The 144179-nt window shown below is 38.0% G+C and overlaps 5 protein-coding genes across 5 annotated transcripts in view; 4 read left to right on the top strand and 1 right to left on the bottom strand.

Annotated features, from left to right (window-relative positions):
- The first annotated feature begins 50384 nt into the window (after positions 1–50384).
- Positions 50385–57430, top strand: LOC104258389 (radial spoke head protein 6 homolog A-like). The gene is made up of 6 exons (XM_009813481.2): positions 50385–51139; positions 51645–51876; positions 53504–54259; positions 55423–55564; positions 56396–56513; positions 57181–57430. Exons 1-6 carry the CDS (start codon positions 50385–50387, stop codon positions 57428–57430), a joined length of 2253 nt encoding a protein of 750 aa, XP_009811783.2.
- Positions 57431–58277: 847 nt separating this feature from the next.
- On the top strand, positions 58278–95632 carry CENPE (centromere protein E). Its single transcript, XM_059817734.1, has 44 exons — positions 58278–58333; positions 58670–58761; positions 59623–59712; positions 59791–59909; positions 60996–61115; positions 61964–62045; positions 62242–62309; positions 62385–62456; positions 64071–64122; positions 64955–65042; positions 65239–65365; positions 66049–66168; positions 67498–67656; positions 67997–68141; positions 69145–69239; positions 69560–69616; positions 69695–69862; positions 72069–72143; positions 72400–72522; positions 72900–73034; positions 73650–73827; positions 74282–74436; positions 75487–75801; positions 76638–76946; positions 77146–77304; positions 78176–78385; positions 79288–79563; positions 79673–79831; positions 80726–80947; positions 82134–82292; positions 82500–82721; positions 83766–83903; positions 84837–85037; positions 85120–85266; positions 86228–86440; positions 87655–87864; positions 88387–88596; positions 90780–91001; positions 91644–91847; positions 92431–92543; positions 93067–93164; positions 93732–93894; positions 94371–94633; positions 95528–95632. The coding sequence occupies exons 1-44, from the start codon at positions 58278–58280 to the stop codon at positions 95623–95625; spliced, it is 6687 nt and encodes a 2228-aa protein (XP_059673717.1). The 3' UTR covers positions 95626–95632.
- A 4574-nt stretch (positions 95633–100206) lies between these two features.
- BDH2 (3-hydroxybutyrate dehydrogenase 2) lies at positions 100207–111219 on the top strand. The gene is made up of 9 exons (XM_009819816.2): positions 100207–100281; positions 101832–101910; positions 105100–105196; positions 105721–105829; positions 107068–107128; positions 107776–107889; positions 109028–109086; positions 109742–109834; positions 111089–111219. The coding sequence occupies exons 1-9, from the start codon at positions 100210–100212 to the stop codon at positions 111140–111142; spliced, it is 738 nt and encodes a 245-aa protein (XP_009818118.2). The 5' UTR covers positions 100207–100209; the 3' UTR covers positions 111143–111219.
- Positions 111220–117681: 6462 nt separating this feature from the next.
- Positions 117682–133478, top strand: LOC104263201 (sodium/hydrogen exchanger 9B2). Its single transcript, XM_009819817.2, has 11 exons — positions 117682–117779; positions 119342–119525; positions 121012–121182; positions 123909–124051; positions 125945–126072; positions 126973–127148; positions 127687–127793; positions 128964–129113; positions 131440–131548; positions 131741–131877; positions 132864–133478. The coding sequence occupies exons 1-11, from the start codon at positions 117687–117689 to the stop codon at positions 133101–133103; spliced, it is 1638 nt and encodes a 545-aa protein (XP_009818119.2). The 5' UTR covers positions 117682–117686; the 3' UTR covers positions 133104–133478.
- Positions 133479–139350: 5872 nt separating this feature from the next.
- The window catches only part of CISD2 (CDGSH iron sulfur domain 2), a 9469-nt gene continuing 4640 nt past the window's right edge, over positions 139351–144179 (bottom strand). The window contains exons 2-3 of the mRNA XM_059817754.1: positions 140746–140957; positions 139351–139706 (exon numbers count right to left, since the gene is read on the bottom strand). Of these exons, the coding sequence (XP_059673737.1) occupies positions 139617–139706; positions 140746–140957 (302 nt within the window). The 3' untranslated portion in view covers positions 139351–139616. The remainder of the gene's footprint in view (positions 139707–140745; positions 140958–144179) is intronic.

The following is a 144179-nucleotide window of genomic DNA, read 5'->3' as shown; positions in this document are numbered from 1 at the left end:
TTCATAATTCAACTGCTCCCCACCTGAAGGATGGGCTGAAGCTTGCTTTGTTTCCTGTTTAAGAGCAATCACAAGCACGACCATTCAGCAAAGGCTTCTCCTTCAGGTGTTCAGGAAATATATAACCATCCAGGGCTTTATTACTGTCCATAAATGACATATCTATTTTCCTGTTGACACTAGGAGCAGGCCCACTTGTTATCTATGAAGCATCAGGGGACTGCCTTTGTGACCACAATCATATAAAGCACTTGAAAGTCTCCTCCTCCAAAAGTCTGAGAGAGCGCTTAACCTCTCTTTTGTGAAATAGAATACAAGTAACAGCATTTTCTTGAATATGAAGCCAGGATTTCATATGAATCCAGGATTTCATTTCCAAGAGAAAAGAAGTTATAACATGAGCTTGCCCCACTTGGGAGAAATTGTAAAGAGGACTAACATTCACATAAATAGTAAATAAGAAAAACATAGGAAGAAATCAAACAACTGTTAGAGCTCTTACCAGAATTCAAAGTAAGGAAGCCCTTGCAATAAAGTGAACAGGGCAAAAAGTTTAAGCTAACCAAGTTTCAACATCTTTACAGAGTGGACAGTAATGATTCCTGGTTCCCATTTCCAGACTTCTGCCACAGAATATTCTTGTATGCTGATTAAAGGTGATCCCAATGAGTAGGATGCAGTGCAAGGTATACTAGAAGATCTAGACAATGTGTTTTCCAGAGGAATGGAAAGAAAAGTATGTAAATACTGCCGCAAGAGTGCCTGACAAACTTCTCTAGAAAGTAGTTTTACTACTGAACAAAAACACTTAAGGAGAGCTACTAGGAAAAAAAGTTCCTTTCTACCTCACCGCCTTACTGTAACTCTCCTGGAGTATGAATCCACACTCTACAGACTCCCTTACTACCTCTGTTACAAAACATCTCGAAACACAAGGTCAAAAACAAGTGAAAAAGAATGGAAAGAATGTAAAGAAGATACTTCATAACAAATGCATAGACATATTAAAGATAAAAACTGTCTCCAGTAACTCTCCACTAACTAGCAATAATGATTAATGAAAGGACGAAATTTAGGAAAATAGAATGGAATGCCAAAATAGTGCCCTAGAGTTAACCTGTCTCATTATAATCTCATTATAATGTTAAAGAACACACCTCCAAGCTAGAAAAGCCCCCAACCCAACTAAGCCCCCTACTCTCTGAGCACGCATAGCGAGTTAAAAGAGAACTTTAAGACGAAGTAAGAAAAGTGTTAACCAATAGTTAATTTAGGGGTAGGATCAGTAGGCGTAACTAACTTTGTTAACTGTTTTAAATATCTGTCCTGATTTTAACCCAGTGTGCTTGTTAGGAGGAGAAATCCCCCGTGCACCCAGCGCTGCAATAAAGCAATGTCGGCTTTCTAAGCTATCATTTGGTTTGGAGAGTTTTCTTGGTTACGATTTTCGGTAACATCTCTGCTTAGTTACCATTTTTTGTTTCAGAGACCTGTTCTGTCCTGTACCATCTGGAGAACTGCATCTTGGCTTACAAATTTATATAACAATGAGATGTGCAAGACCTGATAGCCCAGATAATTTGCATCCAAGAAGGGTGGAGAAAAAGACGATGCTGATGGTGATGAAGTAGAAATCATTTTTAATAGGACAAGTCCTTTGTCTTACACAACAATAGTAGTTATGGTGCAGGCAGCAAAAAATGGTGAATCCAGCAGACACTTTAGCCTACTGTCCCAGAATGCAGACATATGTTTGTTGAGGGAAAAAGAGTGAAACGTGTGAAGAAGGAAATGTGGCAGATAGCCTAACAGAAAAATGGGTAGGATACCCTACATATCCAGGGCACATGAGTTCTATTAACTTACCTCTAAAAGCCAAGTTTAGAGACAAGCTTCTTAAAAGTTATCCTTTGTGTGTTAACGTAAAACCAAAGAAATTCCACAGTAGACCACCAATGACAATGTATTGTCTCCCACAGCCCAAAGAATCTTTATAATTAACATGTAAATAATCTTACAAATAACCTTTTCCTATCTGGTATACCTTTTTCAAGTTTGAATCTGCATGAACAGGATCCTCCTCAATATCTCGCCTCTAATAGCGAATTGCAGACTCGAACCAGCCAGTAGATGTGTACCCTCTATACCTTCAAACACTGTTTTCTAAACTCAAAAACATTAATTAAAAGTGTCACTAAATAGCTTATGCTGAGGAAAAGAAGTTAATTCTCATTGTTGGACAATGTAAATAAACTTCTTCAATCAGGAAACATTACACGAGGCTGAGATCACGTCCAACTCTGGTTTTATCTCCAAGGTAAAGAAAAGTACTTAGAAGTACTTTTCTGTATCTCAGCATCCACCATCATTGGCTTACCCCCAGAAACGTCTTATTTAGTGCATTTTGGCACACAAAATCCAACAAACACTCTTGAGACAATATTTAGTCAACAATACAACCTGAGTTAATGCATTGCTGAACAAATTTTATTTCCTGTGTATTGATTGTCATAAAATTAAAGGCATGTTCTTACAATAAACCTGAAGTTAAGTCCATGGAACTTAATTATATAGAAAAATAATATTCTACTGTTAGAGCTTTTTTTCTTTGCAATCTGTAAAAACAATCCTTTCTCTTTTCTTGTATTATTTCTTTATATTATAGCATCATTGCGGAGCCTAGGAGACATCTAAAATCAATAATAAAACCATGTTAATATAGCCTTAAGGATGCACCTAAGGGCCCAGTCAGTCTTACAAGCAGTTTTAATTAACAAGGATAAATTGATGTCAGTGCAGTTCCTCAGGACAGTAAGGGTTATCCATATAAATGAGGACTTTGAACTCACCCATGTTAATAAATAGAAGTAAACCTGCAACATTTCTTTCCTTAAGGTGTTGTCTTTAACTTCATACATCTCTGAACACACTTTTTTCAAAATGTGGGTTTTAGGGGAGAAGGTATTTTACACAAAGAACAAACCAATTTGCTACAAATGTTTACATTATTTACAAATTATTACAATGATTTTCCTCACAGAAACTTAACAAAGTTTGTTGCGTACTGCACTCTATAAGCCAACTCACCAAGACTGCAGTAAACTTGGACTCTGACATCTGAGAGTGACTGATATCCAGCCTAAACTGACAGAAAACTTGCAAGCATTCAAAGGCTTCAGCCTCTAAATCCTAGTTCAAGTCAAGGAATGACAACTTTTTGATTATTTCCTCCTAGATTGCAATTCTGAATTAAATTAATTAATTTATTCTTGCAGTTATACTTCTATGGTTACATGTTCACAATTAGCGGGAGTCCACATTTATCCTGTTTCATTTTGCAGTGTGGGGAAATACTAAAATGTAAGGGAAAATGGATTCTATTTCCAATGTTCAACCACGAAAAAACCCTGATCATCTTTTTGCTTCACTGAGTCAAAGGTCAAGTCCCAGCCAAGAAATAACTTGTGTCATTCACACTAAATGCTTGACTTGCATTTGAGCTATCACTATTGCCAAAAAAGTGGCTCCTACCTCTAGGTACCCCTTCTGCTGGCAGGGGTATTTCTGCAGGCATCTTCCAAACAAGCAGTACCAGAGAACTGATCAGACTGAAAAAAACCCCACCCAACAATTTTATGAGCAGGATTTTTTTCCCCCCAAAGAAAAGATTGAGTCATTGTGGAAAGATTAGTTCCATTAATGAGTGTGGGATGGAACAGAGGCAAGAACAAAAGCCATGGAGCAGCAGACGCAAGGTTAAGACAGCTTAAGTAGCACTGTTGTCAAAGCTCAAATCACAATCCCCAAGTCAATATTCCTAGCAGTCAACCTGGGATAGCTGCTGTCTGAATCTTCTCATAGTTACATACTATGCTTCCATTAAATCCGAAGGATTGCGTTCCTCCAGATTTTTCTCCAGGTAAAAAGCACATCTTTGAGCTATGAGGGACAGAAAAAGTAACCTTTTAAACCTAAATCTGGTGTTTGCTGTAGTCAGTCAGCTGACTCCACTTTCTTTTTCCTGCATAGTTAAATTATTAGAACTGTCCCTTCTGCCTATTTCCTGTACCTTCTTTAAATATAGCTTCCTACTTCAGAGGTTGCTGTTTTCATGTTCAGTTTGGCAGGCTTTTATACACTAATCAGTGAAAAAGATTACAATGAAGAAAAGAATACTGATAAGTCACTTAATTCGTTGAATGAGTAGCTACCATTGTATTCTCTGACTCACTGGCTACCTGCCTATTCTTGATAACCTGCTTGCTTTTGGAAACCAAAAGCTGGACTATTTTTTAAAGCCAACTTGTTTTCTGCTAGAAAATCCTATTGGTTTGCCAGCCCTAAAGGTAACCCTGAGTATGAAAAGCCCTATCTGTTTTTTTACCACATGCAACTATTAACTCTCAGTTCAGCAGCTAGCCTCCATGGGGCTTATACAGCTGCAAGAACAGAGTATGAAGAAAAGATAGCAGGTTTAGAGCACAGGCAGAACTACATTGAGATCAGGAACTACAGACCAGGAGCTGGCAGTACAGAAATGGGTAAAACAGATTGGGAAATGGGACTGGAATAGAGATCACTGTTGAATGGTATCACGTGAGTGCAGCGTCTCAGAAATAACACATCCTCAAAACTGCAGGAGGAGTTGGCAGGAACAGTTAAGCACTGTTAAGACACACAGGGCAAAAGTTAAAGTTCTTTGAGCTCTTACTCATCAATGCAAGATAAAATTTGTGTTGACAAGCACTGAGGCTTTGCACTGCCTTGAGTTAATGTGGTAATCCATTTCTGTCGCCATGAACCACATAAATGGATGTACGACTGTTCCCTTCTGGTATCAAACGAGGCTGACATTGCAGCCCCTGATCAGCACTGCACTATACAATAGTGGCAGACCAATTAAAAACTATAACATCACTTAAAAAATATATACACAGCATCTTCACATGCCACTTGGCTTCTCAAATTCTACCCTATTTACTTTTTCTTGAAAAGCAGTTTGGAAGTTGGTGACACTCTTGACTTCCTTTGAACAAACATATCTTATCTGATACACTTGAGCACTGAATTGGGCCTGTGCCCTTGTCTTAGGCTTTTGTTTCTTTACAAAATTTGGCCTGTTCCATGTCATAGCACATTCTGCCTATATTTTTCTTCTATGTGTCACAGCTTAGTTTCTGGATTAGAGTCCCTAGAGAACAACAAAGTTTTCTTACCTCCTATAACCCGATAGAAGTAATTACACTGCAGACTAATGCATGCTCAAGGAGTCGATATTGGTACACTACTATTCTGAATGAATACAGACACTTGTAGCAACAGCTGTTCAGCAATTTGTCTGAAAAAAGATTCTCAGAAAGAAAAACAGCAAAGAAATTCCTTTAGATATCTCCTGCATAATGCACAGGAGAAAATATTATAAAGCATCTCCATGAGAATAAATTATTTCCATAACTTTAAGGCCAGTTTTATGGGAAAATACATTTTCATTGACTAAAAGAGTAGCAAGTTCTTTCTTGATTTTGTTCCAGAATTCCCAGGCAAGTAACAGCTTAAAAGACAGAACAAATACATTAACTTGACAAAAGTTTCTCCAGGATATGCTGTCTTCCAAGCACAGCAGTAAAAAGGCAGAATTTAGCTGCAAAGCTTTATCATTTAAATGATGAAGAAATCAGAACTTTCACCAGGCTGTTAAAAGAGGTAACGCTTGAAATATTTAAGTCAAAATGAAGTAAAAAAGGAAGCTCACCTTTAGACTTATCATAGCACAGAACAAGGGCTAGAGGATTCTCACAAAATCTGCATATACAGAAACTTCACCAACAAAATTATTTCATGTTTTCACCAGTTGCTACATCAAGTGTTTCATACAAGGGAGTAAAAAAAGAAAAACCACACAAACCTCTTCCCTATGGACTACAGAAAAGCTACTGGCAGTGAATTTGTCAAAATGTCACAGAGAATAATTGAATATAGCAAAAATAATTAATTGACAAGAAAGATGCACCTTGAGTGAGATACCCCATAGTAGTATATATGATTAGTGAGACTAGTTCCTGTCTGCAAGCTGCAATATTAAAAAGTCTTCCTGCGAGTGATGCTTTTAATATGCTGTTCACTTTTCCTTTTTTCATCAGTAGAACAAAGAAAGGTTAAAGATAGAGAGAAGAAAAATCTAGTCTACATGATCAATATATTTGCCAGTCTCTCAAAGTTGGAAGTGTGACAAAATTCAGATACAAAACAACTTTTGCAATAAGTTCTTTAAAGCAAAACAATTTAAATAATCAGAGGAAACTCTGACATCCTTTCCAGAGACTGTCACATTTGGGTTCAATTCTATTATAGCAATATAAAGATAAGGCCATGTTGCAGTGTAGCCTTTTCTTGTCCTTAGAAAGGACAATACTGAACTGTTAAAATAACTAAATAATCCAAATTTGTAACTCATACACATCTTTTGGAGAAACAATTTATTTGGATTATTTCATGAAAAACATTGTAGATGCTTAACTATGGATACCTTCTGTATTAAGAAATGTTCAGATTTTCTGAAATCAAGGTTAAGAATACATCTTGTCTAATACTTCTTGCTTTTTAAAGGCTATTAGTAAATACAATCTGTTTGAGGATGGGACATACTGTCTATGTGTTAGAGGGGAGTGGAGTTCAAAGTACCTGATGCAATTTAAGAACTTTCAGCCAATATATTTAATATTTATCAGACATTTATTTTGTAATTGGAGTAGCAATTATTAAAATAGACCCCAAACTAAAACAATACTCTTTTTGCAGAAGTAAAAGCAGACCAAAATCTTCCATTGGCTTTTTGTTTTAACATAATCAATCTTAAATGTTTGTATAACTGCTTTACTGAAGTGTGTAAGAATCATTACCAGCGAAGGCTTTCCCACTGAGCTATATATGCCAAGGAAAGCCTATGAAAAACTGGTTTCCTGCTGCTCACTAAAAGTGTTTTTCGTAAAGATGCTTTAAGAATATTGTTATACGCAGTTGTTTTAGTTACAAGTATCTAAGACAACTACATTATATGTCTATGAAAATTCTCCCAATAATTTTAGACTGATTCATCATCAGAAGTAGATATTATGTTCAGATCCAGAAAACTTCTAAGATAATCTTTGATTCGGTACACAAGTGTAAATTGTTAATTTCCTCTATTTCAGAGGAATTGAGGAAATGACCTGCTGTACTGTTGTAATGCTATTGGGAATTTGAGATAGCTGAGACCGTAGTTTGACAACATATGAGTATCTGCAGTGGTACAATAACAGTACTCCTCCAAAGTGTTTTCTCTGTGTTTTTTCCAATTTTCCCATTCTTTTAAGCTGGATAATTGATCCAGAAACGTAACAAGCTTGCCTTGATGTTGCATGTGCTTTAGCAGGGTTTTTTTACCCCCTCAGGGCTTTCATCTTTCAATTAGTCTATTACTTTACATGATGTTGACCATTTCCCCATAATGGTATACACACAAGTGCTCCATGGTCCAAGACTCATAGTGTAGGGCTCAAATGAAAACCATATAGATGTCATATGACACAAAAAGAATAGGTTATATAATATCACTTAAGTTGACATCCCAGCTTCGTTTGCTTTAATTCTGCTTTCTGTGCACCTAAATAATTTAACATTTTAATCTAGGGACTTCTGTATATTCTTTTATAGTTATTATTATAAAATTGCCAATTTAAGCCATTATTTTTTCATCTGGAATATCAAAACTGACAAAAAGCTATACTCTGAAAGTCTTCCAGTGAATTAGCTTTCAATAATTAACAATTTCTTCAGTTCTGGTTGGAAGAACTCCCACCATTTCAATGATCAATGAAAAACCAGTAGCAGTAAAAACAGGCCACTGTCACAGGAAGAAAGTTTCACACCTATTATACCTATAAGTCATTTTATCTCTTTGTACACCACCCAAGGAGGGTAAATATCAAACCACTGCCACAACAGAAATTAAGTTTAATATTGCAGTTTCTCCTCTGTGGCAAGTGATGGAACTCTGTTAAGTAGCCTCCAGCGCTGGGAGGGGCTCCCTGTTGAAGGGTCTTTGTGAATTAACTCCCACCAGCCCTAACTCGACTTCAGCCTCCATCCATATTCATTTAAAGATCACTTTAGAATAGAGATTGCTTTGGCCAGAGCCTTTTCTGATGTACAAGACCAATCACCTTCTTTAAATTAAGAAGGGCTGTTCTGCTTTATAATAAGAGTGATTTTAAGCCTTTTTGCTTTGAACAATATTAAAGTATTGTTCAAAGTCTGGAAAGAGAGACAGTTAAAAAGTTACGGGCAGCCTTTCTATGTCAATTCTCCCTCTTCCTGTTTCAGTGACTGCAGCAGAACTAGCAACAAGACCTAGCTTCATTCAGCTGTTCCATGATAGCCTTTTCTCAGAGCATTCTCTAACACCATCCATCAGTGCAAGACCCTGCTTTCTTCATCTGCCTCAGTCTTGCTGCAAAATACTCTGTCAGCTGCTGGCATGTTTGGAATGGAATTCCACAGTACAGACATCCAGCATTTGTTTAAACAGAAATGAAACAGATGGTTAAATGACAGTTTTGGATGTGCTGGCAGTTATATTTGGATATATTAGCAGGTCATAACTTACAGGTATCATATGTACATACTACTGCTGAATTAAGGGCTTGAAATACTTCTATTTTTTACTTCCAATTTTTCCAGTATTGTATTTAAGGTATTTGGCACCATGTAGCAGGCAAACGCATCATAGTCACCTCTATCAAAAACAGTCTGCAAAACTGTTATGCAAATGCATAGCAAAATCTATTTTGTCCCACCTCTTAAGCTTCAGATATAATTATCAAGATATATATTTAAACAAAACAGCTAAGCACACTCTGCTGGGAAAAAGCTGAATAGCCCTATCTCTGTCTGAGTGAAAGCTATACACAGCTGAGAAAGAAGGGAGGAAATACACACAATGACTGAAAATCAGAAAAAGATATTTATCTGAAATATTGAAAATACTGAGATGGAGATAAGAACTAGCTTGAAAATGAACAGGAAAGCAGAAGCACAACCAATACAAATGCAGTTCCTAAGGGGCTTGATAAATTCTGAAATATATATATTGCCCTGCAATAGAAAAAGTCTAATAACCAGAAGAAAGTCATATAGCAATGCAATTGTTACACTCCAAAAAAGGTGTGACAGTACATCAACTGTTACTTCTTTTCATGTCTGTGTTTGCCTTAACATTGATTTCTCTCACAACATGGAACTTGACACATCTGTTTGTCTTGTTGTGAGCTTTTTTTTTTAACTGGGCACAGCAAATTTAAGATAAACTTTGAGAGGAATACTTTTGAATGGACTTCCTGATCAAAATTACTTTCAGGAACTTGTTGTTTCACTTTTTGTTTTAAATGACTAGTTTTCTCTTGCTTCAAAATGTTAGAATTCTAAGTGAATTCCATGAAAACAGTTTAAAACCACTGAGTTAGCCTACAGGCTTTTTTTTAATCTGTCATTAACATATTTTAAAGCTGTATTACTAATTATGATATATAAATAATACCCTGCTAGGCTAATCTAAGTACTAAGACACATGAACAAGTTATCATGAGACAAAAACTTGCCATGTGTCAGATGATCCATCTAGAATTTATCTACCTCTGTGCATCTACTTAGCATACAGTAAAATAATTTACAGTAGATTCTCCAACAATGAAAAACTGCTAGAGCGCTCTATGGGTGATCCCTACAACATATTTTAAATGTGAAGATAAAAAGTATTCCATTGTACAAGATGTCCTAGCAGTTTTCTGAAGAAAAAAAACTAATGAATTCTACTTTATTCATCACAATAGCTCCAGTAAAGATCAAGAGTCTATTCATGAAGCCCCTTTCTTATAAATTTCTTGTTTGAATTATAAACCAGTACTTTTCCTTCTGTTTGATGTACCTCCTTTGTTTTCTACGAGAGACAACTGAGATTTGACATCTTCAATGAAGGCTATTAAGACAGGAATAATTACCATTTCTAACATCAAGTCTGTGCAGGCACTGCAGACTCCTGCTGCTAAGGAACTGCTGTTAGGCCCCCTGTTCTCCTTTGATCTTCTCTAACACCAGAATACCCAGAACACTTGCATCTTACACTACTGTAGCAGTTTTTACTCATGGGTGCTTGAATTGATGCATAGGTGCATGCTACATAAGCATTTTTACTTGAATTAGGAGTGGAATTGGGAGTGGGCTTTTGAAAATGTTTCAGTCATTCTACTCCTACCAGCCAACACTTTGGATCACACCTCCAACTGGTCTTAGTTTTATCTTCCAGAGGAGTTTAATGCAAAGACATGCTCCAAAGACTAATAGAAATTCCATCAAGACTAGATTATACCTACTCCAAAGTACCCACACACACACACTCCTTGAAAACAAAGCATGAATGTCAGGTCTTCAGCACCAGTAATGTGTCTCTACAGATCTCTTGCTAATGTAGACTTAAACAGTGTCTGCTGAGTGGCAGTCTACTTCTTGGAAGCAGTGACCAGTATTACCTTAAATTTCTTCTGCTGCCTCAAAATTTTCTGTCGTCTGACCTTTGCACAAGTTATGCAACTAAAAATCACTCAGTGGAATTTAGCTTACAGATAAATTGGTGATAAATACAGGTACTTTCCAGCAGAATCATGTTATTATACTCCTGAAAAAGGAATATTGAACAGTCCTTTGGAACTTCTGACTGCGTAACATTGCATCCAATTATGCTAACTCTTGCACTGTGGATGGACATCTTATGGCAGTTTTACATGGTCTTGAGGTGTATATAAAATCTAGAATGGATGGTGACAAAGGAAGTATAGTCAAAGATGAGTATAAAGTATTTGTAGCCTGACAGTCAACTCTATGGTGAAAAGCCAGAAAGGGTTTGTATTTCTACAGACAAGTAAGGTTGCGCTGAAGTTACAGTTAAAAGGATATCTAATACAGATGTCTATTCAAGACAAAGTAGATTTTAGAGTGGCTACATAGTACTTTAAAATGTATCACAGATTAGACAAATAATGCCAGGGATTCAGGCACATAATCTGTGAGATCTTTTCCTGAAAATGTGTTAAAAAATGTTACACTGAAAATTCCTCATAGTGCATAGCAAGTACTGAGCTTCCTGGTCCACTACATAAGCGTTAAGCGCTATTTTTCAGAAATCAGGGTTGAATTCTATCCCCCTAAATGTAATTCTTCTAACATGAAATACTTCGTTACATTGTGCTGATCTCTACTCAATTTTTAATATTAAAATGCCAAAATAAGTCATTGACAGACTTTTTCATGTAATTTTGATAAGTACAGCATATTTTGCTGTAATATCATCTGATTTTTGGCTCACCTAACAAATTTATGGTAAGTGTTACAACAGGTGTCAGTTACAGTAAAATCAAATGTTGCAGTATTAGTGAAAGCAAATTTCCTTTTAGAAAGAAACTAACGTCTTTATTATCCAATTTTTCTCATTTCATACCTGAAGACTGTGACCTGATTTTAGAAAAATAATTTCTCCATATATTCTAGTGCTTAGGAACCTCAGTCATGGCATCCATTCAGTACATATTACAGTATCAGAACACTGTTACCAGATCAACCTCAGAGAGAGGAGGAGCTCTCCAGAGGCCTTTTTCCTGCATGGAGAATGGCTGAGGAAGCGACTGCATTTCCAGAATGGCATCACACCACAAATTTCTTCAACATGGGGTTGGATGGAAAGATTCACAAACAAAATATCCTGTCCCATTACATGCTTAGAGGAACTCAACATTAAAAGAGGAAGTCAAGATTTTTCCCTTGGTTTAGCTAATGAAAATTCATGATTTGCAATCTAAGAGACCACCTTCTGACAACAGTTTTACAGCTGTGTGTAGTGATAAAAATAGGTAAAGGCTAGACCAAAGGGATGAACAGGGAGGTTACGCTGTCTGCCTGAGCTATAATTCACTTTACAGGAAAATTCTGTAACAGAGCATCTATATACTGCCTCCCACTCACAGATGTTTGGTGAAAGGATGTGCAATGCAAGGCACTTTGAATTGAGAAATGAGAAATAAACTCACATCCCCTTCTCCATTTATTTTATGATTATTAAAAGTGCTAAAAGAAACTAGCTTTGCCTTTCACATATCCATACTTTTTATCCTTACTCATTTTGTCGCACCTAAAATGAGCTCATCTGACTGAAGCAGGAACCAGGTTCTGTAGATTTGGTCAGCTTCCCATCTCATTCAGAGTACAACAAAAAATAACAATAACCACCTCTGAAGAAGGAGTTACCCTCAGATTCACAGAGATGAGCAATCAGGTGTAAAGAATTTCAGCAGGTCTTTTTCTGAGGTTTATCCTCCCTTTGAAGCTACACAAGAATTAAATCTGCCTCTAACTGGAAGAGATCAAATGTAGCCAGAAAACAACAAACTCATACAGTTCTAAATAGTTATTCCCCCACTTGAAACTATTCCACTGGGACAAACAACTATTAATAAAGGCACTCTCTTCAAATCTGCAAAATTACGAATACAATTACCCTACTGTTAAACAGTGGGTGATGTTCAGCTCTAAAGTTTGAGTCTGTTATCAAATACCTTCCACTGGCACTTTTCTTCCAGAGATATCACCTTGCAGAGTAAAATAGACCTGGAAGAAGCATGGTACCCCCTACCTTTTCCCTTACAAGCTCCTCTGCCTCCCTTGCTCCAAGGAGGCATTTATTAGAACAAAATGCAAAATAGAACCAACCATAAGGGCAACATTATTATTCTTTCTCATTAACCAACACCTCAGGTCTTCATTCTAGCTTTTGGTATTTCACAAAATTAATTTCTGCCTATCTGAAAAGAGCAGATATTAAACTAGTCATGCATGTAATCCACACAGGAAGTTTCCTGATAATGTGCTTGCTGCTCTCACAGTATCTCTGTAAGGAGCAGAGCACTCTCAACACTGATTGATTTTAGTGGAAACTGAATATGGAAGAGAAGTATTAAAAGAAGTGTGTGTTTGGAATTTCATAACTGTCACAGCTACAGACTTGTATGAGCTTTGAAATTGCCTCAGTGTTCATTCATCTACAGTGAAAGACTGAACTGGTGATAGGCAAATCTCAGACTCGCTATAGCACTTACAGGATGCTGAAGATTAAGAGAATCACAAACTTAACAAAATAAATAAGGCAGGTGTAGGATAGACGTATCCTACATCTGGGAAATGGGTAACATCATAGTGGTATTCTTACACAGGTATTAACAAATCACAGGACATTATTAAGATTGGGATTCATCTTCTGCTCTTGTGCCCTCAAAACCTTTTAATAGCTATGTGATAAAACAGAGTTACAAAGGCAAACATCTGATCTCCGTTAGGTCCTCACTCCATTTACACTTCTAAACTGTGAAAATATTTGAGAGATGTCACCATATTCATCAGTGTATAATACCTGAAAAACAGCATACTGTCTAAACATACTCTGTTGCAAGAACTACTTGCTTCCCTCAGAAGCAGTCCCTGGCAGAAGGTTCATCTTAGTCTCTATTCAGTTGGAAATACATCCACCTCCACAGCCAGGTTATCTCCAAAACCTTCCAACTAAGTGCCCGTTGTTACAAAATGGTACTTCAACCTCATTAAAATAGAGACCATCTTCAATTAACACACAATCACATCTTGTTACTATAAAACATTGTTGCATCACCCTCAGAAATAAGAAAGAAGCAGCTCTGTAGAAACAGGTTTTTTTAGGATTCTGCAAGTGTGCAGTCTGTTCACAAAGCAAATGTAGCTGTCTAAAGTTTGCAAGACGTTTGGTACAACAACGTAAGCATAGTGCAACCTTTTATTGGTACTGCACTAAATCTCCAGCAAATTTCCACTTACATATAACCTAAGCAGTATAATGATAATCCTCTTCCACACACAATATCAATTTTTAATTTAAAAGACCTGTTGTTACACTGCATTATCAGTAATTATCTTTTGGCCACAAAGTAGGAGAACTTAGATGTCTATTAAGTGCCTCTGTCCACATTAAGACTGCATCTCTCCAACAGCTTCGCCCCGCATTCCCAAACATTACAGCTATGCTTAACAACATCCATCTCACAAATATTTGTGATAACATTACTATCGGCCTATCTACCAGCTGTAAACCATTACTATTGACAAACAACCATATGGTAGTTTGCTTCCAGGAAATAATTGCTTTAAATTGTTTTCTCTTCATGCAACTTAGCCTTTTGGAAACACAGAACGACAGTTTCATAACCAGGCAACGTTCAGATTAGAACAGTATTTTCTGAAGATTACATCTAGCATTTTCTCTTATGTGTGATAATCTCAGTAATTATGCTTATACTTGAAATATTTCACTAAGACTGTATATTCTTTGAAATTTAAAAGTACTCAGTTTTGAGATTTCATGGAGCACATGATGCAAGAGTTATCCTGGCCTTTCTCATCAGCATTTTTACACAAATTCTCAGTGACTTTTAGTTTCGTCCATCTCAAGGTAAAAGAAAACTGAATCCACGTGTACAAAAGTGGAGTAAAGAAGAGTGGCAAGGGCTGTCTTTAAAAATAAAAGATGATCAAATAGCTTCAAATATTTAATTGTATATGCAAATGTAAGAGATAAAGAGACATCTTAATGCTGCTGTGGGTTCAGAAAGAAAATTCTTCAAACAGTTGCAATTTAATTAATTAACAAAACATTTAATCCTGGAAGAATGTAAACTCATCTAATCTACCAATATCTTAGTATGCACCATGTTTGAGTTAATGCCATATAGAAGACTTGGAAAAGCCCCAAACAAGCTACTCCCTCTAGTCAGTTAGACTCTAACAACATGAGTTTGCGTTTCTGTTTGTATGAGTACATCACGCTACATTATTCCCATAATTTACATCCAATTTACGTCCATTCATATTACTAGATTATGCAGGATGTTACAACTTGCCATTGAAAGTGCAGTATCTGTTTCAAATTAAATCAATTTCCCTCAAGAATGAAGTATGATGCTGGGTGTGTGTTGTGGTTTAACCACAGCACCAGCTAAGCACCACACAGCTGCTCACTTACTCCCCCTCAGTGGGATGGGGGAGAGAATTGGAAGGGTAAAAGTGTGAAAAATAGTGGCTTGAGATAAAGACAGTTGAGTAGGTAAAGCAAAAGCTGTGCACGCAAACAAAGCAAAATAAGGAATCCACTCACTGCTTCCCATCTGCAGGTGGGTGTTTAGCCATTTCCAGTAAAGCAAGGCTCCGTGACGCATAACTGTTACTTGGGAAGATAAACGCCATAACTCCAAATGTCTGCCCGCTTCCTTCTTCTTCCACCAGCTTTTATTGCTGAGCACGATGTCATATGGTATGGGATACCCCTTTGGTCAGTTGGGGTCAGTTGTCCCAGCTGTGTCCCCTCCTAACTTCTTGTGCACCCCCAGCCCTACTCACTGGCAGCATGGTTGAGAAGCAGAAGAGACCTTGACACTGTGTAAGCACTACTCAGCAATAACTAAAACATTCCTGTGTTATCAATACTGCTTTCAGCACAGATCCAAAACATAGCACCACACAAGCTGCTATGAAGAAAATTAACTCTATCCCAGTCAAAACCAGCACAGAGTGCCAGTCTCTAACTGGCAGAGAGCTAAAAAGTTTTGGGTTTCAAAGCTAGAGTTGTTTTTCTTTTTTAACCATCAAAAGCTTGAGGCAGTCACTAAATGACACTGGTCTTACAGTAATACACTACCTTTTGCTGGTCAGTATCTACCAGTGAACTCCTGGGGGAATTCCATCTTGTCTTAACATCATCTTATACTCAAGGTGCAATGACTAACTAACTTCTCTTGTTTGCTGGTGTATTCCAATTTGATTGCGATACACGACTTGTCCTTGTACCAGTCATGATTTGGGCCATGAAGAGATTAAAGTGAAATCAGACTATTGTTATTTCTCTTCCCTTGATTGTAATTAAAGAGATGAAATGGATTTTATTTTACTATTCCCCACAAAATTATATAATATATTCTACAATCAATAGATAGAGTCTCTTTTGAAAGTATCTCTTCACTCTCTTCTCCCTGGAAACCAGTTCTGTGTAGATACAGTCTTATTTTAGCATGAAAAAGAGCAAGGAAAACTTGACTTAAACATGTCATTGTGAAATAAAGATAGAAAACTACTCTGTCTTCTGGAATATGAGCTCCTCTCCTTCTCAGGGGAGTTTTTTAGATTCACACTAAATTAGATCAGTTGGTAACTAAGTTACTTTAATTCAAATCTTAACAGAATTAATCAGAAAGAATACAGAATGATAGTACCTTAATTACTTTGTTTGAACATCCATAATTTTTCCTGCATAAATTGCCTTTGAAAAACATTCAGCACAGTTGTCTATGAACAATTTAGTTGTAACCTCCGGTCTATCATTTTAAATTTTATCATTTAAAAATCTTAACTTTAATCCTTATGATTCATCTATTGTCAAGTTGAGTTTTATTATTCAAAAATGTAATTTCTAGCTTTGATGAGTTAGTGTCTAAAAGGTAAATTGATACATCTGTGTTCAAAGGCTGTTCAGAAAAAATTCCTTATCCAACAGCTATAAAACTGTTGCTATTGCACTATGCAAAATCTGTAGCCTGCCTCTTAGCTTTATGAAGTTCTTCTGTATTCCCACTTTCTTACTTGCTCAATCTTTTTCATAAACACCATATTTGAAAAGTCACACCTGTTAAATTCCCAGACTGGGAGTTGTTCTATTCACATTGAATTCAACTCTGCAAAGTAAAACCACCTTGGCAATAGGGAAAGAAGGTGGATGTAAGCAAAGCAATAACTCAGGTGGGATCCTGGAGGGAATGCACCGTACTGTTATGCACTAAACCCTTGCTGCCTCTACCTAAGCCACTCTACATGTTTCATAGCTATCAGAAGACCTAGCACATTTCATCCTTCACTGTTACAGAAGATGGTCTCCTCTCTATTTCCCTCCTGAAGAAAAATACCAGAAGTCTAAATTTAGAGTTTCCAAAGAGAACAAATTATGTGAATGTAAGGACCAGGTATGAACAAAATACACGTCCAACTCATATTTTCCAAGGTCTCCACCCTTCTTTCGACAGAGATTCCAATACTGATTAACTGACTTTTCTGAAGAAAAATCTCTACATGTACCTGGTAAGCAAAGCACTTTTCACATAATGTTTGATTTTCAATGTCACTCTAAAAATGCTAAGAGAGTAGAGCCATGGGAGCAGCACTCAAAGCAAGAATACAGAATATTTCTACTGCATTTTCACACTAACGGATTCCTTTCTATGTGATATTTGTATCTGCTGCAGACATGTTATGTTGTTGTTGCTGCTTTAATTTAAAAAGTAAAATTTGCTGTATAATAAAATCGTATCGAGACAAGAACTTAAAACAATATAACAAAACAGATCACGTAAAAGGGCATAGCTTTAGAAAGTATGTTTCAATTATGGAAATTCAACCTCATACACCAGCTCTTGCTCCCTGAAGAAACTGTAAAGAAAGCAGCAGTTTAATTTGCCTTCTCACCTATTACACCATTTTAATGTAACTTCTGCAGAGCTGCTCGTGGCTGCAGGGTGAAAAAGTATCGAGGTCGACTCTATTGGGAGAGCTTCCACGGGTTTTAATCTATTTGCAAGATTCTGGGAATATTTGTTACCTGTTTATTCCACTGCCCTCAGTGCCCGTTTCTAGAACCTCTAAGGAGAGAGGATTCCCATGGATTTCTAAACCTGTTTATTGAATAGCAAACCCCATGACATTTCCTGCGGTGAGTGAAGTATCATTCCCAATAATGTAAGCAATCTTTTAAATTCATACTCTGGGGTATTTTGAAGAATGGAGTTTTAGTCTTGAAAAACTATGCATATTGAAAGTCAGGCTCTTTTCTTACCCTTCGGCAGCCTCATATGCAAAAATCCCTGGAACTCACCTCAAAGAGGAGGCCTGGTCACCACTGCAGCATTGGTCAGTTTTCAGTAAATTTGACTCTGAGGAAGAAAATCATTAGATTGTTTCTAGAAACAATATCAGGGACCTAATTAGAAAAGAGACTTAAGCTATCTATTACATGAAATGAAATATTTGACAATACATTTGTCTTTTACTAGCTTATGCACTGATTCGAAACTATTCCTGACATATACTCATGTAAATTCTCAGAATTTATTCAGTAGTTTCAACTGAGACCATTCCAGTTATTAGTTTATATGACCACACATTTTTGTGATGTGATCATTTATCCTGTATGGCCACCCTTAAGGTTCATACAGTATACAGATATAAAAGGCAACAAGTTCTTATAGATGTAGTCTTTGTATTATGCCCTGAGCCACCTTCAAATAAAATTAGCTCATTCCACCTGCCAAAGATGCTTTCTGTTCACTCTGGCAATACAGGTTTTAAATAATCATTCTCAGAATTATTTCTGTTGCATGACTGGCATGTCATCAATATCTAGTGATGAATAGAAAATTATGTCCTATGTTGACTCATTTTTTCGTGACAAATTCACAAAAACTTGTCACGAGTGCTAGCAGTTACCTAAATATTAGTTTATAGAGGATAGCAAATCAAATTCAGGTTTTCAAGTCAGCAGTAATTCATTAGTTTGGGGATTTTTTTTTCTTGTTTGGTGGGGTGGGGAGTGTTGGTGGTGTTGTTTGGGGGATGGAGTTTACACTAATAAGTCAATACATTATCCATTTTAATTTCAAGGCTTGAACCTTGTGGATGATTTTGTAAGTATGCCTGTTTGCTTCTGGAGTAGCCAGATTGCCTGGCTAAAGTTATTTTACCCATGTTTTAGGCTTGAGTGGACGGAAACTACTACTTATTTGAAAACGATAAATCCTCTTTCATTTCCAGATCAATTTTGCATCCTAAAGGACAGAAGAAGCTTCTAGATCTCCCAAACGAATATGAACTAGAACTGAGTTCTACTGTCAGATCCAAAGGTAAAAAAAGCAGAACACATTTGTAACTTATTTCATAAGGTCGGGAACTAGATTTAGTTTGAATTTTTAATTTGCATTTTCTAACAGAACTTGTCAAGACTGGTTCTGACCCTTGATCAATTGCTACTTACAGATGAAAAGTCAGTGGGAAAAAGGCTGAAAATAAAAAAGTGAACTCACAACAACTTCTTATGCAGAACTCCTTGCTGACTTTCATATGAGTCTGCTGAGAAGTTATTGTGTTACCAGCGTAGATTTCAATGGGTAAACCATGTTCTCTTCTATGCTGGTGAAGTAACCTGAAAACAAGAATTAAAAGGGGATGTAGGGATTAAAGCCAGTACCACATACATACTACTGCAAGAAAAAAAGGAATACAGGCAAGTACTCAGTAAAGGACGTATAACTGCCTAAACGGTAGCTTTCTAGGATCCATTCAAAAATCTTGTTAATGGCAACAGGATCATAGTTAGATCAACATGCTACTTTGTAGTGCTGCAGATTTCCCCTCCCCTCTATTTGCCAGGCATGTGAGATTGCAGAGTGCACTAGTCCACATAAAGCTTGGTGTTACTATCAGAGGTAGGAATCTAACCACTCTCTCCTTTGTCATCCCGGACTCTGGGTAATAGTTGTCTTGTGTTCCACTTCTCCACCCCCATTCTCTTACCCAAATATACACCTGAAAAAGGACTTCATTCCAGAGTCCCTGTAGAAGCAGCAAGGAACAGCTCAGAAACAGGTCTATTTTGTGTGGAAACTATCATCAATAGAACTAATTTTTGATGATTGTAAGAGTGATGTGGAGGGCACATTTATCAGACATGGATTTGTTTTAAGCTTGAAAGGTCATATTTGGAAGGAACTCAGATGAGTGGCTTTGAACTTACCTGTCTTCCTCTCTGCCTTCTCTTTGTAAAGACTGCTTCCTTCAGTCATATCAGTAGTCTTTGAAAAGTCAGTATTTTTTTTTAATGTAGCAACTTTAGACTTATTTTTAGATTATTAACTCTGTCAGGAGCTTTTAGGCTTTGTGTTGTCTTTCAGCATACTGGCTGAACTTTAATTTAGAAGGAGTTTTTCTATTAAGCTACTTTTGAATAAATTTCTACTCAACACCTTTGAGATGTGAGCAGGCTCTGTATTAATTTAAAAAGTGTGTAGACCACATGCCTTCTGTTCAGATCCACATACAGGCACTAATTCAAACCTCTAGTTATAAAGACAGTTTATCTACTAACCTTTCCTTGTATTTACAGGGGCAGTTAGATGAAATTTTTTTCACAGATTAAATTTATTGTCAGTGGGAAGCCTATACTACTAAGAACACTCCTGTTGCCCAGTTAGGCAGCAAAAATAAATCACCCTATTCATAATTATTAAGCTTTGCAGGAAAAGCTGATATGCAAGGTAAAAGTTGGTGCTGCTGTGGACTTCAGCTAAGGCACTATAGTTTCCATTAGCATAAGATCTGTCCTTACCTGATGAAAATGCTAGAATAAACAATAGCTCATAGTGAATTTTGGGAGGTGAGATTTGAATATACCAATTAGTCATCTTGAAGACACAAAGATTTGTTTTAAACAGGCATTCAAATTTCAGTACTAATCACATACCTCTTGGCTTCTAAGGATTTGACTAACAGGGCTGCAAACAATGGAACAATCATCAGCTTTTGTGTTCCAGCACCTGCTCCTTATAGACCAGGTAACAAACAAAAGGTCTATCCCTTCACAAGTATTTCAGACAAGGCTCAATAAAAAGAAGATGACCCCAGATCTCATCACCTGAACTGACAAACTAAGAATCATTTACAGTTAGTTGTGCATCTATTAGGAGCTCTCAAGAATAGTGGAACATTCCTAAGTCTCACTTAAACACTTCAGCTTGAGCTCTTTCCTCACCATGGAAGGTGGAAATAAGAAACGGTACTCCCCCGGCTTCATCTCGAGTGCTGCAAGAAAACACTCCTTTGGTATTTTGTAAATCTGCAATATGATCAATCCTCTACTTTCCTATAAGTTAGCAGCAATTAAACAGTCATACTGATACTAAAGTCTGACATGTCATTGAAGCTGTAAGTCGGCATCTGCTATCATGGAGCTATTATTAAATAGTTTACAGATTCAGACAGAGCATGTTGCAGCAGTGACTCACGTTTTGAAGATTTATGCATAATCATAAGGATCATAGATGTTTAAATAAAGACCATACTCATCACAAAATACCCACTTACGTGCCATAACATTTGATACTTCATTTAGCAATAATTTTTTTGTCTTTTTTGCCTCTCCCCAGAAAAATTGGTATTCAAGCACTGTTACATCTTGAATTGGAATAGACAGTTATTCTTAATGCACAATAGAACTATGCTATTTTAAAGATATGGCCAAGTTTTCAGCCGTCCTTCAGCCTTCAAAAAAGGAAAGCACCTTGATAGACATGCGTGAAATTTCTCCTAGACACAATGTCACTCAAGCTGCCTCAAAGGAAATAATTTATGCCCACAGTGTCAACAACCCCATGAGAAGGAAAGGAAATTTAACCTTTCTTGAGACAGCAGAGGCAAAGAAAAGTTATTTAAGCACTCCCAAAAATATGGATCACAGTTCAGGGTCTTCTTACCCCAACAACAACAACAAAAAAATTGAAGTTAGGCAAAACCATACACGTTTTCTTGCTTTCCTCAAAATAGTTCAAGGGTAATAATCAAAGTGCATTCTTTCAAATTTTAATGCTGGGAGAATATATGTGCTAAAGCATTTTCTTCATGAATAAAGAAGGAAAAATAGACAAATAGATACAGAAAGACAAACCAGCAGACAGAAATAGCTTGTTAGAATCAATGTGCTTGTACTTGGTGCCATGCTGGTGCATTTATTTAAGGATTTGGGTTGTTTCCACTTTAAAGCAAACACTAATAGTAGTTTGGAATTAGATCAAGGCTAAGCCTTTATTCAGAACTCCGGCAAAATTCCTACTAAAGAATGCTCAGGTGTGAGAAGATTTGGCATTTCTCTCATTTTAATTTTATATTCTTCTAAATCACTTATCTTTTATAAATGTCAGTATTACATTGCAGCAATAAAAAAGTGACTTATTGTTGACCTGTTATTTTTAAGTTCCAGAATGACACAGAAGGGCTGAAAAATGGATATTACTAGATCCAGTCCTCTTCTGTGAGAAGAGTTCAGACTTCTATTGATTATCAATTCTTTTTTTCCAACAAACCAATCATCATCTAACTTATCTGTTCATAAATCAGTTCATGACTGTTTCACATTACTATACACATATGAGGAAAAAGTCTATTAAAAGGTGATAAGCAAAATCATGTAACATGTGTATCACACAAGGCACAAAACTGTTTAGCTGAACAAGATAAGCAGAAACTGGGAAAGAATAAAAAAACAGGAATTAATCTATACATGCAAAAGGCAAAAAAACAGATTTCAACTCCAAATCAATATGACAAATCTGTGTTATCTGTGTTGATATAAACTTTGACTACTGAATCTTAGATACTTAAATGGCAACTTAATACAACGTAACTCCAACCATACCTGTTGCTGTTAAGATCGAGCAGTTCCTTCTACACAGCAGTGTAACGAAACACCATGAAACATCAGTTTGTAAGTGCTTCCCTGGGTGAATAGTTACAGTTTGTCTGTCTTTTGGATGTGTAATTTTTTTATAGGTTCCATACAGTGCATTTGAGAAAAAGTTAGGTGACACAGGTTCACATGGTTTAAAAACCCAAAGTTATAGTAGGAAGAGGTATAGACTAAAATAATATTTTTTTTTTGTTTCAGTTTTCATACAGGCATTCATCTGATAGATTTTCCAAATGCTCATTACATAGCTCAAAGAAATTCCTCTTGCACTCACTCTCATAAAGGGCTGCACGGCTTCACTTGTGAAAACCATTACTTTGCCAACTTTGCATATGACAGCAAAGCTCCCTTTATTTGCCAGGATTTTAGTTGCCTCATTACCCAGCTGGACCTTTTGGATGGTAGAACTTTATAGTTTGCCCAAAGTTTGAATTACTGTGGTACTGCTAATCGAATTACTGAATCCCCAGGCATTCCACAAAGCCAGGCTCAGTTTTCACCATTGTATTCCATTAATCATCTGATAAACTTTTCTATCCGGATTGTTATTTCCATTTTGCCATTCCCTCTGTTATTTTACTTTACCCTCCCATTCCAGTAATTTTTCACCCTATTATCAGTACTGGTATTACTACTCTTATTTATAAACACTACAGAAATAAAAATTACTCCTCAGTCTCCCACTGAGACTGCTGCTTATTTTCCAGTGTTAATTACCAATATGGCATTTCAAAGACATTTTTAGGGGATGACAGTCATGATTAGGTCTTATTATAAAGATGAGTTATCTAGAAATTTATCACAACTGAATTTTGCACTGCATGCAAGTATAACCATTTGAAATGGCTAATTGGCTCATCATACACAGAATCACAGCCAGCAGAGTTTAAGAGAAGGAAAAGCCAAAAAAGCAAACCTCAGCTACCACCACAAACCATGAAACCTAACATTATACAGCATGCTTTTGACTATTCTAGTCAGCTAAGTGAAGATTCCTTTCGTATGCTATTACCCTATTCCTGTATTAATGAATTTCTGCTCTTTCTTTCTTTTGAATGGGCACTGATATTCTATTACAGTAGTGCTTCAAGGCTACCTATTGCACTACTACTTTCAAGTAGCTTCTCCATTCCACAATAATGAAGGATTACAGCCCTTAAGCACCTGGTCAACATTGTAATATCATGCTGTTTGAGTCTTCAAACTAAAGTTCACAATGAACGTAAGTTGCACTGGAGTCTTGTGTCCACTTTCTTCTCCTGAGCAACACTCATGCTGATCTTGTATGTAAAACTTGTTTCTGACTCTTCTGTTAGAACAAAATTCACGAAAGATAACACCCTCTCCACAAAGTAATTTGCAATTAGCTCAAACACACTGTCTCTGCTAAATGTCTCTGCTAAAAAATTTATAATAAAATATACAAGATACTGCTTCATTGCATTTCATCAGAACATTACTTCCATTGAGGTATTTACTTCTACTCAACTCACAGAAATAAACATAGGCCAAGCTGCTAGAACACATCATTGACAGAATGATTGCTTCAATCACCAGTTTAGTTCACAGACCTCATAGCTTCTGGCTAAAAGTTCCTTTTCACCACATTGCTGTGTCCATAATTTAATTCAGTCAATATTTATTGCTGCACTTCCACAGGGGAAATTAGTTTACACTAGATAAATAAAATCTGTAGCAAGTAAGTTTATTAACATAGATTGGGACTGGAGTTAGTAAATGGTCTTGCAACATTTCCCACAAAATAATATTCTGCAATGCAGAAGAGAAGTGTTCTTTACCTTTGATCACTAGTTCATGGGGTTAAATTGCTACCTGCTTTATCTGTTGGCCTGTTCTTGAAGCATGAACTATAGACAGAAAAAAAATATACCTTCTTCACTCAAATGAAGTCATACAACATACCTGTCAGCATTTAAAACACTGCTATATAGTTGGCACTGAACATGTTGGCATTCCAGAAACTGATGCGTTTGAGCTTTCTCCCTATACACAGCTTTACAGGTATTGACACCAAGTACCCATTCCCTGAAACACAGGCTGAGACCACTGCAATGGAGCTATCATCTGTCAGATATTTTTTCACTCTGGCAACTAACTCACAACCCTTCGTATAAATTCAGGTTTATTATTTCCAGTGTGCCGGCCAATGAAGAAAAAACTAATTACCTGAACTTAGATTTAAAAGTTTATCCTATACTTTCACAGTTGGACTCTGGCTACTCATCTTCAATTGCTGCTTCATATCATGGCTGGTATTCAACTGAATATTTTCATCTAGTAATTTGTGAGGCACATATAAAGAGCTGACAACACTTTAAGTACCGAAGAAGCAGCAAGCCTTCCATTCTAAAGCCAGACACCATGCTTTATCTGTAAGATGATACACATGATCTTTAGCAACAGAATTTGAAAAGGGACACTCAGCCTACTGCACAAAGGCGGGGGATAGAAATGGTTTCATTCAAAGGAAACAGGGCTTGTGAGAACCAGTCTATTCCTTTACCTTCCCAACAAATAGTCAAGGGGTGAAAGGAAGGTGGGAGAAAAAGATTAATTCTTCTTTTGCTTGCTTAATCTCCTGCAGCCTACTGGCCAGCTTCTGTATACTCTTCACAGAGACTAAAGACATATAGATCATAGAATCATTTAGGTTGGGATAATCACCTCTTTTGACTGGTGACTTTTTGGCTGGTTCTACTGTGTTTGATACACCCCAGGATGTGGTTTGCCCTCTTGGCTACCAGGGCCCACTGCTGACTCATGTTGAGCCTGCTGTTGACAAGCACCCCCAGATCCCTTTCCGCAGGGCTGCTCTCCAGCCACTCCTCTCCCAATTTACACTTGTGCCCGGTGTTACTCAATCCTAGGTGCAGAATCCAGCATTTCGACTTGTTAAATTTCATCCCATTAATCACAGCCCAGTGCTCCAGTCTATCCAGATCCCTCTGCAAGGCCTCCTGTCCCTCAAGAGAGTCAACAGCATCTCCCAACTTGGTATCAGCAGCAAACTTGCTAATGGTGCATTCAACTCCTGCATCCAGACTGTTGGTAAATGTATTAAACAGAACTGGCCCTAGAATGGAACCCTGAGGAACACCACTGGTGACCGGTCACCAGCCAGATGCAGCCCCATTCACTACAACCCTTTGAGCTCTGCTTTTCAGACGGTTCTTCACCCAGCGCACTGTAAACCCGCTCACCCCACAGTTGGACAACTTGTCCAAAAGGATGCTGTGAGGGACAGTATCAAAAGCCTTACTAAAATCCAGAAAAGCTACATCCATCTCCTTCCCTTCATCCACTAGGCAGGTGACCTTATCATAGGAAAAGGCCATAAAGCAAACATTTTAGGGAGGAAGAGAAGCAATATAAAATCTTGAAGTAGTTTTCCTTTAAGATTCTAAAATTCTGCATTCATGTATGTGTAAGTTTGGAAATGATAGCATTCAACAGAACAGGTTATTTTATTTAGGAAATGAACTTATTAAGTGTTACAGAAATAAGATTGTTGCAGCTATTTGGAGGAATAGCCATTCAAATACTCAAGTGTGCCTTTTGGACTCAGGAGATCTTGGTACAACTTCCTCTTCAGTCAGAGGCTTTCTGTATCCAGATAATTTAAAAGACAATGAGAATCTGAGCTTCAGTGTCTCATTTCCTCAGTTCTTTGTCTGTCATACAAGCATTCTCCTACATCACCAGCGCTGGGAGAGAATAAAATGTATCAGGGAGTGAAAAGTGTTCCTATCATTGTTAATGTATAAATGGAGAAGACAATTTTATTATTTTTATATATAATAACATGCATAATATATAAATATATAGAATTCTGAGTCTTATAGGCATTCCGATGCAAACACAGGAAATAGTGATTAGAGACTTACTGTGAAAAACTACAGACAGACAAATAATGACATGGTTCTGTATTAAAGAATTCACAATGCTAGGTGCTGATCCTGCAATTATTTATGCACAGCCATAACTCTAAGAACTTAAGTAGTCCACTGACTGAACTGCGATTCCAATAAGTGTTTCCGCAATCAAACCCAAATTATTTGATGACAGACAACAAGTGGATGTACCACCTGGACAGGGAAGAATAATTTCTGAATAATTTCTGAACTGAATCATGTTAATAAAATCCCCTTTAAAACATTTTAATGATTATTTCCCAAGGGATGACAAAGTATTTATGCACCCAGAGTTTGACTTAAAAGAATCCTACTAGCCAGCACTCTTCCAAATGCAATCACAGAATTCTCTAGCATAGTAGAAGCTAATTATCCAAAATATTGCTAATTGCAACTCTTAGTTATGCTACTGCTAGTCAAAAGGAGTTCTGCTTAATTCTTATTTCACTGGAACTAGTCTGCACACAAGCAATGAAGGAAAAAAGATTTGTTACATCGGTGAGTATGAAAGGAGAACCAGAGCACCCCCAGTTATTCATCCAAAAACAAGCTCTGCTTTTCAGGACATGATGCTTCACGGGGATTTGTCTGCTGACACTTTGTTGACACCAGCCAAGTCTTTCCACTACTATAACCTTTATGCTCCACAACTGATGTTCTGATGTCAAAGCTTATCAAATTTCTTAATGAAGAGAGAGGCTTTCCAGAGGTAATCTTTCTGTATTGCATTTTTAATATGTATTCTCTGAGCTGCCAACTTCTTTGGCCAGGTGTCTATGATAACACAATAGCTAACTCACTAGCATAAGTTTTGTCAGGAAGCATAGAAGTATTTGCTATGTGATCTCCCTTCGTTAAAAAAAAACACCTAAACAGAAAGATTCTCTTTTTCTGTAGCGATTTCCATTAAGAAACTCCAGCCTCAATGACATATAAGATTTGATATTAGGAAAAAGTTCTTTACTGAGAGAGTAGTGAAACATTGGAATAGGCTGCCCAGGGAGGTGGTGGAGTCACCCTCCCTGGAGGTATTCAAGGAGCGTGTGGATGTGGCATTGTGGGATGTAGCTTGATGGGCATGGTGCTGTGTGGTGTTGGGTGGGTTGGTTTTTGGTGTGTTGTGGTTTGTTGTTGTTGTGTGGTGGTGTGTTTTTTTTTTTTGTAGGTTGGGCTTGATGATCTTACAGGTCTTTTCCAACCTTAGTGATTCTGTGATTCTGTGTGAGTTTCTGCAGCTGTTGGTCTTCAGTGACTTCAAAAAGGAGCTTCATTAATAAGACTATTGCTCTATTTATAGTCAATGAAAAAATGATATAATCACTAATTTACAGAGCAGGCTTTTTCAGTAAGACCATTTTAACACTAACTTATGTTCACATCATATAACTATGGTCAGTCAATGTTCATAACTTTTTAAATACATACATGCTTTAGCATTTGTCATGGGGAATTGTATTAGTGGATTAGTTCTGTGCCTGATGCTTCAGAGACAATGCAAGAAATTCTGTAGTACACAATTACCCGGTCACCTCAACATACACAAAGTGCATGCTTACTTCTGACCTACAGGTTGATTTATATCATCAGGCACAAAGTTTTGAATTCAAGCTATTTCATCTGTTCTTCCTCCAGCCTTTCATCACCAACTCCACACCCCTCACCTTCTCCACCTTTTCAAAATACAATTTACACAAGGCCCTAACTCAACGTATCACTTTCAGGCACACTTCCTTGCTTTCCCTCCTCTCTCTCTCTTCCAAGTTAGGATCCTCAACTGTGCAAGTCACTTTGCTATGATTTTATTCTAACTCATTCAAAATACCTTTTTTCATCCCAGTGAACACACAACAGAACTACCTGAAAAATAAGAGTTCCAGACTCCCAACTTCAAATGTGATACTTTTGAAACAAGCTACCTCAGCTTCTATTGCAAGATGAAGCTGGTTTGTGTATACGAGTTATCGCTTTCTGGGGTTTTTTTCTTGATCTACTAATAAGGATCCATTGAAGATTTTGTCCTTTATCTTTTTTATACTGTTGCTGCTTTTCATATACATAATAGATCATTAGTCTGCAACTCTTAATAGTATTTACTTTCCAAATTACATCTTTTCAGTTAAAAAAATTGAAAGAAGGATAAGGAATCAGGGATGGAGCATTATCATACAACTGAAGATACTATTTTAGGACTACATTTTGGTACAAAAGAAGAGAACAATTAATGCAAATAGCTTGCTTCAGAGTTGTTAAGTGCCTTGACAACACAAACACACCAGGTCTTCCCCTTGCTATGCTTTCCAGCTCCCCTTTTTAGCAACTCTTACCTACAGACTGCTACAAAACCACACCAATGTGCAGTGTGGTCACTGTAGTGGCTACTTAGGTCAGTAAAGGGGACCTCAGAGCCATGACTTCACTCCATGACTCTGAGATGCTTCTGAACTCCAGGGAGCTTCGTCCCTTCTCATGGCTTCTCCTGCACCATAATCCAGTCTATGCATTACTGGGAAACCAATTAAGCACAACTGTGTGCTTATCCAAACATAGCTGGGAATGACAGGCTTGTTTTCTTCTACACCTCAGACCAAGGGCTGAGATCTTTGAGTGCCTGTGGCTAACGGCCCCCAGATCTATTAGCAGCATGCCAGCTGCAATTATATTGAGGAAAGTGTTGCCATGTACAGCGCAGGGAATTTTAGGGCACTCAGCCTAGCAGAGGGAGTGTAGTTAAGAATTGGACTCTACAGATCTGGAAGAAATTTAGAGTGTGGAAAAATCTGCAGCTGAGTAAGGGTCTGTTGACAGAAGACTAGAAAGTCATGGAGAGTCCATGCTAATACACTTTCCAACCTCAAGTTAAGAAAGTCTTTGTGCATTTAAGTAGCAACAACGTCTTCATCTCAAGGTGTAAAAACATGCCAAAATACACTGAGAAGAAAGGAAAGAAAAACCAGAACATGCACTATGTTAAAATAATTACACCCAAAAGCATCAGAAGTATAGTCTCTTGATAATACAGCAAAAGTTTACTGCATCAAATATATTCACAGTAGTTTTTCCAAAGAATATTCTTGAAAGCTTTATGAATTAAATATGTTTACAGATAAGAAGTGTCAGAAAGCAAAACAGAGCAGATCAGTTATAAAAGCCTAGCAAAGTAAAGCTATATATGTATGCCATGGAGTAAAGCTTTCCCAAGTACAGCTAATGGAACTTCATTAATTTATTTCACAATTTTTATCAGATTTCTGAGCTTTCTAGCAGGGAAACAGAAACCACTACCAGGTCTGGTTGTTTCTACTCCTAGTAATTACTCCATCCAAAAATCTCAGTAAGATGTACATTTTCTGGAAATGTTACATTCTGAAGATACCTCCTCCTCTTCCAGGCAGACAGAAAAGAGCTGCAGTAATTAGTTATATTTTATGATCTTACTGCACTTAAAATTAACTCCTTGCAACTCAAAATACCTTACCTGCCAGTAAAATCAAACCATACAGTCAGCCCCAATTTTTGCCTATCTGACCTCTCCTAGTGTGACCATGCAGAAACATTTAGAGTTCTATCAGTTCTCACTAATCTAGTGAGAAAGAGATTATACAAAGCCACAAAAACTGTAACTGAAAAATACTTCTGTACTAACATTGCTAATTAATCACTGACAAAGACCTACATAAAACATTTACATTATTTTGTCCATCGACAGATACAAATAATTACACCAAATATATAGCCCTATAGCTGCCTGCTTGTACACCACAGTCACTAATATGTCACTCTGCACAACATTCAACATATACTCTGGAACACTCAACACAAATTTCCAACCAAGTATCTGGCATAATCCGATTGCTGTGTTGATCAAGCTGAATTGGGGCTTGAAAATGTGAGGGAAAAGCTTAACTGCTAGTTTTCAAACACTTCAGTTTCTTTGCATATTTATTGAAGTCAAGATGTGTTAGGTAGTCACTCAAACATGGAAATGAAATATGCAAAAAACCTGAGCAGCAGAGTAGGTGCAGTCTGCTTTGACATGCCAAGAGTGAAGCAGCTAGCAAGATGCCTGCTAAGCCAGAGCCGAGGAATATATTTTGCTTTTATTTAGTTCAAAGCCTGATAAGTTGGATAAATAGATGATGCAATTTCCATGTCTAACACAAAGTAAAACTAGATTGGAAAAATCAGAAGCCAAATTTGTGTATTAACTTTATTTTTCATGCTTCAAAGCATAATACAATCTGAAGTTGACAGTACTTATCTGACATACTTTTTATGTGTTGAGAGGAGCACAGAAAGATAAATCAGTATATTGATTTTTCAAAATGTGTTAGATACCTGCCTGCTCCTCATAACTTAGCGTTTTTTGTGGCATTTCAGCTGCTGGAAAACAGTGTTCTGCTCTCCTATCCCTCTGTACCCCAGGGAACTCCAAAAAGACCACATTCAGTAAAAGATTACTAACTTCCCATGAGTCTGGATCAAAGCTTACAAAGCTTTCACAATATCTTGGTACAGGCTCCACAAAGTACTAACAAATTAAAAAGACTAGTCTACAGACAAAAAAGACCTGTTGGGGTTTTATGTGCCCTTTTGATAAATTGCGTATCTAAATTTGCAGATTTGATCAAACATTCCGCCAGGTGTTTTGGCAAGTACAAACAACCTGAAAGCTTACAGCAGATAAAAGCACATTAGCGTCATTCGGCATTTTACTGCTCTACTGAGAAAACTCATTTTGCATCTTCCTTGCCTCTCAGTAACACACCATTTTATTCTGTGCCTGCAAACTACCAAAACCCATCAGGTCTCTCCAGAAGACTCATCCTGGAAGACAAAACATTCCTTTTCAGAGTATTTTTAAGGAAAAAAAAAAGAAAGAGAGAAACTGGATGATAAGAACTTCACTTATCAAGTTTTTTTACACTCCTGCCTAAGGTCCAGCCAAAACCAGATCCCAATTTGCTAGTGATTAGGAAATCAAGGATACCTTTTTGTTCCCTTCCTCTTCCCTGGGATGCTATGTGGTTAATTTTCTTCATGCTTCAATTCTCCAACTAAGTGGCTATTCTATGCTACGTAAACTGCACACACACATTGTATGCAACTCAAAAGCAGTAAGGTGACCTATCTTCCCTGCTCTGTAGGAAAAGCTGAAGTATACTATATAGTATATAATGGATAACAAGTACAATTTCCCTACAGCATTTCTATCTCAACATAAGAAACAAAAACAATGATCAAGGATTGAGCAAAATTCCTAGTAACATAGGAAATATGGGGCTTTATTTGGATAGGTAGACTAGCAACCAATTATTGATAAAACTTTTACCTCGCCTGTCCTTTTGATGAATAACCACCTTCTGCAAAAGGCTGACTGATTTATTTACAAAAGGGAAGGAAGGAGAGAGTAAAACCCACGCAAACAAAATGAGGTAGTCACTGGAGAACGACCCTGTTGGGTCCAGTGTTCTTTATGACCACTCTAGTGAAACACTCAAAACCTATATTCATGGTGGTACATTACACATTCATTGCAGTATGCTGCTTCGGTGGAATTATTGTTATGCTTAAGTTTAAGTGAGTGGGGGGGGTGTCTAACTGATCTCTCACAGGCTGACATTCTACCTGCTCTCTGGGCAGTTCTGCTTACGTGCAGCCAATTGTAATATACATAGCTGTGTGGGTGCAGCTTTTAACCATAGGCTGTATACTCCTGAACAAGGGTTATTGGCTCAGGCGTAGAGCCGCACTCATTGAAGTATATTGTTTTGGACAGCTTGAAGTGCATGTGGGGTAAGAGTATATTTCAAGGCAAATGATGCCATGGACAGAGTATTGTATGATTAAGACCAGAGCATTTAGCATCTTGCAGATCTGAACTCTAGCTTTCATACACCTTGTTCCACACCCAAAACTGTACATACGTCTAGACCTTATAGATGCAAAGCCTTCCTTAAAAGTCTTGAAGAATTATCTATCCGTCACTCCTGAAACAGAGTTCATAATGCTCTTCGCTTTCTTGCTAGAAGCACTAATCATTTATTTGGCTGCAAACTACATTTTTAAAATTACTACCTTTCAAGAAATGTTCAATGCTCTTCTGCACTATTAGAAATTACATGCTGCACTGCCCTATGAGGAACATTAAAACATTGTATCTCTCATATTCAAGGAAAGCAGCCAGAAGGATGAAAAGCTTTGAGCTGTTCGACTAATGAGTCACCATGATCTACCACCACTAAAAACCTGCTTCTGTAGTTTAGGGTAAATTTGAGCTGCAGAAAAATCCATTACTGCAACAATTTCCCTAAACTAAGAAGGAGACATAATGGACACAAAGTAAGAGTTCAGCATTAAAAAAGCAAGATGTTTAAATTATCAAAAACTTGGAAATCATACTGCAAGTAATCAGAATAATTAGGAACCTACAAGATTGCATTAGTGTATCTCAGGAAAATTTAAGAATTGGTTTCTTTCAGTCAGCATTCTAACAAATTCATTGTGTTTGTGGAGGACATCAGGATCCATAATACCAAAAGAACAGGTCTAAAAAAAGGGCTCAGAACTAAAGTGTGCATAGAAAGAATTTAAACTATAGGTGGAAAAAATATCACAGCAGACACCTAATGCTACTAATGCCATTTCTCAGTGTGAATTTCAGGTTACTGTCCTGTACACGCAGAGAACTGAGCAAAGCAGTTCAAAATGTACCTTATACCAAGCCCAAACAGTAACTGCACTTTTTCCCTCCACTGAAGTCCTCCATGAGGTCTCACTGGGAAAAGTGTGAAAGAAAAAAGAATATACACAAAATGGATTTTTTTTTTTTTCTAAATTATAAGAGGGTGCTTTCTTCTATATTGATCTTCTGTCAGTGTTCTTGTATTCTACATCAATTTAGCATCAGAATCTGTTCTTAGCTATGCCAGAGTTGACTGTAATGGAGCTATATTAAGTTCATTGTCAAAATTCATAGGCAGAGACAGGGCCTAACATTTTAAAAGCAAAACAAAAAGGTAAGTCTCTTCAAGTACAAAGGCTCTAGGACAGGCTTAGACTTCAGCCTACACCCCAAACACACATAAAAGATACAAAAAAACTCTAGGGAAGTACTTTTAATCCCAACCTCATGTGACCTGCAGGTTAGAATATGGATTTAACTTCGTCATGAATTAACTTGGTGTGTGGCCAGAATCCTTCCTTGTTCCTGAATGAAATGAGCCCATTGCTCAGAGACCCCTAAGTGAACTTCAAATCTCCCACCATAGGAAAAAAAAAAAATTTGAAAAAAGCAGACAAATCTTCTCCAGTATTTGACAGAAAAGGGAAAAAGCTCCATTGAAGTACCCTGGAAAAGAATTACAGGTTACATCCCCAGAGAAAGAATTGCACGATACATCCCCAGCCGTATACACAGGTTAGCTTTGCAAGCGAAACATATCTTGCATTCCTAGACCCCTCTCAGGGTAAAGAGCTGCCCTCCACTGTAAGTACACTGATATAAGAGGAAAAATAGTAGGCGCTCTAACATATAGCTAGTTCTCTTCTTTCTTGCACCACTTTCATACTCGCGCCACTCCAGTAACTAGACTTCATTCAGCAGAATTACTCCAGATTAACGTCTGGGCAGATGAGTGTAGAACTGGACTTCAATAATTTAGAATCATCATATGGCTGAGAAAAGCAACTTCCAACTCATCCTTGCATATATGAACAGTTATGAAATTAGGTGGGGGTCTCAGTAATTTCAGTATTCCTTGGTTGGCTTACTGAATCCATTTAGGGGCTTTGTTCTCATTTCATGATTTTACCTAACAAACCTTCAAGTTTTCTCATTATTTCTTCTAACATAAGCAGAGAAGCCGAGTTTGCATTAGGATAAAAATGTGAAATATCTGCCTACAAGCTGATCTTTCAACCTCAACAAAATTTCTCTCCTTGTCCCTCTTCTCTCCTCTCTCAGCCTCAGCTCCTGTGCAGAATTAGGGCTCTAAATTATGCTGAGAGATTATAACCAACATGGGTAAGAACAGGAAATAATCAGATAATTGAAACTCAAAACTCAAACCAATTGTCAATGGTAGAAAGCAGATGTTATCTAACCAGAGGACAGCTGTGGGCCAAAGAAAGGAGGACTAGGATGGAATCATCAAACAAATTTTCATATCATAATGGTACAAATAAATAACATCTGGCCACCCACACCTCTAATTTTTACGGAAGAAAAATATTTCCCCAGAAAGAACAGTGCTCATATCTCTTTTCATGCTGAACTGCTTCTTTTATGTTCTTGGACAGTACTCAATATTTGTACAGACAAACCCAGGATCCTTAATATTGGATTAAGGGATTACGTGCAGTGGGTTTTGCAGCCTTTTTCATTTTCTCACCCGTCTCACATCAGCATTTACTGAGTTGAAGTGTGCTGGAGGCAAGTTCAATTTCCATCTCTGCTCAGGGGAGTGATTAAATTTAGCTGATGCTGAGAAAAAGAAATTCAGTGTGATGAACATAGCAAAACTTGACTGCCAAATCTATGAGAAAGGATTAGTACCACAAGCAAAGCAGAGCTACCAAAACATCTGCAAAAACTTAGACACAGAAAAAGTAGGAAGCAAATGGAGATATAGTATTTTTCTAAAAAAGCAAAACCAAAACACTATAAGCCCAGGACTTACGCACATTAAACTCAATTGTATATTTCAATACCAAAGAGCATTCTAATAGTCCAATTTCAGCTTCATTAGAATAATCCTTATTTTTGAGAGAGTTTGGAACATAATTTGAGATTTTGATTTTGTGGTTAATATGCATCTTTTAACAGAACCAAAATAAAATTCTAAATTTGAGTTTCACTGAAGTTCGGAGTTGATTCAAATTTTACAGCATTTATCTATTCCCTGAACAGAGGGAAAACTATTCGAACATTTGCTTCTGGCAAACTGGAGTAACCTTTCCCATAACCTGAAACTTTCCCACAAAGTAAAACAGCAGTCACCTCTTCACTCAAGGAGATCAATGAAGACTTCAAAATGAACCATTGTACGTAAAGGACAACTTCTACTCATAGAGCAGACTGAACACCTCATTTTGGAGTTACACATTAGTCCAATTCTTTTTTCTGTAACATAATTAGGTTTAACTGACAACACTGCCTTTTCAAGACCAGGAAAGAAATTTATTAACCCACCACAACCACATTCCAGAATTTTCTACATTTTTACCATTTACAAAGAGCATGGTATGATTTCAAAGGCATAGTGTCATCTCTCTTCTCAGAACAAAGGATTAGAATGTGTTTTCCAAGACTGAGGCAAACATATGATAAGAAGGGATTTTTTTAAAACTCTGCTTTTCCTCAAGTAGGAAAACACAAGGGTGTTCTGGGGTTTTGTTTTTATTTGGCTTTAATTTTTTTTTTAAGCAAGCAAGCAGATCCTCTAGAAATGAGGTCTGCTAACTTGAGTAAAAACTAAGCAATAGAACTCGCCCCAAATTATCTAATCACATTTTCATTAAATGGTGATTTTGAAAGCACTTCCATTTTGAATTAGAAAAAAAATAAAAATAAATTATCTTCTAATTAAGCTGAATTACTCCTAACAACTATGTCAGGTCCAAGCATATCAATATCAACAAAAAAACCTGTTCATCACAAATTGCACAGAATGCTTTTTATTTAAAAGGAGCTCAGTTTGAAAAATTACCACCCACAGAATGTGTGTGGCTTAATGTCTGCTTTAAAGAATGATTGCATACACAATTAATTTACCATTAGCTCTGAGCACCTAGAAACCTTGGAGCTGATATGTAGGTACTTTGGCTTTAGCAAGGCTTTTTGGAAACTCCATACTCCCAAATGTGCTATTCATACCAGCTCCTTTCAGAAGTTGTAAATGGAGAAACCTATCACTGCCATCCCATATGCCTTGAACACTTCATGACTGGGAATCTACCTATTTCCTGTGCCAAGTGGCTCATATCAAGTTTGGGATTGTTTTGTCTAAAGATCATAGCCAAAACTGTAACAATGATGACCACCCATTTACATACCTAATGGCCTCAGTGACTCATGGCTTGTAGCAGAAAAAAAAATATCTCACCATACCAAGGAAGCTGGCAAGCTTCGGGCAACAGCTGTTCTTCATGGGCAAGAGTCCACTGCTACAGGAAATTGGTGCAGCTCTTGCCCGATATTTATGCAAGGTTTTCTATACATATGAAATAATCCTCAAAAATAGTTTTTACTAGTAAAACTGTACTATTGCTTGGCCCATCTGCCTAAAGCAGTATCATGGCTTGTCTTTTTATTTGTTCATTTAAGCAAGTTCATATGGTATGGGAAAAAACAGTTTAGCAGAGAGTAGAGTCCAGTCACCCCTTCCAGATGGTCAATGCTAATATCAGCATATGAATACAAAGATTAAGAGGCCTCCAAATATTATAGCACTTTGTTTTTCCCCGTTCATGTTCCCCTTGAGTAAGACTGTGTATACTATCATGACCCTAAAGAGCATTGCCACATCACTGTTTTAATACATCTAAGCAGCTTTGCATTAGTATAACTGTGAAGGTAATTGCTTAATTGCTTATCAAAATAGTTCTAGTGATCCAAAACAGTTCCCAGTGTTGGAAGTCAATGATTTAGTTTTATGATCTCTTGGATGATTGTGATGAGTATGATTTCATGCTTACTTTGTGCATTTTAAAAGGCAAAAAAGTTATAAAGCGTAAAAGCAAAGTCTTGATTCTTTCCCTTAAAAAAAGAAGAGTCAGGGCACTGTTAGGGAATGTTGCTATTACATTCATCAGGAAGACTAAAAATCCAGGATTTGACAACAAAAAGACACTTCCTTCACCTGTGAAAGCGCAGCATGAGATCTACACTCTTTTTTGCCACGTAAGAAGTGAAGAGCAGGAGTTGTACTCCACCTCCTTCCTGGCCTGAGCCCCTCCTAAAAGACCAATCACTGGCGCCAGTGGAACTGCATTCAATGCAACACTAGCTTTTGTAATCTTTGATCTAGTTCAATAGGAGATATAATGCAGCTTGTTTTCATAAAATAAGAAAAAGATTTTAAATGCTTTTAATTTCAGAAGTTCAGCACATCAGTGAATGGAAATTTGCGCCTAACACATGGATAACAATCCATTCTTCACATTAGGCTACAGTACCTCTCAACAATTAGACTTGAAGACACTTGAAACATTGACCATCTAACCTATCAGTCAATTCTTGCTACCATTGTGATAATGTTCCACTCCCAAGATTAAAGTCATTTCACTTGAAATACTCAGACAAGTGACAGAGATTATGTTTCAAATATAAAATCTCTTCTACAACAAAAGTTGAGTTTATTAGAATATTTACTCTCTAAGCCATACTAGAACTGTTCCTGCCATAATTACACAAGTGTGGTGCAAGAAAACCCCCCACACTAATACAGATGCCCATCAAGAGAGCAGCTGTTGCAAGGATGAATTCCTGCCCTCTACAAGACATGGGCTGGTGTTCCCACTTGCTTGCACATTAGCATCAAAAAATAAAGCAAATATACCTGCAATTGCAAGACACAATTACCTAATGACAGAAGGGAAAGAGCTCCTTGATTTTGCACACAGAGCCACCTGAGAAATAATGTTTGTTCTTGTAGCTCCCCAAGAGCTACAGTCTTCCTAACTGCTCTCTATATGACATTCAGAAGTACATCTTTAAAGAAATGTTAGTAACTTGTGCAATTCAGCTTGTTGAAAAAAAAAATTAAATAGTGAATTCTTTAATTATACATACACAGAGCTTTCTCTCCTCATTTTGTTTCTCACCTGCGTCTTATCAGATGGCATATAGATTATATGCCATAAATACGTAATGGTCAAGTCATTTGAGGAAATCTTATCTACTTTTTCTAGGCGGTTGATCGAACTGTCCACTGGTGAAGTTTTATAGCATCAACATTTGTGACATCCAATCAGCTAGTGAGCAAATGCTGCCACTGGTGTACATTATTTACAAGTTGGTGAAGGATAGAGCTTACAAAATTCATTTCGGTTTAGATTTGTTTTCAAGTTACAAACCTCATTCAGCCATAGTAGAATCAGCCCACATTTTTAAACCTAGAACTAGAGTTAATCTTCTACAGCGCTCCACCATGTTTATGGACTCAAATCTTCCATGTAAATAAAGCACAAGATTTGCTATCCTAGATACAACTCTTTCACACAAAGCAAATGGGCAGTGCCCAATGTTAGAGAAACACAAAAGAGTGAATACAATATAAGTCATGGGTGGACAGCTATGGGCAAACATTCTAATTGGCTAAAAATCCAGACAATTAAAACAGTATAAAAAAGCTAAAATAAAGACTGCTATATCATCCATAACAAGCCAAACATTCTCTTACGTAACTAATTCCTGTTATATTTATTGTTGAGTATGTTAACTGAAAATTGAACACTTCAGACAAGCTAATTTGTGGTGTTTGAATTTTGGGAGTCATATGATTTATTTACTGTGCATTTCCTGTAGTATTTTTCATTCTATCCCCCAAAGGTATTAACAGAAAAATCTTTCAAGAAAGAATTTAAAAGGCCCTTCTTACAGATGAAATGAAAAAGCTCCATCAGTACAAGTATTTGATAAATAGAAACTAATGAACTCTTATTTAACTTCATCACAAGTGTCAGAGATCTAAAAAAACAATGCTTAATTAAGATGATGTGTGCCCCGAGACTTCTCCCAGGAAACTGGTGAATCACAGCAGATTCCCTTCATTGCCAAATATATTCATAGAATTATATGAACACATCTGTTAAAAATATATGAATGGCATGAAGTCTCCTGCTGTTAATTCAAATTGATTACTTGTTAAACATAATTAAATGAGGCAGGAGGGAGGTTGTTAACTGTTGTTTACATTAGGATATATAAAATAACTGAGAGGAAGCAGTTATGGCATTTAAAGAGAGGTTGAGGTAGTGTTTGAACAGCAAAGTTTATACATTTCAGATGAAACACATTAAAAACTGTAAAAAATGAAAGGGAAACAGTCATTTTCTTACTTTTGTGTGCCTACTGATTTAAAGGATTTCAGTGTCTGAATAATATAAACCAGGCATGGTGGGCCCTTTATTATTTCTGACAACAGATAAATTATGTTCTCCCATCACTGAGCAATGACTGCTTCTAAATCCTACCACTTCACTTTACTGCCTGCTTACAGAAACAAACACATTACTATATGAAACTCACACTCCTGGAAGTACATTGCATCTAACTAGAGAAATGTTTTCTACAAATTTTGCTTCCTGTATACATTGCCCTTCCTTTGAATCTCAGAGCCAGAAGGAATCTAGCTAACTGAAATTGAGAGTGTAAACCTGAAAAGACAGAGTCAGATCAGGTCTTTTCTTTCCATTTTTTTTAAACTTACCATGATTTTGCCTGTTAAATGACTGTACACCTTTCTGGATTAGATCTCAGAAGCCTTCCAGGAAAATGTAAGCTTCCTTTCTTGTAATTGTTTTTTATCCAGAAAGCTCTGATTCAGGAAATCCATTTTAGGAACACAGCTACTGTTACTGCAACTCCAACCTCTTTCAAGAGTGGCACCTCCACAAGTGAAAAGAATATTACCTTTATCTGTTGAATTTTAGGCATGGTTTCTGGCATATTATTAGCCAAATCTGTTTGCCTTTCCTGAGAGTTGTTGATTAGTAAAAGGTCCATCAGCTTGACACTTTCATCTTATCTGATCATCTCAAAACACTCTTGTTCCTTCACTTTCAAATTAAAACAGGTAGAGGAAGTCGGAAGTGATAGCAAGATAGGATCCAGAAATATCAAGAGACAGACACCACAAGAGAGATTTTCACCTAGCCAAAGCATGTAGCTTCCTGGATTGCAATAGAACTGTTCTGATTAAAACCAGTTGAGAATAGCCTTGTAATTACAACTGTATCCATTTAGAAAGTCAGCATTATGACCATTTCTCATCCTCTTTGTCCATCTTTACAGTTACAAATGTGGTTAACTTAAACACAATACCTTCAAACAGTGACACATTTAGAAGTGGTTTTTGCCAAAAAGTGCTCTTCTCTTTATCCCATAATTCAGGCAGTAACTTCTGTAGAATTAAACTAGAATGAAAACTGGCAAGCTATCAGAATGACTTTTCTGTTAACACTGGACCAAAGCATTAAAAATCTCAAACCAGGACAAAAGCTAACTTGTGACCCTATTGCACTTGTTACAGGGAGGGGGAAGAGAGAGGAAAGACTCAATAACTCAGTAACTGAGTTCTCCCTAGCAGGAAATTGATTAATAATCTCTCATTGCTCTCCCAAACCACTTCAGGTGAATGTGTTAATTTATTCAGAGCTCACAGACCCTAAGTTCTGAACTCTCAAAGTCACTGAAGGGCAAGTTCCACATTCAGGAGGAAGAGCTGGAATAGAAGATAGATGGTAGGTAAATGAATTTACAGCACATACTTAGAGGAAATGAACAGTATATCAGCTGCATATGCAAGATACACCTACGTCTACAGTGACAGCTTTCCAAGAAAACCTACCACCACAACTAAAAAAGGAAACAGACAAGGCTTAGGGAAGAAATGAAACTTCTAGAAGAGATACAGAATTTCAGAAACTACACTGTTTCCCAAAAGTAACTCAAACACCTACATTTTTTAGGTACTTGGCAAGTTTTACCATTACTGTTTCTTGATTCCTGTTATATTTGGATTTCTGTATTTTCATAATACAGACTGAAACCCCGTAAGAATTTTAAGATTAAGAGATTTAAAATGCAAAGAATTAATACTTCTATTTAGAAGCCTTTTTTTCCACCCCATTTTTGTTGTACTTTAGTATTAAGCAAATGAAGAGAAAGGCAAAATAAACTAACATTTTAAAATGGACCTGATTTTTTTTTGAAAGCAATCTTACAATAATCCAGTATTTTTAGAGCTACTTTAAGATCTCAGGCTGAGGAAGTTCCTCTTTTCTAATAGGTACAGCATTGACAGATCAGGTAATGAAACCAACTGGATGCTATTTTAATCTCCATAGAAAGAAGAATGTTAACAAAGATGTGTCTTCAGGCTCAGAGGAAGCAAATGGTACATAATTAAACCTGTTAGTTAGCTCAGAATTTCACAGCCGTGATATTCTTTTGAATACCAATAACAAACTAACTAAACCTATTCACCCAAGTTTTTGATGTTTGTTTCAAAGCAGTACCTCACAACACTGAGTAGTATTTATTAAATCTCAACGTAAAATACTAATTACCATGAGTTGTCAAGGAGAGTGGAACTACAACAGAGGTAGGCATATTAAGCCTGCTGAATTTTTTCCTGTTATGATTTATTTTCAATCTGTAAATACACCACCTTGTAAGTAAGAGGCTCAGGCTTTTTTATTTTTGTTCTTTAAAACTTGAAGCATTATTCTTATTGCTTCACACTTATATCTGTGCAATAAGTAAATTTTTTTTGTGCATAAACTTAGTATGTCCTTCTGTGGAATATCATTAATGAAAAACCCATAATGCAGATTCCTAACAGATAGGAATTTGAGCCATAACTGTCTCACTGAGGTACAGGAAATTTCACTAATTAACTCCACAATGGAATTTGGCTCTCTGAATAAAATCATGGTCACTTCATGAAGCAAACCACTACCTGATTAACAGATGGTGTTTAGACCTAGTTTCTTTCAAGAGAGAATTCTCAAGCTCTATCGTGAATTTTTTTAATACCTTAACTTTTTGCTCCCCATGTTTTCTTCTTACAGTTATTACTGTATCCTGGAAAACTACTGTTGGCTATGAAGTATTAGCTCTAATTGTTTTTATCTTTTTATTGACTGTACTGGAATGTCTCAAGAAATCACTCATGACTGTGCTCCAAGATCATGGTTTTGCTTTAGGAAAGACGAAAAAAACAACTTTGAATATTAAGCTAGGAAAAGGATAGCAGAATTTTGTAGTGTACCCAGGTCTCCTCATTCAAGATGCAGGGAATATGATTCCAGTCTTAGACTGAAAGAAGTTGAATTCAGCTGTCTCCCCCTCCTGAGCTCTACCTAGGCTGGTATAAATGGTGTATGCTCCCAGCAGCTGTTCTACTTATTTCTTTGGACAGTGAAGGAAAAGGAAGGAAGTTGCTTTCTCCTTCAGTAGAAGATCGATAAATTGGGAGTCTGAAATAGATAATCGTGATCACTTTCAGTTCTGAGAAGGGTGACTAAAGCCTGAAGAGATGCATAATTTGAAGCATATCAGGACAGAACTTCCACATCACTCAGTTAAGCAATCCTTGCTCAATGCATGGATTGTCATGTCTTTTTAACTCCCAAACATTTTACCCTATGTATATTAACTCTAAGCATCAAAGAGTTCTCAACCTCACTCCAGACAGCTAAAAGTAAAATGTTATAGCCCCTAAGTTTTACATACTTAAGGGCACCTTTTAAGATGCTCTTACAGTTTCTTACATGGACACAATATTTTTTCATATTTTGACACAGTAATAAAAATAAATTTATGGTTTAATATGGATGCTTTGAACACTTATTAACATTGACAGCTAAAGAAGTTTTCATCAACAAAATATAGAAGAGGGAACCAAGTTCCAAACACAGGTGAGCAAGACCTTTACAATGATTATATAAATATTTTACAAGAAAAACACAGACTAAAACATAGAATCTATTCTGCTATCTAAATTCATAGTTTATTTTCTATGGAAAACATATATATGTAAAATAGGATGGAAATTTTTTCACCAAAAATCTAGTGATGTTGCTAAGTTACTAATATAAAATACAGGGAAACATATCTCAGAGACACTTCATAGGTACTCCTGTTTACTTCACCTAAATACAGTCTTTTGATTGCTGATGCAAATTTTTGCCTTGTTTTTGTAATGCTTTTCAGAGATAGAAAAAAGATGTGGAGACTAAGTGAAAATAGAAGCCCTAACCAAAATAATAAAGAGGAAAACAGAAGAAAAAAAAATAGTTTTCAAATGAGCATGTTTGTTCCTAGAATAATTACAGGAAGTTCTACATCTCTGGAAAAAGAAAATGGGACAACGTTATCTGCAACAATGGATACTGAATCTAGACGTCCAATTTACAATGAAAGAGTATTTGAACTTACAGAAATTATTTCTAGAGAAAATGGTTGGTCTAATGGTGTTTCATGACATAACCATGATAGAGATGGACTTCTCTTTATTGGAAATCGTCAAAAAGTGAACTTCATAGGCTTGCTTCCCCATTAGGCTTTGAGTATTATTTCAAACGAAGAATGCAATCGCATTATGAACTCAGTAGATCCGTATTAAACATACTATTTCTGAGCATACTGCTATCCTCAAACAAGTCAATTATTACATATCACAGAGTCAAAATAGCGTAATATAGGACAACTTGCTTGGACATCATTGAAAAAACATGGCCTGAAAAGTTGTATTTTTTTAAAGTGATAATTCAGTAGCATGGATTTTTGGACAGGACTGCAATATAAAGATGGATTTTTCAGCAGAATTTCATGTTTATGGCATCTAACATGGCAAGCTCCTCCTTTAAAGAATTTAAATGTGAACTTACATGTATGACTAATCCTAGTGAAATACTGAAACTTTTCCTGTATATCCCTAAGTTCCACAAAACCTCCTAGCCATTTCCAGAGTCCCCAGTGAAAACAATGCTATCTACACTTCTGAAGGATTTTGATTTTAGAATATTTATTTTCTAAGTATTTGACAAATAGTAAAGAATATGCTCAGATAGTCCTTCTCCTAATGATTTGAAAGGGCAAGATGTCAGGCCTGGTTCTCTATTTCCTCATGTTTTGTATAGTTCTGTAAAATACTGCTGAATCATTACACCCCGTTTTATACTGCTGCTGCAGACTAGAGGGTTTACCACAGGAGCGGAAAAAATAATCGAATCCATTCTCTCTATGATGAGAAATGCCATAAAACACACACACAGCTAGGGAAAAGCAAAATAGGATTTGACTGAAATTTATAATCCTCTTGAAGTGATTGCACTTGCTCAGCTTCACATAAGAATAAAAACATTACATATAATCATTGTAAGTTGAATGCAATATCCAATAAATATAAAATATAATAGATATAAAAGTTACAGATCTACAAAGTGAAAAGTGAACCTCCCTTTTATTAATGACAATAAAACATTGCTTCATTTTAACTGTCACTTAATCCAATATTAACAGAAACAAAATCCCCAGGAATTTCTACATTGAACAAAATCTCCCCTCCCTTTCACCCCCCTGTCCTCCAAGAAAGGAGAACTTTAGATGCACAGCAAGGAGAAACAAGTCTGTTAAGATTTCACAAGCCTGCAACAAGTCAGAGCAGATGAGGGTATTTGATGCTCATTCCACCACATTGCTGCCACCTGGTACACCACTGCAGCAATCAAAGATCCTAAACTCCAACAGCGCATTTTTCCACTGTTGCAACACCACAGTTATCAGGATCTATACAGCTCTGAGAAACAAATGTGGATACCTTCAATATGAACCACTGAAACAGGTTCAGTCAATGAGAACAGTACAGAAAAAACACAATTACGCATAGTTAGACCTTTTAAAGAGAAGGCACTATCCCACACAGACATTCAGATTTCTCTGCATAACAGTCAACAAAAACACGTAACAGAAGCCCAGCTGGCCCTATGTAGATCCAAAACTGGCCCACTTGAACTCCGTACCACAGCTGTAACGTGCTAGCAAGGATCACCACTGCTTTTCATCTCACCCTAGCAAGCATCACACCACACAGCCTCTGAAATCTGCAGTTGTGATCTAACAGACTTGTAGGAAATGGACAGTTCTGAGCACCAACACAAAGTACCTAGGCTGACAGTGGTTAAACCCAGCATATATTTAAGATGCACAACTGCCATACCCTCTTTGCCAGAAAACTAATCTTTCTCGTCATAAATAGCAACCAAAAACACCACGCTCTGATGGTACTGACTTGTAAAAAATGGTATACCAACATCAAAGAAAATCATAATAAATTAGAGATACAGCACCCAGAAAGCACTAATCATGGTGTCCACTGCAATTTTTAGTCAGTCACACAGTGCCCAAAACCAGAGAAATACCATCACCTTCAGTAATAGAAATCAGAACCACAAGAACATTACATTCCAGTATCTGAAAAGCTATCAACTTCAATTTCCTGCACTTCTCCTAACAAAAATCCTCACCATGTCACTGTAATAACATAGTTTGGTCAAACGCTTTGTTTACAACATAGGTTTAGCACTCAGATTACCTGGTGGTATAAAATTTTTTACCCCCTTGAAATTTTGCTGGTCCACACCAACATTGCTGCCACTGCACAGTTATAGTTAAATGTCTATTGAACATTATCCTGTAACTCTCAGTGATTTTCTGAATTCAGAGGTTGTAAAATACAGAATTCACACCTCAGGATGTAAACTCACACTCGGCCTTAACCACAGGAACTCTCCACTATAAGTCAAGACTAAAATCAGTTTGTCTCCCAGCATATAACCTGGCCTATGTCACAAAACAACAATGAAATGACAAAGGACCTAATCTTACTTTCACGGAAGTCAGCAGCAAAACTCCTGCTGACTTCAATAAGAGCAAAAGCTGGCACTAGATCTCCAGAAATGATTATTATTCTCCTCAGAGCACCATATGCATTTCCTATCAGCCCCCTGCAGAAAGATGATGGTCTCTCAGCTTTCCAATAATATTGCCACATAGAAAGGCATCTCAGACTGCCAGCACTAATCTAACATCTACGACCACCTGAGGAACAGTTTGACTTCAGCACATAACCTGAAGAAAAGAATCAAGCCCTATGGAAGAAGAAAGAGGCATACAAGGTAATGACTCAATGATAACCTTGTAACTAACAAAAAAGTCACTACCATATTTTAAGGAGATCTTGTACAAGCATCTATTCTTCTCTGCACAATAAACATCTAAGATTCACAGAATAATATTGGCTTTTATATATACAAGCACTTACTTAGATATTTAGCAGGACATTGCTATTAGAAGTGACATAAAAAGAAGAATTTCAATCAAATGGAAAACTATTCTGAAAGTGATACAGAAACACATTTTGATCCTCTCTGGGTTAAAAAAGAGTAAAAGAGAAAACTCTGTTATACAATTAAAACCACTTGCTCTGTGTTTAACTAAGCATAAAAATTGCTTGTGGCTTTTTTGGAACTGCAGGAGAAACGAATGTCACTGGCTTCTGAACAGAAAAAAGATTAAAAAGTAGATACATAGTTAATAGCCTTTTCATGAGAATTAACAAAGGTAACAAGACAGAACCTGCACTTTTCCAGTACCTTTCCTCTTGAAGTCATTTAGAAGCAGTCAGAGCGAGCATAAGTATTTAGTTCATAAGCACAGTATAAAGCAAAAGCTAAAGCTAATCTTCGTATGGCTCAGGCACTTTAGTCTTGACCACAGTACGCAGTTTGAAACCTATGCCATATCAAATCCAGTAAGAATCTACTAATTATGCCTTCCTCTTAAGTGACAGCACACCTGGCAGCCACTTGCCAGAACAAGCTTCACACAGAAAACAATAGCACCTGATTCCTAGTGTTCAGGCTGGAATCCAGTCAAAGTTGCCTGGCCTGCTACACAGTAAAGGGCAGCTTCACCTCAGTAGTTACAGGTGCGTTACATGTGCTTTACAGGTGCTACTTATTGCTCTGGTGATGAAGGCATTCCTCTAGGAAGACACACATGCGACCTGAATCTGGGCTTTCCCATTCAATAGTTGTTTGCACAAAAATCAACAGAGCACAGAAGGATTACCACTTGAAATGGGAAGCTCTATTCAGATTGCCTGTCATTCCCTTCCCAGTGCAAGCATGTTCAAAATTCACCAATGAAACTGTATAGAAATGCAACAGATGTCCAGTTCTACATGCAACATTTTATACCATCTTTAGATCTCCCCGTGGAAATCAGCAACAGGCAAGAGGTTCAGTCTAAAAAAAGGGCTATGAAAAACAGACTTGAAGCCATAGGACAAGAGACCATTGCTACCTGGCCACAGCAGAGACAATACAAACCATTAACATATCTCCTTTGGGAAAAGAAAACATTAATACTTTAATTACTGTTCAGCTACTTAACCCATGCTACTGACAGTGTTCATCAGAGTGAGATTCTGCAGCAATATTGAATATATCCATTTCCTACTTTTCTGTATCAACAAGAGACCATCGCAGCACCTTGTTGAAACACCCTTCTGCTCTGAGGTACTCTTTGCCCTGAGCCATTGTACATTTTACATGTGTCCTAACTTATGTAATTGCAAAGGCAGAGAAGAACATTATTACAAAATATAGGTGCCCCTAGTTTTCTCTTTCTTTGTTGAACAAGATTGAAAAGATAAAGCAGTTGCCCTTTCTTGAGCAGCTGCTTCACAGAACATCACAGGTAGAAAGATAACTTAATCCCATACAATTTTTATAAAAGTTAATTACTAAACAGATCAAGTTTTACCTCCAAATACGAAAGAGGGATATCAAATAAAAAGGAATTCACAAGCAATTTGCAAGTACTGTACCGCCCTCTGCAGTCAACATGTAAGTTCTGCAAATACATCTGCAAAATGAACTTGTGCACATTCCTTGCAAAGATCAGTAGGTTAATAATAAAGCCTCTACAAGTTGATAGCCAGAAGTAACAGTTTTGTACTACTGTCTTACTTGTTGGAATCATAGGAACACAATACAGAAACTTTTTAATTCTTCATATAAATGCTCTAACTATTAAAGGATGTAGAAACATCCTTTGCTGCTGTTTCAGAATGGGTCACATTCCTCAATGATACTTCTGGCATTTACCCTTTTGGAATCTGACAGAAATTTGCAATGCCCCATCTAAGAATTTTTTCTGGTTACTTCTAGTAAATATCCAAAATAAACTGCATTTTTTAAAAGTTCCATTAATTGATCCATCAATGACTGAATTATATTTTATAGTTCTGGTATTGCACTACTTTATTTAACACAGCTTATAACCTTAATAGGGCATTTTGCTGAGATCTGTACAGCACCAGCTTCTTCACATGGATAACCTAAGATGGTATTATTTTCCCTATTGAATTGTTGGAGAACACATGACAGTTACCCTTGGGCCAGCTGTAGATATTTGTTAAAATGCAGCTCCTTAAAAGGTCTTTTTTTTTTAAACCTCACCTGCTCTATATATTTGTTTTATAACCTCCCTGTTGAATACTAGCATGTGTTTAATTTTACTCAAACAGTAAAAGTTCTTCACTGACTTAATTATGCACAATTAAGGAGACAATTCATGTGAGCAAATTTTACACACATGATGAGGGCTCTGGATATTAACATAGTTTTGAATATCTGTTCAAGTAGATAGCACTGTAGCACAAAATACCTGATGGGACTACAAAAGCATACAGCACTGTGCTACTATATTTCTGTAAAACAAATCTCAAATAACTAAATTAATAGAAGTTAGCAGGTTCTTCCTCATAATGTGACATTTGTCCTTCACATTTTAGTGTTTGAATACTGTCGCAAACAGAAGTTACTCACATGATGGCCAGCTGCCTCCTTAGCACTGATAGCATCACATGACAAAACTGTTTTCTATCAGAACACCTTCATTCCAACTTAAATTACATCTGCTTTTTTCCTTGGATCTGTGAATACAATTTTTTTAAGTAATGATGAGATTTGACAGTATTTTTCTCCTCCTAAAAGAAAAAACTTTGTACCATATGGCAAGAGCACGACATATCACCACTAAAACACAGAATATTAAGCTGAATTTTCTACTGCACACAATGAAAGCAAATAAGTGTCGCTTATTTCTTTTTAAATCGAAATTAAGCTTTTGAAGATGCATTCTGCTCTCAGCAGACGTCGGAAAGATTCTTGTACCACAGACATTCATGGCAGAGCACTAACAGCACTTCACGGTTTGCGGGTCATGACGAAAGGAAACAAGCAGCGCTTGAAAATCCTTCTAGAAAAATAAGTAACACCTCAGGAAGCTTGCTGGGGTTTCCCACTAGCAAACGCACCGAATCTGTTGGGCTGGAGGAAGCGAGCCCCCCCCGGAGCGCCCCCGGCCCCCCGAAGGCGGTTCCCCTGAAGCCCGCCCACAGCGACAGTCCCTTCAGGGAGCCGCTGCGTCTCCCGCCTGGCGCTGAGGAAGGCTGACAGGAATGGCGGCCCCCTCAGAAATCAGGTCGTTCTGCCAGCCAGCCGCTGTTCCTCAGCGTGAGGCGACCAAACGGGACACCCCCCTGCCCGCCGGCTAACAGCGGGAGGCACCCAGGCGCAGCGGGAGCGGCAGCTCCAAGGGCCACCCCGCCACCCAGCGGCGCGCGCGCGGGGGGGGGAGGGCACCTCCAACGGTTTCAACCGCCGGCCTCGGCGCGCGGGGCTCCCTCAGCCCCACCGCTGCCGCTCTCCCAAGGGCCCTGGCTGCAGCGGGCGCCGTTAGCGCGCCGGGACAAACTACTACTCCTCCCCGAGCACGGGGAGAAATCGGACGACAGTGCTAAATCCCGACAGAAAGTCCGCCGCGGGCCCACCCCTTCCGGCACCGCCCCGCCGGGCGACCCAAGCAACGGCGGCCGGTTTGCCTCGGCGACGCTCCGCCCGCGGGCGGCAGCCGTTGCTACGCGACGAGCGGAGCCGACGGCGGCTGAGGGGCGGCTCGGCGTCCCCGGCCCGGCCCGCACCCCCCGGGCCAGGCCATGGCCCAGGCTCCCGCGGAACCCCCGCCCCAGGCTGTCCCGCGGGAAGGGCGGGAGCGCGGCCTCAGGGAGCACTTGTGGCCTGGACACAGCCCCGACAGGCCCGAGGCGTACACTTCCCTCCCGCCTCAGCGGCAGCCGCCTGTTGAGGACTTTGAGCCTGGACGGGACCATTACCAGCCTCAGCAGTCGGAACCGGGACTCCCTTCCTGTGAAAACCAGGGGGTAAGGCAAGGGTCTGACCAGCCACAAGGACTGAGAAAGAGCATCTATCAGCCACAAGCACCCGACCAAGACCCCTACCAAGCACAAGACCAAAGGGCACCACGACAAGCACCATATCAATCACAGACCCCAGTTCAACACCTCTATCATCCACAGGGAGCGGAACAAGCCTCTTACAAGCTACAGGTGCCAGAAATAAACATCAGCCAGAGATACGCGCAGCGACAAGGCTCTCATCAGGCACAGGAGGCAAGGCAAAGCATGTATCCGTCACATGCGCTAGGATTAGACCCTTACCAAACACAGGAACCAAAAAGTGCCTATCAGACACACGCAGTAGGACAAGATCCCTATCAAGCCTATGAACGTGGGCATGGCCCCTATCAGCCACATGAACCAGGTTATGGTCTCTATCAGCCAGGATACAGTCTGTATGATGATCAGATACCCGATCCCAAATCCCGAATGCTGGCAATTCAGAATGCAAAAGCCTATTTACTGAAGAGCAGCACAACGTCTGGCCTGAACTTGTAAGTCTGAAAAAGGGACCCAGTTGAAAGGGGTAGGAAGTATGAGTGGAAAGAAAAGTAGTATTGGTAAAAGGGCAAAGGGTTATGTTAAGAAAGGGAGGCATACCGGGGTGGGGCGGGGGGGTATATATAGAATGGGAGGATATGTTATAAATGCTATGTGACACTTGGGTGTGTCCAACATGTTTCACAATCAAAATTCCTAAGAGAATTTATAGAGTTCAAAGAGAAATTTATTTGATTAACAGCAAGTTTAAATTCAGCTTCAGCTCCTGAGTCAGGTACGGTATATACCAAAAAAGGAAGATGGGACTACTCTGAAGTATATTATAATCAGGCTAGTTTCAAGTCTAATTTCCCATAATGCTCCATAATCCCCTTTCATCTAACTATTCCAACTATTTCTCCAAAGCTTCAGGTGATTAGCTTCTACTTTTGATACTACAAACATAATATTCTAAGACTTTTGTATAGTAGACCAATAATATTTACATTTATATGACAGATATGATCATCTTGCTAATATGCTAACAAAGATCCTGGATGAACAGCCCACAAATGCAGTAGACATAATTGAGAATATCAGCAAGGATGTGAAGTGGGCTCAGTTTCAGAAAAAAATGGACACTCTTCGAGATGAACATGAGATTCTTCCAACATTTGAAGCTGCAGAAAAGCGTAAAGCTTTGTTCCTCAAGGCAAATGGAGAAGGAGATGAAGAACTAGAAGAAGAGATAGTGAGTTATTATCAGAGAAAAATAGGTATCATATACATCAGGGAATGGGTGGGAGGATGGTGGGAAGGGGAAGGAGGAAGGGAGGAAGTTGTGGTGTCCTTTGTAGTATTGCCTCTCACGATCATATAAATAACTGCAGCCACAGTACCATGTACCCTCTTCATAGTTGAGTTGGTCCCATGTCTAGCTGTGAAGAAAACCCATCTGGTTACTTAGTTGGGATTTTTTCCTGTAGTAAATCTAATATCCTGAGCCTTTAAAATCATAGATGTTCCAGAGATGATGAACAGAAAGTAAATTTTACAGTATCTCCCATATGCCAGTTCAGCATGGAATTTTCCATCCAAATTTCTTCTCTTTATCTAAAAGTGACACTTCTTTACCTAAAGTGACCGTAATTCTGGACACCAGTTCGAGAATATTGTGCACAGCTGCTACTGTAAAATAAAGAATTGGGAGTTTTGTGATCCTTCCAGCTCCAGCTGTGGTTCCAGTTTGTCCTTCTCCAACTAAAAAAAAAAAAAATATGGTGGTAATGAAGAACTACTAGAATTGAAAAGCCACTTCTTAAAACAGGGGTTTTTTTCAGTATTCAGTTGCTTATATGCAGAAGCATTTGTACCTAACGAAAAATTAAGAGAATTCTTATAATACCAAGGGAAACTAATCAACAAGATGTTGATTTTCATATGAAGTTACCAGTATATATTCAAATGAATTGCCATTGCAGAATACAAATACTAACAACAGAAGGGATAGTCTTTCATCATTTCCATAGCCGATTACTTATTTTACAGGAACCGTACACAATAGTAAAAATGGAAAAAAGTAGGGTATTTCAGAAAGGAATTTTGACTTTTTCATATTGCTATCTTGCTTTGATATAAGAAACCTGGAAGGGCCAAAGAAATTCCATATGAAAGTAGCACTATTTCTTCCAAATTCCCTACCCTGCTGTGTACAACTTCTAATATCTTTGTCTGTGTGTTATAATCACCTACCCCCATGAAATGAAATAAAGCGAATGCAAATACTTAATGAAATCTTCATTATTGGCCTAGTTCCGCTTCCATGGAAGCCAGCTGGAGTCTTATTATGGACTTTAGTAAAAGCAGGGGCCAGCGTTTTAAAAAACGCAGGGAGCTTTACGCCAAGGTTTTCAAAAGAACAACATTCACTCCAGAGAAATATTGCCGGGCTGGTGTCTAAATATTAAACTATGTATTATATTTTCCCCAAATGCATCTGCCACAAACACAAGGAAATACAATTTGCGGACATCAAGGCCTCTTACACAGCTGACATGCCCTAGCACTGAAGTCCTTTGTAGATCCTGTGTAAGAATTCTGACTTTCCTTATTTTGCAGTAATTAGGAGTTTGAATTTTGAAATCCTGTATTCTAAAAGCTGCAGTTCATCTGTGTTCTCTTCTTTACCCTTAAAGCGGCATTTTTTATTTTTCTAAATGATAGTCTAAGATGTAGTGAATGAATGTCTGCAAAGCACTTGGAAAGAATGAGTGGCACTAAACGAAAGTGAAGTATAATGTTCAGTGGATAACACGTTTAATTTTTTAAATAGATAATTACACTATTCTTCAGCTCTAACTCCAGATCTTCTTTCCCAGGGAGAGACTCCTCTACCTAATGTGATGGAAACAGCCTTTTATTTTGAACAGGCTGGAATTGGCTTGAGCAAAGATGAATCCTATCACATATTCCTTGCCCTTAAAAAACTAATTAGTGTTCAGCCAATCCAGACCTGTCGCTTCTGGGGCAAAATTTTGGGCCTGGAGATGAACTACATTATAGCTGAAGTACAGTACCATGAGGGGGAAGAGGAGGAAGAAACAGAAGAGGAAGAAGTTATTGAGGAAGGAGGGAAAGGCATGGGTGAGGTCGAAGACAAAGATGAGGAGAGAGAAAAAGAAGATGAACCACTGAAGTCCACCTATAAGCCCCCACCTGTCGTCCCAAAAGAAGAAAATGGGACTGGGGCTAATAAATATGTCTACTTTGTCTGTAATGAGCCAGGCAAACCCTGGGTGAAGTTGCCTCCAGTGACACCAGCCCAGATTGTCTGTGCCAGGAAAATCAAGAAGTTCTTCACTGGTAGGCTGGATGCTCCTGTTGTGAGCTTTCCTCCTTTCCCTGGAAATGAGGCCAATTACCTGCGTGCACAGATAGCTCGGATCTCAGCAGGAACCCAGATCTCTCCCATTGGATTTTACCAGTTTGCAGAGGAAGAAGGAGACGAAGAGGAGGAGGGGGAAGGTGGAAGAGATACATATGAAGAAAATCCCGATTTTCAGCCTCTTTCTGTGGCTGAAATGGTGGATTCTCTCGCCACATGGGTACACCATGTACAGAGTATTCTTAAGCAGGTATGTTCTGGCATAGCTCATGTGGGCCTCGGGTACCGTTCACACTGTAGTACTTGCAGGGTTTCAGAATGTAAATGAAATTCCTCACCTGCACGTTTGAACTATTAATCAGAAATAGTATCGGACTGAAATATTTTTCTACAGAAAATATATTTGATATAGTATATAATATATAAATATGTTGCACATATTTACATATAGCATATATTTTTACATATATATATTTAGGAACCTTCTATGTTTAGTACTTTTTTCAATGGTGTGTTCTTCAGTTCAACACCTATCTTTAGCTAACAATATGGAGTTAGGCCTTGATAGATAACAATAATTTCTGGCAATCTTCTATATTAAGTTTTCACTTTTGAAGTCCTTACTTGACAAAAATGTTTTAAACTGTCTTTTCTTGGGTAGGATGCTAAAATGCACATAGCTTATGATTGTATGCTAAATGGAACTTACTTGATGTTCTGGTTTATTTTTTGTTGCTTATTTTCCTCTGTGAAACATGCAAATGAAAAAGCTTGAAACCAAAATACTGTAAACAAAATTGTAGCATAAAATATTTGTGACATCAGGCTACTGCTGGAAAGAGGTATTACTAATTTGATGATCCTTGCTGGATGACTTGCTGGGAAGTCTACCAATTCAAGAATACTAGTGTAAAATAACAGCGAATGGTAGGAAATAAGGTTTAAAATTATTACCAGCAAAAAAACAGTTGCAAAAATAAAATCGATATGCATTAGAATCTTAAGAACATTTTGTTATGTTCCTCTGACTGGCAGCTAAATAACAAGGCAGACTTTAAAAGGAAGGGGAAAAGTCCATAAGCGGTAGCCTCTTAGTTTGCAGTAACTGGTAATCTAGCAAGGATACAAACCAAACTGGCAAGGAACTGCAGACTACAAAATAACAAAAAGCTGATGACAGAGGTATGAGGTTATTCTGAAATAGTAAGCAGGGATGAGGGAGGAATGAGGGATATAGGGAACACTCTGCCAAGAGGATACAATATTCTGCCAACAATATACCAATTATATTTTTCTATTCTTCCCTGCAATTCCTTAACTCTGTATGTGTGTGCCTAAGCCAACTGTTTTAACCGGCCTGCATTCCTTCAGTGATTGTTACATGTATTTATTGGTTTTCCATATTAATTGTAGGGTCGCTGTGTTTGGCTTAATCCTTTTCAAAAATCAGAGGAAGAAGAAGAAGAAGATGAAGAGGAGGAGAAAGCAGAGGAGTCAGATGAACTGCAGCAAGAAATAGGGCCTCCTCTTCTCACTCCACTCTCTGAAGATGAAGGTATTCTTCATGGAATATGAAGTTTTTGATAGAGAGCCACTAGGAATGTTGGCATTTAGGTAGTAAATATTTGAAGTTATAGGACTGACGCTTCATGGAGCAATACAGTTTGGGCCTGTAGGGTAAGCACATTCTTTTACAAAATTGATCAAAAGCAAAATGGTTAACAGCATTGACATTAAAACTGAAATAATTGGGTTTATTCGTTAACAATCTTGTTGAGAATAAAGGAAAAAAATACCTCAGACTTGTCAGGCTACTGGAAGTTCAAGACAGCTCACTACATGAAATACATTCAGCTATTTTTCCATCATCTTTTTAGACAACAAAAAGCATGTGTGCATGTGTGAATAAATAAATATATACACATACACACAAACATAGACACACAAATAAGAATTTAGATCCTGTAGCATATTACTGCAGCAAATCATGGGAATATGGGAACCTGAATATTAGATTACATTGATAGTAAATTATTTTCCTACTCTCCATTCTTTGATCAAGGTGAAATATAACTATGTAATTTATCCCTAAGTGATAACAGTCCTTGACAAAAGAAACAGCGGTGAGTACTACTGAATTTCAGGAGCACATCTTTTCTTTTTTGTATGTGGCTTTATGAGCATTCCTGTGCTACCTACCCATACATCCAAACCACCCGTTTGCATACAGCGCCTACATTTATTGTTTCTGACTTCTGGCTCTTCTAACATGCAACTTATATAACCGTTGCTTGAGTTCTGTGAAAGTCTTGTAGCTCAGTCTTAAATATTTTGTAGAGGCTCGTACGTTGATTTATTCATAGACTGTGTGTCTGGCTGCCTCCAGGAATTCAAAACATCCCTGCGTGGACAGCTTGGCCTTCAACAAACCTGATCCCGCAATACGCTGTTGCAATCCTCCAGTCTAACCGATGGCCCGGAGCGTACGCCTTTGCATCTGGCAAGTGAGTTGCTAGTCGACATAGTTACAACACAGACTGTATATGCTAAACACAGATACCTGCCTAATGCAGCCAAAGTTGCTTTATTATTAATTCATTATATTGATTCATTAATTCTAACTATTCCAGAGACTGATGGAGAAGGGCGCTTAAATGTGCACGTCAACAGTAAATACATTTTCAAGAATGAAAATGAATAATCATTGGAAAGGCTAGTATAAAGTTAATGGATGTAAATGTCCAGTTAGTATTTGGGCACAGCCCTTGACTGAAAACCTGTCTTCTTGAGTCTGTGGTACTTTTTACAAAAATAGCTACATTCTGTAATGTTCATTCATTTCCACTACACATGGTACAGTCTTATGTGCTTATAAATGGGCACTGGAGTTGGTGTCGGGAACGGCGCTACGTTACCAATGTGAAGTTGGAGTCGTATTGCAATGCAGTGCAGTGACAGAGTACAGCCTTCATCATTTCAGCATTTGGAGATTTTTGAGTGGAAGATATATTAAACAACAGTTATAGCGGTTAAAAAGAGGTGCTGTCTTTTAAATACTTCTGTTATAGGGTACCTGCACTACAGTGACTTTCTGTACAGCAGAGCAAGGAAACCTGACAGTATCTCCACTGACGTTTTGTGAATGTGTGATCTTTCACTTTTCTTCCTCAGGAAATTTGATAACATTTACTTTGGCTGGGGTCACAAATACAGTCCAGAGAACCACACTCCCGCACTGCCTCCGCCAGTGCAAGCAGAATACCCCAGCGGGCCAGAAATCGCCGAGACAAGAGACCCCACCCTGGAAGAGGAACTGGCTTTCAAGGCTGCCAGGGAAGAAGCCTTAGCTGCAGCTGAGGAAGGGGAAGAGGAAGATGAGGAAGACGTTGTTGAGGATGATGAAGAGGAGGAAGATGATTAAAATACAGCAGGAAACATATTTTTACTTTAAAAGTTTAAACATGACTAGTATTTTTATATATTAGTCATTAATTAGTTGCCTTTAAAGGAAATGCAGTTGGAGCATGCCTTCTTTTTTGATTTCTATAGGCTCTTCCTCGCAGCTACCTTCCCCTCCTTCCCTGCCCCCCAAGCCCACCCGCGCTGGCGTGAAGACTGCATTGCTTTCACTGGAAGATCACACAATAAACCAGCCTTTTTTTAGAACAGTAGGCAAACATTGTCTGTTTCCTAAAATAATACCACGTTGAACTAACTTAACTACCACCCACCAAACCTTCACGTGGTTTTTCTAACCCCCACTTCAATACCTATATAAATTTTTCTTAAACCAAAAAAATAAACATCATTACATCGCAATGTCACTGCTATGTGTGAAAGCATAGTAGTTAAATTCAGCAGACACCTTAAGAAGCCACCTGCCGACCGCCGCCTTCCCGCAGCCGGCCGCTGCCCTCCGCAGGCCGCCACGCCCACGACGCCGCAGCGCTGGCCGGCACCATCGCAGGACTCCCGACAGACAGGGGTGTGTCGCGGGGCCGCTCAGGGGCTGTTCACCCATCTACCTCACTACGCAGTCCCTGCTTTCCCCCCCCCCCCATCAGCAGTTGGCGAGTGGTACGCTCCGCCGTGGCGTCTGCGCTGCGCGGGCCAATAGGAAGCGGGCTCGGGAGAAGTTCAAACGCCGGTGGCGGTTGGGTCGCTGCGTTGCTGGCCTGAGTGCGGGCGGCCGAGGAAGGAGCGGAGGGTTTTCCTGTCACAGGTGGCGCGTGCTCGGGAGCGCGGCCTCGTGCCCAACGGCCGCGGGGATGGCGGACGAGGGAGCCGTGACGGTCTGCGTGCGTGTGCGGCCGCTCATCGCCAGGTGAGGCTCCGTCCGGGCCGGAGGGCCGCACCCGAGCCCCCGGCCTGAGGGGAGGCTGCAGTGCTGCCCGCGGCCTCGGGGTCCCTCGGCTTCCCTGGGTGTTGCTGTGACCCCCTCACCTTCAGGTGGGCCCTCGGGAGCGCCGCTACCGCCCTACGAAGAGGGGGAGGCGGGGGCATAAGTGCGGCGTCCGTCCCTGTGGAGGAAGGAGAGAGCCGGAACAAACAGGGCTGGCGAGCGCCTGAGGGAGAGAGGTGCTCGCGGTAAGGGGGTAGACCCGCGTTAGAGGCGCAGAGTCCTAACCTAATAAGGTTAACGGAATATCTCTTCTTTTAGAGAAAATGCTCTAGAAGATAAAGTGTCACTCCACTGGAAAAGTGAAAATAATACTATTTCCGAAGTGAATGGTACAAAAGTATTCAATTATGGTAAGAATATGGAAGCGATTATATTATTTTGATGCTTACATGAACCTTCATTACTGTACTACTTGAATGTATGCTAACATCAATGACCTCAGCTTTTTGCAACGTCCCGAACTTTTTTTCCAACATCATAATTTTGAAGGAGTGCCATTGAGGCACACAGGATTTCAGTTTTAGTCTGTACCAGGAATGTGCTTTTGAAGTCAGCTTCCTGATGGACGTTGCTTTCTCTGTTCTGTCTCATGCTGTAGAGTGGTTTTGGAACATGAGCTGGATGCTTTTCATATGAATTCCAGTTACAGATGGACTAGACTAGGGCTACTCCAGAGCATTTAGGGAGAAGGGGATGGGGGAACCCAAACCCAAAACTGAGAAGTGCCTAGTGTGGATGTTAGATCCTCGCTTTGAATCTCTTCCTACTGATCCAGTCTACTTGCTTATATGAATGTAGCCACTACAAAGATTTTTTTCCCAAATTATAGATTCAGTAAAAGCATGCTCCAAGCTAGGAGTTTAACAAGTAGCCTGTTTTGTCAGGCTTACAATCCTCATGGATAAACTAGCCATCACTGCTTTTAGGATTAAATGAGATAACTATTTAACTGTGTCCATCATTCTTAGGTTTTTTTGACTTGTCTGTTGTCTGTTCATCATATCTTTCTTGGTTTTGGGTTTAATATTTCTTTTTTTAAAAAAAAAGCCTGTGTTAGTAGTGTCACAATTACATTTTACGTTTGGATTATCCTAGAAATAATGTGATGCCCATTTATTGGATTTGAAGTCAGCAATACTGAGTAAGATGACAGCTTGCTGTTGAGTTGCAATACAATGGATTTACATGCTTTATTTCAATTTTTTTTTAAGATCGTGTCTTTCACTCAAGTGACAACACTCAGCAGTTATATGAAGGTGTAGCTGTTCCAATTATACAGTCAGTCGTGCATGGCTATAATGGTAAGTTTTAAAACTGTGTTTAAATCCTCTTTGTAATGTATTTCCTAAGTAATGAGTAAAATCTAACCATCTTTCTAGGCACAATTTTTGCTTATGGACAGACTGCTTCAGGGAAGACATACACAATGATGGGAAATGAAGATTCTGTGGGCATTATCCCTAAGGCAATTCAACATGTTTTCAAAATTATTTGTGAGGTGAGCAATTCCATTAAACTGAAGTGACTGAAAGCACTAGTAATATTTGTGATCGTTACAGAAAAATTAATCTTAGTATCAAGTAGTTTATGAAGGAAATTAGTTTATATTGGACCATATGTTGCAGTTGCTTTGCTAGCCTTACAAAGATGAGTAGGTTTAAAAAAAAAGATAACAGGACTCTATTAATTGGAATCAAATCAGAACAAAACTGAGGAGGGGGTGTTAAACTTAAAAATATACTATACCTTGATTACAAGTATCAATAGATGCTCACTCACTAATGTGGTAGATAAGGTAATGTGAAGCTTTGTGTTCTTTATTCTGCTATTTTAAAAAATTAACAGTATTAAAGACTTTTTTTTTAGTGGGAAGAATATGACACTAAATTTACTTATTTCAGGCTTTCAAAAGAATCATAGGCTAATTGCTCAATGTTAATAGGAAGTAAGGAGAAGGTGTAAGTTAAAACAGTGATTTCCAAAACATCATCTGCAGAGCACTTGCTTCTGCCTTGAGGATTTCAGGTAATCGTTATCAGTTATGTGAAATGGTCACTGCTCCTTTGAGGAGGTCCAGAGTACATTTGGGGCTCTATAAGAGTAACTAAAGCCAAGAAAACTTCCCATGGTGCTGTAGTCCTTGAGTCCATTGTGCAGCCTTTCCTCACCCCAGTATTCTGTACCAGGGAGGCAGGAGAAGTAGCAGCAGCAGCAAAGTAAATCTAAGCAAGCAGAGAGAAGACTAGGTACACAGAGAGGAAAGAGCCTAAGCAGGAGGAAATTAGATATGGAAGGGGCATTTAAATGGGGTGACTGTTGTCACGCTTCTGTAGGGCAGTTATCTTAACTTTCCTAACCTACTAAAAGTGATATACCATTAATGCAGCTGGAAGGAGGTGCGATAGAAGAAAAATGATTCTGTACTGGTAGATGCTAATGTGCAAAGAAGATGGGGGGGGGGGGGGAGGGGGAGAAATATGTGGAACAATATCCAAACACACACCTTTGAGTTCAGAATACTTGCATTAAAAGGTGTTCATTGATTAGCCTGTTCTTTTTTCTTTTTTTTTTGTTTGAACATTAGATTCCAGATAGAGAATTCTTGCTAAGGGTTTCTTACATGGAAATCTACAATGAAACCATTACAGATTTGCTTTGTGATATCAGGAAAAAGAAGCCTCTGGGAATTCGTGAGGATGTTAATGTAAGTGGATGTTGTATAGTGTAAGTATTGTATCTGCCTGGAGTAAAAGAAAAAGTTAAAAAAAAAAGCAGCTTTCAGAGGCATCTAGCTGAAAACTTTCCTGTGCCAAATCGTGTAATTGTTGTCTTCAGAGTTACCAGGAGGACACTTGATGTAGTAGAATAACAACAGTGAAGTTGGGCTTGCTGTTGCTTGTTTGTCTAGCTAATAAAACTTGTACAAACATGGTATTAAGCCTCTAGCTCAATGTGTTAGTCTTCAGCAGATACAGAGTTACTTTAATACCATCTTCATGTTATCTACAAAGTAGATACATATTTTCTTGTTCTACTGTAACCATGAGACTAGAACTATTCAGTAAGATGATCAGTAGGGAAAAAATAAATCTATATTAATGCTATCTTCAGTTGCTTTAAGTTTTGTAGCAACTAATAAAAATTGGTGGTTTGTTTGTTTTTTTTCTTTCAATGCCCTAAATGATCAATGCTTTTGAAATTTGGGAAGAAGGGAGACTTATCAGTTGTATGATTATGGCCTTATAACATTTACTGAGAAGTACACTCCCAGATTCCCTCAGAAAATGTCCAGAAGGATATTTCCCTTACCAGTTTTATTTTTAGGAAACCTTCTATATCTCTGTTTGATTCTTGTGCCTTTAGGCTACAGTTCTGATAAAGGTCTAAACTTTCCCCATTCCTTGTATTCAGAGTAAAAAGGCTGATGGCTGCTTCCTTTTAAGAAGGAAGCAAACTGGAATGAGTACCATAATAATTGCTGGTAATGTTAACTTAGTGTATTGAAGTGAGTTTTAGAGTTTAGTAAAATTTATTACTGTTTTTATTCTTAAGAGAAATACGTACGTAGAAGATCTGATTGAAGAGGTGGTGGTTGCCCCAGAACAAGTTATGGAATGGATCAGAAAAGGAGAAAGTAAGTTGTTTCCAATGTCAGCTGCTATCTTAGAAAAGCATTGATGAGTTGGATATATCTAGAATTGTGGGGTATCTCTTCGAGATTATATTCAGGAATCAATACTTTTCAGATAGTTTTAAAATTGTATTTTTTGTCTGTTGTCTCCAGTTTATCAGAATATAAGCAGAAGTATTCTAATATTGCTTTTTGACAGAAAATCGCCATTATGGAGAAACAAAAATGAACGAACACAGCAGCCGCTCTCACACTATCTTCAGAATGGTAAAAACTATTTCACTATTAGGAGGGTTTTTATTATTTGCGAAGTGACAAAAACTTTGTTGCACCCTCTTCTAGATCATTGAAAGCAGAGAAAGAAGTGACCCTGCAAATGCAAACTGTGATGGAGCAGTGATGGTATCCCATTTGGTAAGCTGTACTCTAAGAAGTTATTAAATAGGCATTTAAGTAGAGAATTTACTATTACTGCTTGTTTGAGAGAACAATGTTACTTTATAATGAGACTATAAGCATGCTTTGTTGTTAACTTCTATCAGATATTTCTTAAGCAGAAATCATGTTTCTGATCATCCGTGTGGAGGGAAACTCCTGGAGTGTTATCTAGAGGCTATCTTCCCACCAAAGGGAATTCTGACATGGGAATAGTTCCTAGTCAATACATGCTGGACTGGGGAGTGTTATGCCCTTCCCAGGAGTGTAAGGGACTATTGTCAGAGTGCTCTTGCATTTTGTTAAACACAGCTTCCCCTATTGAGAAGTTTCTGACCCCTACACACAGTTCCTGCTGCTAACAAGCCCTGTGAAATAACTTCTAAAGTAGGTAACCTTAAGGCTTCTCTTATCGTCAAATTTAGTTGTTGTTAAAAAAACATGTAGCTTATAGCTGCAATGGCCAGAAGATGCATTTTTTGTTAAAGTAACCCCACTTAATGTGTCTTTGTATTACTAGTATATGAAATATCCTAAGCTGGGGGGAATACACTGCTGATCTCTAGGAGTGTTTTGGTTTCTGAAGCCTTCTCTATACAGCCTTTCCTTGATTCTCAGAATACAATCCAAATCAACTTGGAGTAATGAGATCAATATGAAAGCATTTGAGCTTGCTAAAATCTGCATGAGCGCTCTTAGTCAGAATTGGGAATAGCATTAAGCTAATTGCATTGTGGAAAAAGCTTTCTGTTCTGGCTTCATGTGAAGAAGCTCTGGGATCTGAATGTAAACACTGCTCATGCAGTATCTGAGCAATCTACTGCCCTTTTTCTTTTTCTCACCATAGGTTGTGGGATCTACTCGTATACCACCCCCCACCCTCTGCCCTGTCTCTCTGTTCCAACTGACTTTATAGTAACCTCTACTAACAGGGGAGATAAGTGGGGTTTTTGGCTTTTTTGGTCTGTTGCTGCTTGGTGGAGTTTGTACAGGTTTTTACCCTTCTGAAACATAAATTAATTAAAGTGAGACCTACTTGCTCAGGCTAATCATTATAGGATGCTACGAAGTTCTAGTTGACTTTGAACCAGATTGAGTGAGGCTTTTCCTCTGGTATTTAATTTCTACCTTTCCTTATCCCCACAATGACAGGCAAGGAGAGACATACAGCTGATTCAGGGCAGGGTGCTAGATAATCTCATCTAGGCTCTTTCCCATGAAAGACTGGACCAGATAATCTGTGTTTCTATGAAGCTTCCTATCGCTTGAATCTGTAGTTAACACTTCTGTATTGAAAAACTATGTTTATCTTTTTGTTACTGGGGGTAGGGAGAATTACACTGCAAGTTTGAAATACTGTTCAGGATGGTATTAACAGAGTTAATACAAACTTATTCCATGTCCTTATGTACCTTGAAAGTATTGGTTGGTATGTGTGTAGCAGCTATGGATTACTTCCAATAATGACAGACCTCTTGCTTTTTTCTAACCATAACTGTAGTTTAAGAAATTCTTAGCAGAGATTTAGAATTAAGAGGATCTAAAACTAAATTACCTCAGAACTAACCTGTGAAATATTTAATGAATTTGCAGAACTTGGTAGATCTGGCAGGCAGTGAAAGAGCTAGTCAAACAGGATCTGAAGGTGAGTATTAAATGAGGCTCTCCTGATGACCACTTCTGTTAATCAACCCTTATAAGAGACTATGATAGAAAGGAAATTATTTGATCTATGTACTATTGTGTTACTTATTGTTTATAAACAATCTCCTTTCCCCTTGGTAGGGCAGGATCTACTTGGGAAAATACTGAAAATGCTCTAAAGTGCAAACAATTAGGTAGTAATATGGCTTTTCTAGAATAGCGGGTCCAGCAGCCGTCATGCACTGAACCAATAGAATGTAGATGAATCAGTAAAGATTCACCTGTAGTAAAGAAATCATTAGAAGCTTCTAGGGACTCATATGTAAAGGTGAAGAGTGAATAGATGTCTCGCTCTTCAGCTAAGAGCAAGCTTGATTGTTAACAATGACAGTATGAAGCTGCAGAAAAATGCTTTTATCATAAAAAAAAGTGATCTGAGAGGAACACAAGTTAATATTCTCTCTTACAGCTTTTGGGTTAGTTATTCCTTGTGTCTAAGGCTGGTTTAGTATACTTACACAGGTAAATATGGACATTTGCAAAATTTAAACAGGAAACAAAGTTATTTTGTCCCCAGCTGCTTACTATGTAATGATTATTAATGTTTATTTGTGATGAATTACTATCGTATTTTGATGCATTTCAGCTACTATAAAGGGTTTGATACTGGCTGCTGATGGGTCATAGTGGATTGTGGCACTTGAGAAATATTTAACTTTTGGATAATCCCTCTGAGCATAACATAGCGCAAAAGGCTGGACAGGTTGAAAATGTATATAATGTTGTTTTAAATTTAAAAAAAATAAATAAAAAACCTACTGTGTGATACCTAGGTGTCCGACTGAAAGAAGGCTGCAATATAAACCGGAGCTTGTTCATTCTGGGTCAAGTTATCAAAAAACTTTGTGATGATCCTTCTGGGTAAGCACTTGTGTTTCATATACCTGTTTTCAGAGAACTCACTAATAAACTAAGAAATTAAAATCCTTTTATATATAAATCTTTTTTATGTAGGTAACTGTTTCAAATAATCTATTACCTCTAGAAAATATATTTACTGTGTTTTTTCTATACAAAAATATGAATTCTTTCTTTTTTCTTCCCTCTTTTTCATCAGCTTCATAAATTACAGAGACAGCAAGCTGACTCGAATTCTGCAGAACTCCCTTGGAGGAAATGCTAAGACGGTTATTATTTGTACAATTACTCCTGTTTCTTTTGATGAAACACTCAGTACTCTTCAGGTAAAACTTCTCACCTGTTTTCAAGCATTATTCTGACTCAAGGCTTCATTGTAGACAGGTTGGAGGAGTGGAAAATGTAAAATGTCGTCTGCTGGATCTGTAGTAACTAGAAACTTCTAAAGGTCCTCTGAGGAGTTGAAATATTTGGTTTGTACACAGCATCTTTTCCCAGTCGTCGTCATGTACTAGGTTGTCTAACTAGAGCTTTCTGGCAGTTGGAACAAAGCTCCTTCTCTTACCTTGCAGGCAGTAGATAACCTCTGTGTCCTTGTTTGCCTTTTCCAAAAGCAGTTAGAACTACAAGTCTTTGCTAACACAAGATGTTAGACAGGTCCTACAGGAGAGGATGGTAACTGAACTATTCATGAACTGTATTCTTTAGGTAGGATTGTCTTCCTTTTTGGTGGCCTCCTGAGCTTTTTGTTAAATAAAAAAATAACAGTATATTTTTGCTTAAATATTAGGCTTCACACTTTAGGTATTGATATCAAGCAAAGAAAACTTACCTTTTTAAAGCTTAGAATATGTGAAAAATAAGCAAATGTAAATATTTGTGTCCTTTTTTATATGTTGCTGTTTATCTAATAAACTGTCCCTTTAATTCTGTTGGGAAATATGAGACAGAATAAGTCTTCTTATATATTTGTTCTCTAACTATTGCCCATGAGAGAATATTCTTCCAGTTTGCCAATACAGCAAAAAGAATGAAGAATACTCCAAAAGTCAATGAAGTACTTGATGATGATGCCCTCCTGAAGAGATATCGCAAAGAAATTTTGGATTTGAAAAAGCAGCTGGAGGAAGTATGTAATAACTTCTTAAAGTTAATCTATCCTTAGTACTGATAGCTGTTTAGAAACATTCTGTTTTAAACCAAAACCAGTTAAATCTGGGGGGCTAGGTAAACTGTTTAAAGTGATATCTGTCATTTCTGTTGAGAGACTAGAAATTGAAAAGGTGATGTGAAATTTAGAACAACTGATGATAATCAAGATGTGAAAGCTAACACTGAATGAGATCAACTGATGGAATTGCTTTCTCTCTGTAGGTTAATGTATTTAGAAATAGAAAATTGTCATGCCTTATAGCATACTTAATATTGCCTCAGATCAAAAGGAATAATTAACTGACATTCAATAACTTCTTATATTGCAATTAAAGATTCCAGCTTAATTTGTATTTTCTCCCCTTACCGATGTTTATCCTCAGTTTGAGTTGCAAGAAGCTGCAACTGCATAAGATCAGTGGCAAAACTTTTCTGTCATGTATAGGCAGAAGACTCATTTAGAAAATGAACAATGGTAACCTCCCACCAAGCAGTGTAGTATCTCATGTGTTCATCTTTCTCCAAAAATCTATGGAGTTGAGGAGCAATCTTGCAAGTCTTGTTAGAGCATAGATCATAAAAGATAAAGCACAGGAAAATTACATTTCTGAACATACCATTTTGGTGAATTAAATCATCAAAAGATGCTTTGCTTTTTTTCCAAATAAAAGAAGTCAGGAAAAGTTTTTAAGGAAAAATAACTGACCTTTTATTTTTCAAGAGAATTAATTTGCAGTATAAATTTGCACCTAGAAATGTGTTTGCTATCTTCTGAGATAGTAGGTAGTGAGGAAAGTACTTAAGTATAGAAGAGTTTGCTGGAAAGTCCCATGTGAACTTTGAATTACTCTAAAGTATTATAAGCTTATGGTAAAGTTGTCATAAAGCTACTGTAATGCAGCTGCTTTACAACAGAATAAATTTTCAGTACTTCATATTTTAAGAGACCACATGCATTCGAGTAGCTTGCTGTTATTTGACAATTGAATCATAGTTCTCAAAGAACTTCAGGCTTCTGGCAGCATGGGAAGGTCATCTTAAACTATGTTACACTTGAAAAATGCTTTTATTTTTTGTTCCTAGAAAAATCTGAGGCTGTATTGTTTTGGGGAGTTTTGACCCCTTTAAATGCTAAGTCTATGATAAATTGTAGACTAAATGGTCAGTTTCATTCTTAAAGACAGCTGTTCCAGACTTAAAAGAATATATGTGTGTAGTAGGTTTTAAATATTGTAGTTGTGTATCTTCTGTCAGAGTAGTTTGTGCTCTTAAAATGTCAGTTTGATTAATATTCTTTTTATGGAAGGTGTCTTCGAAGACTCAAATTCATGCGATGGAAAAAGACCAATTGGCTCAGCTGTTGGAAGAAAAAAATTCTCTTCAAAAAGTACAGGAAGATAGGATACGAAACTTAACTGAGATGCTGGTGACTTCTGCCTCCTTTTCCTCAAAACAGAATGCTAAAGTAAGCACCTGTTCTAGATTTTATTTGTTAACTCTGAAATACTTTGCAAGAAGTAATATTAAATACATAGGGTTATATTGACAATGAAGAAAAAGTTTGATAGGCAATTGTCACACAATTTTTCTTATTTTTAAAGGGGTAACTTTTAAAAACTTCTGAGTGAGACTCCAGAGACTTTAACTTTCAAAGTGTTATGCTGTAGTTTAATTTTGAAGACATTGCAAAACACTATCTAGTTAGCTGCTGGTACTGTTATAGAACTAGCCTAATGCAACATCTACTCTCTACTTAGTGCTTTAGTCGTATCACTTTTTTTCTGTAAATACTTTTTTTTTTAAAGGCCAAGAGAAGAAGAAGAGTTACTTGGGCTCCTGGTAAAATAAACCAGGCAAATGTGAGCTATTTTGAAGACTTTGAAAAACCAAGGCTGACTGCAACAAAAAAAATGAAAATGTCTCTGTCAGCATTACCAGACATAGAGGATTGTAAGTATCTTCAGGAAGAAATAAGGAAACTCTGCAAAGCAGCTTTGAAATGAGAAATAATCCCTTTTTTAAAAATCTAAGTTAAAAAGCAAATTAATCTGCTAACAATACGAAAGCTACATTTATTTGGCACTATACTATTCAAAGTATGTTCCATAAACCCAGTTTTGAAAGAGTTTCCTGTAGCCTATAAGGGAATTACGTTTGTCTGTCATCAAAGAATGCTGCCTGGAAGGGAAGTGGTTTTAGCACAATAATGCTGGTAGTTCCTGTGCTGCAAATAAGGTTCATTTTATTTATAAAGTGGGAGCATGAGTCTTACTATCCCAGGTGAAGTAATGTATAGCAAATTCCTGTTGGATAACTTTGCAAGTGTAATTTAGTTTCCTAAAGGGAGTAAGTGGACTCTCTGATAGTACAAATTTAAAAACAAACCAAAAATGTCCCTGTACACACTTTACAAGAAATTAGTTCTTTTTTTCTCTATTCCGGATATTGAATTTTTAATTTGTTATAACCAAAGGTAAGAGCTGTGAGGTAAAAGGCATGGTCCACAAATACTTCTGCCAAGCAGCCTATCCCAACCCCCCAGTTTTTTGTAAAAGCAGTCAAAGTTGTTCTTTAACACAGACTATCCATCCAAACTTCTTTCCTCTATGTGAGGGGTGGTGCTTTTTCTTTAAATCTTGCAGGATACTGTTCAGTGGTTCTTTCCTTGACACTTAACTGCTTTTCCTAGTCTGTAATTAAATATATATTCTGGATTTGGTTTAGTGTTCATTAACTTGTGATAAGGTGGTCAGCATAAGTGTAGGGTCTGGACTTCAGTGTTGTTCCCTTTCCTAAGAGAAAATTATGAGATTCAGAAGTCCTACTCAGTGTGCTACATCTTTGCCATTGAATGATTGCTTCCAATGTGATAAAATTCTTTAAGGAAATAATTCTTCATATGGAGTTTAAAATCTACTGCTACTCTGTTTTTTTAATACCTCTCTCTTTTCAGCTATGTTAGAGAATTCTGAACATGACAACCAATGTCTGATGGTTCCTGATCAAATTTCAGATGTAGAATGGACTGCTGGACCTAACATGAATTGGGTAATTTCATAATATATTTTGGTTGTCTAATACAGTGCATATACATTACATCTTTCTCAGTACGAGCAGCCTTACTCTTCTGTAGAACACCAATGTTCTTCCATATGTCTGAAGAATTATTATAATTGGTTAGAAAGTAAGTCTCTTGGTCATCTCTGAAGTTGTGGGATGGTTCTATAATTCTAATGGGTTTGTGGCAAATGATCCAGTAAGCTTTGGTATTTAAACAGGACTAGCTATGAAAGATAAGCAACACGGAAAATAATACTAAATTTGCTTGATCTTGTAGATCAGTTAACTGAGAGGGATTCTTTTTCTAGACTCAGAGAGACTTTGAAGAATCTGTGCAACTCTGTGAAGCGTTAGCCCTAGAAAAGGTAAGTTCTGTATTTTCTAGAAAAAAGACTGACATTCCAACCACAATTTCTAACGTTTTTTTTGTGCTGCTTCTTCAGGATATTGCTGTAAATGAGGTCAACGTCCTGCAAGCTAACTTTAATGACCTAGTATTGGAAAATGAGCAGTTGAAATTAGAAATAAATGAAATGAAGGAGAAACTGAAGGAAAAAATAGAAATGGATGAATTTGAAGCACTGGAAAAACAAATGCAAAAAGATCATGAGGTAAGGTGCATTGAAATAAATACAGAGACATAAGAATTATCTACGCTCAAATGTTTTCTAGAGTTTATTTAACGTACATGTACTTGGATGTTGATTCACAAACAGATGGTGTTATAAGCTACATTCAGCAACAGAATGAATGAACCCAGAATTTAAACTGGATTTACTCACTGTAAAATTCAGACTTAAATTTTGGGAGAGTTGCATGCTGAAGCCTGGGTAAAGATATATTTGTGTGTGTATATATGTATCCATATATTATTTTTATATATGCATGATCTGAATTTCACTCTAGATTTCTGCAGGAGACAGTCATTTTGCTGCAAAAATACATTTTAGAACCGTTTTGAAGTTAAAGTATGGTTGCTAAACCATATTTCAAATTTCCTGTGCAAAATATCTTGATTTACAATCCAAGACAGTTCAATGGATTACCAAAAGCCAGAGCTATGTGAGCATTGACTTTTAACACATTATTTAACTCCAGTAATAAACTATTTACTATTCACACCATTACTTTTAATGTCTGTGGAAAATTGAAACACTGTATTTTGTGCCAGGAAGCCAGAAAAGGTAAACATACCTACTGGATAACCTATGATATAGGAAATGCTGACCTTCAGTTCTCTTCACGTCCTTGTGCTGTTAGTGGTGATGTACCTCACTTGTCCAAATGTCTTATGCTCTGATTCTGTAACCTAAAATATATATTACTTTTATTAGGTTCTAGCTGCCCAAGGGCTATACTGTGAAATAAGTTATAGCGTAAAAAACCCCAACCAACCCACAAAAAACCCCAAACAAAACCCCCAAACCAACAACTTGAGGTATTGAGACATGGATGTATTATTCCATTTCTTTCCTGATACCTTCTCTGCTGATTACTTGTACATGCTTGTCTGTCTAATACCTTCTGACCATGAAACTAAGGTTGAAGCTGAAGTTGCATCCTTTTGCATTGTTGTTTCGGGTTACAATTTAACAGGATCACCTCATTTCCATTGTGTTCCCTACAAAGTTTTATGGATCTTAAACAATAATGGATCCACAATAGATTATGATTTAGCTTGTATTTAAGATTCTTTTTAGAAGACACTTTGTATGCTAGGCTAATTGTGCTATCTGCCTTATCAGCCAACATTTAACAAATCCTCAGTTTTCCCTGCAACGCTTTTGTCTATCTAATAACAGATGCAATGTTCTAAAGTAGCTTCTATTACAAGAATTGCTTCTTGAATGATTCATGTTTTCAGATACGTATCTGAAGACAGTCCATAAAATGTAAGCATTTGTTGATACCAATGTAGCAGATTAATAACAGCAATACTGAAAGGTCATATACTCAACTAAATACATTAGTTGAAATCCATCAATTTAAATCACCACAGATATACACAGATAAACTCTAATATTCTGAATAATGACATGAAATTACTTTTGACAGTAGTATTGTACCCATGTTTTACAACCGTCCTCTAATTTTAAGATTACAGATTGGGTTTTCTTCTTGCTATACTCCTAACTATACAGAAATACTCGCAGGAAAGTGCTTGTTTGAAAGCTTTTCACTGATCTTAAAACTACAGATTGGATTTTTTTCCTCACCTACACGTGACTATACGGAAGTCACTATACTTGTAGATGAGTGCTTATTGTAAAGCTTTTCTAACAAAGACCAAAAGAAGAGAGTTCTTCAATTTTAAAAGTGCTTTTCTATTCAGTCTTCTACTTGTGCCTCCTTTCAGAGGATGCCACTGAATGTGTTCATGGCTTGCTTTACCTCAATTTTGGTACCTTCTCATTCTTGTTCCTGAATAGATTAAATCATAAATATCTGCACTGTGTCATAAAAAGCTGCTTAACATCACTAGAATTTGAAGTGTCATATCTGTACAATTTCTGCATTAATTGCTTTGATCACGTTGCTCTTGCTTCTTGAGCTGTTGCAGATTAAATTGTATTTGAATCCTTTCTAATTACTGGGAAGCTGAAACAGAGCTTTGCATCTTATGTATCCATTTGAAAGAATATGTAGCAACTTGCTTTGTAGCTGTTTAAATAGATATGTGTGTGTATATGGTTTGCCTACTAATGGAAAAGAAAACACAAGGTAGAACTTGCTTATTTTCATGGTGTTGGCAACTAAAACTACTGGCGTGGGTGCTTTCTAACATCGTCTGCAATTTTGCTTCAATTTGCTCCACAGATACAACTAATGCATGAAATTACCAACCTAAAGAATCTAGTTTCAAATGCTGAAGTGTACAATGAGGAACTTGAGGTGAGCCTGTCCATGAATTTACATACAATAAGACTTCTATGAAATGTGTATAGTTTGTTTATCCTGAAATACTGTATCTGCTGAGGACAGCCAAGATACCACTGGGCTCTGGTTAGCCTTACTAGCTATAAGGAGGATATGTCTAAAACTTACTATGTACACTTACTATGTGCAAAGCAGGTTTTTGTTAAATTCTTACCTGAAAAATCAAACTGAGCAAAAAATCTTCCTTCTCCCTTTTTTCTCCAACTTTTAGGCAGAAATAAACTCCAAATTGGAACAGCTGAAAGAGAAAGAGAACAAAATAAAGATATTACAGAATCGTGTGGAAGAATTACAGAAAGCAGGAGCAGAAAAAAAGGACATTTCTTTTTCAGTGGTAAATCTTAGTTTTCTGCTGGGTTGAGATGGTTTTGGTTTTGTTGGAGGTGGGTTAAATTTAAGCATAACCTTGGTATAATTGAAATCTGCTTCCCTACAGATGTTAGCATTTTAAGCTTTGTGGGGAAAGAAAAAAAATTCCTAATTACTACATTATCATACAGCAGTACTCTGAAGTAAAGTTATGGGAAAGGCTGCTCTTTGCTCTTTATCCCGTCTCTAAAATGAACCTGCTACTGTTTCTTTTAGAGTAAACTTATCAAGTTTTCTGAGCCTTTACTTATTTACATTTTAGCCACGTTACAATTAACATTTGCTTTATTATGGCTATATATATTTTTTTCATTTCTTTGAGTATTTATCTGTCTTTTTCAGGGAGATTCTGATAAGCTAATTGAGGAAATTCAGCAGCTGAATAAATCCCTCTTAGATAGTGAAACCATAGCCTTGGATGCCAAAAAAGAATCTGCTTTTCTCAGAACTGAAAACTTGGAGCTGAAGGAGAAGATGGCAAGTACTTGTTAAACTGCATTTACAGCTGTACAAAATGCTGTTAAGGGCCTGTCTGCTCCCAGACTAGTGAAGAAGGCAATTGATAAAGACAAGATGTGGTAGAATATTTGGAGAAAGCTAATGGCTTATGCTCCAAGTAATGTTTTTATTATGGAATTTGTAGAAAATGAGTCTTCAGGAGAAAGATGAAAAGAAAATAGAGGCTTCTTCCACAAGAGTGGGTGGTTAGTTTTATGTTTACCAGTAGAGAGAGAGCGCAAATGAACCATCTTTAGGGAGTTACTAGGACATAAGACTCCAAACCTAATTTCACCAGAAAACAAAAGAGAATAAGAGATATGAACTCAGAAATGGGATGGAGCTTACTTTGAGCTTTGAAAGAATAAAGACAAAATAGTGGAAGCAGTTATGGCCCTGACCTCTAAAGTAAAGTATGTTTTGTTATAGGACTCTGACAGGAATACAGTTAAAATGTGCCTTATTCTGCCATATTTATCAAGGTCAAAGTTGTTCAGAGTGACAACAGGACATGCGACTGATGCAATATTTAAATGTTAAGCAAGTAGACTTTTATTTTGTGTGTGAATTGCATGTTGTTTTGTTTTCCTGAAGAATGAACTCTTAAATAATTACAAGCAAATGCAAACAGACATTCAACTCTATCAAAGCCAAATAGAAGCAGGAAAAGCCAGTTACAAAAAAATGCAAGCTGACTTGCAGAAGGAGATGCAGTCTGTATTTCAAGAAAACACAAGGCTAACTTCACTGATGGAGGGTAAAGTTCCAAAAGGTACTGTTTCAGGTGGTGCTTTTTTCTCCTCCCCCTCTCCTTCCTCTTACCTGTAATGGTGGGGGGATAGGGAAGACTTTGGCTCTTGTTTTCTCAAATACTTGGAGCTTCTGTCACTATGAATTATTAGAATATCTGGTACTGCTGGCACATAGTAATTGCTTTAGCACTTTCTTGAACTATTTGGAAAGCTGCAACATAGGGAATGTTTTGTATTTTGCACAAAGGCAGTCAAGTCAGGGAGAATCTACAATGAACTGAATGTCAACCTAACAAGTGATGACTAAATTCAGACCAGTAGTTTCATCTTTTAATTGTTGGCCATTGTAAAATATACTTTTCTAGGATTATACTGCTATGGCATCCAGAATGCATTATAAATCTTCTGCTTAATTTAAAACATGCTTTTCTTTTCTCACACTCTCTTATTAATCTAAACTTGTTCATTCTCTAGATCTGCTCTCTCTTGTGGAGCTGGAAAAAAAGGCAGCTGACTTAAAAGGAGAACTAGAAAAAGCATTGAAAGAGAATGCATATCTACAAAAACAAGTAAATGAGCTATCAGAAGTTCAGTCTCTACCAAATACTGTTGAGATACAGCAGAAAGAGGTAAACAAAAAAAATCTGACTTTTTCCTTGGTTTTATATTGTACTTGACTGGTAATGTATTAATGGATGCCTATTGGAGATGAAGTTTTAAAGCCAAAGTTGTCTTGAATCAAATAACCTGAGATTTTGCAACTAGGTTCCTTAAATTATTGTTCGTCAGGTACTTAATATTTGCACCTAGGAATACATTTAAGATCACATGTTTAGTCACAAAGTCTACTATAATTAATCAGGAATTTCTAGCCTAATATCTGCCTGCCCATTTGCCACGGTCACCTCTGATAACTGTGCATGTATGTAGGATGGTGTTTGATCCTGGTTTACTGTTCTAAAACTGACTTTTTGTCTAATTGGGCAAGGAGAAAATTTCAAGACCTCTTAGCAGAAGTGCTGCTTGAGAAGTGAGAGATTTAACTTGCAAATTCTGGAAAACTTGTAAGGAAACTTTTTGGTTTCCTGGCAGGTCAGGGTTTACTAGACTAAGTTTGTAAACAAATCCTTTAAGACACATTTATAGCAAACACCTTCTAGGTTTCTTTATCCCTAAATACCTGCTGCTAAGTATGTGCAGTAAAAATTAGCTAGGGCAAGTAATCTCACAAACTCATGAATGCTTTTGCAAAAAGTTCCAAGCCCTTCCAGTGGTCTACTTCCACTAATAAACAAAAAATTAATTAGATGTTAAAAACTTATAAACTCTGTATTGTGAAGAAAGTATTGATACATCTAAATACTCAGTTTAGGAGTTATAGGTAGGAGTATCAGTCCAGCCCTAGCTCAAACATAGGGGGGAAAAAATATATTTAAAGAACATCTAAAGAGTTAGAGATGAGGTTTCAAGGTTTTGGAAGGGGCTTGTCTGTCTTTGCTTCTTTTTGAAGGATTGTTTACTAGACAGCTCCCTCCCAGCAGAGCAAAACCCAGTGTACTGTGCTGTGTCTTTGCCTGTACTTTATTTTCTATATCTGCATATGAACATAGTTTTTTATTATGCAATCATGACAAATACTGATTTAGAAAATGCTATTAATATTGCTTTTCTCTTGGCAGATTCTTGAAAAATGTGAGGAGCTACGCTTATTAAAATTAGAAAGAGAAAGGCTGCTTTCTGAAGTAGCTGATAATGAAGTTAAACTTAAACACATGACTGAAGAAATTGGAAAATCAAAAGATGATCTAGTAGATGCACAACTTAAATATGTAAAGTCTGATCAGGAATATGTAGCACTTAAACAGCTCCATGAAGAACTAGAGCAAAAATACATAGCTGCATCAGAAAACAATGAACAAATGAAGGTCCAAATAGACATTCTATCTAATGAAGCACGAGAGTCTAAAACAACTTTGGATGAAGTGAAATTAGAGGTCAGTGTCAGCTTGCTCCTTTTTATGGGGAAGACATGAGGAATTAACTTACACTATATAAAAAACCTCCACTTTTTTGGAGAAGTAGTCTTAAAGGTATAAATAACTACCATTGAAATTCCTCTAGTATGAGTGCATATTACTTATTCTATGCCAGGTGTATAAGGTTGCAGGATTATGCAGCTCAATGGTCTCTTTCTTCATAGGCAAAGAAATATATATGCTGCTCCAGGTTATATATTCTCCTTCTGTATTTGACCTTTTAATTCTTCTTTTCCCATTCTTAAATTATATCTTTATTATCCAAAATTTTTAAAATATGCTGCTATGACTTTGTTTCTATGACTTTAGACAGACTAAGTTTCCTCATTGGGAACTGGAGTCTCTTTAGAACAGAAGATCTTTCAAACCAAAGAGAATCACTGCATAAATTGGCAATTAGAAAGGAAAAAAACATTAAGAGGGGAACTAAAGATGCATATATTTGACAGGGCTTTTGGCACTGATATGGCTGTCACATTCCAGCTATGGATTTGGTAACTCCGAATTAGAGAATTCCTAAGCTACGCTACAGTTTCATGTGTGGTGTTATGTTTTAGTAAGACTTTTGCTGCTAAAGAGAAACCATGGGAAGGTTCCATAAACAAATGCTTATTTAATGTGGGCAAGAATATAAGCAGTGACTTAAAGTGAAGTGATGAACTTCCTATTCTCTTGTTGAAAGCTAACATCTCTCGCCCTTTCTAAGCTAATATAAGATTCTGTGAGAACATGTACACATCGTGCAGTTTTGCATTACAATGAAAGTGTCTGGCCTTTTCTTTTACAAACTAAAGCTTGCTAGCAAAATGAAAGAACTGGAAGAAAAGACAGCAGAGCATAAACAACTTGAGGTAAGAGAAGATTTTGTTTGGACTCAGCAGAAGTTAAATGAAATGGAGCGATTAAAAGAGCAAGAAAAGATTATGGAGTTGAGACTGGAGGCCAAAGATTCAGAGATCCAGTCCGTTCTTCAGCAGCTTGCTGAATGTCGGGAAGAAATAAAAACTCTAACCCAGGAAAAAGATTACCTGAAGCAAAAAGAGGAGTCTCTCCAAGCTGAGACAGACCAACTCAAAGAGGATATAAAGGACACTGTTTCAATGGTAGGAATTCTGCCTTTATAAAAATGGACCATACATGTTAAGGGGAAGAGTATAAGAATGCTTATAAACTATATTGAAATACATAGGGGAGTATAGGAGTGGGGTTTTGTGTGGATTTTTTTGTTAATCAAGGAGTGCTTATTAATGTTGCAAAATACTTGAATTTTCTTTTGTGGATTTTATTCCTTTTATTCTAAAGAACATTTTGGCACATGAAGAACTGAGAAATGCACAGAGTTCTCTCAAGCAATCCCAGGACACTGTCAAGAAGTTGGAAAAAAATATTTCTGAAAAAGAATCTCAGATTCTGAGTGTTGAAGAGGCACTAGGGAAAACCATTAAAGAACTCGAAATACGGGTAAAAACATTATGTAATAATTCAAAATAAAAATGGTTTTAATGTGTGAAAACAAGCCTAGTTAGTCTGCTTATAGTCTCTTCTGCTTGTCCTTAGAAAATCTGGTAGAAAGTGGTCAAGAAAGTAGTACTGCCTGATCCAAGTCTTTACCAGCTGCTGATACATTTCTGTAGAGCTTCAAACTGTAATGTACAGTCTACTAAACCTTTGCTTAACTAGCATGCCCTGTGTTTGTCAATTTGAGTGGTGGCATGAGATAGCAAATGGAAGAAGAGGCAAGGGCTACCTAGGGGTAGGAATGACGCTAATGGTTTATAACACTCAGTCCCAATGAGAAGTCTAGCACACAGTTGTAAATGGCAGCTTGGTTCCCAACATACAGCAGAAGGCTGAGCCACTGTTATTTGTGCCTGTTTGTTCAACAACTGACAAAGAAGGGTGCTGAGAATATTGTATGTTACATAGTTGCTTCAGTGGCATAGTTTCTCTGGAGGGAGAATGCCTAGTATGTGAGACTGGGTTTCTCTTGAAGTATATCAGCTGCCAGACCCAGTAAGTCAATGGTTGTCAATTCAGCACTTGAGTGTTTTGGAACAGATGTGTAAAAATAATCCAACAGGTGTTTATTTGGCTTCTTCCTCTCAGACTTTTTCTAGATAAAAATCTGGCCAATATTGCAGAAGAGACTGCTAAAAGGTTAGCATTTAAAACAAAACAGGTGACAAAGGATGAAGAATCAGTTCCGGAGTTTTTCTGGTTTGGTTACAGTGGTTTGATGTTAAAAATACTGTAGCAGAGTGAATCAAATAAGTTTTGTATTTAATTTTGGTTTTGAATTGATGGAAATACTGTATTTGCACATTTTTTACAGATATCACAAATGACAGAAGAAATAAAAATCATCACTTCAGAGAGAGACCAGCTTGCTGAAGAAAAATCGGGAAATAATAACTGTAGAGAAAGTGATCAGCTTCAGGCACTAAAGGAGCAAATTTTTTTCCTCACACAAGAAAACAATTCATTGCAGGATAAGCTGGACAGTTTACATTTGAAAAAAGAAGAGTGTGGGGAAGGAATTTTGGTAATTATGCTAAGACCGTAGTGGAAAGCATGCTTATTTAAACTTTCACTTGAGTGAAAATAATTTGCAAACCAACTGGAGAAAGGGATCCTGCTACTTGACTGCAGACCCTTAAACAGCAGGATTATTATTGTTTACTTGAAATATATACTACCCATATTGTTTTATATGGACTACTAGTAGTAGGATGTGACAAACATTTTTTTCCTGTAAATAGATTTTTAACTTGATACAGGATGGTGATGTTCTGAGTTGATCTCCAGAAATGGGGTGCTATAAGTAGTTGAAGCTAAAAATTGCTCATCTGAAAAGGGTGATTCTGCTTTTTCAAAGCATAGATAGAACTGACTTTTTTTCTGGTGGTGCATGTCAAGGGACATAGCAGCCAACATTTTCCATAATTGGATGTGCTGATTGCACATGTGTGTTACATGTATATATACATACACTTCAAAAAAAGTAAAGTATGTGCATATATTTTAAGATTCATGGGGGGAGTGGACATTTCAAGGAAATAATTGCCTTGACACCATTATTATCTACTGTTGAGAGTAGAAATATGGATAAGGTCTCTGCAGTTGGGTTTATGGGTGTTTTTTGGTTGTTGGGGTTTTTTGTTTGTGTCTTTTTTTACACCCACTCAGGCTTAAACTATGGCCATGAAGTTCTGCTTCTGCAACTTGTTTCAGAAGTCCTTACTTCAAATTTTACTTTTACATGTCTTTTGTTCCAAGAAACTTGAATTGCATATTGAATTCAGTAAAATCTTATTCTGAAAAAATACAAATTGCTCTAAAACATTGCTTCTGTTTGTTTTACATAATCAACCTGTCAAAGATCAGATATGTTTCTCTTAAAGCTACTTCTCCAAATGTGTTGTCTTCTATCTCTGTATAAAATAGATACCACAGATTCAAGAAAAATCTCTTGAGCAAGAATTATCTCTTCTGAGAGAAGAGCTGAGCCAGGCACAAAGGAAATTGCATGAAATGGAGGAAGTGAAGGCCAATGAATGTCAAAGAGAATCTGAAAAAACAGGGAGAACAGATTTTATTCCAGAATTGCATGACTGTCAGGAAGTAACACAAAGAAGAGATGATCATCTTAAAATGCAACTGGAGAATCTCCAAAATGAGAGAGACCAGCTAAGAGAAACTATACAGGAGACAATTGGCATGGTAAGAAAAATAGTCCTATTCCTTTAGAATAACAGCTGTAGTAAACTTCTCTTAACTTCTGGAAGTGGTGTTTGGGCTTTAATGTACTTTAACCGTGTTGTGTCCAAAGAACTCGGAGGTGCAGGAAGAGTTGAGATGTGCTCATAACTCGCTCAGACAACATCAGGAGACTATTGTGGAGCTGAAAGGAAGTATTTCAGAGAAAGAAAATCAACTCTTGAAAGCGCAGGAGGCATTGAAGGAAACAACTGATGAACTGCAGCAGAAGGTCAGATGCAGTTTTGTCAAGTAAACTAAAAATCTATTAAGATTAGCAACCCACGTCCTCTGCAGACTTCAGTTTCTAAGCATTGAGTAAATGCAGTACTGAAACTTAATTAAAAGTTTTTCCCTTCTTTTCTCCCTGTACTGCTTCTCGAAAGAATTCCATAGAAACAGAGGCAGTGAAAAGATGATAAAATGCAATTTGACTTACAGGCTACAACGCTTACTTACTTATAACTAAACATGCCTTAGTGCTGAATGACAGAATATTATTTTGAATCAATACTGCTCTTTGACCTCAATGCATTTTCCAAGTCTTGAAACATTTTAAATTCTAATAATATGTCTTTTAGCTATGTAACTCTGAAGATACTTGAGCAACTAAAAGGCACTTCAGCTTGTTTTTTAACTTGCTGCACTATTATAAATTTCTTATCTACTTACAATTTTCATGTCTGAAGCTATTGTGGCTTTTAGAAGATACCAACACTTGTTAGAATCAAGCCTGTCTGTGGATACAGCAATGGAGTAATTTTTATGGAATTATAATGGCCTGTAGGTTTTTACACATTCACTTTTGTCTACCAGTGAGACAGAAGCACTGAAATTTGATTGACTTTTAAGAAAATTGTTACATCTTTATTTGCTTACTATAGCAGTAAACTAATGGAGGTGTTGTCTGTAAAGTAATTCAACTATTTAACGACCCATATGTACAGATAGTACTTGTGAAATATGATCTAATAACACTCTTCTTAAATCAGAACCTGACTACTGGGACAAGAAAACTTATAAATTAGAATGTTACTGGTTTTTTACCAAACTATCAATCAAATTACTTCTCCTGATGCTAGAGATGATTAGAAAGATTAATACTGGTTCTTATTTGTTCTTTCAGCTCACTGAAGTAACTGAAAATCTGAATCATGTCTCTTCTGAATACGGCAAGCTGCTGGCAGAAAAAGAACAAATAGAAAGAACAATGAATGAGCATATCTGTCAGCAGCTTGAGAAAATCACTTTACTTAACCAGGAGAAAGATGAGCTACAGCAAATGGTAGAGACTTCTAAAGCAGAGAGAGATCGGTTAGAGGCTGACTGTCGGGAAAGCAAAGAGAGAGTATGTATAAAATATCTTAAATAATTGTTTTAAAGGCAGGCTGTACCACTCCAAGTTATTTCAGTCATGAGCATTCTGCTATTCAGTATCTCTCTTCCTCTCCCTTCACTTGTTCATAGCAGCAGTAAACTAAAAACTTAGTTTACTAATCCAATGTGGATTCTGGAATCTGTCTCTTACTTTTCTCTTTCCCCTCTCCTCTGTCCCCTTCCTGCCTTTTTGGTCACTGTGCCACTCGGGTTTAGGCACAATTGTCTGCCACCTGCGGGACAAACACTCCACAAGTTCCCATTGTATCTTACATCTATGGTGCCTTTGCATTTAGCACTGAACAGTGGAGGTAATCCAGGTTTGCTGATATCTAAGGGCTTAATTCTCCTAACACTTCAGCTCATTCTGGATTGATGAAGAGAATGCTAAATCCAGAAAAAACCTGATCAGCTTTCCTATTTCTCCTTCCTGATGTTTTATTTCCTGGCAGATTAGTGACTTCAGTATTCCAAGTATTTGTGTGAAAAGTATGCTTATGTTGACAAACTATTTCAGACAAACTCGTTCTGATGTGTAGCTAACAAAAATCAGGCTGATAATTTCTAAAGTTAAAAGGAAATCTGGTAAGTATTTTTTTCCTAAGAGAAGCTCTGCAAATTATTTTAAGTAGTAAAAGCTTTCATGTGAATTTTAGCAAACCTCAGGTAGAACCACTAATCTCTTAAGTAGGTCTAGATCAACTAATCTAAAACATAAAATCGGCAAACTAGGATTATCAAATCTTTAATTTTTTGTTTACATCTTGCTACTAAATAATTGGACAAATTGTTTGTGTAACTGGTGGCAGTTGCCATAAGAATAAGAGTGGGGTGTTTTGTTGTTTGGTTTTTTAATAGTCATCACCATAATCTGTTCCCCCACAACATTTTTCCCTTTCATCTTGACTTCTGCCTACGTTTTTCTTCTTTTCCCCTATTTTAAACTGATAAAGACTATTTCTAAAGACTATCTTCCTCTGGAGTTCTTAAACTAGGCATGGGGGAATGACAACTGAGGTTTTTTTCTGAAGTAAGAGACTGATTATTCTGATAGCTCTCTCCTAGGAGTTCAAATGCTTTGACTTATCATTCTTAACTCCTGATAAGCAAAACTTAGTCATACTGAGTGAACATCTGTGTAATACCTTGTTCTGCAGTTTGTAAAAGTTCTGACAGAAATGGAAAATCTACAGGAAGAACTAAAGCATCAGAAAGAGCAAGCTGATATCCAGAAGAACATGCTAGCAAATGGAGAAGAGAAATGGCAAAACGCTGAAGAAAAACTAAATGAAGAAATAAACAAATTGAAAGAAAAGGTAAGTACAGTAATAAGAAACTCTTAGGAATAATTTAGAGGATGTATCCTCAAGGAGTCTTTAGAATAACAGGTATTTACCCATGATGATTTGTGCTGGTTTATTGGTCCAATAGATGATGTTGTGTTAATACAATTTAGCAACAGAAGAAGAGTTCTTGCTAATAGTTGTGTTGATTTTATACTTCTTAAAAATATTTTTTAATAGGTAGTCAAGCTGAATGAGGACTTAAGCTTGGTAACTAAGGAAAGGCACCAGCTGCTGGGAGAACTGAAAGAAAAGACTGAGAGTGAAAGCAGTAAACTTGAACAGCTGGAGAAACAGTGTAATTTGTTAGCACAGGAGAGAGATCAGCTCCAGGAAATGTTGGAAGGTATTCGAGCAGAGAAGAACAAACTGGAGATTAACCTACAGGAGAGTGTTGATAAGGTGCTTTATCTTTGATTGAAGTGTAATAACTATAAATGCTTGTTAGAGGAAGATGGTTAATTCTTGAAGCTATCTTGAAAAGTATCTTACAGGTATTAATGTTATATACTCAGACTGAAGAATATTGGCATGCTTAACTTCTGTCTTGTGGAATGGTATTTAAAGATGTGCATAAATTCTTTCAAAAATGTTATCTGATGCTGCTTTATTTAGAAATAAATGAGGAACCAGAAAATACATGGGTTTCATTACCAAAATACTTAACAGGCATTTTTTAATTAATTTGATTAAATGGTATATTTCATAGCTGAGCTCCAAAGTTTTGAAACTAAAGCTGACAAATTCTGACACTTTTTTATTTCTCTACTGGATGAGGCATATCTTCAAAACAGTGAAGACAAGCAAATTGGATGGTATCCATTGAGCAGCAGTCCTTGTTCAGATATTGAGTAATCCCTTCAAATATCCACAGCTAATTCAAATCTATGGTGGGAGGAGAAACGTCTTACTCTTGCTACTGATATCTTCCTGTTGACCTGTTTCTGAGTATCAGTTGTCTTGCCTGTAAGACTTCAATTTCACTGGAAATTCAGATGTTTAGTGAAAGGAATGCTAGTTCAATAGTAAATTATCAAAGGTAATTTAACACACTCTGACAACAGTCCAGCTCATAAAATTGTGTTAAGTAATAATTTCTAGGTAATTCTTGATGTGAACCCTACTGAAATTACATCTCTGCTTCGTGTTACTCATCTGTGTAAACAGAGATTGCAGAAAATATGTCCAAACACGTTTTCAGCATGCTTTCTCTAATTCTTTACATTACTAAGGATTTATCAATACGCTAGTTGGCAGGCTTTACTTAGTGAAGGGGGGAAATTCAAAGACAAAATCTGAAATTTCTTGTACTCAAACTAAAGCAGGTTTGTTTTGTGCAGAGTATTTTGACTCCTATGAAATATTGACTAGCCTGGTGTGCAAGAGGTAGATTCACATGCTACCTCATAACTTGATTTTATATATGTTGCTCTATTTTTACTCCAGATTCTTGACACTGAAAAGGAATTGAAATTGCAACAAGAACTCCTCAGCAATGAGAAGATCAAAGCTGAAGAAAGGGAAGAACATTTGTTAAAGGTTCAGAGGCGGTCAGAGATTTTGGAGGATAGCCTAACAAACAAGGTGAGCCGTTTTGGTTTTAGTAGCTATTCTGCAATTCTGTCTCCTGAGGTTTTATCACTGATGTGCTAAACTCTTGCTCAAGACAAATACTATTTAATTTTTAATTCTCAGTGCATCATTTTTATGGGTGCTAAACAAGCATGAACATGGGCAAAGGATTTTGGACAGGTTTCTTTACTGATGTTTAGAAGTAGCATCCTCAACTGTCTCAGCCTCATAACCAGCTGGGTTGGTCACTCCATTAGAATGGACACAGATTTATCCAATATGTGCAGGCTTAATATAATAGTCATAATTGTACATGTATTTGTTCAGACTTTAAAAGGTACTGTGTAGACAGTATGAACCTAAGTGGGTTTGCAATCCTTGGTGCTTTGCACACTTTCAAACTGTATCTGTTATTTAGAAAGTCTTGCACTTAGCTCTTGCCAACTCAGTCTTTTTGCAGTTTTCACTTTCAGTCTTTTTGCAGTTTTCATTTCCTCACTTTTCACCTGTCAAACTCTTCCTTTGTCTGTAGATCAGAGTATAATGAAGGACTGCTTCAGAGTAGCATATGTGTTACTGTTCTAATCATTAGAGCAGATATAAAGATAATTCCATTGCCCATCTCTTACGCTAATATTCTATTTCTTTTCATTTTCTTGTGATATGGACATATGTTGACTGCCATTTTGTTTGTTTCCTCTTGCTTTACTGAAAACTCAAGTTGACTAAAGTAGTGTTCTCTGGGTAAAATGCTATTCCTCTTCCTTTTAATTTCTGTTTCTGAGTGATTAGAACACCAAAATTCTCTTGCCGTTAGCATGAATTTTAGAGTTATTGGAAATTGGGTTCTTTGTATTTGACACAACTGATTTGAGTACTTCATAAAGGAGTATACAGACCAGGACCAAATCATAATTCTTGTTTTTTCTCCACTATTTATTATAGATTCAACAGTTAACCGAGATGCTAAATAGTGTATCATGTGAAAAAGACCAGTTATTGGCTGAAAGTACTAGTCACTCTTTCCAACTTAAAGAACAAATCTCTTCAATTAATCAAGAAAAAGAAGAGCTACAAAAACTTCTTCAGGATGTCAGGTCTGAGCGGGACCAGCTCAAGACAGAATTGCAAAAAAACTCTGAGATGGTTGGTGTTACAAGTCGCATACCGAAGTTATTCACCGCTTCTCTTCTTGAATGGTACTTAAATATGTATGCTTTTATTTTAGTGTGTTGAAACAAATGCAAAACTGGAATGTGCTCTAGACCAGTTGAAGCAGAGAAGCTTGAATGATATGTCCATTCAGGTGAATTTACTGGATAATGCAGAGCAGATGGTTGATGACAGCCTGAAGGAAAAAACCTTGAAAATTAAGGTAAACTTACCTCTCTCCTTATTTTAAGGATGCATGTAAAACCTTAATACCAGTTGTTCTGGAGCATAAACCTTGCTTCTGTGTATATTCCATAAAACTGTTTGCACATCTTGCTGAGCTGCTGCAGACCATGGGATCAGTTGATTTGCTGTTGCTGTTAAGTGGCTATGCATCCTGTTCTGAGAACATTAAATTGAGCTTCTTAGTTGAGGCATCTTGCTAGATTTCATTACTGTCCAGCCACCCCAATGAAAATAACTAGTCAATGTAGAAGTGCCTCACTCCTGTTAGACGCAGGGCATATGTTAGTTCCAAAGTTTTCATGGTGGAGTGAAGAGTTAAACTGGTGAATCCTACTTCTTTCAACTAAGAAGCAAAGATGGGGGCAGTACACCTAGGAAGTTTTGTATTTACTTGTAAAATGTATAACCCAGCTTCATATGGGATACTTGAGTTGCAGTTTACTGGGAGTGCCCTGAAGCCTATTGCATTTCTCAGCCTGCTCACTGCTTGATCACATCTCCCTTTTCATGGCAGAGTACTAGGAACAATTTCATGATCCCTTTCTTTGAACAAAGGACCAATCAAATCAACTTGGAGCCCGTCCTGAGGGCAGCCCTGCTGGCAAACTTGTGAACAGGCAGCAATTTCATTTCAGGACTGGTCTACGGGTCTTGATGTGGCTAGGCAATCTAAATCATGAAAAATAATTTGAGCATGTGAAATGTGATTTTCTGGAAAACTAAGAATTTCTCTGCTTTTGTGCCTGGCTTAGTGTTTTTGTCATATTCCTGTGGCAAGTCAAAACTGAAGTCTTAGTCCCATTAACTTTTCTGTTGTAAAACCAATCCATACTGTAGGGGTTAGTCCTGGAGTCTGATGGTTAATTTTAAGCTTCTCTTTATAGCTAATCACTCTTTTCCTTATTGTGACTGAATAAATTTGTTTCACTTGCATTTAGGAGCTTCTTGAGAAATTCCCAAATATGGGGAAGAGGTATGAATGTCTCTCTACAGTGTCTCTTAATCTAAAGAATGAACTGGATAGTCAGAAAGCACTGATTGCTGTCATGCTGACTCAGCTTTCATCGGAACAGAGTAAACAAGTCAAAAGGCTTCAAACTGAAAACGAGAAAATAAACAGTCATCTCCAGAGTTTATTGAACAAACTGAAGGTACCAACTTAAAATGCTGAATATGTGGATGCTTCATATTGCTTTTGTTCGGGGTGGTTTTTTATAAGTTCTCAATATTAACAGCTAGGACTCGATATACTCTAGCTTTGACTTTTGTGAATGCATATCTTATGAAAAATAAATTGATAGTAAATGCTTTACACACCTGGAAAACTGGAACTATTTAGTTAATCAACCTTGATTTCTTTACTGTAGTTCATCTGCTTTGCACAGTATTACTTCCCTAATATTAATCCATTTTAACTGGGGAAAGAAATTTTCTTTCTGTACTCCATAAATCAAAATATGGGCCCCAAAGTATGTATTTTGTTGTGGGGGAAAGAGACATGCAAGGTGCCTTAGAAATGCATGTTTTCTCTGCAAAACTACCCAAGTAGTTTAACTTCTATAGCCTTGCAGACCTCCTGCAATTTGTAGTTCAGTGGAGAAACTGATTCCAATTATCAGAAAAAAGTTAAGGGAAATTGGGAAAGAATTCTTGTTATCATATTGTTTACTGTACTTCTGCATAAAGTTTTTTCTGTTTCTTTCTTTACCATTAAATGTTAAGGGTTCTTTTGTTTGCAGTGGTGGCAGGGCCAGGGGGAGATTCATGTCCAGTCTACAAATACTGGACATGATCTTGAGACTCAGTTGTCTCTCTAAGTATCCATTAGCTAAAAAGTTTTAGAAATCCGAAGAGCCTCATTTCATAACTTCACTTAGGGTTTTTAGGTTTTGATATTTTTCTTTTTTTTTTTCCATAGATGCCTTTCAACTTTTATGGTTAAAGATGTTTAAGATTTAAGTAGTGATCTCAACTAGAATAAAGCTTTAAATCAGCACGGTGATATTATTCTTGTAGATCATCTGCACCTTTCACAATTCTTAAGAGAAAATAAATACAACAAAGAATGCTCTGCTTTTCAAAGTCTAGATTGGTGGAAGGCTGTCTAGAGCCTCTTGGACTTCTTGGACTTTTTAGGAGTCTACAAAAAATAGAATACTTCAGAAATGCTGACCAACTAGAAGTCTTAAATGCCATTGCTCTACAGCTTGTGTGAACTTTAGTTTTCGTAGTCATGTTTTAGTTGTCCTGGACACCTATGGACTAGGAGAGTAAATAGATTGAATTATAAAATATGGAATTTTAGCTGGATGCAGGGTACCACTTCAAAGCATACTCACTGATATATCCTGTGCTTCTACAACAGTTTCTGTTCAGTCGTGTTTGCTCGAAGAAAAGAGAGTATCATACTACCATTAACAAGTATGAAATGGAATTGCTTGAGGAAAAGAGAAAACAAGATCAGCTACGAGCTCAGATTCGGTGTCTCAGGAAGATTTATTTGAACCAGAATGAAATATCTTCTCAAGAGTTAAACATCAGTGAAGCGCTGCAGAGTTTGCACTTGAATGCGGAGGTAGCATTTGAAACAGTTTTTTCAGACAGACTTGCATATTTCAAGGCATGGGCTGATGTGGTGGTGCTAATCTAATGCCATTGCTTTTATCTGTTAAGACTTCACTTAAGGGGGGGGCATAGAACTTGGATTTTTTTGTGCTACTAATTCTATAATACGAAGATTCTGTTTTATAAAGTGGCTCCATGTGAAATTATTAGGTTATAAAATAGTGGGAATGCTATTTACTTATTTGCCCTGTAAAATACATACTACCCGATACAATATAACTTCTAAAACAATGAGAAACTTTTAATAACATGCATATTTTTTTCCTCTGTCCCCTTCCCACCTGCCCCAGAAACATAAATTGTTTCCTCATTTTCTTAGTAGGGTGTAATTTAAGTATAGCGAAATTCCTTTTGTATGATAATAATGCTAAAACAGATTTTCTGCAAATATTGATAGCTCAGAGAGCAAATGTATATTTAGACATGTAGTTATCCAAGCGATATTTAAACTTGAATCCCTTCTTTCTTAAAGAACATTCTCAAAGATGTATCGGAAATGGAAAGTGAACTTCTCAGCATAGAGGCAGAGTTACAGCAGGAAGAAAGTGCTAGAAAAGAAATAATGCAGTTCTGGGAAGCTTGTTCAGGAACTAACTGTGATGCAGAGGAACTTAAAGAAGAGTTAAAGAAAGATAATGAAAGGCTTTTGCAATTCATTAACTTCTGGACTCCTAAAGTAAAGGTAAAGTTAAGTCTTTAATCAAAATGTATTTTGTGTAAGCATTCTGTAAATGCCTGTAATCTGATTTGAAAACAAAACACAAAAAAAGGCTATTTAAGATTATTCATTATTATTAGCACTTATTATATTCATACTTAACTCTAAGATAGAATCATAGAATTGTTTAGGTTGGGAAAGACCTTGAAGATCATGAGTCCAACCATAAACCTAACACTGCCAAGTCCACCACTAAATCATGTCCCTAAGTGCCTCATCCACATGCCTTTTTAAATACCTCCAGGGATGGTGATTCAACCACCTCCCTGGGCAGCCTGTTGCAATGTCTGACACCCCTTTCAGTGAAGAAGTTTTTCCTAATATCCAATCCCCTGACGCAACTTGAGGCCGTTTCCTCTTGTTCTGTCACTTGGGAGAAGAGACCAACACCCACCTCTCTGCAACCCCCTTTCAGGTAGTTGAAGAGAGCGATGAGGTCTCCCCTCAGCCTCCTCTTCTCCAGGCTAAACAACCCCAGTTCCCTCAGCCACTCCTCATAAGACCTGTGCTCCAGAGCCCTCACCAGCTTCGTCGCCCTTCTCTGGACACGCTCCAGCACCTCAATGTCCTTCTTGTAGTGAGGGGCCCAAAACTGAACACGGTATTTGAGGTGCGGCCTCACCAGTGCTGAGTACAGGGGCACGATGACTTCCCTACTCCTTCTGGCCGCATTGTTTCTCATACAAGACAGGATGCTCTTGGCCTTCTTGGCCACACTGCTGGCTCATCTTCAGCCGGCTGTCAATCAACACCCCCAGGTCCTTTTCCGCCATGCAGCTTTCCAGCCACTCTTCCCCCAGCCTGTAGCGTTGCATGGGGTTGTGACCCAAGTGCAGGACCCAGCTCTTAGCCTTTTTGAGTCTAAATGTAGATATACTTAGAAGATTTTTAAGGACTTCTTTCCTCATGCATCCAAACTTGGAAACTTGCTTTGTAAAAGACTTCATAGGTGATAAATGGGGAGGGTGGGGGGCATTGTTTGTGCCTTCATTAGACTGAATTCTGGAAACCGTACATTCAAAATTGTTATGTAGCTTTGCTTGCAGAACTTGGCAGCCTGATACAATCACTTCCTCCAGGCTTTAGGCCCCAAGATTGTCTGCTCTCTTCAAGCCGACTTTATCAAAACTACTTCAGCCATTTTTAAAAATTCATTATAACTTAATATTCTCACACCTTCTTTAACTTCAGAAAGTCAAGTTATTCTAGAGGTAGTTCAGCCTTCCTTTCTCTTTCTTTCTTACCTCTTGCCCTCTTTGGAAAAAAAGACTAAGTGTTTTACAAGGTTAAGCACATCATGAACAGGGTTTCATGAGATTTCATCTCTCTGATTAAATGTCTCAAAAAACAGGTTATGGGAGAGAATCTGCTACCTTCTGATTAGTTGTTGGGAACAGTCTTGCTAACAAGTGTATCCTGGAAGTTCCTGGTGTGTTCATACTACTATTCTTTCTACTAGTATTGATCTGAAGTGTGAAGAGCTCATCACCCTTCTTCCCCCAATGTTGTGACTCAGTTCTGTCCTGTTAAGTTTAGCCTATTTTAAAAAGTTTCTTCCTTAGAGTTAGTAGCCAGTGTTGACTTCAGGATTTCCCAATGTTGGCACACTTTTTAGAAGAATTCCCTGACAGACATATTATGTAGATCAAAGCTTTTACTAAACAAAAAATCTAGTATAATTTCATCATTTCCTGATGAGTGTGAAGTTTTTCACCTATCTGGCATGTTAGGCATATGGGTTTCTCTCAAATGGTTTCACTTATTTTAGTCAATAAATACTTTTTAGCAATAACTTCTGCGAATAATTGTTTCTTTCTGTTACTGACATTTAAGAAGTCTTTCTAATATAGTTCCTTTGATTCTGTAACGTTAGTGTGTGTTTGAGTTAATGTAGAAATATGGGTAAATTTGCAATGCATTATCTTCTCTTGTGCCCCTTCCTGCCTCCCCCACTTTTGGAAATGAAACGAGATTTTTTTTGAGTGTTAGTGATTCCATTTCTGATAGCAAGCATCTTCAAATGGGACACCGAAACAAGAACGTGATATTACTACAGACCAAGATATTTCCTGTTTCTTCACTTACCTTATTTCTAGCTGATTCAAAAATTATTTAAAATTTACCTGTATGATAATACTTATTTTCAGATACTCCTTCAACTTTCTTCAGAGCTGGATGCCAGAACTGCCAATTATTGTAAAAATGCTGATGTCGAATTAAAACAGAGAAAAGAGAAAAGTGAAGAGCTGCTTCAGGAACTAAACACTCTTAAAGAGCAACTGGCCCCTGGTGGCTCTGCCAGTCTCGCATTAGAAGAAGAAAACTACAGGCTTCATAACAAATTAAAGGCTGCAGAACAAGATATAAAGGTACCAATGTTCATTTTGAAGGAAAACTTCTTTGATCTGTGTTTTCTATGTGAGAGTACTTCAAACTGAAAAGAAAATCAAGATTGATGGCAACTGTAAATCTGTGCCACACAATACACTGGCCCAGAGTGCACTTTAGTTTTGTAGCTTTTTTATTCCCAAAGTGAAAGTTTGAGCTCTGGCCTGTAATGTGATTATTTTAATTGCCTGCTTTCTGTACACAAATAGGTATCAGTTTGGAAGTCCATATGAAATGTTCCCATTTGTTTTTGAAGCATTGATTTTAATAGTGTGATGCTCTTGGTGCTTCCTTTAGTATATGGTATTCACTAAGTCAAACTGGAAGCTGGAGAATAAGTCTATCTTTAATCCTAGGAAATGAGGACTCATTTTCTCTGTCCTATTTTTTTAATGTCACAGTTACCCTTGTTCAAAGCACTTTTTTCTTAGACTTGAGTCTAGGATACTAAAAGGTGACACAAAACAGTGGGGTAGACACCAAGAGTTGCCACAGAGCCTATAGTGATGGATTTTTTGTGTGGTTTGGGGTTTTTGTTTGTTTTTATTAAGAAAGTGACCATGTGCTGTTACTGTTATATTTCTTGGCATAACTACTCATAACTGATTGATATATCTCAATAGGCTATGGAAGTAAAAATTCAGAAGTTGGAAAATGTAATAAATGAAGTAGGAAAAAATGTCGAAGAGAAGGATGACAAGATAAACAAGTTACAAGCACAGATAAGAAAAAAAACAGCAACAAGTGAGCTCACCGAACTGCAAGCCAAACTGAACGAGACAGAGAAGTGCCTCAGAACTGCCTTAACAGAGAATCAGAGTCTCCAGGTACGAGCAAAATACTTTTTTCATTCTTGTCTGATCTCGGAGAGCGTGCTTGAGAACAGCTGTAAATTAAACGTAGCTCTCTAAAGTCAATTTGTTGTTCTGTATGGCATTCTTGGAGTAAAACACTCTACTCACCTGTTTAGCATGCAGTTTCACATTCTACCAATGCAGCCTTCAGAGACAAAATTTAGAACCCATGTTATGATATTAGAAGCTAAATCTGTCACTTGTACATGATCCATTCCTGAAACATTCTAAAAAAAGTTACATTTTGTAACTGAAGCATGAGCTGTTTTTTCTATTCAATATATTTGCATGCTAGTTCAAAATTCCCAGACTTATATCTGCAAACAAGTCAGCAAAACTTGCTTAAAATATGATTGCACATAATTCACCAGAGTTAGGATACCAACTAATTCTATAGTGCTAGTTGGTAATGTGGACATTCTTACTCCAAAATAACTTCTGCTCCCAGTCTTGTCCTGCAAAATCTAGCAGACTACAGTAAGGATAAAAAGTAAGCAACCCTTAAAGTCATTGCTAAGTAACAAGCCTTTTTTCATACTAAATCTTTTATTTTCAGGCGAAATTAGATAAAGGTGCTGAATTGTATAAAGAAGAAATTGATCACCTCAAAACACAATTGGTAAAATATGACATGGAAAGAATGAAACAATCCAACTCTTTTGATATGAAGTAAGTTCAAATTTTACCTTGTCACAATTCTCAACTATGTAGTTCTTAGCTTCTACTTTTCTGTTTATTTTTTCCACAGAACAAGAAGTGAGCATTCAGCTTTGGGTGCTCTAGGTTTTCATTGTAGCTAGATTCCAGAGAAAGTAAAAACCACATGCATCTTGGGTTGATTGCAAAACTCCTTCCCTATACACCTGCCAAATTTTCTCAACCAGCCCATGTTCAGCCGTAAATGAAATACCTGTTCTGAAAAAAGAAGGTGAGGGGAAAGCAGTAACTGAAAGCACTCTCTAGTTCACTGGAGAGAAGGGATACACAGAGTAATTCTAGTCCAACTTTTGGTTTTCTGCACTTTACCTAAAATCTAACTGACAACCAGGTTTACATAGTTTTACTTATGTAACTTGGGTATGTTTTGTATTTAATAGCTCATCTGGAAATCAGACTAGCTTTCCTGCAACTGTAATAATTATTAAACTGAGGATTTCTTTGTTTTTCCTTCTCCCCTTCCTGCCCCATATAGACTTGCTAATTATAAAGCTCTTGCAGAACACCAAGAACAACAGTTAAGAAAGCTAAAAGAAGAACTTAGAAGAGCACATCAAGAGCAGGATGCTACTGGTAAATTCAAGATAAATATAAGGGATCCTTTCATGTCAAACATTCAGTTTTAAGGTTATGTTTAAAGTCCAGATTGAGATGCAGGCCTTTTACCTTAGAAGGTATAAGGGGGGATTGGGTGCTTTGGAAGATTAGATGGAAAGTAAAATGTGTTAGCTGCGCATACACTGTATTAGAATCACAGCAGTTCTTGTAGTTATTTCTCCAGCTGTGTCTGCACTTGTGGTGGGGTAAGCTGCAGTTGTAGTAGCTCATATTGCCATTTTTTCCTTGACTGACATCATGTATGAATAGCTAGTTCTAATTATCATTGACATACCTGAAACTATAACTATTTAACTCTAAATGTCCCAGTGAAGAATCGTTTAGGTTTATTAATATCTCCCGGGCAGTGTGAACACTGGTAGGTGTGCTTGTGTATAAAAAAGAATAGCTGTTCTAGTGGCACTTGTAACCCAGTGAGGTTTTACATATAAGACCGCAGAAAGGAATAGGCTAAAAAGTATATTGACTTAGTTTTAAGCAGTATCCAAGTAACATATACATCTGTATAAAACTGTTTTCCAGTGGTGATGGAAAAAGAAGCACCTCAGCAGTCACAAATACCCCTTACTTGTGGTGGTGGCAGCGGTATTGTGCAGAGCACTCAAATACTTGTTCTAAAATCTGAACAAGCTAAGCTACAGAAAGAGAACTTGCACCTGAAGAAACAAAATGACCTTCTACTAAGGTAAGTATAAAGCTGATCAGCAACATGTCAAATCATTTGTTGCTATTTAACCATGCATGTCATTAGTGTTTCTTTCTGAGAGACCTATAGAAGTGAGTAATTACTAATTTTAGATTTTATAGATTCTTTCACATCAAAAACTTTTCTTTAAAGCTAGTGATTTATTGTTTATATATCTATGGCTTTTGAACTTTAAATTGCTTTCTTTCATAAGAATCTCTTAAATGCTAGGAGATACACTTAAATTGTATGTTGGAAGGAATTTTAGCGTAAAATAAATTATGCTTCTGAAAGCAAGATCCACAGATAGGGTCTTGCATTGCCATGTCTGTGGTATGTTGTCTGAAGATACAGAAACTGTCTCTTGTCAGGAATTTTTCCTTATTTAAAGGAAAAAATTAAATTAATTAAATTTTTATTAAATTAAATTTAAAATTAAATTTTTCTTAAATGCTGGGTGGGTTTTTTCTTTTTAGTAATGAGCTTCAATTGAAAGAAGAACTTAGAAAATGGAAAGAGCGAGCACTAAAATGGAAAGAACGATCCTCAAGAGAAACCACTCGAGAGACAGTACCAAGGTCTCCAAGGAAGACAGTGTCATATTCCCTTAAAGAGCAAATGCCTTCACCCTCCAAGGAACCTATTTCTCAGGAAACTGTGACTCAGGACATATCAAAGCCTCTGCCACTGACTTGTCCAACAAATTTCTTTGATAATTCTAGCTTGGGTACACTAACAGGTATGTAACACAGTGGTGTCATCCTACAAAAATTTGGAGAAGCAAAATATAAGGGGCGGTCTGAGTTGATGCTCTGTACTTTCTATAGCCAGACCTGAAACTTGCATGATAACACAATTTTCTTGAATGGTTACTCAGCTGACTGTTGAAGGGCTGACCAGCTGGAGCTGTGAAGCTTATATATGCTCTACGGAACCTAAATATTTAAATGAGTCCTTCACCCTCTGAGATTATACAAACTTTTTTGCTGCTTGTGCTGCAGTAGAAGTGTTGATGACTGACTTAAAGTGAATTAGCAGAATATCATTAATAGCTAGCTGTTGCTCTAAAATGTTTTGCTTTTTAACTTTACATTGGTTAAGCATTGCCTTCTGGCAAAAGTATTTAAAGTTAAATGCTGGTGAACTTTTTTCTAAACTTCTTTAAAATGGTAGACTTCAATCTTTGATATAGAATCTGCCAGTCTGCCTGGCTCCAGCTTCAGTAATAGCTGTTTTGATAACTTCTGTTCCTCAGCCCTACTCAGGATTTCTTATATCTGGCCTGGTGACTTCTTGGGAAGTCTCCTAGTGATCTACGCTAGCATATTAATGCTACTGGTCTCATCATAACACTCACTTCTAAAAGCTTGCAGAAGGCCTCAGTAGGCATGTTGAAGAGTTAACCAGTTTTCAAGGTATTAATGGCAGACTTACAGAATGAATATGACTCAACTGCTGTTTCTTGTGATGGCCAGCTTGGTCATAGTACAGACTTCCTCACAACACAAAGTTCCTCAGACGCAAGCTTTGATGACAATTTAAAACACTAGTCAAGGCTAAATTGATGTATTCATACTGCTTGTCTAACTGGGAAAGTTTAAGTGTTACTTTAATGTTCTTGTCTTCTATATAGATACACGACCTGCAGGAATAGAGCCCACAGAAGAACATCTTAAGCACTGGTTTGGAACTTCAGAGAGAGATAAAGCCCCTGATTGCACCACCCAATAAACGTGCTCTGTTGTAAGCTGCCTTTGCAGTGGCTACAGACAGAATCTGCATATATGAAACATAATTGCTTCAGGTCGAAAGCCATCAGCCTCTTCCACAAATTGTGGGAAGAGCTCTGGTGGCATGCAAATCCCTTGCTGTCCTGGAGTTGCTACTTCCACAATTGGAAAAGCTGGAATACAAGAACAAAAATGGAAAAGCAGTCATGTTGCCCACAACCTGCTGATCTGATGATGTTCTGCTTTGGTGGGTTTTTTTGGATGGCAAAGAAAGAAAAGCCAATGTATTGAAGTAAAAAATGGAAACGGGAATGGATCAGAAACTAGTCTACTGTGAAACTTCTCAATCTTAAACTTTCGTTCTGTCATTCCTGAAACAACCCTCTTCTGGGTGGTTGATATTTGCATCTTCAGAGTGCTGTTGAGTTGGAAAGAACTATACTTTTTGTTTCTCAGCATAGGGTTTTTATACCATGCTTTCTCTAAGTCCACAGAAACTGTATTTTCCACACAATTTTAACCTCCCTATCTGGATGTTGCAACTGAAGTTACTAACTTTCTGTTTATAGGGCACACAATCGAGGGTGCCTCTTAAACTCCTTACAATATTTCTGCAGCTCAGCCAATTATGGTGCCAAGAGTAACTTTGTATTTTGCATCATCTTTCAATATACTTCTAGTTCCTGTCTGAAGTTGGGTATTGGAATTTTTTTAATGGTAAGCAATGGACCTGACACTCTTTTGCTACTCTAGTGAATGGGAAGAAAAAACAAACCTGGACAATCAGGGCTTCAAGACAGACTATTTTACTAGCCTGCTTCTCTGCATTGTGAGACCTACTTTTTGTATGTTTTGTATAAGGTTTGATTTGACAATAAACTTTAATGTGCTAAGTATTTAAAAATATTTTGCTGTTCACATTACTTGTGCTATGATCTCTTATAGTAATCTCACCACTTCCATCATTATTATGCTTCTTGTCTGTGTCCTCTAACTTTCTGCAATAATTACTTTGTGCAGAAGTTTACTGTTGCACAAGTCTGTGTCACTGATGTTTTTGCTTAATTCTTCTTTCTATCTTAATTTTTCTCTGTCAGGAAATGTTTGAAGTATAAAAGATAGATCCTCCTCCCTTTCCTCCCCGCATGCCCTCCGCTGCCAAATAAATACAAATTTGGCACTCAAAACCAGAGATCAACTTCGTTAAGAATGAAATCGTCATGAGATGAAAGTCATACCTAACAGATACCTGCATCAAATGCATCATCCTTCTTTTATAGGCATAAAGCTCTTGATGTGGCTAGGTTTTTTTTAGTACTTCATTTTGGGTTACGCAAACCAATAAGCAAGTGGTTACATTGATATGTTCCTGGGCATTCAGCAGTTACTGGAATTGGAAGGGTCACACAAGGATTATTTACCAGATGGAGGTACTTCAGAGATCTTTAATAAAGAACCAACTATCTATTTACCTTGAATAGCTGAAAACTCTGCCAACTACTGTAATTGCTAAGAAACTGCAAGTATTTATCTCTAAATCTCTGACCTGGAATGAATTTTGGGAAGCTTTTAAATGTATTGCTAGCCAAAAATACACAGGTTCTAAATACCATTACTGAGTTCAGCACTGCAGTGTCTCCTTTCCTACCACAGCCATAGGTATGTAGAAGCAATTTATTTCCAATGATAAGCGCTGGTGTTTGTGTGGTGGGTTTTTTGTTTTGTTTTGGGGTTGATTGGTGGTTTTTTAAGGTGGTTTTTTCTGATTTCCCACTATGGTTGAGAGTTCCTTTAGCTACCAGCTTTTCTTTCATTCCCTCCATTTTGGTGTTCTAATAAATGAATTAAACTGACTTTTTCCTTCCAGAAGGGGGAAACTAGGTGTGTGTGCATATAGATCTACCTCTTTTTATATACAATTTCAAGGGGTTTTTATTAATTATTGTTTGTGTGGAACATGTCTAGATTTGGAGACCTTTCTGGTGACTGAGCTGACAAACGGGAGCCTCTTGCAACAGGTCTGTGTCTGAATTCAGTAGGCAAAAGGTTAGGGACAGAAGGATAAGTGCTTTTGGAAAACCTAGCCATTAAAGATTTTGCTTACTGGGGAGCTTATTTACAAAGCCTTAGAAAGCTATCATAGTTTAGCAGAAAGACAAGATAATATTACTGAACTTGGTGTATGTGTGTCCCAGTTTACCCGCAAAAATGGCTTTTCTGAGGAAAATGTGCCCAACTGAAGTTCAGGCAGGATTCCAAATTCTTTAAGAATGCTATTGGGGTACCTTTAGGTCTGGTGTGAGCTTATAACCAAATGAGTTTGTCCTAGAATTTTCCAGTCTGATATTAACTCTGCCTTAACAAACACAAGTTAAACCACTGGATAAAAAAAAAAAGTTGGTAAGTTGCTAGTTTAACAAAAAAACCAAAAAGAACAAAATGTCTCATGCAAGTATTGTCCTAGTTTGGAATTTGATAGCTTATATTGCTAAAGAGAGATTGCTATGGAAAAACATGCTTGTGGCCGCCTTTGAGTGGGAATCCTGTTGATTTCTTGAATTCCTTAGGGAGAATGGACAGCTAATGCTGGTGATCCTTTTTTGTTGTCCCTTCCCGTGCAGGAGAAAATCACACTTTAAAAATCTTGAGTTTCACTAGATGGCAGCATCTCAACATTTCAACAGGAAATTACAGTCATACAGAGAAACTTGTCAGTGAGACTACAAATCCCAATGAGCACAGCAAAAAAGTGTAAAACTTCCTTTTGTACAAAGGTCAGTAAACATAACAAGCTGTTTGGAATCTCTTGGTGAGTGACTATATTAATATTTACTTTTAAATGCTTCATAGAATCAGTGTGGCAAATGTTCATAAAAACTGATTGTTAGATTGAAAGATGTATTTATAGTGCATTTTGCTTCCGAAGTGTTAAGGTGATTTGGGGAGGGTTTTTTGTTGAGGTTTTTTTTTTCTGCTGAAAAGATATGTGACGACAAAGAATAAGAAAGAGCTTCCTCTGCCTTGAGTGAACACCTTGAGTTCATTCTTGAGATCCTCAGGACTTGCTACAATTAATAAACCTTTCCTAGAAGTTTGTGTTTGAGGAGTTGTATTTTGGAAAGCTTGGTACATTAGAGAGACAGTGCAACCTGCTTGTGTGTGTAATCTCATTCTGCTCAGTTAACTTAGTGTTTTTCACCAGTCAATACAAAAAGTTTATGCTAAGACAGGCTCACTCTCTCATAACCTTATGCAGCCTACCATCAGAGGTATCTGAAGAGACGTCTTTTTACTAGCCAACTTAAAAAGTGATTTTAAGGTATTGTGCTTTCCCCTAATTAGAAAGGTGCATCTCAGTTACTGTTTGCTTAGGAGACTGTTCTTCTTTGCTTTGTTGCTTTCTTTGTGTGTGTGTGTCCTGGTTATGGGGGTAAAACCCACTGTGAAACATTTCAATGTCTTGAAATATGGTCTGTTACTCAGTCTGATTTTAAATCAAAAGAGAGAATATTTTTCATATTAGAAAGGAAATAATTTTTCAGTTAAACTGCTTGGGACACCTTTCTACACTCATAGCTACATAAACAAATTTTGTTCTGTGGTTTATAAAAAGTGCAGAAAGTTTTGCTTACTGGGAACCCAGTTAACAAACACCAGATACTGCACTGTGACTGGAACACAGTGACCTTACTTTTTTAGGCAGTTCTTTGAAACATCCTATTAAGTAGTTCACTCCTTAAATAACCAAATATCCTACTGGAAACTTTTGAATCCATAGGAGTGAGAGGATGGCATTTGTTTTTACTTGTTTGTCTGCAATTTTACATGCTGTATTTCTTTAAATGTAATGCAGCATTTGAAAGTGTGTGCTTGGGCAGAAGAGAAGAGGGCTACTACACTTTGCCTTTTGGCTGCTACAGATTGAGTAAGGTGGAACCTCCTAGAGGTTCCCTACCACTTGCCCCCAGCATGCTCAGTAGTTCCCTGAGAGCAAGCAATGTGATAGAGGCAAGACAGGACAGAGCTTTATTCCCCCCACCCTCCTGCCTTGTTGGAGCTGGGAATCTGCTGTGCTGGAAGATTCCTAAGACAATTCAGAGCAGATGCCAGGGCCAGGATATTGTGTGGAATGTATTGCAATCTAGGAAGCTGATGAGTTTGTAGTTTGAGAGGAGTCGGAGAAAGACCTGCTTTCTAAGAACTCAATGGAAATACTAGATTACAAGCTATTGTACTTCTATCCTGTTTCATCTTGACTTCTTTTTCTGTTTAAGGAAAAATAAAGTCTCATTTCTGTTATAATAAAGCTTGGCTTTTGAGTTCAAATGCCTTTTGATCTTTTTGAGGTCCCTACTTATGAAAAAAAAAAGTTGAGGCAGTCCCCCCTCTGTGCCCTCAGAATCCTGGATGACTCAGGGTCACACTGCAACAAAACAGGACAACCTGTGATATGATTTGATGGCAGAGGTACTCTGAATCATGTCTAGTTTTTGGAATGCACTTGCATCTGATTCCCAGGCAGTGTTGTTGGCTCATCTTTTTGTTAAAGATTCTGTGACATCTTCTGTCTGCACAGGTCAGCAGTATGGGTCGGCTTGATGGGAAGATCATACTGCTGTCTGCAGCAGCACAGGGGATTGGACGAGCAGCTGCTATAGTAAGTTGGAAAATGTTTGTTTTCCTGTACCTAAGCTAGGTCTCTAATGCTAGCTTCTCCCATGACACCTGCACCAGACAAGCTCTTGAATTAATAAACCATAGCTGAAGCCAGAACTACCCATTGAAAAAATTCAGGGAATAATATAGTCACTACACTGCATCATGCCTACTTTGTGCCGTTTGAATTTCAGAAAGTCCTCAGCTCTAAGTGCTGACGTTAGGCAAGGATAAGGGCAAGATTTGAGAACAGCTGCAACTGCTTTTCTAACAATGTATGGCCATACTGTCTGTACCTTGAATCCAATATCTCTGCTGCTTTCTTCTGGGAGAAGATAAGGAGGATGGAGGGACCATTTTCTGTTATAGGGCTGGATACTTCAGAGACTCCCTACAGCAGAACCAAGACATTTTATCTACATTCATAGTTGATGTAACCAAGTCTATGTGATACTAACAGCACAGCTACAACATTGTTCACAATGAGCAACTGTGAGAAATCCTTTACAAACTTTGTTTAATTACTGTTAAACAGAATTCAACATATGTATTAACTTTCTGGTTACCTTTTAATTCCTTTTGACCAGTTCTTCCCCTGCTACTTCCTTCTTCCATAGCAGATCAAGAAACTAGTAGAGTTTATCTTGGTATCTCCATAATGTAATCAAGCCAGGAAAAGCTCCTACAAGTAAGATTTTTGCCAGACTAGTTAGTTTCTCATGCATGCAGTTAAGAATGTGGAAAACTACTGATCTTGGCACTAGCATTAAAACACTCAGTCCAAGGAGCAGGTAATTTTCCTGATGATTTCACTTTGTAAATACCCAACAAGCCACGGAAGACTGGCATGTTTAATGCCACTATCCTCTTAAGTTGCACTCGAGACACTTTGAAGATTAGGGGCTACAGTCTGAGATGTCAGAACCTTTTGACATGAAGGTCACTTTGTTAGCATAGCTGTTTATTTATCAGTAATCACAATGTAGAGAGTAGGTTTTGAGGGGAGCATCAAGAATTAAGTAATAGCTCTGATTAACTATCAAAGAAAAGTCATGCTGCTTTTAAGAGTGCTCTATTACAATGATTTGGATGCAAAGGATTCTTGTAAAGTTTATATACCACCATTCCTTCTTTGATTCATGCCTTTACCTTTCAAATTCCATAACTTCATTTAAATCCAACAATACGGACAATTCTAGAACTACGTGTTTGTAACGTGCTAGCTAATGCGCATGCAGCTGATACGGGCAATAATAATACCAGTTGTCTTAGTCTGATTACTGTCATCATACTTTATTTATGGATTCCGTACTTTAAGGAAAAGATCTTAAATCTGTCTTACATAATGTATAGTTACTTAGTTTTCTGCAGGATGTGTGCTAATTGATGTCCATTACTTCCTGACATGCCCAGAATGAAAAGTAAGAGATCAGCTGCCTTCAGCCAACTCTTATTTCAAGCCAAAAAGGAAATAAGAAGAAAACAGATTTTATTTTTGGTAAGATCTGGAATATCTAAATATAAACTGCTTCTCTTACTTGTATTCTTCAGGCTTTTGCTAATGAAGGAGCCAGAGTCATTGCTACAGACATCAATGGGTCGAAGCTGCAAGAACTGGAGAAATATCCAGGTAAATGACCTAGAATAGGCATTAGTTTAGCTCTTGCAAGTTTTGTTGTAGACTGGCTGAAATATAATTTGAGGATAGGGCAAACTTCAAAAGGCCAGAAAAAAAGGAAAATACCCAGAACTAATTCTTTAGATGTCGGCATTGCTTTATTCTGTGGTGTGGAATGGCAGAGATTTAGCATGTAAAATACTGCAACATCAGCATATCAGGCAGAGTATTATTCCAGGCATGTGGAATAACTTTGAGTTTCTTGAATCACAGAAGCAGTTGATTTCTACTTCCCAGAATGGCACCCATTTCAATTACCTTTTGAGATCACCAGGCTAACTGTCAAACATACCACTCTAAAAGGCATGGAATGCTTTTCTCTGATCACAGGAACTAACATCCAGTTATAAAACAAGTAGGTTTAGTGTCTTGCATTTCCATGGTCTATACTTACTAAGGAATGCATTAACAGGGTAGCTGTCTAGTAGCATTTGTAAGTCTTCAGAAACTAATTCCACCAACACTAGATAAGCCTATTCTGTTTGTACAAATGCTCGGGCCTGAAGGTTGCTTTCCTACTGATATCACAGGAACATACTTCAAGGAGCAGGTTTTGTGTAGCTGTATTTCTTAATCGTAAGTGACACAAGTGTGGGACATCATATAAAAAATTTTTTTTCAATCTTGAAATAAAAAATAAGACTTGCATATATTTCACAACTGAAAATGCTTCCAACTTAATTTGACAGAAGGAAGTGGATTTAATGAATTCCTATTACAATGTGACAGTCAAATATGCGAAAACACTTTTCTCTGGCGTGGCTTTTGGAGTGAACATCAATCTCTACTGACTGGAGTTTGCCACAAGCAATCCCTTTGTAATTATTTAGGAAGTTTAGGACTTTCCAGGTTCATTCTGAAGGTGTTTAGGAAAGCATTATATCTTGAACTGTGCATTTTTTTCTCTCTGTTAGTGTGTTCACAAGGAAAGAGGTAATTTTCCATATACTTAGAGCCATTTCCATCCTTTTGACGTATGATTGGTTAAGCTATAATTCATTAAGGCTTGGCACATTGCGCTCTTTGAATTTTATCTAGGAGATGTAATTCCAGCACTGATGTTAATCACCAGCCTGCAGTCTAATTGCATCATTATACACAAATCTCTTCAAAAGTGTCTATATCATTTAACTAAGACATATAAAGCCTGTTCATGGACTTGTCAGTTTGGCTTCAAAAGAAACAGGTTTTTATCCATTTCAAATCAAATTCTCCCATAATTTAGACATCACTCAGATGCTTTACAGACAGCTTTACAGTATTTCATAGAATCATGTACATTGGATGAGACTTCTGGAGGCTGTTTAGTCCTGCCTACTGCTCAAAGTGGCTCTGGTTATAGCAGGTTGCTCAGGGCTGTGTTGAGTCAAGTTCTTAACATCTCCAAGATGGAATTTCCTCAACAACCTCTGTAGGCCCCTGTTCCAGTGTGACTACCCTCATGGTTTTAAAAGAAGAATTATATTTAAAAAACAAACAAACCCCAAACAAAACAAAAAAACCCCACAAACATGCCTTATATTCAGTCCCATGTTCCAACTTCTTTCTGTTGCCTTTCGTCCTTCCACTATGGGCCTCTGAGAAGTCTGGCTCCATCTTCTCTACATCTGTAGATGTTTACTAGACTGTGTGTCACTAATTGCACATGACTAAATTGTAAAAAACCCCATGTTTTGTGGCACAGATATGTTCTGCACTAATCTCCCTTAATCCTAGATGCAGGATATGCTGTAACCAGGCTGTGGCAAAAGGGTGATCAGCAGCAAGTCTTAGTGCCCTGGAAGCCTAGTTGTACCTGCTAAGGGAACTACTGGAGTACACACTCACTCCTTCTTTTCCACTCATCCAGGTTTCCTTTGGATGAAAAGTTCATGTATTTGGGAAGGGGCACAGCTCAATCTTTACACACAGTATGGAGTTAGGGTGCAGGCAAAGCGTATCATGAAGTATGCTTATTCCATAGTAAGGGTTGAGCCTTGACATGGGTGAGAGAAGCTAGCTGTGTTAGATTACTGGAAGCTACTTAAGTAAAATGAGACAAATACATGTAGATTATATCACATCATATATTACAGCTCATCTGGAAGAGTAGTTACTTTACTTTGCTCTTTTCATTTCTGGCCAGGGGATGGCACAGCTGTGGTCGGCCCTAAAGCAGTTCTGTTACAGGAGCTGATTTTATTGAAACGGGTTTGGAAGAGTTGAGCCTCACCCTGTTTTGCAGTAATTATGTTTCTCAATCTTTCAGACATAACTTCTCTGAACAAAATAGAAGGTGGTTGGTGGGGGTTTTTTGTTATTAGAGGCTTTCTTGAAGGTATGGCACAGGCACAGCTGGTGCTTTAAGCAATGACAGTGACAGCTGTCAGAGGCTGAAAGACATAGAAGCTTATAGTGAAAAGCAACATGTTTCCAGCCCTGTCTTGTTCAATTATAAACAAATAATTGCAAAAACATAAGCATCGTATTTTTAAACCAACCTTCATGGTAAAGCCATCAATTTGTTACACTTCCTCTTAATTTCTATTATCATGGCTATGGCATCATTCCAGGTTATGTAAGTTATTGGCTTATGCAAAAAATCACTTTTTCTCTTTAATTAAATGGTATAAAACTGATTCATCATATCCTGGATGGTATGTAATGGATATCATGGATAGATGGTATGTAATGTGATTGTGAGTATATGTGACCCATGTAACTATTTTCAAGTCATTATTCTATAATAGCAAGAATGAAAGCTTGTTATGATTATACAGGCTCTGTAAATTTTCAGTTTGAGAGCACAATGAAATTCAAATTTATTGGAAATGGTTTTTATGGTAAATGACTAGCTCATCTGCTTGTGTGATGCTGTATGACAATCAAATCAGTTGACCGTTTTTTAATTCCCTTCTGAAATTTTAAATAGCATGCCATGCTTTTGTTGCCATTGTTGTCTTATTTTAACTATTGCACTAATTTAATCATTAAGTTTAGCTCTTGCTCAGTGAGTCTCCTCCATGTGGTGGTGAACTGCTGAGAGGGAACTGTTCCTGGCAAGCCACTGACTTGTATTGTAGATGCAGTCCTCAGCACTTCAGAAAAATAAACTGCTGATCCTTAGCCAAATACACTAAAAATAATACCATGTCTTTCCAGGCATTCAAATACGGGTTCTGGATGTCACCAAAAAGGAGCAGATAGAAAATCTGGCCAAGGAGATTGAAAGGATTGATGTCCTCTGTAACATTGCAGGGTAACCTGCTTCTAATTTGATCCTACTTCTTTTTCTGGTTTTTCCTGTCCTCCAGAAGTAGTTTTTCCTTAAATGCATTTTATTTATTTTGGTTTAATGCATGTTATATCTTTAATATAAATTTTCATTTGTTTTCATCAACGCTGAACTATTTGTATGTAGCTGGATTACCCAAGCCAACATAGAACGGCTCTGGAATTTGTTTTCCCCACTCTATGGGTGCCCTATACTGACAGCTTTGGCCCTCCTGGCACAACAGTGAGCAAAGTTGACGGTCTGCCAGCGCACTATCTTTCCTAATTTCCCTATTACTGAACATTTCTTCGCAAATATTAGATCTGTCTTGTGTCCCTGATACTCATCAGAAGAAATATCCTGTTGCTTGCTTTCTTCAAAAGAGCTCTTGTCCCTCCTTTTCAAGGTTGGAAGGGTTAGGTATTACAAAATAGCAATGGAAAAATATGCGTAAAAAGCCATAGAAAGGTAAACCACAGACAGTAATCCACTTTATGCACTCACTCTAGGTTTGTTCATCATGGAACCATTCTGGAGTGTGAGGAGCAAGACTGGAACTTCACTATGAACCTCAATGTTCGCAGCATGTATCTAATGATCAAGACATTCCTTCCTAAGGTAAGGCTTGGTTGCCCATGATTTTTAGTCTCTGCTGTGTTGTGTTTAAAGTGTGAGAGGTCTAAGTTGTTGCCACTGTGACAGCATGGGGTTTGAGATAAAGGCAAGTATGCCACTTTGATTAGGGGAGGCCCTTAGATTATAGCAATCCTACTCAAAAACATTCTCTGCATTGTGTAATCCTTGAAGCAGCCTATCTAAAGGATATGGTAGAGAAGATTAATCCAGGGGTTTTGCCCTATGTAATTTGTAACTAAAATACTTCAAATGCAGAGCAGTGATGGAGCCATTGCAATATGGTGCTACCGTATTATACTATAGCACACAGCTGCACAATACCACTGCTACAAAATATTTGTAAAATGTATTTTAATACAAATTTTATGCAAATCTGGAAACTATCTTGTGAAGCAATTCAGTGCCACTGATGCCAACATACTGGTTATATCAGAACAACAATCCAATTAGCCAGTCTAGCGGCTTGAGGACACTTGTGTTTGACATAGTAACTAGGTTTGGGACTACAAAAATTTGTGGACTGAATAAGGTGTTTGTATTCTTGTAAATGCAAAGGCCAGAAGTGGAAGCTGTGACCATGACTAGATGATGACTACTCTTCTTCTCAGTGTTATTCCCATCCTTTTTGTTTGTGTTTTATTTGGTTTTTTTCCTTAACTGATCTTCATTTTCGATGGTTTTTTTTATAACAACTTCAGGTATCTCAGGTTTTAGGATGCCTAAAAAGGTTATAACTTAAAGTAATTTAGCTACAATTCAAAGACGATAGAGAGTTGTGGTTTTGTCTTCTCCAAAGCAATGGAGAAGTGAATTAGTGCCTTGGTAGATGGCATGAGCAGATGTCTATGTAGTGTAACTTACTGTGGTGACAAGAGCACGATGATTCAGAGTTGGCTATCTAGGAAAAAATCCTTTCCTGTCATAGTCTTCACCCCTGAGATCACAGAATCACAGAATGGTAGGGGTTGGAAGGGACCTCTGGAGATCATCTAGTCCAACCCCCATCTAAGAGATGACTTTGAAGAACTTAGTGAGAATTTCAGATTCTGCTGTACTACTTCAGATCAGAAAGAGATAAGCACCTCTTCCTGCCAATTAAGCTTTGTTACCCTGTGTATCAATTGCATGTAGGGCTGTTCTGTGGGTTGTCATGGGCTATTTTGCTGGACCTGCAGATGACAAATAGTTTGCATTTGAATGACATAAGTATTCTTTTGCAGATGCTTAAACAGAAATCTGGAAATATTATAAATATGTCTTCTGTGGCATCCAGCATTAAAGGTCAGTAGCTTGATAGAGAGTTCCTTATATAAATCTTTAAAATAATGGGAATGCAAAATAAATATTGCAGAGCTTTTTGAATTTAGAGGATGCTGCCAATCCTGGGGAGACATGCAATTAAAAAAAGCGAACACAACTCATACATACATGCAAGGACACAGAGGGGAAATTGCAGAAACACTAAGATCCTTGTCTTTGAGCTTTTGAATCTGTCCTGAATGTTTCCTAGCATCCTTTTACCAGTTTGTGTTAACTAAAAAGGAATTACTTTCAGTGATATCTTACTATGTGTGATCTTCGGAGAAACAATGAAGAAATGAGAGTTACATAAGCGCTATAACTGTGCTTCCCAAGGAAACCTGATGGTGACTAACAGATGGGTCTCTGCTGTTCCTAAGTCTTTGTTTGCTTATTAACTTTTCTAGAACTAGTTCCCAAACTTACACTATTGAAAGATTATGTGCTTTGCTCTGGTCTATGTCTGAGTAGAATTCTGGCAGTCAGCATTCTAGCTAGCCTGCCGTTATAGAGACTACAGGTTCTACAGGAAATGCTGGAGTCCAGAAGCAGGTGCATATTGAACAAACTTGGGTCTCTTTTCTTTTTAAATATGTTTCTACACTGCCTTCACACTGACCTTCTGTTAGGAGTTGTGAACAGATGTGTATATAGTACTTCAAAGGCAGCAGTTATTGGTCTAACGAAGTCTGTGGCTGCTGATTTCATTGAACAAGGCATCAGATGCAACTGCATATGTCCTGGTAAGTATTCTTACATTTTGTAAACTAGGAGCAGGTGCTAGAAGGCCTGATTTAGTTTGACATTATTAACAAAGAATAGACTTGCAAGTGGCAACTGAAGTTGCCAGCGATCAAAAAAAAAAAACCAGGACATGCTTAAAACACTTCTGAGATGTAAAATAGAAAAGTTGTTAATTTTACAGTAAAGTCGTATGTTTAGTCTGTTAACTCAGCACATGCACATTACATATGCATTACACAGTATTTGGATGTTTATTTTCAAAGGCATAGTCTGGAAGTTAGCTAGTCCCTGTGTGCTTCTAACAGGTTAGCCATTGTTTAACCATCTGAAAAGTATTGATTCTGATTCTCAAAGTCTTGCCTTTATTGAAACTTGGGGTCCTATGCTATGTTGATAGTTTTGCAGTCTTTCTCCTTGTCATGGTTTAACCCCAGCTGGCAACTACGCATCACACAGCCACTTGCTTACTCTCCCTGGTGGGATGGGGAGAGAATCGGAAGGGTACAGGTGAGAAAACTCGTGAGTTGAGATAAAGACAGTTTAATAGGTAAAGCAAAAGCCGTGCACACAAGCAAAGCAAAACAAGCCATTCATTCACTACTTCCCGTTGGCAGGCAGGTGTTCAGCCGTCTCCAGGAAAGTAGGGTTCCATCATGTGTAATCGTTACTTGGGAAGGCAAACGCCATTACTCCGAATGCCCCCCCCCTTCTTTCTTCTTCCCCCAGCTTTATATGCTGAGCATGACGTCATATGGTATGGAATATCCCTTTGGTCAGTTGGGGTCAGCTGTCCCGGCTGTGTCCCCTCCCAACTTCTTGTGCACCCCCAGCCTACTTGCTGGAGGGGTGGTGTGAGAAACAGAAAAGGCCTTGACTCTGTGTAAGCACTGCTTAGCAGTAACTAAAACATCCCTGTATTATGAACACTGTTTTCAGCACAAATCCAAAACATAGTCCCATACAAGCTACTACAGGAAAAATTAACTCTATCCCAGTCAAAACCAGCACATTCCTGAATCATATTATGAAGTTACACATAAGTGTTAAGACATACAAATAGAACCAATGAACCGTGTTTTCTGACATGATTGTTGATATGCAGTTGATTTTTAACATAAAATTTAAAATTTTGCTTAGGAACTGTTGACACACCATCTTTACAGGAAAGAATCCAAGCCCAGCCTAATCCAGAACAGGTGAGAAAAATTTACTAGTTTGATCATGTGCATACATATATTTAACTCCCTTAAAGGCATTTCTGCCCAGATCCAAGAATGTCCCCTATTTCAGAGTACCAGTGATAATAGTAGTGTTTCCTTTAGTTTGATTAGTTTGTATTCAAGACAGAAGTGTTAAAATGCCTCAGAAGGATACTATTGCTTAGTGAATACAGAGGGTCTGTAATCTATGTAAGTATTTGCAACCATTGGTTACAGTATCTAGACGTTTTCTGCTGCGGCATGTGGCAGCCACAAACTAGTGCAAAATCCTGATAGAAAGGGCGTTCTGGCCTATGCATTTCAAAATTATTTGGAATCCTTAACCATACTCACTAGATAACTGTAAGACCTCATTTGAAGGGCTTGGGAATATCTACCACCAAAGGAAGAAGGACTTATGTTGGCTTTATTCTGGAGCCAGAGATTTAGGTCCAGTCTCCTACCATTTTTCAACCTGAAATTCCTATCACTATTAATCTTCCAATTTCTTCTTCTAGCATAAATTCCCTACTCAGTGTACTCAAGGAAGTTATGATTTATGGCCTGTTTCCAGTATTGCTTTGTACATGTCAGACTAACCGGATTAAAATAATTTTCATTTTTCATATACCAAGTGCTATTGTATATCTAGGCATTGAAAGACTTCCTAGCCAGACAGAAGACTGGTAGGATGGCTACTGCTGAAGAAGTGGCCCATCTCTTTGTGTATTTGGCCTCTGATGAAGTAAGTATAGAACAATAAAATTTCCTGTCACAGAATCCCATGCTACTTTGCTGCATCACAATAGAGGGAAATTTTTTTAGGAGGATTTATATTGTCTTTGAGCTGGATTATTACAAAAATAAAAAGCTGATGATCTTTTACTGAGTTCAGCCTACGATACGAACAGTACTCTGAATGTTGACAGTGATTGTCAAGGCATTATGTATTTGGTACCATAGCCTGCTGGTTTCATGTCATCTGAGCAAATGGACTGACCCCAGTCCATCCTGAATGATAAGAGAAATGGGCTTGTCTGCTTTTCCAAGTTTGCACCACGGCTAGATCATGTTTTAAGGAGGTAGAATTAGTAGTCATCACCTACCTTCACTACTCAAGAGCAAATATTCGTGTAGAACTGCTGGACATTTTAGCTAAAAGGGCTAATGCTCAGAGTAAATCTACCCTTTCAGCATAAGAAAAACAATAGACCCACTGAGGTTGTTATAGACCAAACTCTTAATGACCACTGCAAATACCACCAACACTAATGAGCACACATCAAGGTTATTTCAGATACCATAAATTTACTATGAATCTAAAACTGGCCTGGGTTCCTCTGGACTTGTCCAGCAGTCCTACTGAACATAACAGAATACTTTAATGGAATTAATTCAGTCTTAATGTTGCTATCTATCAGTAATCTGTTTCTGATTTTCATATTAGTTTTAGTGTTTCTGTAAAGCTATTGATTTTTTTCCAGTCTGGTCATAGGTTTTTCAACTATGCGTAGACAGAATTCCAGTTTTCCAATATATTCCAGTATGCTTCAGTACTGGTATACAGAGAAGAATGTCAGCAGCGTAATTGCTTATCTCGTCTTTCTGCACCATCTAAGTTTTCAGTTAGGTTCCCTTATAATTATTAGCTGACCTGGTCAGATTCTGCTCAGCTGAACACAGCTAATAACTTCATAGTGTGAGGTATTATTCCTGCAGGTGAGATATCTGAAGTCTAGCTTATGTGAATTTGTACACTCAGGATGCATTCTCATCTTAATGCCTCTAATAATACTCTTGCTACACTCCCCAGAGTTAGCTGAAAGGCTTCCATTTCTAAGTTTGTTTATATACTATTTATTCTATTCAGATATTTTTATAAAATAAAAAAGTGTTTGTATAAAAAGAAAGCAGTTTTTTGAATGTAAAGAAAAAGTGTTTCCCTGTACTTAATAGCCATGAAAAAGTAGTTAAATTGTTACTTTTTATGTAATTTCAGTCTGCCTACGTGACTGGTAATGAGCTAATCATCGATGGAGGATGGAGATTGTGATTGACCCTACCTGCAAATGGAAATTCATACTATGAAAGGCAAAAAGTGAGGATCATCTTTCTCAGTTAAGAGAGCTTGCAAAGATTTAGATGGCTCACATGATGTCTTTCAAAACAAATTTGGTGCATTTCTACTGCTATATGCTCTCTTTATAGATTGTTACTGATTCACTTTTCCCTAAATAGTGAAACACTGGAGTAAAACATACTTCATGTGGCTTCATTTTGTGGTAACTCCAAAAACATGAAAGAATAGCAATTTAACATTTAAGATTTCAGAGGGCAAAGAATATTATTTAAGGTACAAAATCTGAGTTGTGTTTTAAGCAAATCTGAGTGAAAGGAATTAAATACTACCTTTATTCTCATCCTGCAAACTATTTGGAAGTTAAACATTCACCATTAGGTTTCCTACTAGCATTGACAGACTATCTAGAGAAAATAGAGCAACTACTATTAAATCAGCCAAACAGATCCTGAGCTAAGTGTGGTTTTAAACACAAGAAAGCAGAAATAGTAAATTTGAAGATTTGAACATTTGAATCAATTTGTTACTGGTAATGGATGTTTCTGTATTAGAGAACATATTAGTTGCAAATTGTACTTGAAAGCACATTCTGCTTTGCAAATTACAAAGTAAGTTCTTTCTGCTCTGTACTATCATTAGTAAAATGTTTTAGAACTGTAACAGCTGTAGAAAACAGTCTGAATTGTTGAAAAAAAAAAAAAGTCCCAAGCCTAACAACACTTACAGATCCGGAGTAGGTGGTGCAAGATAGTCAAACACGCTGTAGATATATGGTGTATGCGCACATAAAACTTCCTGCATCTGGAGTAAAAAGTCAGTGGACATGCACAGCTGGTTTGTGCAACTGCAATGCTCATTTTCCAGATCCTGGGCAAGTTAGGCTGTTAGAATCTAGACAACAGTAGATCATAGCACAAAAGGCAGGGCAACAGATTACCATTAGAAGCAGTAGTATTGGTCACTTTGTGGAGTTTGGGAGGTTTTTTTGTTTAAGAACATAATGATTATAGACACCATCTTCATGAAGCAGAAATGATGGAGAGGAGCCTGCTGTAATGGTTGTTAAGACTATAGCTCATAGCACGTAGAGAGCACAGAGAATCATACGTACTTTTACAATCAGTTAGAAAATGAGTATGTTAAGTAGCGCAAAAGAGGTCCCAGTGTGAGAAACGGAGGCCAGAACTGTTTCATTAATGGTATAGATCACTCCTAAAATGGTCTTGGAAGTATCATTACTATATCTTTTTCTTTTTCTTTCCACATACATAAAGTATTATGCAAGGACATAACTCTGGTAGGCATGGATGGGGGTACATGTGGGAGCAATATTCTTAAATACACAAGGGCATATTCATGGATATGCTTGACTTCTGGCATACAAGCAAAAGGAGTGGATTTTAATACTCTAGATAGAGCCAATATATTCCTTTTCAAAAGGATGTACTAATATTGGACAGATTGTCAAATCTGTATGCTAGGAGCTAGGCTTTGGTATTCTATTGCTTCATTCTGAAATACCAATACAGTTCATGCTAAAACACAAGGGTAAGTTTCTCTGAAAAGGACTGTTTCTACAAGAGTTTGTGTTGATGTTTTTATTTTGATAGCACATAGTAGCTTTGATTTGACTCAGAAACCTATTATTGTAAAGTCTCATATTCTGGGGAAAAAAAAGATCCTGACCCAGAGATCTAAGGCAATGAATAACTGGAATTCCAGAACTATTTATTTTGCTAACATGCTGTTAAATTTGACATTAATTGTATGGGCTAAATGCCTATAAATATGGTTCCCTTAAAAAAATTGCAGACAGCTCCATTTATCTAGTCTGTGAATGAAGCTGTATGCAATTTCATATATATTAATATATATTAAATAACTTTGTATGGGGGGGGAGGAATTAAAGAATAAGTGCCACTGAGCATGACTGATCAGTAATCAGAAAGCACAGGGAAAAATGTACAATACTTTGTTCATATTTCTGTAACAACAACTGCCATGTTTTTAAAATTACTGCTTAAGCTTTTCAATATTAGCTGAAACATTAATATAAATTACTTGATTTCAAAGATAGTGGAACATGTCTACTTTAAAATCAAGCTTCTTGTTTGTAAAAGTTACATTTACGTACAATTTCAAAATGAGAAGGTGGATGCTGGCTTCCTCAGGCTCACTATGGGTTTAACTTTCACCTTTAATCATGGTTGGAGCATTCTGATCTTGTGTAGTTTGTTTATGGGGTTTTGAGTACCTACTATTTCAATAAAGTAACCCTGGCAGCCAAGCAGGATCAAGTTGAGGCAGAAATCCAAAGTTATCCAAAACGACTCCACCAATGTTCACTGACGTAAATTCAAATGTTAAAAGTTCAGGCTGGCAGGGATAGTGTTTCAATGCTTGCAGAGTTTAATAGGAAGGCCAAAATCCTTCCTCTGTAGTAGGTGTAGAAGGATTACCTTGAAAAGAGAATCTCCCCACTGCAGGAACACAGGAAACTCGCGCTGTGTATTCTGAAAATACAATTAATTTTCTCTCATTCTTAATTACACATATTGAACATTGAACTTTATTGGTTAACATTTCTAAGCTCATATGCAGATATACTACTAAACTTTTCTTTTTTCAAAGCACTCCTGCAAGAAAATGCTTTTTTACATTGCACTAAAAGCACAGAGATACAGATTTTTTCGGTGGTAGTCCAAGAAGCTGGTGGACCAAAAAAACCGCAAACCAACCAAACAAAAAAACAGCAGTGTTTCTTGTCTCTTGCCTAATTAGCAATGCTTTTCATGCATGTGTTAACAGCTACAACTCTGAAATGTGTAATCGTGTCTAGGGGTTTTCCAGCAGAATTTGCTTGGAATTTAGCAGAAGCAGAACTTGCTGGAATTACTAAAGGAGAATGCCTCTTAATGTTCCTGTGACCTCTTAATTCCCTGGTCTGTTTTTATGGAACTGGGTAATTCTGTTTCTTTTCCTTCCACTCCAGAGATAATATAAAGAGCAGTTTTTTGACTTTTCACATTCTAGATCAAACTTTTCTTTTGTGGGGGAGAGGAAAAGAATCTTCCCTGATTCAGAATCCTTCTGGAAAATTTAATCTGATCAAAAAACAGTGCTTTTTTGCCTCAGATTTGTAGTCAGCTTAATTCTGTGTAATACTACTAGAAGCAAAGTAGCAACATGTGGCATTTGAATATACTTTCACATGGACGCAGTGTAGCTTACAAATTGAGCTTGAGAGAGAAGGTCTGTCTCGTTTCCTTGTGTGTACTCACAGATGAGGTGGACATTCTTGTTTCTTCATTAAGAAGTAGAAATGTCAAGGCAAAAACACCATAAATATGCAAATATTTTTTTTTCTCCTGCCTGCCCCAGTGCAATTCTTCTGCATGCATCCAGAGCAGAATCATCTGGAGATCCTTACCCTTTCTTTTGCAGTGCTGCAGTGTGAGTAAGAGGATTGTGTGTGTAGCTTCCCCAGGTCCCTTACCACAGCCACGGGAACGGGAGCATAGCAAGCAACCTTTTCAACGTGTACAGGTTACAATGAAATGACATGGGAAGTGGAGGGCTGGCTATGAGAGACATGCAAATCTGCTCCCTTCTCATCTCTCGGCCTCCTGGATGCTGTGGGCCTCGGACCAGCCCGACACCTCTTCGACAGCTCAGATACAGCCACCCCTCGCCTGCCACGGTCCTGCCACCTGCCCGGCAGTGACCTGTTCACAGTGCCAAGAGATGGAAGGGCATCCAGAAAGCCCTTTCGGACTTCTCAAGCTCCACAGTGAGGTTTTTGCTGTGGCTTTGGAGGAGGGACTGTGGCATTAGCAGCAACCGCGGGAGAGGAGGAGCCAGAGCTGGCAGAGAGCTGTTGCTGCTCGCAGGGAGTGGATTACCACCTCCACATCCCCGTGTGGAGGGACTAGCCGTGCTGGAGAGGCGGCACAGGGAGCACGGTTCCCCGCCATTCCCTGGGTAAGTTTTCTGCCCCTCTGTCTCGTTGCATCTCCATCCTCTGGGGCTGGAGGCAGCAGGAGAGGTAAGATGGGGAGCTGTTAGCTGGCTTTGCTGGCAGGAAGCTGCTGGGGGAGGCGGGGAAGGAGATTGCATCAGGGTTTGCGTACGTCTTTTTCTGGATGACGATGCATGGTTTGGGTTGTCTTTATTTATTCTGAATGTTAGTTGCTCCGGTGGTGGCTATGGTATCTTATTTGTATTCCTTTCTGTACTGTGTGTGCACGAAGCAGAATGACAGTCGCCAGGGCAATAGAGCTAGTAATGCAGGCATGCACATGCTGCTTCTGTCAGTCATCTCTTTCCTCCTCCCTACCACTTAAAATAAAGTAAAATGATAGGATCTAATAAAAACCTATAATAAAAACCTTTCTTGTTTCAAAATAAGGGAAGTATATTTTGCAGGGAGGTATTAAAATAAGTCTGTTACTGGCTGCTTTCCATGGTACAGGCCTTAACCCTGTGGTATGAATTCTGCTCCATGATTTCTCAATCGCTGATTTTGTTTGTATAGGGGGTGAAGCTTAAAAAAAAAAAACAAACCCACAAAACAAAAAAAAACCTCTCAAAAACAAACAAACAAAACCCACAAACCCAAGAAACCCCACCTTGGTGTGAGTAAACTAACTACTCACTTTGGTCTCATTAATCCAACTGGCTGTTGCTTGAAAGTAGCAGTAACAAGAACCTGACAGTGTGAAGACCTGTCACAAAACAGGCAAGGACAGCACGTACACCATCAGACTCCTCATTCACACCTTGAAACCATTCAGAAATATTAATGTATTTTGTGTCAACAGCTACGTGACCCCAAGAACTGGGATGTTGCCCACGCAAAGCTGGGTGGAGAGCAGTGTCTTTCTGTCCCTTACTGACTCACACCCCTTTCAGAATTAGAAAACTAAGTACATATACCCGGGGGAAGTGGTCAGTGAAGGGAAGGAGGGAGGCACTGGTAGGTTGCTGATACTTTCTATTCCAGTTAGTAGACTGGCATTTGTGGATTCCCAGCCCCAATGAAAAGATGAATAATCCTATGGAAAAAACCCCAAAAGTATCACTTATTTAATTGGAAAAAAAAAAACCAACCAACCCCAAACCTTTGATATCAAAACTATTTGGTTCCACAAGTAGTAAAAAGTACTAGAATTTGAGTAAATTAACACTTTGCTTTTAAAAATGGAAGAAAGTAAAACTATTACCTTAGAACATATTGAAAGTGTTTGCCTATAGCTCTGTATTCTTCTTCTCTCTATGCCATGGCCATATCTCAAGCCAGTTTTATATCAGAACAGATCAAACAAACCACCTAGCTGTTACAATAGTCCCTGTCTTTGTTCATGGCATCAATCATTCCCAAATACCAAACATATCATAAACTGAAGGCTTGATAATTGTGAGAATCAGCTCTGACTTGCTTCCAGCAATTTAGCAAGGAAGGAATTTCTTGGCTCAGCTTGAGTGGCGTTTTGTACGGCCAGAGCAATGTAAAAGACTGCAAGAAAATGCTGTAGCACTGAAATGTAGTTGGGGGAGAATAGATGCACACCTTTGCTGTAACAGAGAAGAACACTAGCAAGCCTTGTCTTCAGATATGTGCATGCAACTCTTGCTGGCTCAGGCATGTGAAACTACGGTAAATACTCGCACAAAAAATTCTGACGCAGAACAGTACACTGCCATGTCTCCTGCGAGCACACGAATTGGACCAGTTAGACTGAGTAAATACAATGATAATTACCCACAAGCAACTTGGACCTTATTTCCCACTCAGAAGTATCTGCATGGGATATAAGCCGTAAAAAAGAGCCGTGTTTTATCGGCCTCACCTGAATATAGAGTGCAAGTTGCACAGAGTCCTGATCTTTATTCAAACAGTCATCTTCTGTTTCTTAGATATACAGTCAATGTGTTTGTGAAGAGCGATGTCTAACAGAACCACGTTCTTGAAAATTCCCCTGAAAATCAAGCTGGATCTGGTCAAGTTGAAGTTAGGGAAAAACTGTCCCTTCGTGTGTATGCTTTAGAAACTATAGTTGTTGTTCTTAGCTTTCTGAAATGGTCGCTTGCTCTGCCAGGCACACAGGCCCTGTGACACTTTCAGAACTAATGGTCCTGGTAAGTGGTGTTGACAGCAAATAACCTTTATCTTGTGCTGATAGGAGGCACAAATAGGTATGTATATTACAGCCATACTTTTAAGGAGGAAATAACAGGTTAGCACAGATCACCATGATTCTAAAACTTAGATATTTTTTTAACTTTATTTTTTTTAGTGCTTGACTTTGTGAGTGTAAGACTGTTCTTCTGTTAGTTTCTGTCTTTTGTACAGCATACGTAGGCATGCAAAAACCATTTACTTACAAATTGGGCTGTGAGGTTTTTCACCTGATCTACGGGGAAGTAAACAGCATCACTGAGAAGTCTTGCATCAGGAAAATAATATTATTTGCTTCTCTCTAAGTTTTCTACTATTGCTTTCTTTAGGTTTGCAGCAATGGTAAAGGAGGATATTGTAAATTATAATGAAGATTCTGACCCATCAGTATGTGAGAGAAATGGCATGATTCCCATGCATGAGAAAAGTGAGGTAATTAATTAGGATCTCAAAGTACAGTTTTAGTCAGAGGAACCTTCCTCTTCCTTTCCTTTTTCTTCCTACATCTGTTAAAATCCTACATCTGAGGGGAATACAAACAGAAATCTTGGTGAGAATTTCTTACAATTAACAAATGTTCAGTTTTTAAGTCTGTGGTATGTTGGATTGCTGGAAATCAGTGGTTGCAATTTCAGCTTTAAGTGGAAAATGCATCAGCGTAAGTTTTACAGTCAGCTATGGAAGAGAATTAAAAAGACTTAAGATTGTTTCTTTGCTTTGAAATTGTGCCTATCTGTTCACTTGCTGAAAGCTGTTAGTGCATCTCTTCCTTTTTTTATTTAAGAAACATAAAAAACCCCACTGTTTTAAACTTCCATATGCATATTTCTAGTGTTGACTTCCATGGCTTTAAAGAAGACTTGCAGTAAATGCAAGTAAGAATAAAATTCTTAATATAAAAGGCACTTTAGAGTAAATGTGTAATATTGACTGTAAAGATAAGTACAGTATGGCATATCATTATACACATGGGTAGCTGGTGATCACAGAATCACGGGGTAGATAACTAAGTAACTCCATGCTGAAAGCTCACAAGATTTGTGTTCCAGCTGTGACTCTGAGTAAAGGAGAGAGAAAGAGAGATGAGGCAGAAAAATAATGGGAAATGTGGAACTATTACTGGAGGAGGGCCAAACCACAGTATAGGCAAGAATTCCATGTCCATGCTACGACAGTGAGCTGACATGAAGGTGAATAATCATAAGGGAAGGTAGATGATTAACTTGTCAAAAATAAGAACCCTAAAATGAAGTGACATGCATCCAAAAATGGTCAAAAAGTGCTTTGGCTATGAATATGGATAAGTAGATGAATCAGTATAAGAGAACAGCTTCAAGGAACCATTCTCCAAGGAAATAACTCCCAGGGTAGTATTTCTCCATCTCTACCTTGACTTACCAGCTTGAGCCTTCCAGCAATGGATCATGTGAGTAACGCTTGCACTGGCCAGCTGTTCTGTTTCTTTCATCTTTGTCTAATCACAAGTAGGTTTTGTTATTTTGGTTCAAGGGTTTAAGTTATTTAGGAGTTACATTAAAGACACCATCTCACCAGAATGATGCTAGTCGTGAACTGTATTGTAGAATCCAGTCTGGAAGCAGAACCTATTAAACTATAGAAAATATTGATAAATATTTAGCTTGTATACAAGACAAGCTGAACCTGGCCTGTTAATATTGTTTCTTCATCAAATATGCTGATATTGTTGCTGAATGGGTGCTGTTTGTATTGGGACAGGAGCCCTGTCTGTTGCAGATAAAAAGGCGAATATTCCCCAGTCTCTCATATGCAGTTCTTTGTGCCACGCAAAAACAAACCCATAGCCAAAAATCCCAAATATACTACAAAGCAGGACCATTCCTACAGTGATTGTGTAGTTAATGTAGTCAGCTGTCCATAGTGTGGATCTAGTGCATCACAGCTGCTTTCAAGTCTTGTAGGCTACTTCAAACGTATACAGTGCTGCTTCTGAGAGTCTCATTGTTTTCATTCAGGAGGGACCAACAGTAGATGCCAAAGGTACTGATGGGAATACACAAACAGAAGAAACTGCTCTCTTGAATCATTGTGCTCAGCAACCTCCGGAACCAACAGCAGCGTCTTCGATACCTGCAAGAACATGGAGGCAAATATTTACTTGTCCTCCTCAGGGTTTACTGGCCCGAACAGTGACAAAGGGTATGTAAGAAGGACAGAGTTTAATTAAACTGAGAAATGGCAAATGAAATACTTGTTTCTCTGGATGCGATGATATGTGTCCATTGTCCTTGAAAATAATGAAGGGAAATAGCTATGTTTTACACATCACACTTCTGTTTCAATGTTTTAACAGAAAAAAAAAGAGGTGAAACAAAGATTTGTATGTATAGTTTTTGTTTCTCCATCTTCTCCTCTGTATTTGCATTGCAAATTGTTTTTACCAGAAGAAAGACCTCCTAATTCTCATCTTGATAGTTCATTTTGGTGTGAGCATTATTATAAACACAGTGGCATTTTTAGCACACTGGATGGCTGTTTATTGAATTAAGGCAACAAATATGAGACTTTGCAGTGATACCTTCCTTTGCTTCTTAATACCCCAGGCTTGCAAAGCCAAGAATCCTAACTGCAAGGCCGACTGACCCGTTCTGTTTAAGATTTGCCCTGCACTGCAGGCTCAGAGAAGAGAATGCCTGGCTAACCACTTATTTCAGACTTTTCCTAACAAAAGACACTTCCTGTGGCTTTGACTGCTTCCACAGCCTCTGTTCTCTCTCACTTAGGATTCTTAGGCTTTTATGTTTGGAAATCTGCTGGTCTTCCCTTTGCCACCCATCGCCCTCAAATAAGATTCAGAAAAATCCAATCTGAACACGCAATACATTTTCTTAAGATTATGAGAAGGGGGATTAATTCAACACATTCTTTCTTCTCCTTCAGTCTTCTGCTTTTCTATCTATGCATGCCTGTTCTCGTTGGATAACTGTAGGGACAGATTTGGGAACCTGGAAAGAGCACAATGTTTTCACATATTTTACAATATTTTCACATATTTTATAATAATTTAACTGAATGTTCTCCTAATATTTTTCAGGATTTTTTTTCCTTGTGTATTATCCCTCTTTGATTGCTGTATAAAGGGAAGTATCTGTACTCCTTCAGGCTGTCCAGTGACATGACCTTCTTCAGATTCCGCTCCCCCCCCACACCAAGGGATAGCACATCCAGCCAAAAAATGATACTTATTTTAAAAACTAGACTGGAGCTGCAGTCATTAGCTCTAAGATATGCCAGGCTGTACAGCAGCAGGTTCTTAGGCAGTTCTGAAGTAGCTGAAGAAAGATAAGCATATGCAAGTTAAAGTAGTCAAAGTCTTTGTTTTAAGTTTGGGGCCTGACAAGTGCTTTCCACAGTGGCCCAAGGCTTGCTCAGTACTTTTTGGTCCCTAACGATGTTCCCATTACCATTTTTTTTTAAAGCATCTTAGCATCTATAAAATCAGAACATCAGTTTAGGGAGCATCAAAGATTAAACACATTGTTATGACTAAACTAATTTTTAAGGTAAGTGATTTTATTTCTGAAAGTCATGGTACCTTTTCCCTTAGTAGAAAACCAAATGTGATCTGCAAACAAAGTTGTCCCTAAGAGATGATTAAATATGAATATTTCTTGTTTTGTTTCAGTTGCAATCGTGGTCCTGGTTTGGGCTGTGGTTTGGTCCATCACTGGGACTGAGTGTCTCCCAGGTGGAAACCTGTTTGGAATTCTGTTTCTTTATTTTTTTGCTGTCATTGGAGGTAAAATTTTTGGATTCATTAAAATACGAACACTACCCCCTCTCCCTGCTCTTCTGGGTAAGATATCCTTCCTTCTTTTCTTCCTGCATATTTGTGTTTTTTAAACTGCCAAGTAATACCTGCATGCTAGATATGTTTGGATTGGGAACAAACAAACTGTGTCATGCTCAAAATCTGTAGCTTTTCCAAGTGACTTTTATCTGGTCCTCTCCGAGAAGGTGCTAAATTCGCCAGACTGGCTCAAGTGAAATATTCTGTATGTTACTGAGGCTCTCCTCTTAATCCTTTGGGTGCCAGAAAACTGTATACCTACAGAATCAAAGGTTATTGTCCTTCAGTCCCCTCTGTCACAGTTACTTAAAATTTGGTTTTAATATCACTAAACAGGAATCTTAATCTGGACATCTTGTTACAGTACAGTAATTAATTCATAAAGAAATTATTGCTGAGCTGTTTCACATGTATCTTGCACAATAAAAATGTTTTCCAAAGAAAACACTATGGGAATTCCTTACTACTGGTCATCCAAAGCAATTTCTTTCTTCTCCTTCCTTTATTTCAAGATAACTGAAACCTGAGAAAATAAATTCACCACAAGGAATAATCCTTCTGAAGAGAGTTCTTTTGAATCAATCATAACATTGTTTTTTACATTGTTGTCTTATTTTATTTTACATAAAAATGCAAAATAGAAATGGGAGATGAAAATGATGTTAATTTTGACATCATGAGAATCTTTTCAGACTTCTTTCCTAGAGGGGGTTTTGGTTAGATCAGTACAATATTGTGATGTCAACAAAACTGAAAAATGAAGGTTTATTTCACCAGCTGTATATTGCTGCCTTCCTATGCTTAGTGCCTAAATAAGTAAAGCTGTTGACAGACAGTAGAACTTCATGCCAGAGTGTGCTATAAATACCTGCCTGCAGTCCACGGATGTGATTTTGTAACCTGCATAGCTGGTGTTGTGCCTCACACAGTAGTGCTGCTTACAGAAGGGCTAGATAGCTTCACGTACAGTCCAGGCAACATGCATGTTCTTGCACTGCTTAGTTTCACAAGCTAGAAAAAATTCAAATGAAAGGGAGGGCAGTTCTGCACATGACATGCATGCCTGCAATAATATAAACACAGTATGTAACACACAAGGAGTCTGCCCTTTCTAGTAAACACCCCCCCCTAAAAAAAAAAGTTTCTGACCATTTGGATTCTGTTCTTTTTAATTACATCTGTATCTAAAAGTTATGAGTTGAGCATGAAACTGCTTGTCAGAGAGGTAATACTGAACAGCAGAAACTTAAGCATGACAGCACATGTCTGTAGAGTTGCTTAGGACGGAGTTCATTGTTCAGATCCTCAGTCTTTGAGGAAAATTGGAGAAATCCATGAGTCAGAAGAAGAGATAGACAATGTCTTTGAATATTCTTTTTTTACACTAAATATACAAATCTTGTAGTCTTACATGCCTTTAATCCACTTGTGCTAGGTGCAATTGAGTGTAACGTGGCTGGCTGAGCACTTAAGCACCTTATAGTGAGCCTCTGTCTGAGGGGAAAAAAAGAGTGAAATTGCTACTGAAATAGTCACACAGTATATTTTAGGTATACATTGCAGAGAGTTTTCTGCAGCAGGCAACATGGAGCAGAATAGTGAAGATATACTTTGAGGTGGAGTTTTTTGCTTTAAGTAGATTTCTAGATCAGTGTAGCTCTAGTGACTTGGACCTCATGCAAACGTTGCAAAGAGCAGGTGATCATTATGGTAGTCTGATATAATTGTCATGAGGTCCTGCAGATTAATTATGCCATTTTTTTTTCCGGGAGGTGGTGGGAAGAACAATGACCAAAAGTTTAGCATGTTCCAGGACAAATCAAGTCCACAGCCAAGGCTCACACCAAGCTGGGACCAACCTAAACACAGTTTTTATTTTTTGTCTTTTGGTTTCCTGTTTCTTAATGTGGCTAATATAAAATTACACCACAAAAATGTATCTCTGAATTATCAGGACCTACAATGAATCTCTGCACATCTATTTTTAAAGTCACCTGTTCCGGTACTTTTCTGTATCCTTCCAGAACTACATTTCTGATTGCTTTGCAGGAAGTCTCTGATTAGGCAGTTTTGCTAATATTTGCAAAAGGTTGGATCTTGCAAGTAGCTCAAATAGAGTATAAAAGCAAGTTCCTGATTCCCCCCCCCCCCCTTTTTGCCTACTTTGCGTAAGAGTCATATTGCCAGAGCATTTTAAAATGTTTAAGTTAGTCCATGATTAGCTGTTTTAGATTATATTTCCCGATGAACTCAGCATTATGGTTCCTGTGGTACCTGCATTTCTTACAACTAAGAGGATTTTTTAAAATTTCCAACTTCTGAGATAAATATGCAGTATTAGACAATCTTCCTCTTTTCATGTTAAAACAAGCTAACAGGAAAAATATCTTTAAGGATGCAGAGGTGTCTTTGCTTATGGTAAGTATGATCTGCACCTGGTGAACAAAGCTGAATTCTGTTGACTTGCACTAAAGCTATGTGTCAGCATCTTGCGGATTTATTAATTAGTGACCTGGTGTGTTCTTAGGCCACTTTCATTGCTTTAAACATGTCTCTCACCTTCCATGCCTCAGTCCCCATCGTTAAAACATGGCTAATAATTCAGAACATGAATTGTTTCTTCGTCTTTCATAAATACATAATATGGTGTCTATTTCTAAGAATGTTATGTAAGCTTTTCTCATGCAATAAAACCAAATCATTTAACAGGAGCTTATTTGCTTTCATTTAAGGGATGCTACTTGCTGGTTTCCTAATCCGAAATACCCCGTTCATTAGTGACATCGTCCAGATAAACCTACGCTGGTCTGCAGCACTGAGGAATATTGCTCTTTCAATTATCTTGACCCGAGCAGGACTCGGCCTGGATCCAAAGGTATGGCATCTGTCGTTTGTGTGAGGCAAAGTATACAACAGCCCTCAAAAAAACAATGAATAATTGGTGCTGTTAAAAAATATTGAAATGTTCAGTCTTACAGGATCTGCAGATTAGATCATTACAAAAGTACAGTTTCTATTGTATAGTCATATGTACGTTAATATTGGCAGTTGGATTTGTAGAGTAGACAAGCAATCCAACAAATACCTGAAGAACACTGACTTTATGACTACTTTCCCCCTTGCTTTAAAAAAATTCCCTGAATTTTGTAAGCAGAACATCTTGAGGACATGGGCTCCATCATGGTCTGTCAGGAAGAGTTTACACTCCCTGACAAACTCCCTGTCAGTTTACACTGACAAACTAAAGCAAGTAATGGAAGGGATCCCCAATCCTTGAAAAGGGAATGTTGCTTATGTTGACACCAATCAAAAAAAACCCAATCAACCAAAAAATCCAAACCTGTGCATCTTTTTTACTTTTTTCTTTTCTTTTTTTAATTGTTGCCATTTTAATGCAAATACATTAATTGCAAAGATGAGTCCTGCTGCACTACGGAAACAATGCTTCACATCACAATGAAGCCCATAATGCTCCTGTGAACAAAAAAGTCTTCCTCCACGCACTATGAAACATGATGTTCCCTAAATTAATGAAGGCAAGGTTTTGCTTGATCAAAATCAGTTGGCTGAAATAAAGCTGTACCATATTGGCACCTATCTATTTAAGTTTAAGGGACCAGTTAAAGTTTATATAAAACTTAGGCCAAGTAGAGCTAGTTCAGAATAACTGAACTGATTTTTCTTAACCAAGAATAACTAGGGAGCTGCCAATGCTTCAGGTATTTAGGAAAATAGGGTTTTGTCATTCTTGAAAAATGCCTGGTTTCCTAGATTACTATCATCCATTTCCAAGACATTGAAACTCGTATGAGCATGGACCGTGTGTTGTTACACACGGCTTGGATGCCCAGTTCTGTGAGATTGCTTTTCTTTCTATTCCATGACAACTTTTTTTGCCAAAGGAACTTAAACTTTGACTCATTTTTCTCCCATGTGGCAACTGAAACTGTCATTTGGGCTCTGTATGTAGCAATGGTTTGATGCAGTAACAATTGTTCCTCATGTAATTGAAGCTGTGAAGACAAAAATGTCGGTAGCTGTGGTGATTCTCAGCCCTAATTATGTTGGGATAAATTGCGCTGGTAAAAAGTGCAACTCTTTTTTTATTATTTTTTTAATGTCAAAATTAGGGACCTGTCCTAGCAGAGGCATGTTTGTGACTAACTATTAAAGGCAGCTATTACAAGTAAATACTCTGTTTTAGAGAAATTTTTGAATAGAAGTTGCTGAGCCAAATGGAACTTAATCTGCTCTGGATATCAAGTGAGAGATGCTTGGCTCCTTGTGCCAAGTTGATGTAGTTCTACAGCTTTTCATGATTTGTTCATGGATTTTGGGATAATTTTTGGGGGTGCGAGTGCAACTTGTGGGTTTATAGCAAAATATTTTGTGGGTGGAGCAAATGACCTCAGGTAAGTGAGCTGTGTTGAGGGTGCACTTTTCAAACAGATCCCAGCTAGTCCAGCCTCTCACATTTAGTTTGCTCTGCACAAGAAGCCAAACAGAATTTTCTGCCACTCCTTCCTGTGACGTGCAGGAACCTTGTCGAACCTAGATTCAGTGGGTTTCACTGCCACACTTGGAATTTTATATCCAAATCCAGTTGTGGTTGAGCCTGTCTCTGGCTTAGGCCACGTAAGGCTGTCATATCCTGTACTGCAGCTCAGAAGGGATTCTTTTAATAAACCATATCAGATCATAAATGTATTTCCTCACTGTAAAGCCAGGGGTACTGATACTAATGTCTGAATGTGCTTGTATATTGCAGGCTCTTAAGAAGCTCAAAGCAGTCTGTTTACGGCTTTCTTTTGGACCGTGCATCTCGGAAACATGCACAGCTGCTGTTCTTTCCTACTTGTTCATGCATTTACCATGGCAATGGGGATTTATACTAGGGTAACATACTTTCTTTTCTCCTGTATGACAAAAGGTGCCTGTTTTCATGCTACCGTTAAATGATCCAAGTGCTGTTAGCTCTCTGCACCAAGCAGAGACCTCAGTTTAATGCCAGTTTGGAAGCTGTGCTTATCCCCTATGGTTGTTTGCTTACCATTCGTGTCTAGCTCTGTGGCTAATTTAAAGGTTACGTTTCCAGGCTGTGGAGGGGTACTTGCATCATTACTCTTCCATGTTTGTGATCTAAGCACTTGAAGAAGGAAGAAGGATGGTGCAATCCCTGAGTCTTTAACCACAACACAGGGGGCTTTTAGGGATGGAAAATGATACCACAATTTGGAGAATCTTCATGCTGGAATTCAGAATTTCCTCGTAGAGAGATGCACGTAGGACAGTCTACCTGTCACAAGTCAAGGATAAGGATATGGCAAGTTATATTCTGGAGTAATATCCTTGAAAATGAAACCTTTTCCATCTAGTGCTATCTAAACTGGTGGACTTGGTCTGGATCAATATACTGGAGCAAGATGGATGAACTTCTCCCCTGCCACACACCAATTTTTATGAGAAGGAACTGGGCTACTGAGTCGTAAGCATGTCTAGACCAGGTTCTTAAATGGGACAATCAAAGCATGTATCTGGGAGCATAACTGGCCTGCAGTGTAGACTCAAGTCTTAATCTGTGGAGCCCTTTAATACTATTGAGTTGGGCAGGAACTAAGAGCTGATTGCAAATCTGCGTAGAAATATCCCTGCTTGTAATTAGCAGGGAAAGGTAAGGAAAATACCTTATGTAAAGGTCTGTTTACTTATACTTTAAAAGAATTGGGGTCAGAATGTTTTGACGTGTTTTAGGTCAGTGCTTTCTTTTTAAGAGAGGCTGAACCTATGTGTTTTCAGTTTTGTTTTAGGTGCAGTCTCCCCTGCTGTAGTGGTTCCCTCAATGCTGATTTTACAAGCTGGGGGATATGGGGTGGAGAAAGGTGTCCCCACTTTGCTAATGGCAGCTGGCAGCATTGATGACATTCTGGCTATCACAGGCTTCAACACTTGCCTTGGGATGGCTTTCTCTTCTGGTATGCTGGTTAATCTGTATGTGGTGAAATCTAGAACAAACAGTGATGTTTTGAAGTATGTGTGCTCTGTTATGACTGACTGGTTTGTAACTTAATGACATATCCTTATAAAGTTCATGTCTGGACTTGAGTATTGAGAGGGAAATTACCCATGATCAGAAGTCTTGGTGTAACATTGTCTGCTCTGAGTTGTGGGCCACAACAGCTTTCAGAGAACATTTTTCCCTGTCTGCTCCCTTAGCTGTCAAGTCTGGTCCCTGCATGCCCAACATAATGCTTTCAAATTTCCCTGGGTTTGGCAGTGTTCTCGCAGTGGCTCTTTGGCTTCTCTGGCATACTTTCTTGGCATGAGCTTTCAGAGAGAGAAAGTTGCACTATCCAGTTCTCTCAGCCCCATAGGTTCTCTCCTGGACCCCTTTGGCCCCGAGTAATTTGAAGTAGACACTATCCTGGAATCACCCTCGTAGGTCTACAGTGTGGTTTGTGCTTGAAGGGTCTGTGTATGGCTTACTGAACCCGTTTTTCTTTTGCCAAATAGGTTCTACTTTGTACAATGTGCTCCGTGGAGTGCTGGAAGTTGCTGTTGGTATAGCAGCTGGGGGGATTCTGGGAATGTTTGTTCGATATTTCCCAAGCCATGATCAGGTAAAAACCCAGTAAAAAAACTTTTTATAAAACAGAGATTCTTTGGTAAGGGATGATGATCTTAAGTTATTAATTTCCAAGCTTCATGTGAAGCTGGTTTTGGGGAAAGCTGTGTACAGTGCTAACAGCTTCCAGGTTGCAAAGCCTATCAAGTGAGGATGTGTTTTATAGATGATTACTTGTTTACTGTAACAATTACAATGTATGATCTCACAGTCCTTCCTGATGCAGAGTTTGGAACCCAGCTCACCATCCCGCTCTCATTGAAGGGGGTGGAAATATCCACATGTGAAGAAGAAAGGGTCTGATACACATCTCAGACAGTAAAAAATAATCCTCAATTAGACTGATGTGCAACACATTTACTTCTGTAAGATGTTTCCAGTAGGTCTAAGATTAAAAACAAGTAAAGCGGACAGATTGTAGGCTTTAAGTGATTGGGCATCTCATTAGTGCTAATTAGAATGTGTTACTTTCAATCTAAATTAAGCTTATGTAAAGTGGAAGACGAATTTACTATCAAGGGGCAATTAAGTGAACAGAAAATTGTGGAAGAAAGTACGTATGTTTTGGATTACTGAAGTCAATTTGCAAAGCATCTATTGCCCTTGGTGGGATCAAATTTTCTTCGTATTAAATAACAAGTGTGATACAGGGGTTAAACAGATAAGTAGAAATGGGGAACAATGGCAGAGATATAACTGCCTGCTGTAAGACTGGATCAAATAAAACTAGACTGTCCCTGGCAAACGTTTGTTTGACTTGTCCTTAAAAACATATAGTGGCAAGGATTTCACCTCTCCTTGGATAAACTGTTTTAGTACTTGGCTGCACAGGTAGAAAATCGTGTTATCACAGAGTTGAAGCAGGGCTGTTAGAATAGAGCATCATGTTCTTAGTGATACAAAAAGCCTATTGGCAATAAGACCTTGGCTGGGCAGAGGAAAGAAAATACTAAATTTCCAAAATTTAATTTTCTTAGGAGTTCATGTCCAAAAAAAACCCTCAACTCAAATGAGCAGTTCAAGTCTCACTTGAAAGCTTTGAATCTTTCACAATGGTTAATGGCAATTGTTATTTTCAAATTGTTATTTTCAAAATTAACAGAAGTAACCTTTTTCCTCCATTTCTAAAATTTACTTTTTTGTTCATCTCTTTCCTTGGCTGCAGGCGTCTCTGGCATGGAAGAGGTCATATTTTGTACTTGGGCTGTCCATGTTTGCTGTTTTTGGCAGCATCTACTTTGGCTTCCCGGGATCAGGAGGGCTCTGCACATTAGTCTTAGCTTTTGTTGCAGGTGTGGGATGGTCTGATGAAAAGGTGAATGTTTACGTAACGAAGCATACCATACCAAAACTCCTTTGAACATACAGCATGACAGGAGTTTGAATTTCTGTCAGGAGTGGTAATGGTCCATTTGTGAAGCTTTAGGGGGGGTATAGGGGTTTAAAAAAGAAAATTCTATTTTTATTTTGGAAGTCTTTAACATTTAGCATGACAGAAAGTTACCACGTATATGAATATATATCGATACAAAGCCTAACATACGGACGGAGAAATGCTCGCAAGCTTTTCTTGGACATCTTAAGCCATGTAAATGAGATTTAGTTGTCAAGGCACTTGACTAGGAATCCAAAGCTTTATGTCCCAGCTCTGTGAGTGTCTGTAACCTTACACAGTCACCTTAAGGTAAGATTTACGAACAGTTGTCCAAAATACAGTTGTGCACATGGCCTGAATACTGTTAAGTTTTGTTCCCTGTGGTTTTGGGGGGTGAGATGGAAAACAATTAACCATCCTCTCTCATCTTTCTTAAATCCTAGCTAGTGTATTCTGGATAAATTAGAGAGCAGGGTACCCACAATAAATGGTGACGTAAGGCCATACAAAAACCCTACAAAAGACTTCTTTTTAGTCACTTTCTCTTAACTGTTAAGCCTGCTTCCTCTTACTGTTGCTGCCTGCTGTGTTTCTATACCTTGGCATGTTTCACTGCCTCTTTTGCTTGATACCATCTACACTTAATGTTTTGAGGGCATCTTCCTCTCCACAGCTGTAGCCTTGTGACATGCAGTAGGAGAAGGGGAAAGGAGGAGAAAGGAAAGGGGATCACATATAGCAGAATCCACATTATTATCCCCATCTAGACCCTGACTTCAGTAAGATCTCAAGGTTTGTTAAAACAACGAAAAAAAACCCATGGTTTCTCTTTCAAGTGTTACATAGTTGTCCCATTTTAAAAGAAGAAAAACTTGTCTTGGGACTAAACTACTTAAGGACATTACAACTGATAATGGTCTCTATTGAAAAGTTTTTAAACCGTTTCAGAAGGAAGGACCTTAAAAGAGTATATGCAGTTTATAAATGCTTAGTTTAAATTCTTTTGATCAGTGAATGAAGCTTCTTGGCCTTAAGGATGTTGATTTCCAATGCCTCAGCTCTCTTTTATCAGATGCAGTCAGAGGTGTCTGCATACTGTGTACTCAATATATTACCAAGGTTTTCCTGCTGAGCTTCTCAAAGGCCACTGTCTCCTTCTGTGCCTGGTTGAAGTTACTCGGCAAATATTGTCCACAGAGAACAAGGAACATCGTACCTATTGCTGGAACAGTTAAATGGGCAGTAAACAGACTGAAATAATGCTAACATCTGTAAAGAGGATTTTTTTTTATCAAAAAAGAAAAAGGGTGAGATAACAGGGAGAAATGAGGCAAATAAAGAAAGATGTTTAAAGGTCTGTATATTTTCACCTCATTCCTTTTAAGATTACAGAAGTGTTTTGTATTGCAGTCATCTACCATTCCATTGACTGAAGAGCAAGAGATGTTGCAGGATCAGTCCCAGAGAGAACACCAAGAATAGGACATGTCTAGGCCCTGGACTGACTATTAAGTGACAGAGCACTGCACTTCTATTTTCCACACACACCAGCCTGAAGGTTCATTTGCTATTGTAGAACTCAAAAAAGAAGTGCTATTAGATATGCTACGTGTATCTCTCTACATAAGTGGAGATTCCTGTCTATCCTGGCAGCAGTTGTTTTAGGAAAATTGTAGGTGTAAACACAAGGAGAAAAGATGGCTTTGCCCTTATACAGTATATTGCACTGGAAAGTTCAACACTTCTTGCGAGTATGGGATTTCAGACTTGCTCAGTCTAACTTTGCTCCTGCTTAACTGGAGACAGGCCTCTGAGTGCAGTGCAGTGTGAGTGGAGTTAGGTCATGACTGAAACTTTTGAGGGTCTGACTCTTCTCAGATACAAATGGAAGAACATGTTTAAGCATGCAGATGCGAAAGACTCAAACTTCATGGCAAACTCTTCAAATTATGCCTTCCTAAATTTCTGAAAATCAACTATGCTTTATTTTCCTCCTCTTGTATGCAAACTGCTCTGTTACTGTTTAAACAGTGATTTTTATTTCTCTTCTTGAGATAGCAAGCATTTATTTACTAGCAGAGCTAGACACACTCTGACCTTTGAAAGGTGCACAACTGATTTTTGAATCTTTTAGTATTAGGTCGAAGAAAGAGGAGCAATTCTGGACAATCTTTATGGTACATTTTCAGTTTGTCCTTTAATTAAATATTGTGTCTACTTGGCCATATTTTTGCGAATTTACAGATTATTTTTGTTTTGATTGCAGAGGGAAGTAGAAAAAATCGTTGCAGTTGCATGGAGTATCTTTCAACCTTTTCTTTTTGGTTTAATTGGAGCAGAAGTATCTGTTACATCTCTTAGGCCTGAAACTGTTGGTAAGATCGTTCACTAATTATCCAGCTTTATTTACTAGCTTCCAAAGAATCTCTATAAAGAAATCTAAAGCAAAGCAGTCTATGGCTGACCCAAAAAAACCAACCCCACTGTAAAGCTACAGTTTTAAGAGGCTTATTCCCCTCAGGCACCTATGTACAAATGTACTGAGAAGTGTTTGTCTTCTGTTGCAGGGCTCTGTGTTGCTACATTAGGCATTGCCCTAGTTGTGCGAATCATAGCAACGTTCCTGATGGTGTGTTTTGCTGGGTTTAATTTCAAGGAGAAAGTATTTGTCTCATTGGCATGGATTCCCAAAGCCACTGTCCAGGTAAACAGTCCAACACCACTTTGATTCCAGGCTACATCTATTGTCCTTAGCAAAGCTCCTCGTAAATGGCACAGTGGTAAACAGGGAGAGGATCAGGCTCAGTAACAGCAGAGTGTAGTATACGGACAGTTCATATTCTAAACTGCCCTAAGTCTGCTTGAAAAGTGCATGGAGACCTTTCTATGTGAAGGTGTATTGCTTGCATCCTGGGTTGTACTCTTAATAATGACAGAGAATTGTACATATATCATAGGAAGTTTAACTATTTCTCAGCTATTCCAGGTTACTGTGCCTTTTACATACAGATTCTGAGAACTCTCAAAGCAAAGGTAAAAGTGGTTCCCTCTTACACCACATGAAGTATCTGCAGGGGCAGTCACACCAGGGGCTCAGAATGGGTTTTCAGTTTGTGGTCATTTTAGTAAAGGGCGATCTGACAGCGACATTGCTAAAGAAGCCTCAGGCTGGCTGCATTCCTGCTCCTTGATTTTAGTGATCGTTAAGTCATTCAGATTTCACCTCAATAGCATGATTACTTGCAAAGAGAAGTTAATCAGAACAGGCAAGGATTATTGCAAGATTTGTGAACTAAATTTTGAGAAGCTGCTACTAGTTGAGTGCTTTCAGGATGCGTTCTCAAGGTGTGGTGTTTTAACAGCTGTAACATGCAATATACTGGCCCATTTCATTCATCAGACATTCTCCAAAAATGTGGATAAAATGGCAGCTAAGCAATGCTCTTCCATGGGAGGGAGCCACGCAGATAAGCTCATGAGCTTAGGAAATTCAAAGTGTAGTCTAGTGAAAATTGTTCTCATAGGTGTAATATAACATTTACTTTTCTGTGTACTGCCTGAAAGGAATGGGTTGAATGTACTAAAAATGCCAAATTTCTGTTAAATGTTGACTGATGATTAGTCCCTCTTTTAAGTCTTTCCGTGCTAAAGGTTACTTGATCCGTCTCAGCAATGTTTTCTTTCCTGCAGGCTGCAATAGGTTCCCTTGCCCTGGATACAGCGAGGAGTCATCAGGATGAGCAGCTGGAGAAGTATGGAATGGATGTACTGACAGTAGCTTTCTTGGCTATCTTGATCACTGCTCCAGTTGGAGCCCTGGTTATTGGCTTGGCAGGGCCCAGACTTTTGCAGAAGGCTCAGACAAATAGCAAGGAGGATGAGGAAGGTGCTGAGGTTGGAGAAGAGGCAGAGGCCTGCGAACCTTCGTAAGACAGACAACTACAAGAATATGGTCCTTCAGCTCTTACGCTTCTGTTGAGTAAACACAGCGTGTCTAATCTTTCTGGAGGAAACCAAAACAAGTATCAGTTATGTATGCTATTTTAAAAGCAGCCCTGGTGGAGTTTCATAAAATATTTTTGTGTTGATGGTGCCTTAAGAGATGAAATAGCTGAACATACAGTGATTAGGCTGGCCAGGCAGTGAGTCACTGAGAAGTCAGCAGTCAACAGTTACTTGAAATGTGTGGGTGTGAGGCCAGGAAGAGGATCAGAATTGTTCAGGCATGGAGTGGAGTTATGAGGTGGAATATAAACAGAAGAAAATGGAGACTAATGTGAATAATTTCTTGATGGTTGAAACTGGGCTGTGAGATGACAAGTTCAACAGCTCAAAGAATGCAACTTCTGAATTAGAGACTGCTGACACACAGTGACCGAGTCGTGCCATGAGTGGGTGATTCTCTCTCCTTCCTCATTCGGGTTCCAAAACTTGCCTTTTCCTATTGCTGTTCTTCCTCACAGCTCATGCACTCCTTTGTGCCTTCAAGGGACTGTCAGCTTTGGTCGTAGCAAGAAACAGCAAGTGGTACTTGTGTGCTGAGAGACAGCTGGGTCCACCAGGGACTGTGGTAATACAGGTGTTGCTGGTGCTGGTAGAAAACAGGACTGAGCTTGAAAGTGGGATGAGGGTTGTGGAGAGGCTATAAGGACTGGGAAAGGGTTGTATGGGATTGGGATGGCTGCTGCTTCACCTATGTACCTCAGCCTTGGCACAACATGATGTCAAGGGAGGGAAAGCCAGCTCTTCAGCTGCTGAGAGTGGCTATGTTCTGGTGCTAGCCACTGCAGGGCAGAGGGGAGAGCTCCTCTCAGGTGGGGTTTGCTGGCAGGGCAAGGCCAAGGTGGCAATGGGTTGTCCCTTTCTTCCTCAGCTCTTTTTGGGCATCTCGGCAATAGCAGCAGACCTCTTCTCAAATCAAGATTCATGGGTCAGCCGGGATCTCCTTTGCTTTGTCCTAAGTTAATACTCATCTGGCTGAGAAAATGCCATGATCAGGTCCTTCTCACATCTGCATTTGGATAACTGCAGCAAAGAAAACCAGGTATTTGCTAAAAACATAGCCAGTTAGTGCTCATTTTTCCAAGAGGTGGCTGGCTGGCTTGACTGTGGAGAGTGGAGGCCTCTCAGATTTGCCAGGGCATTTTTTTACCTCTGATTGATGCAGAAAATGAATAGACTTTAAATGAACAGCCTTGAAAACACAGTGCTGAGAGGGATGGTACAATGCGAAATGAGCCTCACCTCGCCTACCTTCAGAAAGGCTGCTGTGTGAAGGCAGGTGTCACGAGGAAGCAGTGTTCAGGACACAGCGCTAGCACCCTCAGCATGTACCTATGGGTCCTGTGGGTCTTTCCAGAAGCACAAGTTATGTGCAGCTGTGGATCATGGTAATGACTGGCAACACTTGTGTTGAATATCTTGCCAAAACATTTCACCAGGGGGAGCAAAAAGCTCAAATGTGGTTTTCTTCATTTTGTTTAATATACATGCCTCCTGCACAGTCAGTTGCAATACAGTTCACATTTAATTTTCCCATTCCCAGAGGACCTTCCTTTCTCTTCCCCTTGACTGTCCTAAAGCCAGGAGTAAACCTCCTGTGTTGACCAAAATCCTGCTCTTGCCTTTAGCTTTGGTATCAGTTAGGATTTAGTATTGACCTGTTACAGATACCAGCAAATCTTTCTTACTCTGCTACGTTTGTACAAGTAACTAGCTCTGAGTAGGTCATTCCTAGCTCCATTCTGAGGCATGGAGTCAGTACAGCAACCCTCAGAAACTGCAAGTTTTATTTTGTTGTTTTTTAGTAAGGATGTTAGATCGTGCGTACAATCAAGGTGGACAATGTCTCCTTGCAGGTTTCTACACTACAGTTCACTGAACTTGTTTTACAGGATACTCTATAGAATATATTTGATGTGTCTAGATATTTTTGGCATTAGTAAGAATTAATCAATTCTATTTTAGCTTTTATACTTCTAATATGCAAGACAAAAACATACAAAAATACTTTTAAAAGAAAACTATCTGAAACTATTATTTGCAGAGTGTCCATATATGCCTCTGTATGCAGATTAATTACAGCTCAGTATGTGTGCCTTTGCATATGCCTTCCTCTCCAAGCCAAAAAGAAAGCTTCCTGAGAAATATTTAAGGTTCATAGCCTGCAATTCCAGCACAGTGATAAAAATACCAGGAAATTCTTGGTAAGTTTTCCCCTAACAGTTATCAAGTACATTGACATTCTTCTTACTATACACACTGCTGTTCTCTCCGCTTCCTTGGGAAATGTACAGTCTTTAGTTTGGTTCATGTTTGTCCCCTGACCAGATAGGAAGATGCTTTCAAAGTGCACACTGATGAACGGTTAGGGTGCTGTGCTTGGTGGTTATTGTGTCAGTCATTAAATTGACTTCTGTGCCTGTTCTGCCTTCTTTGCATGACTAATGGGAGGCACTCTTTTACTTAAATAGGGGTAGTTTTCATGGGAGCTTATTGTGTTTGGAAACTGTAATGTCTGTAAACCCAATTGATGAGGGGAATATGGTGCTTAGTTCATCAGTGACTATATATAAAATAATTCTACTTGAGTAAAACTTACAGGAGTGGAAGCTTTATATAATTCATTTTTTTCACCAAGTTTTATAAAAGGTAGAATCTTCCTGCAGGGAGGGATCACTATACCAAATCTGGAGTCTGTTCAGTAACAGAAGTGTGATGTGTAAGGATTACAGCCCTGTAAATTTGAACACAACCTCAAATATGCAAGCAAACCTCTGACAAACAGCCCTTGTTCATGATAGCCTCTAATACTTGCTCACCATCATAACAGCATCTCATAAATTGGATTTATCATGTTCCCTTAACCTCAGTACACTCTCAGTTTATTCAATGGATCACTCCCACCTTTCTGAGTGTTTGAATAGCTATACCAATGAAAAGTGTCATCTTGTTCTCTAATCTAAACAAAATTGAATCAATTTTCCTTTCCTCGTCACCATATGTGGATGTTTCTCACAAGACTCCTTTCTCCCAGCTTTTATTAAATCTTCAAAAAGAATCGGGCTGAAGCTCTTACATAGACTTGCAGATCTAAAATGAAAAGCATTAATGCTTTATAATGCTCCTCTCCTTGCCTTCCAGAAAGGAACAAAACACTTGCATCTTGTCATGATGTGTGTCAAGAAATGTTATATCGGGGCTAAGAACCTATGAGACTGGGGTTTTTTAATAAGTATTGTGACGATTTCAGCTGATTTTAAATAGCAGTTAATGTTGAGAGATATGATTTCACTTTTTATCAGAGTTTGTGTGGGTGAAGTTATGACTTTTAATTAACAAAATGCCATTAAATCGTTCATGAATAATGCATAAATTCAAGCCAATAAAATCTTTATGCCATGTCAGCCTCTCATTTCCAGGAAATAAAATTAGAACACAATGTGCAGTAAAGTATAACCAGAGGAGTCCCACTGTCATGCAGACATAATCACAGCCATAATGGGGGAGAGTACTGAGCACAGTATGTGTTCACAAGAACCTCCGCAGCAGAAGGGTCTGACGGCAGGGTGCGTTCTGGGTGGCAAGCAACAGGCAGAGTTACAGCAGGCAGCATATGGGAAGAGACAGAAATGGGCCATCTGGAAGCAGGGAGTCACACAGGCCAGGGGATGCACTGATAATGTAATTATAATCACTGCTTTCTCTCTTTTTCAGCCAAACTGAGCGTTTTAGTTAATTTTAGACTTCAGTCTAAATTCCCTGAAACAGTCATGGTGTAATACAGCCACAAAACAGTGAGTGATACAGGGTTTGCATTTTGCTTTTTGAACAGAGTGCAAGAGATCAAATTTTGTGCCAGCTGCACTTCAGTTACATTTACTTTGTCTAGTATTTGCCACAAGTCAGACACCTGTCTCTGAACTTACTTGTTTTACAAGTTTATTTGTGGTCTATTGTAACTATAGTTCAAATTCATAATCAAAAGAAAGGTAAACATTAGTGTTCTCCTAGAGTGAAAAGGCATGTCATGACATGCCATACTCAGCTTCCCCTGATTTTGCATCAAGACTGTGAAGATGCAGTCTACTTCAGTCCTGGTCTTTATTAGCATTAGGGGCAAATTTGTCCCTTTGTGTGGAGCTTCCAAATTAGGTTAGAAAAGTCATCCAGAGGCAAGACATGACCAAGCACATTCTAGCAAGTAATTGGTTCAACACTCTCAATTACTGGTGAGGTACAGGGCTCTGCAGACACTTCAGTTCTTAGCTGTCTATCCCTGTAGACCTTAAGTAGATAATTTGAACTGATTAGTAAATTCTTTGATATTTTCTATTGAAAATTCTGTGGCCATGAGAGACAGTATTACCTTGACAGACTTGGAAATGCAAGGAAATAGTAATTTATCTTCCTTGTGATCTTCATTTTATTATCTTGTGGAAATTACTAAAATGTCCTTTCTACAAAGGAACTGTGACTGAGTGCTGCTATTGCAGGCACAAACAAAAAACACCCGTTTGTTCCCTAGCCACATTTGTAGATGGTTTAGCAGCAATCGCATCTAACAGTGAGCAGGGAGAAAAAATTAATTACACAATCAAGCTGTGCTAGAGATAGAGTCAAAAGGTTAAACCTTACATTGTCATGCTCCTTCTAGAGGAGCTTTGTGGCAGAAACAAAACCAATTTTGATGTATTACTTATACTTGCTGTATTACAGGGTTTGTCTGAGTAGAGCAATGGAAGTGAAAACAGGATTGATGTATGTAGTTTACTTCTCAGACTTAGGAGGAAAATTAAACTATTTGAATGCAAAAGTATCCTGATAAAAGCTGGAAGCACATACATATTTGTATATAATAACAGCCTGCTACAGTAGGCTGCAGATTTTGAAGCCTGAAAAAAAAAAATCTAAAGACAGGCTTTTGCATTTCACATAGTAATTTTTTCACCAAACCCAAGAAATGGGGCTTGGTGTTGAATATACTGCATCTGTAAGTGAAGACTGAGTTTAAGACACTTAATAACATTATGGATTTTCCTCTGATATAAATGTTATAGCCTTCTATAATGTTTATGTTTGCTCATCCATCAAGGTGAGAGCACCATGAAGCATTTAAACATTAAAGACTGTACCACCATTCTATTACACACTTTGTAAAAGCAGGCATTTAACACACAGTCACATCCTAATCTGCCACCTTTTGCTGCAAGGCAAGAGGTTCAGGTACCTAGAACTACAATGCAGGAGGAATGATCTACCTTAGTTCTACTGCTGCTATAAGACCCATTAAGTGAGAACGGCTTCCTGACTTGCTTTCTGTTTCAGCACTGTGGTTATCAGCTTTGGCAATGGCATGCAGCTCTGGGGCTTCCCACCTGCCTAGCAATGGATCAAGTGAAATGCTGTTCAGGAACAGCACAAATCTGCCTTAGTATAGTTGTCTAAAATTGTGGCATTGATAAAACTTTTTTATTTTTAAACTTATGGATACAGTCTTTCATTGAAGAATAAAGTACTTTAGAAGAATTAATTAGTAGTTTAACAGTTAGATAAGTAGCAATTACTTACCTGCATCCAAAATTAAGCTGTACCACAGCAAAGTTCTGACTTGCCCAAATAATCATTCTGAATGGGTAACAAGCCAAGAATACAGCTCAGCTCTGCTTTCTTAGTTCTGTCATTTAACCAATTCCTCCCATGGAAGTCCCCGCTACAAAAAGTAGCGGCTACAGTGCAAGTAAACTTACAAGAGCTCAGGAACGATCAACACAGGGGCCCGAAATAAAGCGATAATGTTAGTGGCTAACCGGCTCAATAGTTTTGTTTACACAGTCTGGAACTGCAGCAGTCCACCTATGACACTGTATGAGACTGTCCAGCTGTGTGGGGTTTGTCTGAGGCGGGCTGCTTTGCATGAGACGAACAAACTGCCCACTTGAGCATTGCGCAGGCCAGACCTTCACCTAGTGTAACTTAACACGGCTATGCTGCCTGCCCTCACAAAGGATGCATTTATTATCTTTTTTCCCACTTAAGTGCACTTAAATTTGTTCCTGAAAAGCAGAACAAAACATGGGTTCTCAGCAGAACAAAATCAGTAGAAAGGTGCACTGCTGTCACTTGGAAATACTGACAGTTTTATAGCTGCATGTTCATACAAAAAAGGCTTAACTGTAGGAAGTCATTTTATTGTTGAAATAAATGACTTATTTACAGAGATAGTTACTTTACAGTTTTACAAAGCAGACATAGTTCTTCTCAGAATAAAGTATCAAAACAGTGACAGATTTAGCACTGTCTAAATGTAGTTTATCCCAAAAAGAAGTCTACAGCAATAATTAGACTAAATCATACTGATCACATAATAAAATGCTGTCCCTTGCAACTACAACCGTATAAAAAGACTTTTTATCAGTCATGATCTAGTGGATTAAGCATCTGCTATACTTCTTTCTTCTTGAGTATTAGTGGACCTACGTTATCTCCTGTTAATTCATTGTGCTTGTTGTGGGAGCCGTCACAGACAGGGAACTGGAAGAAAACATACATGAGGAATTAGTATAACTCTGTACAGCAACTGGGTGGTGATTTTTATACTTCTTCCTATGCCAAGAGCACTTTGATAGTGTTGCTAGTTCCTCCTACTATGTCCCATTTCAACATCAAACTCCCTGTCTTCTATCAGACACAGGACACATGTTACTACGGGGAAAAAAAATGCTGCTAACAGGTAACTAAGTTTGTGAGGTCCTAAAATTGCTGTTCTTAGACACAAAGTTAGGGATGAAGCCTTTTCCGTGAAAGAAAAGCAAGCAAAGCAGCCATCACAGCCACAAATGGTTTAAGGTTTATTGTGGAACTAGTAAAACTGGTCTTAATAGATTTAATCATTTGCAAACAGAAAGTACTGTTTTAAGGAAAACTGAAATACTTGTGAACACAGTGATTATTCTGAAGGAAGAATAGTTGAGAGGGTTTCTTAGGTCCAGGGCAGATTTTTCTGTTAAAACAGGAAAGCAGTCAGTCGAGAGAGGACAGAACCAGACTGCAGTCAGGACATTCAAAAGAAATTAAGGGTAGATGAAAAATACCCATGTACATCTAATTGATCTGAGGGATACGGACTACACAAACCAGTCATCTATTGGCTGCTCTGGACCAGAGGAGGATATGCTATCCCTCACCAACACAGGTCCAGCCTTACTTTCATTCTAAGATGAACAACTTTCTAAGCATTATTTTTGCAAAATAGAGTAGTTATCTTCTAATTAGTTGCAACATATTTCCAAATATTAAACAAGGCTTGCTTGGTTTTAATCTACACACAGGTGGTCACCCTGTAAGTGTTTCTAGAAAAAAACCCTACTGTGTTTCTTACAAGTTTCTACAGTTTCTTTCTGCATGTAGACAGGTTTACAGTGGAGAACAGAACTGTGCCATTCTCAAAAACCAGGAACATGTTCCATCTCCAGAGAAAAGCAACAGGTCAACATGTAGCAATTCACCACGGAAGCACTGATAATAGTATGCAAGTTTCAATCTTTAATCCTACAGTAGCACAGTGTCTTACCGTCTTAGAACGCCAACACCTGCAGTAAGCTTTAGTGAGGCACAGATCTTCGATGTTTATTTCATTCACTACTTTTGGATTTTCCTTCTGGATCTTGAGGTTAATCAAGCTATCCTTTTGCTGTTTCTTCTTAGGGAGGAACGGCCGAACAGCGAGGTAACCGAGCAAGGCCAGCACACCCAGGAAAGGCAATAACCGCAGCCATTCTGAAACTAAAGACAGGTGGAATTTAGATTGGCTCTTGACATCACATCAGTATGGTGCAGCATCAGCTACTCTCAAATGACTTAGGCTTAGGGTAGGGAATGGGGTTGCTCAGTCAGCAAGGCTCTGAGGGCAAACCTTAAGAAGAATGAAGACCCAGATTAAAACTTGGGTTTTACTGTAGACAAGGTAAAAATGTGACTCCTAGAATTTAAACTGAAGTCTAACACTAGAAGATGACTCAATGGAAGAGAATTAATCCAAAACAAATAAAAGACATACTGAAATGAGGAACCCTAAAATTACAGGGGTTTTGCTCACCCAAGGTAAACCAGCACCGTGTACTAGCAAACTGGGCATGATTACATGCGGTAAGTATGTTCAGTGCCAGAAGCTTAACATTCTGTATATGAAGAATTATTCAGTATGTTTTATAATTCAATTTTTAATTGCTTATTTCAGATTTTTAGCTTCTTGAAGTTTTTCTCATTTTATTTGTTCCAAGGTGTTTTTTTAACTTTTGGTAGAAATTATCAGATAAGCACTAGCAAAACCTTCACCAATCTTTTTGGTTTTATTTTTCAGAGCTCTGTTTGCTCAGGGATCTGCAACCAGTTTCTACAACACATAGAGAAAGAAAGAGTCCTAAGATCAGGTAAGTCAAGCCACACAAAATTGCTTTTTACCAAGCTGGGGAACTTCTTTTAAGTACAGGTAAGAGATTCAAGTATCCTCTGCAGACTTAGCTGCCTTGCTGCATCATTATAAATCGTCTAGACATACCGAAAGACTTACTGGACTTTTAAAGAAATTCACCAGCACCTGGCATAAGATTTATACATGTTAAAGGTGGATCCACTTTTCCAGCAAAACGTGCTGTGACAATACTCCAGTGTAATTTAAGTACCATGGTGCAATAAAGGAGAGAGCATTTTTCTAAATTTCCGGAGAATACATTAGATCTAAACAAACATACAGAAATGGAAAGGAGTTTAAAAATATTTTAAAATATTAAGAAACAAATAAGTGTAATGAGCTGGAGCACAAATAGCTGCACAAGCACTTTGTAAGACAAGACACTGTAATCAAGTTCTTCTTTTAAATGATTTAGGATCAGAACATAGCAAAATTTTGTTCTACAGTTTGTTTTTCAAGATTAAGATGTACAAGAAAGGAAATGCAATAGAGCAAGCTAAGGATGCTATGTAGGTTGTAGCTCTCAGAAATCACATTATTCTGTATACCTTGATTTTACTTGTAATAATAGAGCACATGTTCATGCTAATACTTTTCCAGTTAGAACACAGTGGCTTTTTCTCAATCATTTGAATTTTCTGAAAGTACACCACGTAATGAAAATACTTTGTAGGACTAGTTTTATGTTCTTTGAGCTTTCTATAGCCTTTGAAGTGAAAAACTACACTTACTGCATTTATCTGGGACTGCACCACAACTGTATAAATGCTAAAGGCACTACAAGAACTTTCGGTAGTCCTTCCACACCTGCACTTGCAGTGGTCCCTACACACAACAACTAACAAAATTTGCTAAGAGTCTCTGCAATAGACTAATCTCTGTTGCTCTTTTCTCAGTTGCTCTTTTCTCAGTTCCCCCAACAAGCTGTAAGCCCTAAATAATAGCAATTAACACTGTGCTACTTAAAATGGTTTTAGTTACACAAAATACTGAGTTTCCTGGACAGCAGTGCCTGTTCGTCTTTTCTGTCACTACTGTTCCAGAACACCACGTCAACAGGAATCCAAATGCACCTTCTGACCTTACGTGAAGGACTGACTTGGAATGTACTTTAGAAGAGAGGAAAAATACTTGATCACTGAAAAACATTTCCAAATTGAGTACCTAACATGACTTGGCAAAGAGGTGGATCTCTACAAAGCTATTCCGCACTCCAAGACAGAACAGACGTTCCAACAGGTGCACCATAACCAGAAGCAGGGCAGCTATCAAGGGTGTGATGAATAGAACTGGGCTAAGACTGACACACGAAAAGGAAGTGTCTCACATCAGAATTAAACATTGTTAAAAGAGACTGGTAACTAAACAGCAACTGGCATCTCAATACAGCTTGAAACTCCCTGATACTCCCTGGTGAAACACTGGAATAAGCTGCCCAGGGAAGTGGTGGAGTCACCCTCACTGGAGGTGTTTAAGGAACGTGTGGACGAGGCATTGTGGGACATGGTTTAATGGGCATGGTGGTGTTTGTTAGTTGATGGTTGGACTTGATGATCTTACAGGTCTTTTCCAACCTTAGTGATTCTGTGATACGACAAAAAAAAAAATCAGAACAGTAGTCATGTTTATGGGAGACTCATAACCGGTTGGGTTCATCCAAATGAAACAGGAACATGAGAGCTGTAACATCTGAGAAAGGAAATTAGAAACAACAAGAATGGGAAGTACAAGGTTATTATTTATCATGGTTATTATTTAATATTTGTATCATGCTAACTGCTGATAAAGAGTTTTGTCCTCACTAGCCAATGATTTCTTTCCATGTTTCTAATCTGGGAGTCTCTAGAAAGCCCCTAGTTACACCAATATGTACGCTAATCATAAACTGACTTGTTATTGCCAAAAGACTGCCAGAAGCTTATACTTTTAGACTGAAAAATCAACGTGACCATGCTTCCAGGGCATGTGAAACAACATGCTGTCACAAAGTAAAAAAGATCTTTGGACTGCGTGGGCAGGGACGGGAGAAAAGCTTCACCCAAACTAACGCAATGGTATTTCCTAAAACTGTAAGCTGCTCTGGGTTTTTGAAGCCGTTCATACCTTTCTGATGCAGATGTAAGGCAATTCCCAAGACTGTCTATTTTCACAGCTGATAACTCAGAATTCAGCAATGACATTGATTCTGGAGATTCTTTATCAGTTCTGCTGCATGGGAAGAGGCAGTCTTTGGAGCCAGAAATGGGGAGTATAGTAGCGAAGAGGTTAGTCTTCAAACTTGACTTGTATTAGACAGAGACCAATCCCAAAGGTAAGTCCTGGAAAGTATCAGGAACATCACTTGAAACAGGAATGCCCAGTGAATTCCAAGAAGCTGAGGCCATGGACCACAGGCCACAGTTACATTTTTGAGGAGAGGTTGTCTTAACTTTTAGTCCAACAGCAACAAGTCCAAAAAAATAAGAAACACATACACTGTGAACAGAAAGGGACTGGCCAGCCAGTGACAGTCAAATCAAAGCACGTGGTCCCTG

The sequence above is a fragment of the Gavia stellata genome, chromosome 5 (genome assembly GCF_030936135.1).
Source record: "Gavia stellata isolate bGavSte3 chromosome 5, bGavSte3.hap2, whole genome shotgun sequence".
NCBI lineage: Eukaryota > Metazoa > Chordata > Aves > Gaviiformes > Gaviidae > Gavia > Gavia stellata.
This window is presented reverse-complemented; position numbering and strand designations above follow the sequence as displayed.

Coding starts and splice junctions, on each gene's coding strand:
- LOC104263201 (XM_009819817.2), top strand. CDS start 117,687: ATGGTAAAGGAGGATATTGTAAATTATAATGAAGATTCTGACCCATCA. Junction 126,073..126,972: donor CAATGGGGATTTATACTAGG/GTAACATACTTT, acceptor ATGTGTTTTCAG/TTTTGTTTTAGGTGCAGTCT. Junction 129,114..131,439: donor TGGGATGGTCTGATGAAAAG/GTGAATGTTTAC, acceptor TTTTGATTGCAG/AGGGAAGTAGAAAAAATCGT.
- CENPE (XM_059817734.1), top strand. CDS start 58,278: ATGGCGGACGAGGGAGCCGTGACGGTCTGCGTGCGTGTGCGGCCGCTC. Junction 79,564..79,672: donor TACAGGAGACAATTGGCATG/GTAAGAAAAATA, acceptor TTGTGTCCAAAG/AACTCGGAGGTGCAGGAAGA. Junction 93,165..93,731: donor TCAAGAGCAGGATGCTACTG/GTAAATTCAAGA, acceptor ACTGTTTTCCAG/TGGTGATGGAAAAAGAAGCA.
- LOC104258389 (XM_009813481.2), top strand. CDS start 50,385: ATGGCCCAGGCTCCCGCGGAACCCCCGCCCCAGGCTGTCCCGCGGGAA. Junction 54,260..55,422: donor TACAGAGTATTCTTAAGCAG/GTATGTTCTGGC, acceptor TATTAATTGTAG/GGTCGCTGTGTTTGGCTTAA. Junction 55,565..56,395: donor TCCACTCTCTGAAGATGAAG/GTATTCTTCATG, acceptor GGCTGCCTCCAG/GAATTCAAAACATCCCTGCG.
- BDH2 (XM_009819816.2), top strand. CDS start 100,210: ATGGGTCGGCTTGATGGGAAGATCATACTGCTGTCTGCAGCAGCACAG. Junction 105,197..105,720: donor GTCCTCTGTAACATTGCAGG/GTAACCTGCTTC, acceptor CACTCACTCTAG/GTTTGTTCATCATGGAACCA. Junction 109,087..109,741: donor CCCAGCCTAATCCAGAACAG/GTGAGAAAAATT, acceptor TTGTATATCTAG/GCATTGAAAGACTTCCTAGC.